This window comes from Lepisma saccharinum, chromosome 4, assembly GCF_977018435.1.
Source record: "Lepisma saccharinum chromosome 4, izLepSacc3.1, whole genome shotgun sequence".
Taxonomy (NCBI): Eukaryota; Metazoa; Arthropoda; class Insecta; order Zygentoma; family Lepismatidae; genus Lepisma; species Lepisma saccharinum.
This window is the reverse complement of record NC_139232.1, coordinates 76,674,228-76,797,826: the sequence shown is the minus strand read 5'-3', so window position 1 is coordinate 76,797,826 and position 123,599 is coordinate 76,674,228. Positions and strand designations below refer to the sequence as shown.

The following is a 123,599-nucleotide window of genomic DNA, read 5'->3' as shown; positions in this document are numbered from 1 at the left end:
CGAAAACGTGTCTATGACGGTGAGAAGGTACTTGTTGCCCTTGTTCAATTTATGTACGTTTTTCAAATTGCCGCTACTCATCTCGACGAGGTCACTTTGCCAGAGGTCGTCGATGCCCTTGGTTACCACAGCCAAACGTTCGTAGTTGCGGCGTGCAGGTTTATGCAATTCTTCGACGATGGCTTGCCTAGACATTTTTTTGTTTAGAGATTACGTTTCAAGAGAAGCACAAGCGTGATGGGATTCAAAGAGGGTGGCAATTCGCTCGTGTTTTGAATGATCAGCTTATCGCCGGCACTCACGTCGAAAACGGTAAGATCTTCGTCTTCGTGTATTTCATATATGTTGCGCGTTTCGTTCCAACGTGCCAGAGGAATGTTTCCTGCTTTCTGGACACCACGATTCGATATCAAAGTCATGGTGGGAACGCTAGCTTTTCTACCGTGAGACCAGTACGAAAATTCGTTTATCTGAATCGTGCCATCGAGGAGAAACTTGTAGTACGGATGATAAGGATGTAACATGTACAGTTTGTTACCTTCGACGAACGTGGAGATTCTCTGTTGATTGGGTACGCTGTTGATTTCGATGGCTTGCAGAGAATGCAGTTTAGCGAATTTAGTGTCGACGCCGAGCAGATTACTGTGAACTTGTCCGAGTTTATTTTCGATGGGCAGCAAATGCTCGACTATGGTATCCGTTACGGCAGAAAACGACGGTTTGATTTTCACTTCCACGTTCAACTGCTTGTAGTTTTCGTTGAGTTCTTGCAACTTGGCACCGAAAGAGGCCAGCGTCGATTCCTGCGTGGATTCCAGCACTCCAACTTGATCTCTGATGTTGACGACGATGTTCTGAAGGTTCTCGACTTGATTCAATTTCGAGCTCTTCTCGGTAAGATCGTTCACGATGCTTCGCATCTCTGTAAACTGCGTGTGAAGGTCGGCTACGCTCTGCGAAGTGGGCAGCGTCGACACCAGCGAACTAATTTCGTCTCGAATCTGTTCCACGTTCGCCGTTTCTGTTTCTAGTCGTTTCAGCATACGTGATATGTTTCTTTTCAAAGCGTGCAATTCTTTGGAGGTGGGGAGATTGGCCACCCTACTCTCGAGATCGCTCAATGAACTTTTGATGTCGCTCGATTCGGATAGTGCCGTCACCGCCGTTTTCAATTTTTCCAAATCTTCGCTCGAAGGCACGCTCGTCCGTAACGATTCCAAGTCACCCTGTATGTTGTCGAGTACGTGATGAAAATGAGCGAGATTCGTTTCGACGTTTAAATTTTCTAAATATTCGATCTTCTGCTGAACCGTGCTTAACGTGTCTTGAATGCTCGTCAACGCTCTCGCTTCGGCGTGAATATTTTTAATTTCTTCGTTGATCAATTCCAAGGACGCCTGAAGCGTGGCGATGGTGGTTTGAATGTGTTCGAAATCTTGATAGGCCTCCAATTGAATTTTTATGTTCGCGACGCTTTTGCGACGCGACCTGCAATTCGTCCGACGATGGTAGGTTCGTCATGGTATCTTCCAAAGTCTGTAACTTGGATTTAATTTCTTCCAACGTGCTGGTGAATTCTTCTTGTAATTTGGAAACGACGACATGCAAGCGTTCTGCGTCTATATCGTTCACCACGGTTTAAAGTTCGGAGAAATTCTTTTCTATTGCGGAAGTTCGTTCTTCGATTTCGAGTTTCAATTTTTCCAAATCTTCATTTTTCGATTGAAATTGCTGTAATTAGGCTAAATCATTTTGAAGCGAATCCACGCTCAACTGTATATTTTGAACGCTGTCGTAAGAAGGTACGTCGACATAATTTTTTATCAGCGTCTTCAGTTCGGAATCGATTTTCAGAATGGGGTCGAGACATTGCGTTTGGAGCGTAGCGATTTCCGACTCTAAACTTTTGTTTAAGGTTTCCTGCAAAGCGATCAAATCGGTCCTCAACTTCTTAACTCGAATGTCCAACATGAGAATCTCTTCTGCGTGGTCTACACGCTTGGTGTTGCCGAAAATGTCGTTAGGCATTTTTGGTTAACGGTTATTTATAATAGGATAGACGATTCGTAATTCTACAAAAAGAGGAATAAGTTTGTCGTAATCTCCGAGGAGTTCCATGTAAAGATAATCTCCTGCAGACACATCGTACGTAATATTAGAAAGCATCTTGTCGTGCTTGATTCGAAAAATATTCTTGCCGGTAGAAATTTTGATTTCGCCTGCGTTTTCCGGATTCACGGTGATTTGAAGTTTCCCGTCGATCGGAATTTCGTAGAAATGTAAATTGTTATTAAAAACATAAAACATCTTGCCCACATCGTCATTCAGTTTCGTCCAAATGCTGTTGAGGTGAATGATCAACAGACCGTTGAGTTTAGGTAACACGGAAGGTAAGACTTCATGATCTGGTATGGTTTCCATAATGATCTGTTTTTTGAAACCGAACAAATTCATAGGCATGCTGGTTATTTAAGAATACGGTCAAAGTTTTTTTGTAATAACAGTCAAAATGTTTTGTTTTTTTTGTTTTGTTTTGTTTTTTATGAATCTTTTGTTGAAGATGGACATATGTTGCAGGTTTTGCTTTTTGCTAAGCGATAGTGCCACCACGACAATGTGTGAATACCACACTCGAGGACGTACTTCTTATCGTCATTAGGATCCAGCGCAATTTTTCTAACTTTGTTTGTGGTCAACACATGGTCGACGCTCTGGATGCGCTGTTCTGCTCTTAGAACCGACGACCTGGTCTTGAGGCAATCGACGAAGTCCTCGAATGTGAGATGCTCCCGAACCACCTGTCTGCTGACACCCTTAGCCTTTTTCGTGATGGATCCTTCTGCCCGAATAGCATAGGTTTTGGAGCGAAGACCGGCATCCTCGAGAGCCACATCACCTTTCTTCTCGTCTTTGAGTTTGCCAGGCACCAGGCAGTTGCGAGCCAGGATGTCGTATCGGTTCGGCTGGGGATAGTTTGAGGTGTCGAAGAGGTCAACCAAAGATGGAACCGTGGCCATATCCTTGTACGCGTCGGCTGTGCGAACGTGGTACACCAAGCTGTCCGTGTCCGTGTAGAGTAGGCTAATATTGTCGTTATAGTGCTGGCGTAGTATCCCATAATATGTTTGAAACATGTGCAGCTTGCTCAGGTCTAATACTGAGGCGCCAACATAAATTGGCTTGTTGAGCTTCACCTCGCTCTTCCTCATATGCACCAGAGCAAGCTGTTCGTTATAAATAGTCCCCGATTTGAATAACGGGTTTGCTACGAGCCTGCAACATTGTGCTTTGTTTGATATTAGCCTCACATCTACACGATTCCGTACATTCTCCATGGTTTTCCCGAACACCGCATTGTTCATAAGCTTGAAGAAATCCTTATCAAGCTCGGACGTGGCTGCGGTGCGGTGTTTGGTGTTGACTTCAATATATGGACGCAACCACGGAGAATGCTCGAACTTGAGGATGCGGTGAACTGCGTGGACCGTGACCCCTTGCTGCATCAACCACCGGAGATTCTGGTAGTGTAGGACGTAATTCTTCTTGGGCTCGAAATCCATGATGAGCATCTTCTGGTTAGAATTGGGTGGACACTTGAACTCGGGTGCAGGGGAAAGATCGTTGAACAAATCCTGCAGCTTCTCGGAGAATTGCAGATCAACCTCGGCGAAGAACCCATGTACTGAATCGTCGAAGCTTTCAATGTTTAAGTTGGAGGGGTCGGCCCACTCGAACCCTCTAAAGGGGAGTGGCTGCATCATGGAGTGTCCGTACAAGTTATTCACGTCCGTGTGCATGATGTAGCTGGACGGTTGTGAGGGGTCGTAGCCAGTAGCCATGTGATGGTTGTTGGCGCGCGCGTACCGTTGCGACACCTGGACCATGCCACCCCGGATGCCGCGTTCCACAAACAGCACCATGTCCACGTCCGAAAGAAGCTCCAGCTCGATCTTCGTCACCAAAAACATGGCTGACCACGCCAGTCCGGGGAGACTATAGAAGTAGGCAGGGTCCAGCTGGTAGATTTTTATTGCGGTCGCACGGAACGTCTGGAACACGTCGGCGAGGAGCGTCACATCAAGTCTGAGGTAGGCGTCGTGGTAGTCCCCGAGAGTTCGACAGCCCAGCTCGCGCCACATGGACTGGGCATGGTGATATTCTTCGTCGGTGATGTTCGAGCCTCGTAGCTGACTGTAGAACTTCGCCTGGGGAGGTAGCGACGTCTCCGCGAACTTGGAGGGGTCTGTGATGTATTCGTAGGGATAGACCCCCTTACGCTTGAAGAGGCCGGCGTCCAAGTTCGGAAAGTTTGCTGAGGTGATGAGCATTTGCTCGTCGCTAAGCTTCCCCACGAGAGCATCGAGGCTTGCCGGGAGGAATCTCAGGGAGTCGAGGAAGCGAAGCTCGACGGTAGAGCATAATTCTGGGATCGACACTTGTTTGCTCACACTGATGTAACGCTCCTCGTTCTGGGCGAGAACGTTGATTCTCTTGTTGTCGTATCCAAGATGCTTGATCAGGTGGTGGAAGTCGTATCCCAAGCCATTGTGAAAAAACACAGGGATGAAGCGCGGGTCCCGGGCCATGAGGTTGCAATCGTTGCACCAAGGACCAACGTACCTACCGTTAAAGTGATCGTGGTGTTGGACTTTACGGTTGTTGGCGGTGTACTCCTTGACGCAGACGGGGCAAGCGATGGCCTCGTCGTGTCTACGTTGATCGTCGGGGGACAGTGGGAGCATAGGCTTGAGGGCCAACAGTACCTTTCCTATCTCGTTGGCCTCGACAACCATCCTCTCGAGGAAGTGTTTGGCTGCGTCGGGGCCACGGTACACGTAGGGCTCGGGGGCGATGTGCTGGTCACGTCGCACCACAATGTATGCGAAACTGGATGCCTCGTGGAGTTGGTAAGGGGTGGTGGAGGAAACTTCGGGATCTGGATCGCAAGTGGACAGGGGTTTGAGGAAGGCCTCGAAATCCGCGATGATGATAGCGGGATGCTCCACCATAGCACCATGCATGCGGAAACGCTCCACGGTGCCAGGTTTGGGCAAGACTGCCACCCCAGGCTCGTTGGCATCGCAATAAAGTTTGTGGCGAGCGAGCTTCTCTGCAGCGATGTTGGGACCTCTGATGCGCTGGTAATCCTGCTGTTTTCGATTATGAAATATAGACAAGCACCTGCGACACACCTCGACGTGGGTTTTGTCTTTGCTCTGTTGGCTCGAAACAAGTCTAGAGAGGGAGCGAATGAGGGTGTAGTGGTGATGAGTTTCATCCTTGATGAGCAGAAGGTGAATTTCCTGCGCACCATCGTCCTCTACGTCGCTCACCTGGATGGGGTACACCACATTTTTGTCAGTGAGGCCATAAACGTTGATAGCCAACCGCGCACGAGCCTCGAACTTTTGAATGTCCGGGACCTCCACCGGGTAGTCGATCCCAGCCATAGCATCTTCCAGTTCCGACTCGTAGGGTAGGTAGTGGTTAACTCGATGTGGTTGGTTTTTCCAGTGGACAGGGTGCAACGCTGCCAGAACACACCATACGAAGCACTTGGCGTCACCGTTTTGAATGTTCAGGACAGCCTTCTTTGCCGCGATGGAAGGTGGTAAGGGGACGTAGCTGGAGGCGGAGAGAGGCGTAAACTTGCAAAGTTTGACGCACAGTTCGTGAGGCCCCCCACACAGCGAACCCCCCGAGCCCTCAGCTTCATGTTCTTCTTGTTTCGCCACCAGCTCCTCTGCAAACTGGTTGTAGATGACCTCGAGGTTGTCGACATCCGCCAGATGCAGCGTCTTCGCCTTGGTGTTGTGGCAGAAGCTGTAAATTTCATCAGACGGCTTCTTGTACTGGCAACGTAGCGATGCGTAGAATTTGGTGGAGTGCGTTGCAAGCGCATCACCGAGGATGGAAATTATCTCTGCTCGCTTCTCCTCCAAAAAGCTACGCACATCGCATGAGCCCTCCGAAGTGAGGACAAAGTCCTCTAACAACAGCTCGAAAGCAGTCCTGTTCGCTTTCATCGCAGGCTTGACGCGTTTGGCGGATGGTGCATTGATGGAGGCTGCTTCTGCCTTCCTCTTGGTGGAGCTGGTCAACGGTTGTGGAACAGGTGTTCCGACGACAATTTTGCATGATGTTATATGCCTCTTTAAATTATTAATGGTAATATGTATACCGCACCTGGGACATGGTTCGGTGGCAGCCAAATGCTTGCCCGGCACGCAGGTACGACAATGTCTTGCAAAATGTTTGCTTGATATGGTTATCTTGCACACAGGGCAACTTTTCATGGAGCGCATTTTTTTTGGGGGTATGTTTATTTATATGTGATCTGTTGGTGGTAGAGTGTTTACAAAAAAAATGCCTTACGAGAAAAATTTTGTAGGCTAATTCTAATTAGTGTTAGTTTGAGGGGTTTATTTATATATATGGGTGGCGTTGTTTTCCTCAAATATGTGCTTTAATAAACCCTGTAAAAAAATTTAAAAAAATATATAAGAAAAAATATGATTGTAGATAGAAAAAAGCACAATAAATATTGTATGCATGTGTAATTCTATTTAGTTTATTTTTTGCTAGACACGAATCTTCTTCAGATTTTATTGCCCATTAGTATATTTTTCTACCAATCTAGTAGAGGTATGAAACTATGAAAATGTACTTGTTTATATATATTCTATTGTTTCGGCTGATATAATAGCAAATATATATATATATATAGCTATTTTGAAATTCTAAAACTTTCAGGTATACTTATTTTTACATGCAAACATACATCATAAAAAATTACACAATCGTATTTTTTTTCCACACACATTTTTTATTTTCAGAAAACAAAGTTATTTTCGATTTTTTTAAATCAAACAATAAACATTATTTGTGTTTATAGTATTTGTCGGGCAATAGCAGATAAAACAAGAATGGGTTTTCTACGACCCATAGTTTACGAGTTACAAAACAACTTAGAAATTACATCTTGAAATTTAAATTTAAAATAACTTGGAAACAGTAAGCACTAATCATTATGTTTCCAATAGGTTGTAGAGTACATTCAATTTTTTATCAAATATCATTAAAATTTTCAAATTAGAGTAAAAACTAAGCCGGCAAATCAAGTTTCTCAAAAAATAAAAAAATTGTCTGTATTTCCAAAACTTGAGGGGGTGGAATCGATTTTATTTGCTAGTCGAATAGTTTTCGTCGAATCCTATCCAACAAACCTAAAATCATCATCCTAGCTCAATTAGGAGCCGAGAAAATCAATGTCTTGGAAAACGTCTTAAGATTTTTGTCTTAAGAAAATTTTCTTGACAGACCGGAAGTAACATCTTGACAGACCGGAAGTCGACTTTCTTAAAGATTAAGATATTTGTCTTAAGACGTTTTCCAAGACATTGATTTTCTTGGTTCCTATGGGGCCTAGAACCACGCAACTTTGGATTATGTATATACCGTTGTTTTTTCCTACATATTCACTAGGGCTCGAAAGTGCGGTGGTTGTGTTGTTGCCTTGTAATCAAGAGGTCCTAGGTTCGAACCCGATAAAAATACATAGTGGTTCGGATCCTATTTTAAAACCTAACCTAACCTAACCTAACCTAACCTAACCTAGCCTAACCTAACCTAACCTAACCTAACCTAAAAAAAACTTTGACACACTCATTGCAAGTCGGCCATTTTGTTTACGTAGCAATTACGTTAAAAAACTTTAAACCACATTATTGTTATTTTTTTGTGAATGCTTGTTGTGATAAAAAAAACATAATTAGATATATTTTATTTAATTTTATGTTTAATATTTTTTCTGTGTATAAAACTAAATAATAATAAAATTCGAAACACTATGTACCTCCACTAAATATCAAACGCACAAAAAAACAAAACAGGCTAACACACGCAAAATTATACTGGTCTGCCAGACGCCAGAGCCTCGTTACTCTACAGTCCAGGGTGTACTACGTGGAAGTGAGGTTAACTGTTGGGCGTCTTACCAGAAAGTCTTTCTCTTACACCCCTGCATATTGCTATTTTGCATATGCTTGGTGTATATAGTAATATGTAATAAATATATATATAAAAAAAGCAAGAAAAAAAGAAGAGAGATACATGCAACACACTTAAAACTCGTATATTTTCTCTCTCTTCTTTTTGCGTGCTTTGCGAGTATATATTTCTTCCACAATATGCTTAAGAATTGTTTGGTTTTTGTAGAGAGTTTTACTTTTTATCTACAATTCCTTTACATTTGTTTGGTTATTACAGAATCAACTCACAGAAACAACACTACCTATTTATATAACACAAAGCCAACTCATGCAAGCTAACAAACAAATTTACTCACGTTAGTTAATTTCAATCACAATCACAATATTCTTCTTGCAGCTCACAATAAAAATAGAACCTGATGCCCCTCGAGCTTCTAGTTTTATTAGTCGAGGAGTAATATGTAGGTTAACAACATGGACTAGTAGAAATCCAGAAATCCAAGACAATCTTTTCTAGAACATTCTTCCCCTACATTTCAGCCACATCATTTTACGAGTTCGAAAATTCACAAGTTAATGCATCGCATCGCATCACTGCTACCAATGCTGTTAACTGACGTCACTATTTCTCAACAGTTACCAGACCTGATGTTAACAGCTGTTGTAACCTAAGCATCATGTGTATGCTCTAGAAAAATAATTCTATACTTCAATTTTTAGCACTGTCATTTTCCTATTTTCGTAAATTCATCACGTCACCCCCACCAATGCTGTTACCTGACGTCATTATTTCTCAACAGTTGGCTGAGCTGATGTGAAAATTACATAGCATCATCTGTGCTGAACGCGAATTTTTGAACAAAATAAATAGGTCAGCATGAAATTCCATCATTATTGTTAGCTTTTGAAAAACAGAAAATACATCCGCCACTGTGAATAGCCAGAAATGCTGCCCCTCCCAGTCATCCATCTCTCTTACAATAGCGTGTGTGTGCTGGCAACTCTCTCTAGTTGCAGGTTTTTTTAGTTAACTCGTAACCCCCGTCAAAAACTACAGTAACATTATAATGTCATATTGCACAGAAGAGGGAGGACATCGCCCACCACTGTTGCCAGCCATAAATCTCTCTCTCTCTCTTCATCTTACAGCAAAGTTGGCATCTCTATTTTTTTTTAGTTGCAAGTAAATTGCCAACACACTCTAGTTAATAATGCTACATATTATACGCACACACGCACACACATACTATATTACCATCCACCCATCTCCCTCTCTTTTACGGCAGTGCGTGTTTGTTGCCTAAGCTAACCTATCTTCTTGTTTAGTATATGTAGGTTGGCAAAAATTGCTTTATGCACTGTAACGCAAGCCTCAAGCAAAGTTGCCAGCTTCTTGCTTTAGGTTAGGTTAGACAAAAAAACTGTAGGTGGGCTGTCGGTTGTTTAACTCTCCCCTCTCTCTCTCTCCTCTCTCTTTTTTTTGTAAAAAGCCATGGCAAAAGTACCAGTAGGTTGACAACCTTGCTTTATGCACTGTAAGGCAAGCCTCAAGCAAGGTTGCCAGCTCCTTGCTTTAGGTTAGGTTAGGTTAGGTTAGGTTAGGTTAGAGTAGGTTAGGTTAGGTTAGGTTAGGTTAGGTTAGGTTAGGTTAGGTTAGAGTAGGTTAGGTTAGGTTAGGTTAGGTTAGGTTAGGTTAGGTTAGGTTAGGTTAGGTTGGGTTGGGTTGGGTTGGGTTAGGTTAGGTTAGGTTGGGTTAGGTTAGACAAAAAAAACTGTAGGTGGGCTGTCGGTTGTTTAACTCTCCCCTCTCTCTCTTTTTCTCCTCTCTCTTTTTTTTTGTAAAAAATTATGGCAAAAATACCAGTAGGTTGGCAACCTTGCTTTATGCACTGTAAGACAAGCCTCAAGCAAGGTTGCCAGCTCCTTGCTTTATGCACTGTAAGCCAAGCCTCAAGCAAGATTGCCAGCTCCTTGTTTTAGGCTAGGTTAGACCAAGAAAAAAAACCTTGGTGATTTTTTTCGAGTAAAATATTAGCAACACTGCGAGAAAATAAGGCTTATGCCTTACAAGAGAAATCTATTAAGGCAAGCCTCAAGCAGTGTTGCCAGCTCCTTGCTTTAGGCTACGTTAGACCCAAAAAAAAACCTTGGTGATTTTTTCGAGTAAGCAGCTGGCAACACTGCCAGATTCAGGGGGCTCATGCCTTACGAGACAAGTCCATTAAGGCGAGCCCCAATAGAGGTTGGTCAACCCGGGCACTTCCTCTACTGAAGATGAATAACTACAAGCAGTATTCGAAGTCGGGGTGCAGGAGTACAAACCCCCCCATACACACACTACCACCAACTGCATAATCTAAGTATCACCCAACCTGCCATGATAAGAGACGAACTTTTTCTTCTGTCCCATCTCATTTCGAAAACATTCACTTGTCCCATCTCCTTTTATGAGTCGAGACGGAACATGCCTCGTCTCGTGAGCAACACTAACATTAACAATAGAAGCATCCTCCTAGCTGTCCCCAAAGTCTCGAGCAAACATCCTCCCATATAACAATTTCCAGTTCAATGAATTATCACTCGCAAGGGAACGGTCATGCCCAGGTCGAGAGTCAAACCTGGAACATGCGACTTCCTCAGATAAATCATGAATTTTGTGTATAATAATTACAACGCCAGTTCATTCCTGGTAATTCTGAATCTGCAGTTTGGTTTGCATATATAAGCAGGACAATATTTAGTTTTCGAGGGCTGTACCGTCGAAACGAGGAGTCCAAAAGAAAAAGTTTTTTTTGTATTTATAATGATTGATAAGCCTCTGCATACGTTGTTAATTCTATATTTTTCTAGACTTGAGACGAGAACGAGAATTGGCCTCCCAAACCGAGACGGATGTTTATAAATTGAGACGAGACTGTCAATGCGACATTTACAAATAAACACGAGACAGACATTTCCAACTCTCAACGAGAACGAGACCAAGGCTGCCATGTCTCGTCTCGATAGGATCCTTAGTGGTGAAGTTGTGAACCAACCAATTAATGCGTTCGGGGTAACGAGATGTGGCAGCTTTTCTCGCAGTACAAAATTCAAAATAATTATATCGTACCATTTCAGTATGGAATATTGTTATACACATGGGCGTATATATAGTTCACGGGGGGGGGGATGGATCAATTTTTGGTATGATTAGGGTTGCTTTATTTCGTAAGTGAAAATCCAAGACACTGCTGGCCGGAAGCTTGTTGGGGAGCATGGGGGGAGGGGATGTTGGACCCGACAAAGTTGTAGGTTTGTAGTCACGAAGTCACGCTGCTTAGTATTGGTACTTTTCTGTTCATCTTGTGTCACTACGTTTTTAAGATCCAAATTTCTTTAATATGATTCGAGGGGGAAAAAGTAACTGATTTGACAGTCTCAAAGCAGTTCCTTATCGCAGAAATTCCGAAACTATCAGGAAATTGCAGATATTGGTCTGCAGCCCCATCTGGTGTGTGGAATTACGAAATTTCCTTCCCATCCGTATCCCGTCCTATACGTCTCTAATTTAAGAGAATGAAATAAGTCCGAAGGATTTTTTTATGAACAAGCGGATAGAACAAGGAAACTGGTAATTTTAGTGAACCAAAAAAAAGAGGGCGGTTGGACCCGTTGAATCCCCCTTAAATACGCCCACGGTTATACACATTATTTCCTTGTAATAATTATACATAAACTAAGTATAGATATGTATTGTGCAACTAATGTAATCTTATCTGCACAAAAATATTTGATCATAATTTGCGTAACAGAAATGGAACACAAACTGAAATTGCTTTATTGAAAAGAAAGTTAAATAGGCTTTATAAATAAAGTGAAGAATGTGAAAATTCCTATCTTGCACTACATAGGTTACGGTAAATATTGATAAATATAAGTTTAAAAAATATTTTTGAGTGTCTGGTCAGCAACCAATTTTATAAGCAATATTTTTCACATGGCCTGAGAACATACACGCAGCATATCTTGCACGTGAGCAGCACAGATATTTCATAGAAGAATGATCATTACAAAGCATAGCTTTCCATTCTCCTATCGCTCCTTCTTCTTACTTAATTCGGTACAGATTTGTAAAACTGCTGCACGTGTTCGCTCACCGTGGGCTACCCATCCGGAACTGGACGCTCGAAGCAGACGACAAACGAGCTCTCCATAAGGAGTGACGTAGTAACATGGCGGCGGCGTGTTTTCAGCGCAACGCTAGCCTCGCAACTTTGGAAGTCTCGTTTCTGCCTTAAACTGAACGCAGAGAAACGCGAGATCTTGCAGGGGTCATTTTTCCAGGGTGTAGTTTTTAAAATTGCTGTAAAAAAAAATTGAGTGGAAATGTCCATTCGGCCACAGAAACATGATTGTTGGTCTGGATATAGCGCCTAAATATCCGTAGGTCACGCACGCCCAGCAGGCGTTTTCGACTGGGGGCCTTACCTGGCTCTGTAGTACCCGTATTTTGGTGGTGTTTGATGATGCAGTGGACGGTTGACTTGGGTAAGTTCAGTTGGCGCCCTATTTCCCGTTCACTGAGTCCATCCCGTTGCAACTCCACCACTCTTCTCCTCACGGTGTTGTCAATAGGTTTGCCCCTGGCCATGGTGATGATGCACTGCGGTTCCTCGGTGCACAGCATGCGCTTATATACGGCGGACTCCCTTATCGTGTCCGTGACGTCATGCTTCCGTCGAATGCGCCACTATCTGGAATTTTCTGTATGGGTCTGGTGCCTGGTCGAAGTTCAATGTCACGCGTATAGTTCCCCGTTTTCGTTCTTTACGTGACCTTGGGTGCAACATGCTGGGATCACGATTCTTGTCTGCTCACACGCCTCCTATTACACACATGCGTCACTTCTGCGGGTCACCCATCCCACCACCTATGCCTCTGTGCATTTAATCACGTATTCCTTTCTGGTCGAACTTCATTGTCACCAAGGTTGTATTTATAATGCCTTTGCATACGTTGTTAATTCTATATTTTTCGAAACTTGAGACGAGAACGAGAATTGCTCTCCCAAACCGAGACGGATGTTTATAAATCGAGACGAGACTGTCAATGAGACATTTACAAATAAACACGAGACAGACATTTACAACTCTCAACGAGAACGAGACCAAGGCTGCCATGTCTCGTCTCGATAAGATCCTTAGTGGTGAAGTTGTGAACCAACCAATTAATGCGTTCGGGGTAACGAGATGAGGCGGCTTTTTTCGCAGTACAAAATTGAAAATATATCGTACCATTTCAGTATGGGATATTGTTATACACATGGGCGTGTATATAGTTCACGTGGGGGGGGGGGGATGGATCAACGTTTGGTATGATTAGGGTTCCTTTATTTCGTAAGTGAAAATCCAGAACACTGCTGGCCGGACGTTTATTGGGGAGCAGGGGGGGAGGGGGTGCTGGACCCGACAAAGTTGTGTGTATGTAATCACGAAGTCATGTTACTTAGTATTGATACTTTTCTGTTCATCTTGTGTCACTACCTTTTTAAGAACCAGACATTGGTCTGCAGTTCCATCTGGTGTGTGGAATTACGAAATTTCCTTCCCATCCGTATCCCGTCCTATACGTCTGTAATTTTAGAGAATGAAATAAGTCCGAAGAAATTTTTATGAACAAGCTAATAGAACAGGTAAGCTGGTAATTTTACTGAACCAAAAAAAGAGGGGGTTGGACCCGTTGAATCCCCCTTAAATACGCCCATGGTTATACACATTATTTCCTTGTAATAATTATACATAAACTAAGTATAGATATGTACTGTGCAAATAATGTAATCTTCTCAGTGAATTTTCTCTTATCTGCACAGAAATATTTGATCATAATTTGCGCAACAGAAATGGAACACAAACTGAAATTGCTTTATGGAAAAGAAAGTTAAATAGGCTTTATAAATAAAGTGAAGAATGTGAAAATTGTTATTTTGCACTACATAGGTTACGGCAAATATAAGTTTAAAAAATATTTTTGAATGTCTGGCCAGCAATCAATTTTATAAGCAATATTTTTCGCATGACCTGAAGAAAAAGCAGCTGAACCCTTTCATTTATCTTGCACGAGAACAGCACGGATATTTCATAGAAGAATGATCATTACAAAGCATAGCTTTCCTTTCTCCTATCGCTCCTTCTTCCATTATTTAAATCGGTACAGATTTGTAAAGCTGCTGCACGTGTTGGCTCACAGTGGGCTACCCATCCGGTAAACTGGCCGCTCGAAGCAGACGACAAACGAGCTCTCCCTAAGAAGTGACGTATTAACATGGCGGCTGCGTGTTTTCAGCGCAACGCTAGCCTCGCAACTTTGGAAGTCTCGTTTCTGCCTTAAACTGAACGCAGAGAAACGCGAGAACTTGCAGGGGTCATTTTTCCAGGGTGTAGTTTTTAAAATTGTTGTAAAAAAAATTGAGTGGAAATGTCCATTTCTACAAGTCTAGTGGACGTCATGAAAAAACTCGGCCATCTGAATGCCATTATTGCATTGAGGTTTGAGTAGTGTAATCAAGCCGGTTGAGAAACCTTAAGTGGGGATCAAAAAAACCTCAAAAACTCACTTTCTCTCCACGTTCTGCGACTCATTTATTGCGCTGACGATGTTTCGCAGCGAAGAAAACAGCACCAAAACATCAACAACTCACTTCAATTCACTGAAGTGAGCCACAGTGTTGCAAAACCTACGAAAATTTCATCAAAACCTCAAAACCTTACTTTCTCTCTACGTTCCGCGCCTTCATTCGTTGCGCTGACACAGCGTGATGAGTAAATAATGCACTCTCTCATCCTTGAAGGATGAATGCACCTTATCGTAATTTTCCAAGTCCCGGTCAAATGTTTATATATATCGTAACCTTTGTAAACCTACCTCTTTCGGGAACGATGTGCCACACACACACGCGCGCGCGCGCGCGCGCCTGTATTGTGACGCAAGCAAACAAACAAAATAATAATTGGTTTTTTTTCCACATGTATGTAATGCGATTTAGGAGGAAGAGTGGGGGACCAAAATTTTTGAACTTACGGCTGGAAAAATGTTTTTCTATGACATGTTTTCGTTCGAGGCAAATTCGTAGGTAGATATTGTTAAATAAACATTAATATTGTAAATATATATATATACTTATTGTATTTAGTTTTTTTTCGGTATCGAAAAGCGACTGTCATATCGTATTTGAAAAAAAATATATTACGCTTTTGCCTGTGGATATCCAGAAAAAAACGACAATTTCGTTCCCTCTCTCTCTCTGCGTGTGCTATCAACGTTGACACAATGACACAAATTCAACAAATACGTAGGCCACGATCTTCAGTCATATAACTTAACCTATTATTTTTTTTATTTGCGCACCGACATTGGACTCCGCGTTTGATTTAATATTTCAGTCGAGAACATGAAGACGATACCTGAGGAAATAGTTCTAGTGTTTGCTACTAGATGTCGCCACCGGCGATGTGGACGCAGTGTTGCCACACTATGAGGGCCTTCCCAAGGGACAAAATTTCCCTTTTTGGACCATTTTTTCCCTTCACCTAAGCAAATGACATAATAGAATAATAATTAGTTGTGGTAGTAAAAAGCAGCATTATTAGCGGTGGTGCAGTTGCGGTATTGTGGTATTTTTAATCGAAATTTCTCTTTTGGCTAAAAATCTCGGCATGTGGCAACACTGCGTGGATGCATAAAAGAACAATTACAACCTTTTTCGGTTCTCCTCCGTAGCCGTGCTTGTTAAGGCGTTCACTCGTTCTTGTCATTGTTCGTTCTACGTGTGGCCTATAGGTTCGAACCCGGTCGTGGTCGAAAGTTTTTCAGCGTGTCTAGGAGTCTTGATCAGCGTGTATATTTACTTCTCTGTGTTGAGTCTACGGATTCTGAACGGGGTTGTTTAATGTATATGTTGATCTTGATATATATATATATATATATATATATATATATGGTGTTCATGTATGTATCCAATCAACCCGGTTGAACGTCATCAAGTGAGGAGCTGAAGTGAGGAGCTCCTTATGGATTTCTGTCGTAAGGCATGATCTTCACTTGATGGCGCAGTGTTGCCAGCTTCTTACTCGAAAAAATTACCAAGGTTTTTGGTCTAACCTAACCTAAAGCAAGGGGCTGGCAACCTTTTTCTCGCAGTGTTGCCAGCTCCTCACTCGAAAAAATCACCAAGGTTTTTGGTTTAACCTAACCTAAAGCAAGGAGTTGGCAACCTTTTTCTCGCAGTGTTGCGAACACTACACCCGAAAGTAAAGCTCGGTGGGGCTCGTCTTGATGGTTTGCTCTTGTAAGGCATAAACCCCCCCCCTATTTTCGGACACAGTATTACCAGCATCTTACTCGAAAAAAATCACCAAGGTGTTTTTGTCTAACCTAGCCTCAAGCAAGAAGCTGGCAACCTTGCTTGAGGCTTGCCTTACAGTGCATAAAGCAATTTTTGCCAACCTACTGGTACTTTTACCATAGCCTTTTACAAAAAAAAGAGAGGAGAGAGAGAGAGGGAAGAGCTAAACAGCCGACAGCCTACCTACAGCTTTTTTTTGTCTAACCTAGCCTAAAGCAAGGAGCTGGCAACTTTGCTTGAGGTTTGCTTTACAGTGCATAAAGCAATTTTTGCCAACCTATATATACTAAACAAGGAGAGCCGGCACTACCGTAAAAGAGAGAGAGATGGATGGGTGGTAACACTGCACGGGTTCAACGTCATCAAGTAAAAATCGCCTTAATGGTTTTTTCTTGTAAGGCATGATCTCTATTTTCTCGCAGTGTTACCAACTCCTACCTACACTTTTTTTTTTTAGTTGGCAAGGGCTAGAGAGAGAGAAAAAACTTATAGCTGGGAACAGTAATGAGCGAATGCGCCATATCGTAATTTTCCAACTCCGGCAATGTTTGTAGATCGTGACTTTTGTAAACCTGATGACACTCCGGATTGTGGGAAAACCCACCAAGGAGGGTCTTGACATATGTCGCGGCGGAAATGAACCGATAAGAAGCCTCGGCGCAAATGACTCGGCGCAAGCGACACGGACTCTGGTTACAAGCCGCCACTGACTTCATTGTTTGTAAACGTCGTCCTAGTTGGTAAAATGCTAATAATGTGTGCGAATGTGTGGTTAGAAGCCATCACTGATTGTATTTTGTAAACACCGAGTGCTTTACTCCCTGCGCGTTCCGAGGTTTGCTCTTTGTTTACAAAACAGAACATTTCCGACAGGTGGCGTTGTAATCAAACAGGATGGATATAATCAGTACACAGTCTAATCGTACTGTGGGAATCACGTCAGTTGTGCTGTACTGCGTAGTGAAAATGGAACCAGCAACGAAGAGTACATTTCACCAACTAGGACGACGTTTACAAACAATGAAGTCAGTGGCGGCTTGTAACCACACATTCGCAATTATCTCGAAAAAGGCTCGTTTGCAGACCCATGTTTACGGAGACTCTTTTGCTTCTATTATCGTGTACTTTCAACTGTGTCAGTTTACGCTATTACTTATGATACACCCTGTATAGTAAAATCTGTCTCGCCATCATTATGTATAGATAAAGGCGTGTCTCAAGTCCACTGACCGGAACATTGGTCATATATAGACCTCGGATTTTAGTTTTTTAACCTATTTTTTCCTGTACAGGTATGTAAGAAATAGTAAGTTATGTCAGCGTTTCATTAAAAAAACGCAACAGCTGATGAAGTTTTATAGAGCCTAAAAAAACTATGTTTCTTGTTATAACCTATTTCAAGTAGATGTCCTAAAAACGTTCAATGTAACTAAGTAAGTAGGTAAGTATGTAACTAGGATCAGCAAATGTATATTGTGGTTGGTTTCACTGTTAGTTGACGTTGGAGTGACATCTAGCGTAGAACTATGAAATACTTCGCGACTGAGAAGCGCATAACTACGCTAGATGTCACTCCATCGTCAACTAACAGTGAAACCAACCACAATATACATTTGCTGATCCTAGTTACATTGAACGTTTTTAGGACATCTACTTGAAAGGAATATCTCCAGAAGAAGTCTTGAATTGTAAGTTTGTTTGTGTTTGTTTTATGCACAGATGGGCTAGTTGGGACTGGCCCAGCAGGTTAAAATGGGATCACACCATCCAATGCTTGAAATGGACAACGATGTGGGGGGGGGTATCTCCAAGGTAGAAATATCTACGCAAAGCATCCCCACCTGTCCTAGGAGCATTCAACAACTGAACTCACGGCATCATGTGCATTATGTAATACAGTGTTGAACTTCATTCCTTGAATGAGAAACACGATAAATCTTATCAGGTGTTCCATTTGAAAAAGATTCCCTCAACGAAATCTGGCCCTTAGTTCCCAAAGAATACTGTAAACATCTTAGAACTAATTATTTATTAAATAGTATTAGTTGTGAATTATATCTAATCCTTGGAATTTGCTGCTTGTAATATGAAGCTTATATTACACAGCGCTTCACATTGATATTTATTTCCACAAAGCATTTTTTCTGTCATCCAGTGCTCAGCTCATTTTCTGCGGGTAGAGTTAGCAACACTCATTCAACGTTCGCCAGCCCCCGCGAACACAGCTTTGAATTTGAAATGACCGTCACCGCCAGTTGGACAATCGACAATGGACGTGGATGGACAATGCTCGATGGTGATGTATGGAGGCTGCTTTGTTTTGGACTCGTTAGCAACGGCAGTGGGTGGATGCAGTTTAATGCACTGTTATCGTAATCTATAGCTGCAAAATAAGTTATTTCGCTCATGCTTTCATTGGAGAAAAGTTGATATTAACAGTGGGATGTTTAAAAGGTAAAAAGGAGAAACTTAGAAAATATTTGAAATACATTTGTTGGTACAACCCATTCCCTCCGTCTCCTCTACACAGCCTGCCATCTAGCGTGCCCACAGAGAAGCAAATCGGCAACATAGTTGGGTGCACTGCCAATAGGTGTCGCTAGTTTCACCCGTGACGTATTAAGACCACAGATTATAACATTGAGTTCTCAAGTCTCTCTAGTAGTTTGTCTATGGAAACAGTACATCTATTTAAAGACTAGATTCTGGAGAATGCCTGGATATACCCACTCCTCACAGATAAGGGGTACTTTTTTCAAGGAACATTTACGCAATTTGCCACAGATATTCCGTGCGTAGCAACGACATAAATCGTTTACTTGTGATTTTGTTTATCTTGCATTTCTTGCATTTTCGACATAAATACCACCTAAATAGATATAAAAGACGTTACTGAGTGAATTCAATAATCCCAACAATATCCCTGGAAGGGTGTATTTTACCCTTTTCGTAAAACTGCATGGCGACGAACTAAAATTCCTGAATTATTTTTGAATGACGAACAGTAACTTTCTAGTACCTTGTTAGTCTGTATTCAAGGAAAATATAAATTCATGGGTTTATCTAGGTTTCTCCATTTCGGTGGGAGTTCAAGAACATTAGGGGGCATTGTCCCTCCAATCTTGGACGGAAGTCCAATCTAGGGGGGCAAACATTGAAGTAAAGAAACATGATTAGCAGAATCTAAGAATAGCAGGACAAACGGATACTCAAGATGGAATTAATTTCCAAGTGTTTCTTGCACTTTTCTTCCAGACGGCTAAGGGCACTTGCAGGGGGCACAGAGGGGCAATTGCACCCTCGATTTCAAATTTTATAAAAATAAAAGTACATTTCGTAAAATTTTCTTGCTCGCTTCGCTCGCAATCCCATTGTCTCCTATTCTTATATTCCAAGTTCAGAGCTATACCTAAGGGGTGGCGGGAGTCAGTCATAGGAGCCAAAACGATCTAAATGGGAAAGAAAAGTTAAAGAGAATGCCATGGCGCCCTGTGAAATAATTTGCACCCTATTAAATCAATATTGTTTTCAGTTTGCAAATATTTGGATCTAAAGATTTTCCTGCTCGCTTCGATCCCAATAGGATTCTTTTCTGTAATGCATTCTAAATTACCCGAGAGAGAACTAAGGCCAGATATATAGGTACTTCAGATTGTTGCTGCTTAAATGCATAAACAATTATTTTGAGGAAAAGGAGCGCGCACATTTGAGAGACAATTTAGCGGATGAATTGATCATGTAATGTATTTAAATCTTATATGCAGTATATATTAAAGAAACTTTGAATACGTACACAATTTAGCATTAACATGTTGCATATGTATTTTCTTATTTTACGTTGCTCCATGTTGCATATGTGTAAAATATATGTTGTACATGAAAGTTATACGTCTCATATGTACAAAAAGAATAATGTTCGTCATTCATATTCTGTCTTTCAGAAATACCTTTGTGTGCTAGTTTTCCATTACTAGCTAATATGAAATTGAACGTGTTGGAAAAATATTTCAAATCATTAGTTCAAACACAAATGCTTTAGCATCGACTTCTACCCCCTTTTTCATGATTTACGATGATAATAACTTATTTTAGTGCTACTATTATTACTACCACTACCACCACTATATTATTATTATTATTATTATTATTATTATTGGCACGTTTGTCCTGGTACTTCACCCCCCTCTCCAGATAAAAAATTGTGGTGTCCTCTCTGCTCACAAGGAACACTCATGCCCAGGCTCGAACCTGGAACCCCATGGCTTCGTAGTGTGTTATCAGGGCCGGATTAAGGCATTACCTTCTCAATATGAAAGCCTGATGGCTTGCTCCGGTCACGTGACTAAACGTCATCAACTGGAGGCGAGATAGCTGCCATGTTTGATTTGCTTCTTCGGAATCAATGTTGGACCTTTTTAGTGAATATGGAATTGTAATGCAAATTAAAGAACTGTAATCGAGTTTACATGACGTGTAAATATGCTTAAATGTGGAATAGGTATGGTGTATAAGTCTTGTGTACTCAATTGCAGAGGCAATTACAATGAAAAAGGTAAGAGTAACATTCACATTTCTTCAAGGTGTTGTTAAAAATGAGAAATTTTTAGGGCAATTCCATGTGATTCAGTCACTACGAAAATATACAAGTAACAAATGTATTATACTAAAAAATAAATAATAGTAATAGTTCATGATGTAAACATTTCATGTGTCCGAAATAGGCATCAAATATACTCGTAAATGTGGACAACATGTCAACATTTTTTTTATAAATTTTTAAATAATTTACCCTGAATTACAAACGTTGGTTAATATTACGTCTACCAAAGCAATTTGTTAGTGTAAATTTTATGCAAGCATTCGATAAATTATTCATATTATTTACACAAATTTTCAGTTTCAAAATGTGCTTAATGAAAGAAAGCTATACAACGGGGCAAAGTTGATGCATGTGTACACTTATTCTTATTTTATCCCGCTTTATGCTTCTTTATGCTAATCGGAGGCTAATGGAAGATATATTGTACATTTAAATACAAAGGTGCGATGTGTAACAAGAACGTCGATGAAATATTCGTGTGTAAAACTATCCAAGAATATAAATATTTCCGACAGAAAGTTCCTAACGGTTTTCAACTCTTTGTGCTATGGTAGTAATTTTTGTGGTGGCCATAGTGAATTCCTGAATGAAAATTTTGGTGTAAATATTCAATATTATACATTTTTCTTCTAACTATATTCGTCGGGAGGGTAAATGTCAAAATTTAACTTCATAAGAGAAATAAATATACCTTAATTATCTACGGTAAAATTACGTCAAGGAGTTTACAGCGTTAAGACGATCGCCTCCAGATGATGACGTCTTGACTGAGCGCTGTGGCCTGAACTCAAAATGGTCTTGATTAAGGTGGGTGCTATTGATGCTGCAGCAATTAGGCCCATTCCTGAATTAGACCCAGATGAAAACAGACGAGAATTTTCCGAAAGCTGAACAGTTTTATTTTGCTATATTAACCTGAAAATAAATCTTAGAATGAAATGTGGAGTCCCGATTAGCCTATTTATGTTAAACTTTATATTTGTATTCTTTGGTAGTCCGAAAGGTTATTATCGAAATATTGTTATTTGATGTTGCTCGAACTTTTTTGGTTTGTTGGAGCTTCAAGATATCATATACTCTTTTCCATCCCTACCAATTTCCTTTAGGTCCATCTCAACATTATCCCTCCATCTTCGTCTTGGTCTTCCTACTGGTCTCTTACCATCAGGTTTCCCAACAAGAATCCTGTAAACTCTTCTTTCCTCTCACATTCGTGACACATGGCCTGCCCACCTAAGTCTTCTTGATTTAATCATTCTAATAATATCTGGACATGAATACAAATTATGTACTTCTAAATTATGTAACCTTCTTCACTCACCTGTATACTCATCCCTTTTAGGCCCAATTTTTTTTCTTAAGAATCTTATTTTCAAATACTCTAAACTTATGTTCCTCTTTCAATGCAAGGGACCAAGTTTCGCATCCATATAATATTACAGGAAAAATTACTGTTTTGTACATTTTAACTTTTAGTCTCTTAGATTCAATCAATCAATCAAATATATATGAGTTATTTACGTTTTCGTATTTAGAGCATAAATCATTCACTCTGTTACGTTATTATTATGGCTTTCCTTTGAGCTCCTCGGCAGCTATTTTCCCTTGCTTATTGATGAATTTATTTGTAACTAAGAAAATTATAGAAACCATGCCTTGCTCTAAATGCAGAGCATAAATATCTACCTCATCCTGTAGTTCGGCACATACAATAGGCCTAAGTTTTAAAAGCGACATAAATCGAATGATGCACTATCCATCTCGCACTTTCATTGGTTTTGTGCACTTTTCATAACATTCATCGAAAATGCTGTGCCTCTCTTACCCAGATAAACTTACAAGAACATACAGAACTTACTACCGGCTTTGAGAAAATGCAATGTGTTCCACGAATAATGATCATTCTGAAGACATAAGTGAACTTATTTGAAGATTCTTCATCCCAATTGTGTTAATTCATTGCTTCCTCAACGACAGAAATGTTTGCAAGACCTACCTAAATACTTATATCACAAGTATTTCATTCGTATAGTTCACCTGCTTTAGAAACGCCTTTGGTAGAAGCAGACGGGTCTGGAATCAGCGCCATTTGGTGGGCAGCGGTAGAAATTGTAAGTTCTTGGAATAACATGTAGAATAGAATAGAATAGAATTTATTTCCAGTATGAACCTTTACAGCTATACATACCATACAAGTGAAAAATTTTCGTGTACTTTCCATACACCCTTCCTCCTTTTTAGTCTGCTTCCACCTTCACCACTGCTTGGGAGTTCACAAACACTATTTCATTTGAAATCTTTCCCTATACTTGCCCTGTTACCTGAGTGGTTCTTAAATTTTCTCAAATTAATTTATTAATTTATTTATTTAGTACTCCTCCCCCTTTCACTTCTGTTAAAATTAAGTCACACGGACACTTCTGGGTTTGTAACAACCTCACTCGCTTTCAATACAATCATTACAACCCTTGGTAACATAGGATTTTCTCATAAATTGCTCTTTCAAAAACGTTTGACAAATTACCGTAAAAGCTTATGACAAAATTTGAGTTGCACTAGATATCCACAGAAAGCGTGGACACACTTAAAGAGGAAACATCAAACAGTAACAATAAAAATAACTCATTTTTTAAAAAAAAATCTTGGGAATCGAATTTTGTAGAAAGATTGCAAAGTATTTCTTTGTAGATTAATACACCAATTTTATAATTAGAACAATTTCATAAAAAATGCAGGAGAATGTAAAAAATGGGAAGAGACCAAATAAATGGACCTTTCTGATTCGCATCGTATAAGAAATGACAAAAGGAAATAGATAAATATATACAGGAGCAGCATCGCGTAATGAGCATTACAAGGGATGGCGTACGTTGCAAACACTGCCGGATGATGGTGCGAACTTTGACAGACTGCTTTATGGAAATATAATATAAAGAAAGTTAGGCAACGAAAATATGAAGTATAATTATAATAATAAAATACGTATGTTACGTGCAAGTTATTACGAACGGCTAAATATTTAGAGCCAAAAGCAATCACATAAGGCTCTCGATTCGTTTTAAGAAAAATATTATTCAACAAGTGTACAAATTAGGTTATCGATATTCATATGTCGAAACCATTTTAATATTATTTTCAATAAACATTCTTCACATCTGAATTTTACATCATGTTCACTTACCTCCATCTCACTTGGTGTGTACCTGGAAAGAGGAGGAAAGAAATGTAACACAATATAAATGAGTGTTTTGTTATATAAAAAAATAAGAAATAAAAAAATTGGCACGCATAATCGAATCATTATTTCTTATGTAATAAAACTGACCTTATTTCGCGAAATATATCCTTAGTTTTATGATACATTCCAATCATGTGGGTATAATAAGTTCACTGTCAAGGGGCGATTACAAAATTAAAGAACTCAGAAAAATCGTGGAAGAAGGGAATAATGATTTCCTGTACAGCTTGTCAGTGAGGTGATTTCATTCTGACACATATGTGGCAAAGAAGGAGGGAAGTACATCCACTGAGTGTGCACCTAATCATTTGATGTTCTGCCTCCCTTTTAGTGAAAACTGCGAAATGTAACGACATTCTACCTAATGACACAGTATCACATGAAGTATTGTAATGAGCGAGTGTTAAAATACCATGCTTTTCTATCCATACAGCAGTGGCGCAGGAAAGGGGGGTACGTACATTGTACCTCCCTAAATTTTTGAAGGGGGTACAGTACCCCCAAAAATCCGCAGATTCGAGTTGTACCATTCGTACCCTCCTTCAAATAATTGACAGATTCAAGGTGCTGCTGTCAAAAGAACCCATTTTCTAATAGCTCAACACAAAAGGTTTACAGTGTTTGCAAACATCTCATTTCCAAAACAATATCAAACCACCGTAAACCTATTCCACTACATTTTGGTACTAGTTACTTCCAGGGTGGAACGATTTAAATCACTCTAAATAAATAATTTATAGAATAATGCACAGAAGGATTTTGCAGATATCAGAAACACTTTTGATGAAAGTACATTACTCTCGTAATAATTTTATGGTAATTATAAGACTCTAAGATAGGAAATTAAAGGAAATAAAATATATGTACTGATGGTGTGAAGCTCATACGAAAGGAAACGTAAACACAGGATTTCTCTTGATTGATAATTAATTCAATAATTTTATGGGGAAAATAGCAAACATTTTGTGTAGAAAAATATACAAAATACTAATCATGTTAAACCATAAATAGTGTCAATATCATTAAACTGTAAATAAACATGGCAAAAGGTAAAAAAAGGTAAAGTGTTCCCCTGTGCATAGCACCACGCCATGAAGGCGTATAGGGGGTGTGGGGGTAACGCCCCACACTTTCTTGATCCGGTCGTGAGTGGGGGTGATGTGATCAGCATCACGCCCCTAACCGCCTTTACCCCCCAGGGTTTCCCCCAGGTACCCATGTTATTCGACGCTGGGTGGGCGCCGGGGCCGCTTTCACCGTTAGAAAAGTTCCCGGATTTGAACCGGCCGAAATAAACATGGCAGCTGATATATTTCGAACTATCATTAAAAATACAAAATTCAGGTACAAAGACTATAAAAATATTTAAATTAATATTTTAAGTTAAAATTATAGAGTACATCCAGAATATTTTAGTTTCACTGGAAGGAAAAACCACTGAAATTATTATTAGTTTCATTAACAAACTCAACAAACATTTTCATAGTAGTTACAGTATCAGAAACAGAAAAATAGTTTACGTATATTTCTTATTTGCTTTAATCAAACTGTTCAAATAATTTACAGGGTCATTTACTAGGAAAAGCCTTTCTATAAGAAACATATATCTATGTGCATGGTGCCAAAAACCATGCAAGCAATTTTAAGCATGTTTTTAAAAAAAAATAAAAAAATCGATTTAAATAAAAAAAATCCGATTTAAATTAAGAAATCAACAAAAATGATTTTTTAAATGAAAATCATGATTTTTATCCACCCTGGTTATTTCACTTGTGCTCTTGGAAACCTTTTCAGGAGATGAAAACTGTCTAGAATGAGTGTGAAACGATGGAATAAGATCAAATTTATTTAGTTTCGGAATATCACGGTGCAGGTTGTTTCCTAGACATTTTGTGATTTTACCATAACAAGGGATGGCCATTGTGGATCCCTGTAAGCTGATATATGTTTGTCAATAGTTCCCAAGAAGTCAGGTTTCCATTAATTTAAATATCGTATGCACTATCCGTTTTACTATATTAAGTATATTTATAATTGGACATTAATTTTGCTTAAAATCTAAGTTTTATATCGAATAGAACACAAATCAACATCATTCGAAGTTTATTTCTAAAATCAAACTTTAAAAGAATATTATATAACCCAGCTGAATAGACAGATGAATGGGACTATTCCTGCAGGTTCGATGCTTTTTCAAGTGCACAGTGATGCTTGAACTTTATCCATTTTGTTGCAATTAAGGTTAGACTCATTGCACTGGACCGGTTTTCCCATTGGTACAGTTTCCATTTGATACACAAGATCTTTGAGTTAGGTGGCAATATGTTTTGGATTTTCCTGGCAGGTACGAAAGCCTTTGACTAGTGACGGTGACGCCATGCATGCATTCGCTTACATTAAAGCTCGCCTTTTCAAATACACGAGGGATAGATATGTGATCATAAAACACACAGTCATACTCATCTGACGGCCATGTATGTACATTTAATACAGTTAAATCAGTCTTCAAACCGGTTATTCATATTATCCACCAGAGACTGAAAAATTCTTTCGAACGTATGGTTTTCCTCTAACTCCTGAACTACTCTCTACACGGTGAATCGATTGTTTTCAATGTTACAAGATTTCTTCTAGGCACGTAATTTTTTGCTTTGCTCTGAGAAGTAAAGGATTTCTGTTCTGCATACATAATAGGAGTAGAGCGGGGTGTAAGGGGTGACCCTTTCTAGAGACATCCAAATCTTGGACTTGGACCAAACGATATGGCTCATCTTCGCACAAGAATCAAGGACGAATGCGAAACTATTGGCCCAGATTATGTCCCCCGTGTGCTCAACAATTTGCGATTCCGCCTACAAACATGTGTGGAACTCAACGGAGAGCACATTGAACAAATTCTGTGATTTTGCCTATGGTGCGGGACTTTTCGGACACCCTGTAGTTAAAATATCTCCTCACGAGTGCACACACCCACTATCTGTTAAATAAAAAAAATACTTTATACCTATAAATATATAAAATGTTACAATATATCACCATGTTATATTCTTATTTCTACAATATTTAAAGGAAATTTTAAGTTGATTTCCTTACTTCTCAATGTTAGATATTATTATTTGCTAATTTAGACAATGTATCCATAACCGAGTTATGCACTATACTCACATCTAACACAAAATACCTATCACTTATGCTTGTTCGTAAGGCCAAGATTTGTGTATTTGCAAGTTCAGAACTAAAAAAATCTCATACATGTATGTGTGAATAAGTCATTTAGTGTTTATCCAGAATGGTTTACTTTTCCCATATTTCTCAATTTTGTAGCCAATTTTAAAGTCATTTCTATTGAATTTAGCCTTTAGCTTACGTAGCAATGACATATTTTACAGGCGTTGAACGAAACCTCTTTGTGATCTCAGTTACTGAAATTGTTTTATGCTTCTTTCCTCTCCAAGGCCGCACTCGAGCAAGAAATTTCTTTCAACAAGCAGAAGCCACGCATTTAACCTTGACGTCAATTGGGTTTTCCACTTTCGAAGAGGAGTATTGGAAGGAAAACAATTGCATTGCATTCAGATTCCAAGACGCTTTCACGGCTATAGGTGGCAACTCTGAGAAATATACTCCGTTTGCTGCTTTGTAAAATTTATGTGGAACATATTTCACCACTACATATTAATTATGCATACTTTTATCCCGTCTCGTTGTTCCGGCACATGCTTTCCAATTATTATATCGGTATAAGCAGCAATATAATTAACGTATTATTTTGCTTATTTGTATTACAGATTACAAACACATTACATTATATACAACGGTGTAGTACTTTGATGCACGCATGGACATAATACTTCATGTATAACGGAACTATTATTTCCGCAGAAATAAGATTAGATACCTGTGCAACATTAACAGGAAACAAACTATTTCATTACAAAAGTAAATAAAAACTGCTATACACTAGGAAGTGTTAAAATGCCAACATGGAGTTTGAAACAATTTTTATCAATTTTGTGCACAAGAACTAAAAATTATCGAATTACTTAAATTTATGTCAGCGCAACAGCCTATAAAATTATCCAATTTCTAAAAACCCGGGAGAGCAATTGCTCTCCCTCCCCCCCCCCCCCGCCCCCTTCTCCACCCTCCGGTCGTCCTTGGAAATTACTATACACGATCATTAATGGAGAGCTCAGACGTAGCATCCCACTCCACGAACGTTCCCTCAGTGTTCCTGGACTTAAAACACGGAACAAGGAAACTTTCCACACTGCAACTCCCAAATTCTCACTTGTACATCGTCCCTTATTCGATAGGCTACATAATCAGTTTAGCTTCAATGACATAAAAAAATAATAACGAACGAACGTTAGATTTAGTATTAAGTAACATTAATAGCATAAAAGTTACAAGGGAATTCGATCATCTCGTGCCAGAAGACATTCATCACCCAGCTTTAAATATTGACATCTCCAAGACTAAACTCAGTGTTTGGAAGTAACTAGTTACAAGTAACAGTTACTTTTTTTGAGAAAATGTAACTGTAACTAGTTACTTTTAAAAATGAGTAATTGTAACTGAGTTACTTTTTTACGATAGAAGTAACGTTTTAACAGTTACTTTGACAGTTACTTTGCGACGCTTAAATTGTTATGTAAGTGTCATAAATTATTGGCGATTTTGGACTCAAAGTGAGCCGAAATTTAGTTTCTTCTGTGATATAAAAGCCCATTCTTTGATACATTCATTCTTGCAAACAATAGATGAAGAGGAAAAGAGAAAGTTGTTGTACTAAATTTGTATCCTGGCAGTGGTCAGTCGGTAGGCTCCAGCCAGGTGCCAGGAATTTCAAGGTTTATCTTATGTTTCATCTTTCGTTTGGTAGACCTGAATTCCAAAGCGATGTACACGCCTCGGAAGAGGGGTCGATTTCCCAGAAGCAGGAAGATAAGCCTCTAGAAGAAAAATTCCTTCCTATTGCAGACAGTTTGCAATCGTCAGTTATGTGCTGTGAAGTGTCTCTTGTTTCTGTAGTTTGTTCCTCTGTGACCTTATAACTTCTCCCTTCTGTAAGCAGCATCCGACGTTTCTTTTTTCTTTGCTATAGTATTGGATTAGGCTGAAAAGGAACGTACTGCAATATTTCAGCGTTCTTACGAAATAATTCAACGATACTGGTAGTATGAACGAAACTGAAGAAGACGAGAGATAGCAAATGCGCATATGAATGGAAAACAATGTACTAATTGTTTCCACGTGATTTCATTTATCTCTGTTCCTGATAATTTAAAAATGGAAGTAAACATATTTCCGGTTAGAATTCGCTTATTTATGATTATTCAGCATTTCTGGACATTTTGAAAAAGTAATATATTTTGGTAAGTGCTATTCGTTTAAGATTTAAATGAGAACCCATTTTCTTGCAATAACAGATCTCACCATTATTATTGATACAACAGTGAATTACGACACTCAAGTGGCAAACGAAAGAATCAGGAAGACCCTAACGATCATTCCCGCTTGTTTATGTAATCGTCTCAGAGAGAACTGAAGGGGTAAGTTTAAAATGCTATTTTCACCTTCATTGATAACGCACAATTATAGGCTACTGCACTGTATTTTTTATAATTTCCTTGTTCATAAACACTTGAAATTGTACAACAAATTTCTTTCTTTCTGACACGCCCTTTATGCGAAACATACCTCCCTTCTTAGAACATATTCTACGTGAGTGATATCTCTCTCTCTTTCTATACAGTTTCTAGAATTCCCCCACTCCAATGGGCATTACTTAAGAACAACAATGATAATAAATACAAATGTTTAAGTCGCAGTAACTCAGGTCAACCTCCGTGGCGGAGTGGTTAGCACAACGCACTATATGTCAGAAGTCCCGGATTCTAGTTCGTTTCGGACATGAATGTTTGTGTTTGTTCCAATGAGAATACAGACAACAGAAAATTGACATATGTGAAAACTGAGAAAATGTTAATAACGGGGGATACTACCGCATAGGGGTATTTCTTTAAAAAAAAGTCGTTTGGGTGCCTGACTATCATGCGAGAGACCCCGGGTTCGATACTCGGTGGGAGAACAGAGATTTTTCTTTTCACCTGTTGAAGCGGCTCCAGCGCCCACCCAGCATTGTATAAAGTGGGTATCTGGAGGAAACTGTGGGGGTAAAGGATGCCAGGAACGTGGTGCTCATCACATCACCCCCACTTTCGGCCATGATCAAGAAAGTGTGGGGCTCTAACTCCACACCCCCTATACGCCTTCATGGCGTCGCGCAAAGCACAGGAGAGCACTTTATTTTGTAATAAATATAAATATACGAAGACTTATATTATGTACCAGTAACGTAAGTAAAAGACATGTTAGTCGTCACAAAATATTTTATTACAATTAATGATCGATTTGCGTAATTTGGTTGCAAGAAAACTTTCAGCAGAAAGTAACTGTAAAAGTAACTTACAGTTACTTTTGAAGTACATGTAACTGTAACTGAGTTACTTCTTAAAATGAGAAACTGTAACTGTTACTTTTTTAAGCAAGTAACTGTAACTAGTTACCTTTTTAAAAGTAACTTTCCGAACACTGACTAAACTTAAACCTATCATGAAAAATTCACTTCAGACAGAATATAACTATAACTTTAAGAATGCAGATTTTTTAAAAAATGTATAATCTTATGAGGGCTGTGATTTGGGATGATCTTAAGAAATACACTAATATTAATGATGCCACTGATAAGTTTTATGATATGGTGTATGACGTATTCAACATATGCGTGCCCGCAACGAAAATTCAACCAAAGAAACTTCCGAGTTGATTCTCACCGGAAATTATAAAGAATATCAGGCAAAAAACATAACACAGGCAAAAATTTAAAAAAATACTCTCCCACGCTGAATATCATTATGAGAAATTCAAAGAATTTCGGGATATTGTTAAATGAGGGATACAAAAAGCATATACGCATTATATTTCAAGTACAGAATGTAACATATTTCATACCCCTAATCTCATTTTCAGCTTTGCCAAAAATATGAAATAACAAAAGAGAGCAGAACCCATTAAATATCAAGGGTAAAATACTTTCCGACACTCCAGAAGTAACTACAGCGTTTGCTAAATATTTTCAATCGGTGTACCGGCACGATGATGGAAAAAATAAGACGTTGAATGTTCAATCTTATACAGTGAAAAGCCGAAAAATCTACTGGTTCTGATAAGATTCCGCCTTACATGCTTAAAGGATGCGGTGACGGTGAGATACTCAAATACTCCCTACGCACGCTGCTCAATCTTTCGCTCTCCACCTCAATATTTCCAGATATTTGGAAATTAGCAAAAATTACCCCGATATAAAAAAAAAAAAACAAATAAGCAAAATGATGTAGAGAATTATAGGTCCATAGCAGCCCTGGCAGCACCTGCCAAGCTCTTAGAGCAAATCCTTTACAAGCATATTTCTTATCACATACGAACAGTGATCTCTCCTTATCACCACAGTTTCTTAAGTAAACAGTCTGGGTGTACCAACCTTTCAGAAATCACTCATTTTATCGCAACTGCTATAGTGGAGCCCAAGTAGGTGTAATACATACAGATTTTTCGAAAGCGTTTAAAACTGTAAATCATAGAATCTTGATAGAAAAACTTAAATCACACAATCTATCGAATTCGATGTTACAACTGTGTCATTCCTACTTAACAAGTTGCAAACAGTACGTCACGTTTCAGGGAAGTAGTTTCGATCTTCGAGGCTACATCCGGAGTTTCCCAAGGCTCTAACCTTGGTCCCTTTTTCTTTCTCATGTATATGAACGATCTTCATGAACATTTGAATCAATCGGGTAGGCTACTTTTTGCGGACGACTTAAAAATATGCAAAAGAACATACAGTTACAGTGACTGCACCGAGTTACAAGCGGACATGAACAGTCTTGTGGAATGGTGCGAAAGCAACAAACTAATCATAAATAGCCACAAATGTTATCAAATGTCATATTGCATAGAAAAACAAAAATTAAAACAATCAAAGATCTAGGAGTTCTGTTTGATTCTAAACTTATATTTCACGTAATCACGTGCACGTTAACTTCATAACAAACGAGGCTTACCGACTTGTGGAATTTATAATGCCTATATGCAAGGAGTTCAAAAGTGTCGGAAGTTTAATTATGCTGTATAATGCTTACGTTAGAGCGAAGATTGAATACGCAAGCATAGTGTGGCACCCTCAAACCCAGCAAGACATATACAAAATATAACAAATTCAAATTAAATTCTTAACGTATAAAGTACAAAGTAGATGGTATTTACCCTCAAATGGAATCCCGTGAGAGCCTTCTCAGATATTTTAACCTAACAACTCTTGACAACAGACGCATCACGCACCAGCTCATTTTCCTCCACAAAATCCTAAATAATCACTTGAAGCTCCCTTCGCCCTGTCTACAGCTAGCTGGATTTCTACGTCCCCTCAACCAAGTTACGACCAAGAAAACAACTCTGCAGCCTCCAACGAAGTAGAACCAACGCACTGGCAATATCCCCAATTTGGAACATGTGCAAAACATTTAACGATATAATTAAAAGCGAAAACAGTGTGGACCTATTTTGCCCAACCACAATATTGAAAAGGAAAATATTAAAATTACATAAATTACGATAGAACCTAAGACCTGTATGTTTGTTAAATGTGTTTTCTGTCTATATATTATATTATATTACATTGATCTGTAATAATGTTATCTCAACTATTGTATAATGAACGCAATAACTGGGTAATATACCTGTTGTGTTCAGTTTCTGTAATAAATAAATAAATAACTATCTCAAATTAACTATCTCAAATCAAATAGATATTTTCAGCTCTTATTCATCTTTCATGACCAACCTACAAAAAATGCCCACAAGTAATGAATGTTATTGTTGAACTGAGCTCTGTCTCAATGATTGGTAATATTTTTGTTTTGTTGAACACTATAGAATCTTCTGCTTTTGTATTGTTTCTTCTGCTGTTAATTCAAAGAAGCAGTGACGGGAAACAAGGGGAAGGAGGAGGCATTTTTGTGAAACAGTAGTAGTTCAACGTTGTTTGTGAGAACAATGATGACAGAAAGAGAGAAATAAAGCTTGAAATGTTTGATCTAGAATTCTCTCGCTTTGTGTCCATCACCAAACATCTTGCCTTGTAATCAACAAGCCCCGATTCGATTTCTGATGTCTACTTATTTAAGTATCTAATAAATTAATAAATATAGCACTGATTAATGTATTTGTGTTAACCTTTGTTTTATTATTTTACTATTGCTCGAATATTTTCTGTTCATTGTAATATAATGCTATCAATACTTAATAAAATAGTCCGACACCCCCTTTTCGGAGTAGCACGTGCCCCCGTGCCCTTCCCGCTAAATCCACACGTCCGTTCCCCTACTAGCCCCCGGCAAACAGGAAAAAAAACTAGATAAATAAATGCTCTATTTGCCCAAATGTGCATTTTCCATGGTATTTAGTGGTATGTTAAATATGACTGCCCTCTCCCCTCCCTGCGCCTCATTTTGCTCTAGTACCGCCACTGTAACGGCTCTTATGCTTCTGCGAAAATAATGTTTCTTTAAGCATTGTTACGAATTCCTTGCTAGTTTTTTTACACGTTGCACGTATTTCTACAATATCTCAAACAATTGTTAAATGTGTTCACTTAAAACTCTCTGGTAATTATTTTTGAGTTAGTGTTTTAAGTCCACTTTATGCACAGTAAGGCTAATCAGGACTGGACCTACAGTTTAAAGTGGGATCCGAACCACTTGTGCCTCCACCGGGGATCGAACCCGGGACCCCTTGATTACAAGGCAATGACGCTACCACTGCGCCATGGGGGAGGCCGTCTCTGGTAATTAGTATTGAGTTGCAGTAAGGCCTAAAATATTATCCAGTACGTCTCTGGCAAACAGAAGCTCGGTATCCCCATCTTACTGTTGCATCTCACCCTCCCTACAATTGCTGACTCAACTGTTTCCTGAATAAATGTTGTCGTCTTTTCGCACTGGGATGGCAATTTGTTGACCTTGACTGGAAGCCCTGGTATTCCCTGATTCTATTCTCTTGTTCCGCGCTAAAAAAAACTTTGCAGAGTCAAATGATCACATGCAAAGCTGTCTGGTGGTCTTCCCATTATGCTGTGCAAAGGGCAACAGTCACGGCTGATGGAAGTCTTTAGTGAATCAATCCACAAACATCCCACGCAACGCTGTGCCAGGAAAAGCCTTAGTATGCGGGCAGAATGTGCAAGAATGTTTTTACTCTTCACTGTAACCCACGTGCCGGTTACGGATTACATTAGATTTATTTCATCCAAGAATCACATGTTTGCATTTACACGCTGTTATTAGGGCAGGGGTATAGAATTTAGATCCCTGGGCTTTTCTTTGTTTTGGGCTCTGCTGGCCTTATTATTATTATTATATATAATGGTAGTAGTATAGTAGTACAGTGGACTCTTTTTAATTCGGGCTACGAAAAAAAATCGAATTATCCAAAATTCGAATTAACCAGAATATAATAAAAAAACACCAATGAAATAAAACTGCATTAATACGCAAAAAGTACACCTTACCTTACAACTGCTATGTTTTATCCAAGGTTATTAGGAGTATATCCATCCAGGAACAGTACATTACACTACACTACACTACACTACACTACACTACGCTGTATTAACTAAGTAAAATGTAACATAGGCTAATTGCAGTTAAATTAACAACACACGTGCTGTATTTCATATGAAACATAAAATCACTACCAGAAGTACTGACGAATCCAGTTTTCACTTGAAGAATTTTGATATTTTTGTTTGCTTCGGTTTTGTAAATGATACACGATACACAAAATCTTCAATGTCATTAAAGATTTATGTTAAATTATTGGAAACCTGACTTCTAATTATCCAAATTTAACCTTCAAAATTCGAATTAAGCAGTCATTTTAACATTGTTTTAGATAGGGGTTTCAAGGAGAATGTGCTTTTGTTGGAATTATCCAATAATTCGAATTATCCAAGTTCGAAATAAAGAGAGCGCACTGTAGTAGTAGTTTAGGTCCCTTGGCTATTCTTTGTTTTGGGCTCTGCTGACATTATTATTATTATTATTATTAGTAGTAGTAGTAGTAGTAGTAGTAGTAGTAGTAGTAGTAGTAGTAGTAGTAGTAGTAGTAGTAGTAGTATGACGAACTGTCATAATGTATTCTGGAAACTTGAGTTTCGTGTGTGTTTTGCTCGGGTATAGTAGCCCAACTCAAGTTCTAAGACGATGAACTCATCATATGCAGAGAATTCACGATAGGTGGAATGCCTATGCAATATGAAAACTTTGTTGCTTTAACAGTTACGCGAAGAATCGCTAGATGGCTCTGACCGTTGTGCGCAGTTGAATTGTAAATTCCTTTGTCTGAGATCCGATTTTCTCGCGGTTTCCTTATGCACAAGGACATTTTGATGTGTCGGTCATTGCACGCATGGGCAATTCGCAGTTATGGCGCAAAATAATAAAATATACAGCGTTTTGATCGAGATGCCTTTGGTTAATTATCAGCAAAAAGTTTATCTTATTGAGCATTACACTAGGTTCTTAACGCACATACATATCTGTTAACGTGTGGTATTTAAATCATGAAAAATTGTTGTTTAGTAAAGACAAATGTGCTCTGCAAAAATGACGAATAGTGATCGATAGGGGTGTGCAGTGGTGGAGAAGGACTTCCGGAAAAAAAAAAACATGGAGTGGACAGAGTAATGTCACTACAGTGGAGGAAATCAGAATTGTTTCCGTGCTTTAGGGAGGAATTTTACATCTGCAGTTAGGACAAAACGGCAGATAATAGCAAGAAGTGAAAGCACATCGCAAAAATAGGTGTTGGAAAGGAATGGAGCTCTCGGGAAGAGAGAGGTAAGAGTGGACTCGGGCGTGCTGGATTCGTCGTTCCCGACACACCAGGTGAGGAAATTAATTATCTTAAGTGACTTTAATAGGAAGAAAATTCTCGAAGATCGTGTTTACCACGTTTAAGCAAAGTTGTTCATGAGATAGCTATCTCGCGTGTGTTGAATTTTACGGGAAACGGTACTAGTACACGTCACAGACCATGCGTTATTTACAAAATGGCCATGGACGCCATGTTTGAAAAGGGCTCTGTGCACACGTAAAACGATTTATTTTCGTGCAAGAAACGCATAGCACTAATCAAATAAACGAGGAGCATGTTCCCAGATTGGATCTATGTCAAAATAGGAACTAATTAGGACTTTGTAATTCCTTATATGGCATTAAAGGTGCATGCTATATGACTTTGATGGGTAATTTTCGTTCACGTATCGACAGTTTTTATTTTACGTCTCTTAATTAATAAGGACAGATTGTTGATGCTTTAATACGCAGGAAATATGTGTTAAATTGAATACAATAAATAAGTTTACTGTTTCTGATGTTCATATTTACGTGCTAAAATATTTTCTTCCATTTGTATTTGGTGTTTATGAAAATGTTTAAATGATTAATTCTTCTCTTTCAGAAGGGGGGAATTTCGCTTGTGTAAATTGGGTTATTGCTGTGGCTATGGAAAGGGGTTATTGTTAGTTGTAAATTATCTGAAATCCTATTTGAAAATCTGAAAGTATAAACTTTTAATCTCCAGCGATCTGCACTCGTCACCAGCGTTACCAGGCAAAGTTGAAATTCAGTTATTGAGTCGTGGATATCTGATCTAAATTAATAAATTGAGCGAATGTCCTTTGGCTCGTCGCAAGATTACGAGGACTCAAGTGCAGAGGGGCTGCGTTATTGAATTTTTTGTTGGGTTTCAAGTAGGTTAATCTTTAGTTGGTTAATTGCTGTTGTTAAAGCTAATATTAATAATGGCAACTGAGCAGGAACCGGTTACATTAGATTCCTTGTTCGCCTTTATTAAACAAAGTCAGGAAAGGTACAAGGAATGTACTGAGTTACTCAAATCAGAACTCAGAGACAGCAATCAGTTGCTCAAATCAGAACTTAATGAAAGCAATCAGTCACTCAAATCAGAACTCAATGAAAGCAATCAGTTACTCAAATCAGAACTCAGAGACAGCAATCAGTTGCTCAAATCAGAACTTAATGAAAGCAATCAGTTGCTCAAATCAGAACTTAATGAAAGCAATCAGTTGCTCAAATCAGAACTCAATGAAAGCAATCAGTTGCTCAAAACAGAACTTGCAGCTCATACAAGTAAGGTAGTGGGGAAACTGCAGTCTGATCTAGAGGGCACCAGTAAATGCATATTAGAGCTGCAGCAAGATGTTATTAAAACAAGAGAGGGTCTGCACGATCTCACGTTTTCAGTATCACAATACAGGGCTGAGTTGGTAGAAAAAAGGCATGAGTCTTTGACGAAGGAGTTTGATTTGTCAGGGAGTAAAGTTGAACTGATGAATGGTGTTGTAACTTCTTCTGCGGTCACCAATTGCATGTGTACTTCACATTCGGTCGAACATGACCACTGCACAGGCACTCTGACTTCCTGGTCGGAGAGTTATGCACAGAGTACCAGCGAACTGAACCGAAACAGAACGTTAGAGCAAAAACACCACAAGGGTAATAAAGGAAAATATTTGATAAGCGAGGAGTGGTCTTTTGGGGTGTCGGGTAACAGAGACGAGTCTTTCCCTGTCGGCTTCTGCACAAAAGATGCATCTTTCCCAAAACCGAGCTTGCAAATTCCTTTACTGGGTGTTGGTTGTAAACAAAGTGGTTCTCTAGGTTCATCTTCGTTGAGTAAGCGTGTCCACACGGTGCAAGTTGATACAGGGTGTCCGGAAAGTAAGGTGGATTCTCAGTGTCTACACTCAAATTCAGTATCATCTCAGAACAAATCTATCCTGTCTGTAGTGTCAGTTGGGGAAAATAGTATTGACTTACCTGAAGTGTCCATAGTTCAAAATCATTCAGTACACAACGTAGTCATACCAGTAGTTGGTTATCCATTGCAGACTGTTGGGAGGAATTCAGTAATCGAAACCAGAAGTTGCATTAGGTGTGGTCCTATGCGTGTTCTTATGCCCAAAAGAATTGCCAGTATGGCATGTGTCGTTTCTTTCATGAAATTAGGCACTGGTTATTCAGTCAGATATGGGAGGCGCATCAGAGTTAAAATGAAGTCACCTACTGACTCACTTCCCAGGAAAACTTTGTTAGTCAGTCGAACTGTTGCTGGAGGAAGAGTGTCCCTCCATCCAAGCCATATTAGGAAGAGAAGAACAAAAAGGTCTCCTCGGAAAAGTACCAGCACAAAAGTTTTGGGGGAAATTTTGAGTATTTGTCTTCTCTTGGCTTTGTCTCTTTGGTACAGGGTTAGAATGATCTGGCATCGCACTCATGTCAGAAGAAAATGGCATGGGATGCTTATGGTTGAGTATGATTGCTCAAAGATGAAGCCTGTTGAGATCATCGGCGCGATCATCACTCTTTAATCATTGATAGTAACTTCGCTTTGTACAAAATGTAAATATTAAAGATAATATATTTAATTTGAAGGATTTAATAACGTATGAATCTTTGGAAAGTTTAAAATAAATTTTTGAATATAATTATCATTTGAATACTATTTTTTTTTATTTTCAAACGTCAGTTCAGTTGGGGTCTGGTGTCAAATTTATAGCTCAGGAAAGATATCTGATGGACAGTCTTATGCGGGAAATTTGAAATGGGAGTATTTAACAAGTCAAGCAGCCTCACTATCATTTTGGAGCCAACAGCTTTTAAGTGGGCAGTATCATTTTGAATTTGTTGTCACATGTGCATGCAAGTTTCATTGTAAACTTTTGTGCGAATTTCTCGGGTAGAATCGTGTTGATTGGCGTTCTAAAGAAACACAAGGGAACATCAGGGACACTGGATGTTGTATTTGTTCGTCCTTGGGAAAATACGTCTCCACACATAGAAAATGTGAGAACGATAGGGTGTCGAGGGGACATTTGCCATTAGTGTCGGCTTAGTCCTGACACAAGTTCGTCTGGAGTCTGTATTTTGGAAAGTTTAAGTAACGACATTCAATAGGTTTGATTTCTCTGTATACATGACATGGTGATGGTAGGGGGTATCTGAGATATGCCACCCGATGGTAACCAGTATTCAAGAGGGAACAAATTAATTTCAATTAATCTTGCATGGCAACATAAAATTATAAGTCATATAAAACGTATCTTTGGTTTACTCAGGGCGAGTATCCTGGTTCGGTTCCAGTAGTAATAACAAAAATGTTAGTGGTACATTTGGTGGTAGTGATTGCGCGCCATGTATTTACGGGGCTGTTGTCATCATCTGTTTGATGTAGCTTCTGGCTTCAGTGAATTCTCCTTGCACAGTCGCATTTAAGGTTACTGAGTTTGTCCAAACATCGAATTGTGTTTGTAAGAAAAACATATTTCTGGCTAGCTGACAGACCAAATTTTGAGTTTTTTTGGGATCTATTTTGAATATAGATATTGCGTAAAAGTAAATTTAACACGTTAAGAATCAGATCTTAAGTGGTACCGGAGATAAGGTGATAAGAAAATATTGTGACCTCTTTGTCGGCCCTTATCTTTGTGTTAAGAACAGTAAAGATTCCACGCTTTCATTGATAGATTGTGTGACAGGAGAAAAATTGGATCACCAGTCGATAGAAAATTGTAAAGTTTGGAATTGTTCAGGGGACAAGGTAAAAATGTGGGTGAAAAGATTACTAGATTTGAATTTGGAAGGTGTGGATGAAATGCTACAGACGATGGGGTTTAGCTGTAAATCAGACGTGGTAGTTAAGGACAGTGTAGATATAGGCGGGGTAGGGGAAGTTCAAGGTTAAAATTTCTCGTATGGGTAAAGTGAGATTGAGCCTGCGGCGGGCGAGTTGACCAAGTAGGTGAAATTTATGCGGCGTACTAGCATGCGAGATGAGCCTGAAATCTTCCAGATTGCTCCAAAATAAGGTGAAACGTTTACAATAGTTATTAGCTCAGATAGAATGATTCCAGAATCGAATTAAGAGTTGTTTAGGTAATTCCATGGGGGTGTTGTTGAGTTTGCGGGTGGGGGCAGGTATGATGCGGTAGAGGTCAAGTTAGGTTATGCTTGCGGCGGGCTAATAGTCAAGTAAGTATAATGTTGCGGTGGGCCTAGGCATTCATTTGTTTCCAGCTCCAACCAAAAATACAAGCCACTATGTTCTGCAAGACGCCAAAACACATGCGGGGTTCCTTCTTTCTGGAGAATGATGGAGTCACCAGAGTTGGTGATCCGGGATGTATCATATTGTAAACAATATAGTAATATGTCTGTATATATCAAATATGTATATTAGTGAATATGTATAATATGAATGTTTATTTGATGAAAGTCTAACTTTAGTATTGTAACAAAAGTATTGTGTGAGGGTTCATCCCTATGTTGGGCGCCATTTATGACGAACTGTCATAATGTATTCTGGAAACTTGAGTTTCGTGTGTGTTTTGCTCGGGTATAGTAGCCCAACTCAAGTTCTAAGACGATGAACTCATCATATGCAGAGAATTCACGATAGGTGGAATGCCTATGCAATATGAAAACTTTGTTGCTTTAACAGTTACGCGAAGAATCGCTAGATGGCTCTGACCGTTGTGCGCAGTTGAATTGTAAATTCCTTTGTCTGAGATCCGATTTTCTCGCGGTTTCCTTATGCACAAGGATATTTTGATGTGTCGGTCATTGCACGCATGGGCAATTCGCAGTTATGGCGCAAAATAATAAAATATACAGCGTTTTGATCGAGATGCCTTTGGTTAATTATCAGCAAAAAGTTTATCTTATTGAGCATTACACTAGGTTCTTAACGCACATACATATCTGTTAACGTGTGGTATTTAAATCATGAAAAATTGTTGTTTAGTAAAGACAAATGTGCTCTGCAAAAATGACGAATAGTGATCGATAGGGGTGTGCAGTGGTGGAGAAGGACTTCCGGAAAAAAAAAAACATGGAGTGGACAGAGTAATGTCACTACAGTAGAGGAAATCAGAATTGTTTCCGTGCTTTAGGGAGGAATTTTACATCTGCAGTTAGGACAAAACGGCAGATAATAGCAAGAAGTGAAAGCACATCGCAAAAATAGGTGTTGGAAAGGAATGGAGCTCTCGGGAAGAGAGAGGTAAGAGTGGACTCGGGCGTGCTGGATTCGTCGTTCCCGACACACCAGGTGAGGAAATTAATTATCTTAAGTGACTTTAATAGGAAGAAAATTCTCGAAGATCGTGTTTACAACGTTTAAGCAAAGTTGTTCATGAGATAGCTATCTCGCGTGTGTTGAATTTTACGGGAAACGGTACTAGTACACGTCACAGACCATGCGTTATTTACAAAATGGCCATGGACGCCATGTTTGAAAAGGGCTCTGTGCACACGTAAAACGATTTATTTTCGTGCAAGAAACGCATAGCACTAATCAAATAAACGAGGAGCATGTTCCCAGATTGGATCTATGTCAAAATAGGAACTAATTAGGACTTTGTAATTCCTTATATGGCATTAAAGGTGCATGCTATATGACTTTGATGGGTAATTTTCGTTCACGTATCGACAGTTTTTATTTTACGTCTCTTAATTAATAAGGACAGATTGTTGATGCTTTAATACGCAGGAAATATGTGTTAAATTGAATACAATAAATAAGTTTACTGTTTCTGATGTTCATATTTACGTGCTAAAATATTTTCTTCCATTTGTATTTGGTGTTTATGAAAATGTTTAAATGATTAATTCTTCTCTTTCAGAAGGGGGGAATTTCGCTTGTGTAAATTGGGTTATTGCTGTGGCTATGGAAAGGGGTTATTGTTAGTTGTAAATTATCTGAAATCCTATTTGAAAATCTGAAAGTATAAACTTTTAATCTCCAGCGATCTGCACTCGTCACCAGCGTTACCAGGCAAAGTTGAAATTCAGTTATTGAGTCGTGGATATCTGATCTAAATTAATAAATTGAGCGAATGTCCTTTGGCTCGTCGCAGTAGTAGTAATGGTAGTAGTAGTAGTATTAAGAATATTATTAACAGTTTTGTTATGGTACTTCACTTACACTAATTGCATGTTTTGTATTAATAGCACTTGTAATCTTGAAATATAGACACATTTGATTAAAAATTATTCATTAAACTTCTATAAGACAATTCACTTAGATTTAACAAGAGAACACCGCGAAATGAGAAACAAGAATGCTGAATTTAACCGTCAACAACCCTCCACTTAATTTTCAATTGTTGGCATTCAAAACAGAGGTGCCAACTTTTGAAAAACATTGACTGTGCTCGAACACTTGAGTTATAAAGTTTACATAAAATCTCGTAAATCCTCGAGAGATCTTCTATGTATCATTATATTAATGCGTACCAAGAATATATCCTTTATTTTTTCAGATTTGTTATTTGCTAATTTCAATAAGTAATCCATCACGAATCACTGTAAGAAGTATATATATAATAATAATAATAACACTAGAAACTCTTTCTTTTTACCTTCTTTCATAAAAGAAACAAGTTTTATATTGTTCATATCAGAATATTAAGGAATTTTTATAGTCGATAGTCTTGGTCACTTCTGGCCCTTCAGTGTTTCATTTTTGTGCGGCCCCTAGGCTAGGATAGCCTAGTGGCAAGTCCCTCCCTGGCTGTGATATCGGACATATCAATTTTAGTTCACAGTAGAATATACTAATAATGAAATACAATAATGTAGGATAATGAGCTGACACAATGGAATGATACTTTAGTCTGTTAAAATTCAATGATGGAAAGAGAGTTTACTGGATGTATGGGACACAAAATTTAATTCTTCAAAGGATCATTCGTTTATATCCTGTATCTATACGTTCTACTGATTTAGTCGATTATAGTAACATCAGTAAAATATGTTGAGGTTATACCAAAGATAATAGGCTATATAGGTAATCCTTGGTTATACTATAACGCATATTGTATTTTGATTCCTTAATAAAATCTCTATTCGTGAAGGTTGTATATCAAGTTGTTGTTATTGATATTGTTATTGCATGCTGTTTGAGTAAAAGAGGTGTTCCAGTAAGTATCTTTTTTAGTTTTTCCTTGAAGGTTTTGCATGTTTCAGTTGTTTAAATGTGGTTAGGAAGTTTGTTGTACAATCACGGACACTTAGGTATGGATTGTAATAATCAGGCACGCATCTAGAAATACATTTCGGTGTGGGTGGGGGGGGGGTCCAACCAAGTGTCTCGATAATAATAATAGGGCTTCCCCAATGGCGCACTGGTAGCGTCGTCGCCTTGTAATCAAGGGATCCCGGGTTCGATACCCGGTGGAGGTACATAGTGGTTTGGATCCCACTTTAAACTGTAGGTCCAGTTCCAATTAGCCTTCCTGTGCATAAAGTGGACTTAAAAACACCAATTCAATCAATCGATAATAATAATATATTTGATTAAATTAAAATAATATTAATTAAATATGTAAATTAATATTGTATTGTTATTATTACATGAATAGGTAAAAAAGGATGGTAAAAGAATTTAGATATAACAGTACGAATTCATTATCTGCGTAGTTTACGTGTAGTTAAGATCGCCCAAATTTGTATCAGAATAACTTCCCTGGCAAGGAAAGTAATGTCAAATAGATAAAGAATTGAATACTTATTGAATAAGAAAAAAGGAGTTAGATTCAAGTGACTAATATTTTTTTGCATATATCATAAGTTAAATAGTAGTGTGCATAAATCTTTGGAACTGTTGTTCAAAGCCATATTATGCCAGTTACTTGCCTTCCAATAAGATCAGTGTAAATAAATAATCATAGATTATTTAAAAAATGCTAAACAAGTATATTTTGATTATTTAATTTTAGTACTTGGTAAGTCTTTCGGGGGGTACGGACCCCCTGGACCCCCCAAATACGCCCTTGGTAATGATCCCATTGAATGGAATTCTGAACTCAGAAATGTTCGTGACTGTACAAGTGAATCTCTGTGTACTTAGGTCCTTTTTCGTAAAATGCTGTAATGTGCATGGATACATAGGTTGCTATTTATGTATCCGGAACTGGCAACACTAATGTTGCTAGGTAACATCTAATATATCCATCGTAAAGTTGGACATTTCTATGGTATATGTACCAAGAACGTTGTGCTTACGGATGCTTTTTTGTTTGTTACAGGGACTTGAAAATGTCATCGGAGGCCAACAATGGAATTAACTCGAGAACATTTTCGAGCAATGATTTTCTACGACTTTCGAAGTAGATTATCTCAACAACAGTGCATCGATCAACTCACTTCGACTTTTGGCGATGAAGCACCATCTAAAAGCACTGTATATCACTGGTTTAGTGAATTCAATCGTGGCCGTCGTTCGCTCACGGACAAATCTAAAGAAGGCCGTCCAAAATCGGTTGTTGTGCCAGAAAACATTGATGCTGTGCGAGAACTGATAATGCAAGATCTTCATGTGACATATCGTGAGATTGAGGCATCCATGGGCATTAGTATGATCCCGCATAATTTGACAATCGCTCAAAAAAAGGCTCGTGTCGATTGGTGCAAACAAATTCTCACAAAATACAATCGTGGTGCTTCAAAAGCCGTGTATAACATCTACACAGGTGACAAATCTTGGATCTATGCATATGAGCCCGATAGCAAACAGCAGTCGACGGTGTGGGTGTTCCAAGATGAGCCAAACCCAACAAAAGTTGTTCGTGCAAGAAGCACTTCGAAGCAAATGATCGCCTGTTTTTTTTTAGGAAAAATGGACATGTGGCTACAGTGCCACTAGAAAATCGTAGAACCGTCAATTCTGAATGGTACACAACTATTTGTTTGCCAGAAGTCTTTGGGGAAATCAGAAAAAACAACCAGCGACGCAGGATCATTCTTCACCATGGCAAAGCGAGTTGTCACACATCGGTCCAAACAACTCAGTATTTGACCGCTGAAAACATCGAATTGATGGGTCATCCGCTGTATAGCCCTGATTTAGCACCCAATGATTTATTTTTGTTCCCCTACGTGAAGAATAAACTACGTGGTTAACGATTTTCGACGACAGAAGAAGGGATTGATGCGTTCAAAATGCTTGTTTTCGAGATACCTCAATCGGAATGGACAAAGTGCTATGAGAATTGGTTCAAACGTATGCAAAAGTGCATCTATCATCATGGAAAATATTTTGAAAAACAATAAAACCATTTTCAATGATACATATTTTTTTTGTTTGTTATTCCGGATACATAAATAGCAACCCTCGTATTAGTAAAGTATTTGTACATTTATTTCTTGTGTTGTACTAATTGCGTACCGTTTATCTTGATGGCAATTAAACAAGTTGTAATTTGCTCTCTGCAAGCATGAGTCATAGGTATGGATATACATGGAACACGTTAATAGTTGCAAACAAGTGTGTGTGTGTGTGTGTTTGGGGGGGGGGGTGTCTGTGTATAATGTATGGATATGCAGTGATCGAAATGGAAAGTCCTTATCGTGAAACGCAAATTTCACAGTACTCGAAAGTCATACTTCGTTATCATTACAACAAGAAGTCAGTAAGGTCAGAGAGGAAGTATCATGTGGAACGACCCTTTCCTTACTAATAAACTCTCTCTTTTCCTTCTGCGGATTTTGGCAATGTCCTGGTGTGTTAGACGTCTAGACACGAGCTACTGTTATGTGCCTGGCAAAGCTTTTGGATTCAAGAGAGTGGTCAGACAGAAGTTCCAAGTTCGAGCCTGTTGTAATTGAACTGTATTATGTTATGCATAATCATGCATGATATAATGAAGATATTAGAAAGAAGGAACAATTATGCTCAATAGTCTATTGTTGATTAAGAGAGAGTTAGTTTAGATTCCTCAGGCGTCATGTTGTATAAATGTTGAAATGTTATTAAACCTCGTTTTGTGTTTTATGCACACAATGTATTTTATTTCGTCTATCCGTGTTGTCACGTGTACGTAAACATTCTAAATCACTCGGATCATTTCAGAGCCAGGAAAGTTATGGAGGATATCGCTGTATTTCTCCATTTATTCAATCAATTGGCTCATTAATCATCCTCTTCGTTGCAATTAACCCAAGAGGTAGAAAAGGTATGTAAAATAACCGAAATGGAATGAACAGAAAGAAAGCTGGATCTTATCCTAACTTGTAAATTTTAATAAGCCCGAAATCGTGGCACGCGAATTCGCAAAATCCTGATACGCACTTGGACCACGACGTTTTAGTTACTACTGGAGGTGATACAATCAGCATCATGCTCCGGCGGTCTTTACGGAGTTTTCGCCAGCTCGGTTGCCGATCTTGTTAGGTGTTAGACTTTCATTCTCGCCACTGAAGTGCCCGGTTCGAGTCCCGGTATTGGCCTGGGTGTTCTTTGTGACTATCTCTTCACCAGTTTGACATAATCATAGCTCATTCTCATCGTCGCGACTAGCAAAAAGTGACAGAAAAGCGACGCTAAGTAACAAAAATACAGTCACGGAGCTTTCAATTCCATCTAGACTTTTGCGACACGCTGTACAATATTGGAAATGCACTTTAAAAATCTTCACTCACCCAAGTAAAAATCCCTATTCTGAGCCCATAGGATTGATTGTATTTGAACTTTTGGGTGCGTCAGCACTTAGGTTTTTGCACCCGTCACATTATACGGTAGATTAATTTGGTGTTTTAAGTCCACTTTGTGCACAGAAAGGCTAATCGGGATAGGAATCCGAACCACTATATGCCTCCATCGGGTATCGGGTTAAGACACCAGAGCCTCGTTAGTCTGCAAAATGCAGACCAAGGTGTACTACGTGGAAGTGAGATTGACAATTTGGTCTACTATGTGCAAGGGTCACCCATGCGAAACTCCAGATAACGCTTCTATGTGTAGGTGTTTCAATTCTATAGAATCTATTTAGCTGATAAATAATCGATAATCATATCTGGTCCACTTATGACACATGATGCAAACATTTGTTTTTTATATCTCTATAACGATTTGTAACTCAAAGAAATTTGCTTTTTCCAGATTAAGAATTTCCCCTGTTTTACTTAATATATTTTCCTATGTCAGAAAAGTAAGATCAATTATAATATTCCCACTGAACCGAAGAAAAATAAACAGTTCTAGGAAATACCTCATGAATGGAATTATGATAATTTTCACGACAGCACATATATGTCCGGACTTACGGGGGGGGGGGAGTTGCTTACAAAAAGGTGATATTCTCAGGTGGTACAGGTGGTTATCTAAAAATATAATTAACTGTCTGGGATAAATTCGCCCCAAATCTACAACGGAAATGTTGTGTACAGGGAGGCCTTAAGACTATTCTCGCCCCGGGCCTGGCAGTTAACATGAGGTTGAAAATTCCAATAATTTTGAAAGTCAGAGCTCTATATTTTACCACCTTTCTTGCCTTTGGCGTATCATTCTTTTAGGAAAGATGGGCCAAGAAAAGGGGAGGGGGTGGCTTCCATCACGTCACTGTCATTTCACATTCAAATGATCTCGAATCTCTTTGAGGCTTATTTCCTCAAATTTCCATGCACAGAGGGAAATTTCTCTTCATGTTACAACACTGAACACTATCCGACGCTGAGCTGGACCCTGTGGCCGAGTGGTTAGCACATCGCGCTACGACGCCAAGGGTCCCGGGTTCGAATCCCTCTCGGGCTTGGTTGTTTGTGAATGTCCATTCATCAATTTCATCATTTCACCACTCATCCCCATCTTCGCAAATTAGCCAAGAGGCACAAAACGCGAAGTAATATAAACTAAATCAATCAATCAATCTATCCGACGCTGCGAAGAAAAATATCTGAGAACGGTGGGGAAGAGTTACGTATGGCAACACTGCCTGAAGCGTGTGATGTTCGCAGAGTTAACTTCGGGAAAGTACCGAAGGAGGGAGAAACTCGTCTGCGCGGCGCAGTATAGCTAAGGGCGCTGAAGTGAGGGGGAAAAAGTGCTGTAATCAAGTCTTGTGACTCTACGTCACAAAGGAGAGGAAATGCATCTCTCTTGAATGCACAGTGTCACAAATGACTGAGCAGTCGTTCACTGAGCATTTCTGCAGTCTTCAAACATGGCAGGCTACCACAAAGCTTGCTTGTTCTTGTTGCTCTTTTTAGGACTGTCTTGCCTTTTCGCTGTGGCGTCAAACGTCAGTCTGACCAAGGGCGATTTCCCGGACGTTGCTAATTTCACTTGCGCTGAAGTAAAGAACGCGAGCTCAGAACAACTGACAGGCTGCTCCGTTCGCAGTTTAAATGCGAGCGTAGTATGCCAAGTGCTGCTTACAATCGTCAACGGAAGTTACCTGAACACGAGTCTGGAATTTGTTGCGGTTTCAACGAACGGTTCTCGGAGTGCATCCAAGACGCCGTGTGTGGCGCTCAGGAACATATCGGTGTCGTATGTGGAAACGAACAGCACCGCGATTGGACAGGTGTTCAACACTTCCGGTTTCCTGCACCCATTCCAAGAAGCAATCGCCGATCTCAGCGTTTGGATGCCCTTCCGATGGGAGCAACCGATACCAATAGGAACGACCGATCTAGCGAACTGCACATGGAATACTGGGCAAGTTAACTTTTTCATTTTGTTATTATTACCTTATTACGTAGAAATATTATTATTTGTTTTTGAAAGATATTCACAAAAGTTGATGGAAATATTTACAGATGGTGCCCTGTAGAGCAGTGGCGTGACCAGGATTTTCGATTGATTGAATTGTTGTTTTAAAAGTCCACTTTATGCACAGAAAGGCTAATCGGGACTGGACCTACAGATTATAGTGGTATCCGAACCACTATGTGCCTCCACCGAGTATCGAACCCGGGACCCCTTGATTACAAGGCGAGGACGCTACCACTGCGCCATCGGGGAGCCCCCCCCCCAGGATTTTCGAAAGGGAGGGGTTATGTATACTTTTTCTTGGTAGTCAGCCCCATTTTGTCATATTTCCTACCTTTGAAGTTCTTTTTTTTTAGGAATACTGGGCGAAAGGGGGGGTTAACCCCCATCAACCCCCCCTTGTGCACGCCACTGCTGTAGAGTCCTACAGGAGGGAATAGAAATATGTACAGTCACCGGCAATAAAAATGGGACACCTAGTTCCTCAAACAGTCGGTTTCCGGTTGCCTAGATCTACGGCAGTGTTAGAAGTTGCCATTGAAAATTTGCTATTGAAATCCACTTACCGCCGTAGACTTAGGCAACACACACAACGCCTTGCAGGGAAGCGATTATTTCAGAATCTTGGGTGTCCTATTTCCTTTTTGCCGGCGGCTGTACAGCGAAAGGCAAAGATAATAGTAGGCAAATTGTCCCATCACTATTTTCATTCTATTTTATTGTACATCTCGTGTTTTTGAAGGTTCTGCTGATGCGAAGCACATATTGTTCATCGGCCCGCGCACGGAGGAAAGAGGGGGCAGTTGCCCCCCCTCCCCAATACTCTCACTTAGAAATTAATGTAGAGGAATCTTGTCACCATTATTAAACAATATTGTGCTCTTAAGAAAAATTAAGTACTTTCAAGCATTTTCAAGTTCCAAGCAACTACGGAGGAGAAGGGGCTTCATTATTTTCTATGTAATTGGGCTATCTAACGTCGTTCTATAGCAAATTTATTGTTATTCAAATTTTCTTTATTAAAGGGCGAGGTTCGGTCTGTGGCTGTTCTCCCATCTAACCCGGTGTACATAAACAAAATGATACAAAAGAAAGAAGAAAAACAATAAAAAAGAAAGAAAATGGTTACAAAGAAAAGAACAAAGACAAGATTTAAAAAATCAAGACGACACATAAAAAAGCACATTCACGCAGATACTCACACACACATGCATACTAAACATTTCTGAGCAGGACATTCACGCACGGATGTTGAGATTAATGTGCATGATCATGGTAGTTTTGTGAGTTACGATAGTACAATGAATACGTAAATATTACAATATAGTTGAAGATTTGTCAAGGATTGGATTGGATTGGCGAAGTTCGTATGCAGTTTAAACTGTATTGTGTAGTGTTACTCCGTGGGTGCTTGAACAGAGATATTGCTCATCTAACAGAAAATTCTTTAGTTTATTCTTAAATTTGTTCGGACTGGGGAGGGAGGTTATGGAGGGCGGGAGTTCATTCCATGTTTTTGTCGCTGAAAGTGTAAAAGACGATTTGAATATTTCCAGCGAGTGTTTGAAGAGTTCAAGTTTCGCTGTTTCTCTTGTTTTGTAGTTGTGTATTTCCCTTCTCGTTTTTAGTTGGTTTTTTGGGGGGGCAGAAAATTTGGATCAAAGATTTTTTGAAGATCATTGAAGACTCGAGGGGGCGGAAAGTCAGCCATCTGTGTGCCATTATTGCATTGAGGACGTTTGAAATACAAGAATACTCACCTCTATTTCACATACACAAGGCATTTTCAAACTAGTTACTATATTAGAAGAATTTTAATTTCTCTGGTACCAATTTTCTCTGCCCATTCCTTTACTTCCACTTTCTGTGGTTAAACTAATTTGTAAATTTGTTGATGCGCAACAAAGGAAAAAAAAATAATAGCAATTCATGGTCTACGTTTTGCCCCCGCACCATGACCCTTTCCCCCTCTTCCATGTACATACATACACCTAAAAAGAAATCGTCTACCAAGAAAAATAAAATAAAAACTTGAACGAATAAAGTGTGTGGGAGCAGGCCCGTACTCAGGATTTTTTTGAGGGACGTCATGAAATAAACGGTAACTTAATCTACGAAATAAATAGATGAAACAGGTTCCGAAGGAAAATGAATGTCTACCTAAAAAGTATATATTTCACACATAATTTCATTTCAGTCACAGTAATTTATATTATTTATTACAAGGGCGTTTAAGGAACATGATAATTTCAAACTGGAACAGTGTTTTTTGAGGAGGTATCACTATTATGGTGGAAAATATGCCCCTCCTTGAAAAAAAAATACGTTGTTTGACACCACGCCACCTAATCGCACCGATACTGTTGGAAATGAGTAAATTATGCTTGCCCCTCCCTGGAAAAAATCCTGCGGACGTCCATGTGTATGTACCAAGCTTGACAATGATGCACCTGTGGCGCTGTAGTCGCAGGGCTTACAGGCACGAGAGAAAAGGAAGCGAGAGGAGAAAACAAATGACTGTGCACTTTAGTTCGCAATTTTGCCGGGGCCATTCTTATCTTGGTGTGTAGCAATGGGAAGCTTGACTCCCCACCTCAAATTATACATATTAAGTGGAGATTAGATGCCCCCCGGAAAAAAAAAATCACCCCCACGTACCATATCAAATTTTGAACTTCTGCTAAAATTATATACACATGCAAGCGCAAGGACGTCCGCAGGATTTATTCCAGGGAGGGGCAAGCAAGGTATTTTTTTACAGAGGGGGCAAAGGAGGCATATTTTTCCCCATAATAGTGATGAGCCCCTCAAAAAACACTGCTTCATTCTTAAATTATCATGTTCCTTTAATAATTAACATAAATTACTATGAGTGAAATGAAATTATGTGTCAAATATTTTAGGTGTACATTTATTTTCCATGGGGGTGAACCCCCTTGCCCCCCCCCCTTCCGGACATCAATGTGCAAGCGGGAAAGGACACCCAGTCGCATGCGAGCGTTCTTGCACTTTATTTTTATTTTCCTAAAGTGAAACCGCTATGCGCGATTCTGCGAAATGCGAGGGGGCGGGGGCTCTCACCATTGACCTTGAACTTAGCTCCTCCCTGTTCGCCCACACGCGTCTGGGCCGTGGTGCAGTCGAGAGTGAAGCCGAAATTTCCCAGCAAGAAAAGGAAAAAAATCCCGTTCCTCTGGAGAAATTCCCTATCGTATTCGTACAAAGAACAGAGAGGCATTCATTGTCCCTTGACCTTGACCAGTGGCGTACGCAAGTGGGGGGGGTACCGGGTTTAAACCCCCCTGAGCTTTTGAAATATTATGGAAAATGCTGTAGCAAAAAAAATAAAAATGGCTAATTTATGACAGTCAAAGATCTGCAACAGAAATAAAAATAATAATAATAACAATACTAAAAGGTAAAAGAAAGGTAAAGTGCTCCCCTGTGCTTAGTTTGGTTTGGTTTGAGTTGGTGTTTTAAGTCCACTTTATGCACAGTAAGGCTAATCGGGACTGGACCTACAGATTAAAGTGGAATCCGAACCACTTGTGCCTCCACCGGGTATCGAACCCGGGACCCCTTGATTACAAGGCGAAGACGCTACCACTGCGCCATCGGGGAGGCCCCCTGTGCTTAGTACCACGCCATGAAGGCGTATAGGGGGTGTGGGGGTAACGCCCCACACTTTCTTGATCCGGTCGTGAGTGGGGGTGATGTGATCAGCATCACGCCCCTGACCGCCTTTACCCCCCAGGGTTTCCCCCAGGTACCATGTTATTCGACGCTGGGTGGGCGCCGGGGCCGCTTCCATCGTTAGAAAAGTTCCCGGATTTGAACCGGCCGGGGATCGAACCCGGGACCTTTAGCATGGTAGTCAGACGCGTTACCGACTGAGCCACCGCGGCCAATAACAATACTAATAACAACAATAACAATACTAATAATAATAATTTGAATTATTATTCCCATGCAGCATGGCGAAAAGCACAACATTTCAAACTCACGCATCTGTAATAGTGAATGCCTTGAAAATAAACACAAATTCTTGAAAATTAAATATGAGGGCAACTATGATTTAAAAGAAAAAAGCTGTTTTGTACATCAGCTGCAACAATGTTCAAAGAACATGCATTTTTTTCCTGTGAACAATGAGCTTTAACTAAATAAAGTTCTTGGTTCGTCGTAAGCTGCTAATGTAGACAAATGCTAGGCCTACAAGAATACACAATCACCAGTCGCCTTCCCGTTGTTTCCGCGGTACATTTGAATTTCTGAATTCGAACTACAATAAGCTTAACTATTGTGAAATGTTTTGTTGGTAAGAACGAGACAACCAGGTGTGAATTATAGTGCCCGTGCATAGTAGATTTTGAGAGCGGTATTGGCGTGTTTCTCTTACAGAGTATTTTGGAATACGTCGATATGTCTAAACAATCTAAGCGGCCGCAAAGTTCAATAATGTTGAAGAAGTGCTTTGTGAATCACCTAGAAGTGATAAATGTGTTGGAATGTCTATAAACTTACTTTTGAACAAAAACATACACTCGGTGGAGTGGAATTTAGCAACATGTATTCTCCTGCCTCATCATCATCCTGGGTGAGTTCCCATAAGCAAAGGTAATGTAAATTCCCCCATGTATATAGCTCCGTGTCATGAAAGCACGTGTAGTGGTGTGGTGGGGCTCCACACATTCTCAATCTCGGCCATTTTTTTCGGGTGATGTGATCAGCACCATGCTCCGGCAGCCAGGGGCGGCGCCAGAACTTTTCGACGGGGTGGGCAGAAGCTCCATATTGATAGATTAGGGTGGGCAGTATAAATTTAAGACCATATACTTTTATGGGCATGTAAGGCGTATATGTATCCCCTCTCTCTTACACTCCCGATTTTCTTCTTGCTTCTTCTCCCTTTCCATTTCAGGTTTTCCTCTTCATTATTTTCTAATCTATTGTCGCAACTTGTTCAATTTGTTGTCTCTGATGGACACAATTATTTCAACGAAGTGTTTATCCATGCGCAGCCATACTTTCACAGTCACATTCTTTCATGCATATTAATACATTCCTCACAAAAAGTTTGGAATATTGTAACGTTAGACAATAGGTGATAAACACGGGCATGGAATTCAACAATATATGATACCTGTCTGGTGGACGTTCTCGTCTTTAAGCCGACATATGACAGACACCGTGCCTATCACCTAATATATTAATATTACAAACTTGTGCCTAATATAACAATATTGCAAAATTTTTGTGAGGAGTGTATAATGAAACAAATGTAAATTAGTTATAATCTTGTGTTGCATTACATTTTGCTCTTCGTGAACAAAAAAAGGCACATACTTGATTTTATGTATTCGGCAACAGTGATATAAAGTGCAATGGTAGACAATCGTGACGTTTCTCGTAATTTAAATGCATGTTCCTGAGCATAGTAGTTTCATCGTATGAGTTTTTGACTGAAGAGTTATCTCACTCCTTGGGGGTCATTTTTCTTAGCTTCCAAGGTTTGTACAATTGACAAATCTATCTGAATGTTTGCAGTAGGGGCGATTGGGTGTCAACATTTGAGGGGCAAGGGCAATATACTTTATTTTGGTATAAAAGGCTTAGCATAAAGAGGTTATAGTGCGGGGGCAAAAAATGCCAAAAAGTGGCAAAATGTGCCGGGGGGGGGGACTGCATCTCCCACCTCCCGCACCCCTTAATCGCCGCCACTGAATGTTTGGATTAAAATAAACGTCTTAGGAATAATTTAAAACACACGTGAAACCAATTCTTTGTTCGTTGTCCATGAGGTATTCCTAGGCTAATGAAAGGCTATTTTGACAAAATGTCACTCATAAGTAAAAAACAAGTAAGATTGAGAAATCTGTTCAGAATTGAAGATATTATTAGGTAAGTTGGTATTCGTTTTCTGAACTAAGTCATGTTACTCTTGCGGGATAAGCAATACACGTATGGTTACATGAACATATTTTTTGAGGTAACAAAAATATTTAGGACACAAGGAATTCATCGAAGTTGATCACCGTGCCAGGAATAATACATCTATTTTTCCATAGATGACTTACTTGGGTTGCACGGCATGACCATTTCGAACGCACTAGAATGTCAACCTCTGTGCTGTACAGCATACCCTGCTAACTATATTCTTGCAGGGCAACGAGTTCCTGGCGCCTGGAACCACAATCGAAATAACAATTTATGGGGAGTTGTATTTTGAGTGTCCGTGTGTGTTTGTTTTCGGCCCTTCGTCGTTTTCATATAATCACCATTGAACCTTATCGTCGTCATTATCAAAATTAGCACAGAAATGACTTAAAATAAAACAAATCATCCACAACTTACTCTTCCAAAAATGGAGTTTCGTTAGTACATACCGCTTCGAGAGTTGAGGTGGTAGTTTCTACTAATGAAACACATTGCATAGTGATCAAGGCATCTAATTCCGTGAACAATGACATTATTTTCTAAAAGTCCCAAATATTTGTCTCAGGCAATACACCCTCTTAAAATGGACGCATCTTCTGTAGAGGTAAAATGACACGTTTGTTGAGAGTTCTTTCTGTATATTTTTTCTCCAATGGCATAACACTGTCGCATTATAATGAACAGGCCCTGTTCGACTCCCCCCCCCCCCCTACTCTGGTGGAAGCACAATGCACACTGGTTCGGACTACACATTAAACTGTAGGTTTTGTCCCGATTAGCCTATCAGAGCATAATATTTGGCTTAAAAAAACTCACAAAAACGTCTTCTGGATACTTCGTGACATAACTTATTTTCTTTACTTCAGCTGCATCTACAGATTCTGTCGACATTATCAGCTGATTCATAAGGCAAAATTTATGTGTCGAACGAGAATTTCTAAATATGATAAGTCATTATAACACCATTAAGCCTTGTTTCCATGATATGAAAAATTCAATATGCTCCAGAAGAACTTTCTAATAGTCTGTAGGGGAGCAATGTTTGTGTATATACAGTAGGGTGCCAAGGAAAAACGAAGTTTAAAAATTTTAAAGTCTTACCCCTCAAAAATGTTCCTTTTGGCATAGTAATTATCTACCAAAAATATTAGGACATAAAAATTATATTTACCACTTCCTCAAAGCATTTGAAATTTATTACATTAACTAATTTTAGGGAAATTTATTTACATGACAAAAACGTGTGAAAACTAGTTATTAATAGCCATAAATGTAGTATTTCTGAAGCAAAAAGTACTGTAAAGAGTCAGTAAGTGAATTACAAAACTTTTTGTAGCCATCAACTCAATGTTCAATGGAACTTGTTGCAGTTACACTTTCTACGAGTTTCGACTTCTTAGGTTCGGGAAATTCACGCCGGTGCTTTTCCACAACCTGCAGTAGAAATTGTTTCTGTTCCTCCTGATTTGTTAGTATAGGATTGAATTCCTGAATTAGTGAAATTCCACGCTCTGCAGCGTCATTCACCACCTTAAGTGATTTAACTCTGACTTGAGCAACCAAATAGCTATTAAGTGATGTCCACTTGGATGGATGCTCTCGAAGAAAGTCCTGCGATATATCAAGTGCAACAAAAATATGTCTTGTGTTCACAGTAACGAAATCAGATAATCGCTTTGAAGAAATGTCACAATTGTCAATGTCAAGGTTGATTCTCTTAGCAGGTTCGTTTTTTTCATCTCGTGAAAGAGCACTGACCATCAGAATTTTGTTCTCCACTGACACATTATCATCAAAGAATGCCAAACCTACTAGGTGTTCGCTTAAATACCAAAGTTGATGCAGGAAACTTTTCAGTGCTGCATTAGCTACAGCTTTATTTGTAATCCGGTATTCAACTAATTTTTGCAACAGTTCCAGATCTTGTTGTGGAGCAGAAGCTGCACAAGGACAAGTAAACCACACCTTCAAATATATGGACACAACGAACAGATTAAACTGCCGAAGTTGGGAAAGTTCACGGGTTGTAAGGTGAAATTGTGAGCGAAACAGGTAGATCTTAAAACAATAAATGAGTTTTGCCATCCATCTTGCACGATGGTAGGCACCTGGCGCATTAATATTAGCAGCACTAGATAGGTCGCCTAGGAAAAGAATTGCTAAATTCAACAATTCTTTGTAATCGTCTCTGGGTTGATGTATGTGCAACTGGTTTTTCAAAAAAGTCAAAATGTCATCTTTAATCGGATTCAATTTTACAGTTAGCTCTATATCACTAATACTGCTTTCATAGGCCTCTACATTGATAATGTTCCACACCGATGAAAATCTCTGAAACAGTTTTATTTGCGGACCTCCACCGGTCTCAAATAATGTTTCAAATACTCTTGCAATGATAAGTTCATGAATATGATGTCTGCATGCCAAAGATAACAATTTTTTATTCATCTTCTGCTCAAGCAATACACATGCGCCACTTTTGCTCCCTGTATTACTTGCAGTAGTATCGAATGACATACTACAAACAGAATCAGTCAAGTTCCAATCTCTTAGTGCGTTATACACTGCGAATGCCTGCGCTTCACCAGTACCATTTTGTAATGATGGGACAGCTAGCAATTTCATTAAACCACATCCAGAGACAAGCACTGCAATTCTGTCTACAGATTTAGCAGAACCCCCACACTGAGGAATTTCCAAAGAGGGTAATAGCTTGGTATCCCAGTGAACAGTCAATAGTGTGTCTGGTGAGAAAGTCTTTTTGATTTGAGTAGCAATGTTCTCTCTGTTTCGTCTTCGAAACTGTCTACAGGATTCTTTATTTAAAGTTAGTTCAGCAGGATTGTGACCTAGAGATTTTGCAGCAGCAGCCAAAATATAGGTAGCATTTCTGTCGCTTACCTTTGTACGATCCAGAGCAGCGCCCAGCTCTGGAGTAAAGAAATTAGTCACGCGTTGCTTTTTAGAATGTGAGACATCTTCAGCTGAAGCACTAAAAACTGGTACCATATCATCTGATGAACTATCGTTTTCAGTCTCACTGCTGCCACTAAGCACTTCAACATCAGTTGTCACCAACTCCTTCTTTCTCTGCTCTTCTTTGCGCTTTCTTAAATCTTGTAAAGATTCTTGCTTATGACGCCGTTCTTCCTGTCTGGCTAACTTTATGTCAACCGGCCCCATACTTCCCCTCCTTCCTTTTTCTCGCTGTGCTTCCAAGAACATTTTGTCTTCCTTGATCTTTATGAGACTCATGGCATCAGCATGGGCAACATCAAACAAATCATCCAAAGCTTCTGTAAATGCTTCTTCTTTATGTTTCTGTGTATCACTTTTTCGACTGGCATTTTTCTGTAATGTTTGCCATTGTCCATATAAATTTTTAATTTTCACAATGATATTGTATTCTTGACGAGTAGGTATTCTCGCCTTTTCCCACAATTCTAGAAGCTCCATCGTTGTCCTCCTAGCACTTTCTTGAATGGTCTGCTTTTCATTTGTGTGAGAATGAAAGAATCTTGCTAAAATTTGTCTATTTGATGGCAATTTGCATCCTGTAATTAAATCTATAGTGCCACCAATCAACCAAATTCCACGGTCTTTTCCAATTTGTGAAGTCATGGCAGCTATCTACCTGAAAGCAAAAACGCACCTAATTATTGCATTTATAATTTGTAACAGCGTATAAATATGTTAAAAATATAGATCCTGATTATAAATTCAAAACGTGTTCAAAAATTTTAAATATTCTCTCATTCACTAAATAAGTGATATTTTTTTAGGGTTAGTTTTCTTTCATAATTCATTTCAAAAGTAACTTATCCAAATATACATATTGCGTAGTTAATTAGTTATGATCGAACATAAAACAAAGGTAACTTTATCAATATCCTTTACAAATATTGTTTAAATAAAACAAAAAATTGTGTAAGATTTGTTCATTTCTATTGTCTTTACCTTCTAAAATGTCCTTATCTTCTAAAAAGTCTTTATACTCTTTATCTTCTAAAATGTCCTCATCTTCAAAAAAGTCTTCATACTCTTTATCTTTTAAAATGTTTATCTTCTAAAATGTCTTGGTGCTTTATCTTCTAAAATTATCAAATCATTGGAAATAAAACCTAAAACAAAAACGTGATTGTGGACGGTAGCCATTTTGAAAGCACTGTGCTGCCATTTCAGAGAAGAGAAACTTTGATAATTTATTAAAAACATAAAATTGGATATTTTAATTATTGAACTGTATCATATAGAAACTTTTGAACTATATTTAAAAAATCACAAGCAGTTCCCTCTTTTCGTCAAATTTCATTTACAGCACTTTTTCTGGTAATAATTATAAAGTTCAATGCTTTTGAGGGACCTGTAAATATTAAAAAATTTTGAAGAAAAAGGCATTTATCTTATTTTTAGGTCAAAAGGAAAAAATTTAGGGGGTAAGACTCACAAAAAATATATATTTATTTTTTACCATGCATTTCCTTGGCACCCTAATATACAGTATATCGTCCTGTTTTTGTACCTTGTTACATTTGTACTTTGTGCAGAGTCTGAAGAAGACCTTGCTAGAAGGTTGAAACGTTACGTTTAGTTTATGTTTTATAATAAAATAAATTACTGCCTTGGTCAGCATATTGATTTTTTCATATAATAAGCCACTTATTAGCAATTGAGTAATTCTGTAGCTCTTTTCCATACATAACTGGTTTATCAAAATTTATTGAGTTCGGTATTGTACTGATTATTGTGATTCCTTCTTATTACTAGAATGAATATAAAGTTGATATTTCACATGCCATATTGGTATTTGAAGATGCCAGGTATATAAAAATTGCAATTAAATAAAAAAAGGGACACTTCGGAATTTCAATGCAGAGCTAATTAAAACTATACTACAATCTCTAGCATACTTAAACCCGAAGGTTTATAGCGGCAGCAACACAAGCCTTTCATCTACCCCTATGCCCATCCTTGCCGATTTCTCTTAGGTCCATCTCAACGTTATCAATCCATCCTCGTCTTGGCATTCCTACTTGTCTCTTACCATCAGGTTTCCCAACAAGAATCCTGTAAACTATTCTTTCTTCTGCCATTCGTGTCACACGGCCTTCCCATCTAAGTCTTCTTGATTAAATTATTCTAATAATAATTAAAAAGTCGAAATAATTTATTGTTTGCTGGAGGAAGTAACGCTAAGATGATGTTTTTATTTGTTTATTTGGAGATTACTTTAACCATACCCAGTCTGGGATATATATACGTATATGGAGGCCCGGAGCTGCAGTCCTCAAGTTCACCCTAAATTCTGATCTAATCTTGATCATACCCTGCATAATTTTGAGCCTCCTAAGTCTACTAGCTGCTTCTAATCATACGCGTAGAAGTATTAGTTATCACAGGTTTTTTTGGGGGGTTTCAATAGCTCTAGTAATTACTTTCACTTTCTAATGACAAAATTGGCTTTTTATGGGTTGATAATAATATGGTTGAGTGTAAGAAAAGCCATGATCCTTAATTTCCGCCACAAAAAAATAAGAGACAAATAAATAAAAAAATAATATGTGAACATTTCTAACATAGATAATATTCACAAGTAAAATAAACATGTTATGAACACCAGAATACACTTATTTATTGAGTCATTCACATATCTCCAAGTATATGTACTTATTGAATTTGATTGGGTGGGCAATCGGGTGGGCACAGGAATTTTTGGGTGGGCGCTTGCCCACCCGTGCCCACCCCTATCGCCGTCCCTGCCGGCAGCATTTATGCCCCCAGGGTTGCTCTCAGGTAACCATTGATATGATGCTGGGTGCGGGGACAAGGCTGGATAAATTCCAACCAATTCCGGGGATCTCCCGCGAGGTTGTCAGACTAGACTAGCGCGGCTCCATGCTGCGGCTCCTTGGCTGAGTTTCATACTTTGATTATTTCAATTAATTTAATATATTTTATTGTTTTATGGACTATCGTAAATAAATATCCATTGACTAGACAATTATTTCGTAACAAAGAAACAAAAAAACTCCAAGAATTTGTTAACAATCGAATGACTAGAAAATGATTTTGTCCTATTGCTTTCATAAATATATTTATGTAGATCTCTACTACTTAATAATAGTAGTGATATTAGTAGTAACAGCAGCTGCATTAGTAGTATTATTAGTAGTAATTAAACTAATTAATTAATTATCAGTATTATTAATTAATTATGAATATTATTAAAGTATAATAAAACAATGGTAATGTGAATTTGGAAAAAGTTTTAGATATAACCCCCCCCCCCTTGATGAAATCCTGCGTACGCTACTGACCTTGACAACATAGGTAAAACTATTGTGTAAAATTTGCTTGCAGTGAAGAGTGAAAATGCAGACAGCAGATATTATTTTGCTCACAAGGTGAAGGTTCTGTAGATTCACAGAACATGAACAGCAGCTATTACATTTGTTCATGTTGTTTATGAGGTGATGTCTAAATCGCGGGAAGTATTTAGAAGATTCTGTATACTTTTGAAAGTTCTTTCATAGAGGAGCTTCTTTATCTGTATCTTCGCTGCCACTGTTGCGGCGCCTCCCGTTTAGACAGAAATCTGTGACTTTGATGTCATCATTCACATTTTCTTCCACATACCTATGCGTCAAAGGTCAACCAACATCTCCCAAGTTTTGCGAACGAAGGGGAGATTTATTGCTTTGGTTGCGGGTGGAATGTACGGTACACACTATGATTGAATATTGTGCATTTTTTCTTGTATGATACGTATAAATAACTGTATCATCGAAAGTAGGTAGTGTCACGGTATCTAGTGACATGTGAAACGCAGTTCGATATAAATTATTTTTTGTTTATTGATTCATTTTATGCACAAAACATGAAAGTGTGAGGTTTGATTTATTTTGTGAATAAACTTGTATCCAAGCCAGACGTCGGGAGTTGGGGACGAGTTTTTCTTGAGTGACAGCCGCCGCCTAGAACATGACATATTTGCACCAACGCGGAGATAAGGAAAGATTATTTTCGCCGCTACCGGGCTTGAGTCGCAGCAGGCGTTCGAACCCATGTTCACGGATGACCAGGAAAACCAGCTGGAGCACAACTCTGCAAGGATCCAGGACGCGTCGCCGACCGCGCCTTTCAAGACAATGGACAGAGGTCATTTCCATCCCCTGAGAAAGCGAAGCGAAGCCACCTTAGCGTGGGTTTCAACGGACGAATTTGAATCTCTTATATATATGCGGTGCTACCATCCCAGAAACAGTTTTGACCCGGATTTCACAGAGAGAGCATCTCCGCGCTACACTCTCGCGTGATCATTGCTTTGTGTCCGTGAACTTTGTTTCCTTACGTGCTGTGAGCAACTTGCAGATAGAGAGTTACCAGTGTGCGCCTTATTTTGGTGAAGATTACGCGGTGATTTGTTTTTGCCAAGCGTGGACTACATAAGGATGGAGGGCTAAAGAAGATAGAGAAGGGAGGCCGTCGCTTCCCTGACACCCGCAACGATGCATCGCCATCTTCCGACGAAGCCAGTCAGCCAACGCCAAAGACGACACCAAAGCCAACACTGCCCAAAGCCCGAAGGACGTTTTCAGAACGACGCCGATCGAAGCCCGTCACCGGAGAGAGAGATTGAAGGACGACTCCAGAACGACGCCGATCGAAGCCAGAGGGAGAGATTGAAGGACGACTCCAGAACGACGCTTCCAGAACGACGCCGAATCGAAGCCCGTCACCAGAGAGATTCCTGACCGGCGCGTGACCACGTACACCCGACGCTAGTGACGAGATGAACGCCCGAAGTTCTGAGGAGGTGCAAGTGCAACAGATCGTCGCAATTATTCTTCGTCGCGATCGACCTTGGAGGACAATTTCGCCACAAAGGAACCGTGTGCAAGTCCCGCGTCCAGGAGAGATGAATGACCACGCCATGTAGCAGAGTCTGGTACAGTATACTTCAGAGGGTCTCATGTACATGTAAACGTGCGTCGTTAGTATCAACACCGTACAGTTAACGCCGAAGTCTCACTTATTCGCCAAGTTACTCAGGAAACCCCGAACCTAACCCCCGCGTCTGATAATTTTTGGTATTGTTATAAAAAAGGGTAATTTTCATGTTCAGATGTTCTAATTTAATTGTCTGCATTCAGGGTTAGAAGCTCCATTTCATTTCTTTAATATTTAGTATAAATCGTCAAAGTGTGCTCCATTTCTTGTGTAACCGACCGCCCCGTCGCGCCATTTAATTTGTCAATAGTTGACTGATGAGTCCTTTTTAATTGTGGAAAGCGTAGTTGTTTTTATTGCAAGGTCGTGTGCGTGAAATAGTATTATTTGTTGCATAGTGGTTTTTAAGGTAATTTTTGCTCGCGCCGACGATTGATTAGTGTATTCCGGCAGCTGGAGCCAATTAAGTTTTTGCATCACTATGTAATTGAGTAGTTGTTCTCATTGGACGAGAGAGGCTTGTGTGTAATACCCCCGTCCGAGAAACTGGTATAATGTCGTGCTTACGACTCGATGCACACGTTCATTCGAACGAAAGATTTAACCACGCCGACCCATTGTCTTAGTTAACCGCTTTCCGAGGGCTGGCACTTAAGTTAATTTAAAAGAGCACAGGAGCTGGCAGACAAATGCCCTAAATTCACATAAAGGTTTAGAAATTAAAAGGAATGGTATGTTAATGAGATCCATGATTTGTATCCATACTTCACATGTAAAAATACCTCATGTGTGTGAAAGAGAGATAGAATGAATGAGAGAGCGTTTGAGGAGGCTTTGTAAACAGTTGTTGATTGCAATATTTTTTTGTTGTTACAATATATATTCACTTTTTACCGTTCGTCAGTGTTGTTATTTGACGTTTTTCAGGTACCGGATATTATACTATTAGTGTTTTATGATTGTTCGAATCTACATACCAAAGGTAAACCAAAACAGTGTAATATTTCAAGGTATCTATCCCCGCCTCGCAATAGGATGACAATAAACGACCGTCTCAGTACCGAACTTGAAAACCTGGACCGTGAGTCACGACCGGTCTCCCGTACACATAACGACGTTTGGCCCCGTGCCGGGGTATGATTGACACGTCATTTCGGGGACCGTGAGTGCATTCGTTACAGTAGTATGGATCGTGTAGTAGGGGATGATGTCAGTACCAGTCAATTTACATATGATATTTCTAAATTTTATATTTTACGATATTTCTAAATGTTATATTAACTTAATGACCCATTTTCCCACACACACACACACACACACACATAATTTACCTACATTTAATACTGTTAAACTTTTGAAAAACGGAATGATTTACAAAGCCTCCCCCCCCCCCCAAGAGATCAAATTGTAGGTACGGGCCTGGAGTACGCGGATTGTGCTTTGGAATTTTGCTGAACGTCGCCCTTCTACCGCTTTAGGTTGACGTTTTCTACCTATGCCTGTCAACCATTTGAATCTCAGAAACTATACTACATAGCCGACTCCGTGGCTAGCACAGCCCACTAGGATGCCAGGAGTTTCGGGTTCGAATCCCGGTCAGGGCATGGTGTTATTTGTGAACGTTCCTTCATCATATCATCACTCATCCTCATCGTTGCGATTAGCCAAAAGTGGCAGAAATGTGACGGTATTAACAAAAATAAAATTAATCAGAAACTATATTGTAAATGCAAAATTAGGTGGACTGATAGACCTACCAATACAGCAAGCAGGCCATTCCAACCACCATCTCGATATAGTCTCGGTCTGTCTAGTCGTGAGAGACAACTATCAGTATCTCGGAAACAATAAATTTGAAGGCATAAACATTTTAGAGGATGTTAGCTCTAATGCCTAGTCAAATAATTTTGATTGTCCCGTCTCTCTGTGGGAGAAACTCAAAAATTGATATTCGAAACCATTCCAGTTAAAAGTATAGAATTTGCCTTTTTGACAGAAGTGTGAATTCAGATGATAAAATGCAATATGCGTCATCTTCATCGGCTAATCCATTATCTGTTCTAAAGAACAAAAAGTATGTGTCACCGTAGCAAACCAGCGCTTCGAGTTTTGTCGGTGGCGCTGCTTCTGGTGCCAATCAGAGGTCCTTCTTGCCTGCAAGTGTTGCCACCTATGAATCGGAACTTTGTCAGCATCATCAGGCTCTTCGGTCTGGGTGGCAACAGACATGTTATACGGAGGAAAGTTGCAGCGGAAAATTACCATCTGACTTCGGTTCACCACCGCACAGGCTGCCATTCTTCAATCTGGTCACAAACTACTCGAGCTGGACACATTGTTTGGACGCAACGGTGATATCCAAATGATACAACCTGCCTGTTGATGACCTGCGAGGCGTGGAAGGATAACTCCATGAAGCTTCCGAGAAACATCGAATTGCTCGGTTCCTACAGTGACATCCAGTTTATAGTCAACAATGGAGCCCAGTCGATACCAATCGATTACTCAGAACGGAGTAGAGATGCATGCAAAGTTATGCAAGTGCCACTCAAACAATTGTTAACAAATGATATGCCTAACCTTCGGTATCTATGAATTTAATAAAGTATCAACATGTAATTTGGTGCGTACAGGCCCGTAGCTAGAATTGATCTCCAGGGGGGCTCAAGGGTTATCAGGGGGGCTTTGTAAACCAAGTCCATTTTCCAAAGTTTAACATTATTAAATGAAGGCAAATTGTGTGTGTATTGGAGGGGGGGGGGTCATTAAGTTACATACATTTTAGAAATATACAAATACTACATTTTTCTATATCTTTTAAAATACCACTTGATGTGTTAATTGAATACTACTGAAATCGTCACTTACTACACACTCCATACTACTTTTGATAATACAGATACGCATTTATATAATGCAAGAAAAAGTGGACAATATTCAATAATAGTACCTACAGTACATTCCACCTCCGGCTGAAACAATGAAACACCCCTTCATTCCCAAACCTTGGGAGCTGTTAACCTTAGATGCAGATGCGAAGGGAATTTTCATGATGACGTCAAAGTCACTGATTTCTGTCTAAACGGGAGATTGCAACAGAGGCAGCGAAGGTACAGATAAATAAATTCCCCTATGATGGAACTATCTAAAGTATACAGAAGAGAATCTTCTAAATACTTGCCGCTGCTATTCTCTTCTGTGAATTTATCCTTCACTAAAGTTGTGAGCAAATAATATCTGCTATCTACATTTTCACTCTTCACTACAAATAAATTGTACAAAATGGTTTTACCTAATGTACATGGGGCTGACGGCAATGCCAGGGGGGGGGGGTACTCACGACAGTTCCAGGAAGGCTCAGTCCCCCTGGCCCCTTCGTGGCTACGGGCCTGGGTGTGTACCGCGAAAGAAATCTAAAATATCAAGTTCATCTGGCAAAATATTTAATATAACAATCGAAGCATTCGATATCGGTTTATTGCTCGGGAATTACGGTCGATATAAAGATACAGTAGTGGCATTAATTCTGGACACTTTTTGTAAAATGTTAATTTTTTTAGAATAACTCGAATGTAAAACTATATCCTGTATAGAAAAATTAAACAATTTAAATTATATCATTCAGTAACTTCAATAATGCATCTGAGTGCATTATTGTAGCCTGATTATTATTGTTATTGTTATTTTCATCCAACAGAACGCTTGTGTGCGATTCATGTGTATTACATCAACTTTGAGCATTATTGTTGTACATCGTTCGCTGACCTCAAGAATCGCTCGCACCTTACTGCAGCATTGTTGTTTGATTATTGGTATATTTATTAGTATTGGTATTGGTATTTTCAACCAACTGAACTCTTTGTTTTCATTCTTTACAACACTTGGCAGCTGACTTCTGTGAAGAGAACATCGTTAGGTACTCTATGTAGTGGAGCGAGTTGAAAAGTAATACTGAAATTGCAAATAATGGTTCCTCACACAATAAAACGAGCTGATTGGTCACCAAGTAAAAGGAGTAAGGCACTGACACTTCGTAATGAAGGTTATTCTTATGAAGAAATAGCAAAAAGGTTGGGTGGTGGTGCTACAAAGTCAGACGTTAGAAAGGTTTGCAAGCGGTATGAAGCAACTGGGAACACAGAAACTGCTCCAAGACGTGGCAGGAAACCAAAATTAACTGCTCAAGACTGTCGTACAATCTGTCGCCTTTCTCTACAAGATCGCCGGCGTATGGCAAAAGATGTTAATGCCATTTTCAGAACTTCTGGAGTAGTAGTTTCTGACCGAACAGTCAGACAAAAACTTTGTGAAAATGGTTTACGCGCGAGGATCGCAAGAAAGAAGTCTTATCTCGACCAAAAGCAGAGGAAAAAGCGTGTGCAATGGGCGTTAGCACACAGGGAGTGGACGCTAGAAGATTGGGGTAAAGTAATTTGGAGCGATGAAAGCAAGATCAGCATCTTTGGAAGTGATGGTATCAGGTATGTGCGTCGCCGAAAAAGTGAAGACATGATACCTGAGTGCACCACCGCCACTATGAAGCATCCATCCTATCAGTGTCATGGTGTGGGGGAGCATGGCAAGGCATGGTGTCGGGCACCTAGCAGTGTTAGAAGGCAACATTAATGCCAAAAAATAACAAGAACAGGTCTTACAGGTAAAATTGCTGCCCACTATTCGTGATTTGTTTGGGGGTAACGTTCAGCGGTGCATCTTTCAGCAGGATGGTGCGAGGTGTCACACCGCTGGAATCAATCAGCGATGGTTCAGGGACCATGGTATTACTGTTCTGCCTTGGCCCGGGAACAGTCCCGAACTCAACCCGATTGAGAACTTGTGGTCAAGGCTGAAAGTTTTGGTGGCACGTCGGAATCCCAGCAACAAGAGGGAGCTGTTAGAGGCCATCGTCCAATCATGGTTTAGAGTGATAATACCGGAAGATCTCAAGTGTATGATGGACTCGATGCCACGAAGAATCGAGGCAGTTATCAAATGGAAAGGATATCCCACAAAATATTAACACAACGCAGTTACAATAACCATAATGAGTGTGTGCCAAAATTTACTATTTACTGAATGAACATTTTGCAGGTGGTGTTATGCTAAGAACACTTAGTTACATTTTCTGTATAATTATTATTATTACTATTAATTATAATTTAGTGTGCTCACTTTTTGAAACATTGAACATAAAGACATGTTTGTCTATTTTCTGAAAATTTGACTTCAATAAAAACGTAAATTTAAATTAAAATCAAAACTTGAATGTGACTTTGATTATAATTCTCAAAAGTGTCCAGAATTAATGCCACTACTGTATAATTTCGTGGACGGAAAGAAATGCCAGGTGCTATTTATAATCTTGGACGATTCTTCCGTCTGTCTGTCAATGGGAGAAATTAGCCATACGCAACAAATAAAAGTAGAAGTATATTTTTGGTAAAATTAGAATAGTTACGATAATAATTTTCCAAAAACGCATAGTAATCTAGATTTGGCTATTTAAGAAATTTTGAATGCAACAAAGATTCAACTTTGTGTAATAAAATTGTATTCAAATTTAATTAATTAGAAAATTTAATTCCTTAGTTCATTAAAAAAAACAAGATATGTCAATGTTCTGATTAGTACTATTGGAAAATCGCTGTTGTACACGTCGTTCCAAATTGCTTTTCCTTCTAATGTGACAATACTGTAGTAGTAGTTACTTGTGGTAGTCAGTGGTGACTGTAAATGGGGACTTACACACATCGGCGTAGCTACGGGTGTGCCGGGTGTGCCTAGGCACACCCTAATGAACTGCTTTATCAAAGAGAATTAAAGACAGATATTTTAATAAGAGAGAAAATAAGCGGCAGTTTGTAAGAAGTTGAAAATTTCATTACATGGTACAAACGTGTGCATTATCGCTGATGAAACAAGTGTCTGTAGTTTTTCGATTATTTGATGTCATTGGAGAAAGAAGCTATTTACTGCATTCTACTCTGTACTGCAACGCCTTGCTTCTATACCTGTCGCAAGCTGTACGTGTGAGAGAGCTTTCTTCAAGCTTACCCAAGTTAAAACTAAATTAAGAGCAACTCAGAAGCAGAATAGATTGGAAGCCTTGCTCTTGCTATTTGTGGAACAGGAAATAGCTTAGTCTATTGATGTAAATCAAGTTATTGATGAGTTTAAGAACATAGTACCTTTTGACAGACGTCTCTTGTTATAGATGACGTGTATTTTGATGTATTTGTACGTAACATTTATGAACATTTTGTGTGTGTGTAATTTCTATGCAATTTGATTTTCTTCTACTACATATATTCAGAAATTTTCAACACTGTCATTTAGTGAATTTATATTCCTTTACAAACATCAGTGCAGTTAAAGAGCCAAGTGATTGTATTGCAAAATATGCTATTAAAAAGGTACAAGACCTCATTTTTTTCTTTGTGCACACCCAAATATAAAGTTCTAGCTACGCCTATGCTTACACATCTGCCTAGCGTTACCAGTAGTCCTCTTTTACCCGGACATGTCCTCTTTTTCGGGTCCTAAAAATGGTCCGGTCAAGTATTTAGGAAAATGTCCTCTTTTTGGGATGGAGTATAGACAACTGCTTCAACCTCAAGATTCGTAACAAAATGTCATATTTGTATTGAAAATTGTTTCCGTGTTCAATCTCAAAGTAAGGAAATACAACTCTCAGTTGGAAGCAAAGACAAGAAACTTTTCCTCTAACAAAGAGGCATGAGGTTTGAGTTCAAAGCATTTGCGACATCAACCAAGTTTTTAAACAAAAGGTAAGATTATGCGAGACTTTCTGTGATTGAGTTTTATGACATCAATCAGAATTCATAAATAACACTTCTGTAAAATCTTTTGTGAAATCTAAAAATGTCACTTTACCACCCCCTCTTCCTTTCAATTTTTTCTGTGCTACCGGGAACAGGAAAGTGCAAAAACCAACGAAATTATCTTGCAGCGGTTTCCGCCAGTTATCAGTTCGTCCGCTCCTGCTGTTGTGTGAGCTGTCGCTTGAATCTGCAGGGAAGTCAGGATGACTGTGTGCCTGATGCCAGAAATAATGTGTTTCGACGCGTGCTGAGACACACAATCATGCACTGAGAAGTCAAACAATACCCACAACTTGCTTCAAGAATTTCTTCCATTCTGCTCACGTAGAACTTCATAGCCTATGGCAAGTGACGTCTCACACTTATCACGATTTTTTTTTCTTTCTTTCAGATTTACACTTCGGCACTTCTTTATCGATACCTCCTATAACTAAATTTCTCCCCAATGGCATATCCATGGGACTTTTATTTTTCAGCAGCCGGTCCTATATTTTCCTATGCATTCTTCCACTGGCGGCGATTGGGTTCCAAAACTCGGGGGAGGGGGCAAAGTGACAAACTAGGGGACTTTTCCTTGCCAGATAAGGTTTAGCATAGTGCAGGAGCAAAAGTTGCAAAAAGTGGGGGAGCAACTGACCCCCCTAATCACCGCCACTGCTTCTTCTATTTTTTTTATATAGCAACACTTCATTTTCCATCTGCCTTAATTTGGGTAAAATCAGCTTAATCTTGATAATTCTTGCTAATTTTCTTCAGGTATCTTAATATTATTCTTCCATATACTTCATGACCTTCTTACCACGAAGAGTGAGTGAGTGATTTAGATTTAGTTTATTTTACTTCACGTTTTGTGTCTCTGGGCTAATTTGCGAAGATGGGGGATGAGTGATGAAATGATGAAATTGATGAATGGACATTCACAAACAACCAAGCTCGAGCAGGATTCGAACCCGAGACCCTTGGCGTCGCAGCGCGATGTGCTAACCACTCGGCCACAGGGTCCGGCTTTACCACTTAGATTCCTGCAAACTCTTCTTACCACTTAGATTCCTGCAAACTCTTCTTACAACTTAGATTCCTGCAAACTCTAAACTATTGCTTCCTTCTCTTTCTCTCTCTCTCTCTCTCTCTACACACACACACACACACACACCCACACCCCCCCCCACACACACAGGGAGCCTCCCCGATGGCGTAGTGGTAACGTCGTCGCTTTGTAAACTAGGGGTCCCGGGTTCGATACCCGGAGGACATAGTGGTTCGGAGCTCACCTTTAACTGTAGGTCCAGTCCCAATTAGCCTGTGTGTGTGTGTGCATTAAAGTGGACTTCAAACTCAAGTCCACATTGTGGTTGAGGAACGTTTTCATTCTCATATGGGGGTGTATAATAGGGCCGGTCATTATATGTCTAAATAAAACACGATTGTTTCTCATAGCATGTTGTTCCTTTCAATTAAATTTCAAAACCTTTGAACATACAATTAAAAGAGAAGCATGAAAATTGTTTTATTATTAACCTTATTCGGATATACCATTGAGGTGGTTAACGGCTTAATTAATAATATTGTCATACATATCATATCATATCGTTATTACAAAGTAAACTATTAGTCGCAAACGTGAACATGAGCGTAGTTGGTCAGTATAACACCCGATTTTAGAGAGTTCGTAGTGTCAAAACGAGGCATCAAAAAAGAAAGCTTATAAGAAAAATTGTTTGGCTTGAAGAAAATTCGTGCATGACACGCCGCATATTGTGTTTACGTATATTTCAAGACTTGAGACGAAGTTTATAAATCAAGGCGAGGAGGAACGAGACAGGCATTTAAAACTCAAGACGTGATCGAGAACGTGAGACCTTGCAAAGACACTGTAGCAAAGTCTTGTCCCGCTTTGATGCCATCCCGATTCTCGCATTTCATTCAGGTCGAATGTTGGATCTTTGAATGAAATCCGTCTGATGCCGTGGTGTGGTTCCAATCACTCTTGGTGTTGTTCAGTAGTTTAGCAACGGTTTTCTGGAAAATATGCTAACGTATACGCCCATACGTGTGTATTTGTACAGATAATACTTGCAGTGGCGTGCTCAGGGTTTTCGAAAGGGAGGGGTTAAGTACACTTTTTCTGGTAGTCAGCCCTCATGTCGCCATCTTTTCCTGCCTTTCATGCTCTTTTTTTAGGAATACTGTGCCAAAGGGAGGAGTTATAACCCCACCAACCCCCCTTGGGCACGCCACTGAATACATGTATGCACTTTTAAGATAACGCTTCTGTAAATATTAGATTATTTCAAGATTTTTCTCTCCTCCTTCTATTTCTTGATAAAAGCCAATCTCTCTTTGTGTCCGCAGGTCAAAAGAACGCCAACATTCAAGCCGCGTTGCGAGGAACATGTACAGTGGGATCTATGAGTATTACAGTGCAAATTGTCCATGACTATTTTCATTAATATTTCTATTACATCCTATGCGTTTTTAAGCAATGGATTATTATGTATGCTGGTGCAGAAGTTGTCAACAGCTTGTTTTGAGTTTTCTTTTAATTCTTGAAGCTCTTATTGGGTCAAATAAAGTGCACGAACATGGTGATGGACAATTTGCACGGTAATACTCATGGATCCCGCTGTACAGTACAGGGTGAACCAAAATTCGCAATGCATAGGAAAAAGAAATATGTTGCGATGAGAAACAATGTATTCATATAATATGCTGTACGTGGTTACCATTATGATCTCAAGGTAAAGGTAAAAAAGGTAAAGTGCTCCCCTGTGCTTAGTACCACGCCATGAAGGGGTATAAGAGGGGGTGGGGGTAACGCCGCACACTTTCTTGATCCGGTCGTGAGTGGGGGTGATGTGATCAGCATCACGCCCCTGACCGCCTTTACCCCCCAGGGTTTCCCCCAGGTACCCATGTTATTCGACGCTGGGTGGGCGCCTGGACCGCTTCCAACGTTAGAAAAGTTCCCGGATTTGAACCGGCCGGGGATCGAACCCGGGACTTTGAGCATGGTAGTCAGACGCGTTACCGACTGAGCCACCGCGGCCACCTATTATGATCTTAAGACGTTCTTCTTTTGTCAAAGGCATTTTCGAGTATCTGTAAATTAGAAAAGAACACGTTAAAATATAAATAAATATGGAAACTTCACAACATTATAATGTTCTTATGCATTGCGACTTTTGGTCCACCCTGTAGAAAAGAGGCATGTTCAAAGTGTCTGCCGCCTTCAGAGAAAGAGTTGTTGGACTACAAGCAAGTTCAGCAATTATTTTAATAAATGCTATAACAAATTATTTTCCTTGCCTTGTTTTACATATTCCAATACCAATAAGAACCTGTATTTATATTTTAGCCAGGGACTCTCTAAGTCAGTGCAAAAATGGCAATCCAGAGTAATGAATGTGCACTTTCTTTGCAGAAAACCATGCAACGTGGTAGTCAATGTTGCTTCGAGGGTTTGGTTCCCGAAAAAGAAAAACGGTACGTTTACGCCGAAGGAAATCCTGAAGGAGTTGTACATCGACGTTCTGGGAGGCGTCGTGGCGGAGTTCAACGCCAGCCTCAATGACGATGGGAGTTCCCGACAGCTAGTGCAAGTGCTCGGAGGACTGGGTATCGAGAAGATGAGCCTCCCCTCGAGCTACTTCCAACATTTCACCAGCAAGTTCTTCAAAAACATGGTCAACCTCAGGAGGCTGAGTCTCGTCCACTGCAGCATCGACTTCTTCACCGTCGGTAAGTGAACTAGCCAAGTTGTGCCTATAGTATATATTTGATATTTTCTGAGAAGCAGGGGTGCCCACAGGGGGGATTATGGCGCAGGTTGCGCCATCGAGATTTTTTTTCCCCTTCCAATTACATAAAATTCAACATTTATATCTTCTTCCAAAATATATAAGGATGTTTTTAACGTGTAAGAAAAGAAAGTGTTTAAGGGTATTATCAAAGGTGGTGGTGGGAAGGGGGGGGGGGGGATATCCAACTTTGACATATTAGGCCTTAATTGACATGTGGGTTCTGGGGGGATTCTGAATTAAATTTTGGGGGGACAGTATCCAACTCTAGGTCTTAGATTATGGCGGGTATTTTAGTTAGAGTGGGATTGAACATTAAATTGAGGGGATATCCAATTCTTGTGTATTGCTATTAGACTGTTGCGGAAATTCTGGTGTCGAGACTTAGAATTAATTTTTTGGAGGAGGCAATATCCACTCTTCAATATCAACAGTAAGTCTAAAATTGATTGAGAGGTAGAAAGCTCTTGATAAAGTTTTAAATCTTAGATTGTCAAGGGATTTCTGTAGTGGAGAGAGAGTTCGAACATTAAATTTTGGAGACTGTATTTAGCGATATGGTATCCACACGTTTTCGACCCCGAACGTGCCAAAGGAGAAGCTGGAAAAGACTAAGAAAGTATTGACATCCTATTAAATTAATATTCTTGAAAGCCTGCAAAGAAATGCATGTAAAAAATTTCTTGCTCGCTTCGCTCGCATTCATGTGTTGCTAGGATGCGTGTTTGGCACTTTAATTAGATGTATGTCAAGTTTTTATACTATAGCTGCATTACAATACAAGCGATATTCTCGATTATGATGGACGATTTTAGGGGTGGTTTAGGGAGGAGGGGCAGATCAAGTATAATGTTCAGTAAAGCTAAGAAAGAAGTTAGTTTCGGTAGACATGATGTCGTAATTTAATACTTTGTGGGAATTACGATATGGTTTGAGGGTGCAAATGATATGATTTGGGGGGATGCATGATATGTTTGGGGGGATTGTGCCATTGGCCTTGGGGGGGGGGATGGGCACCCCTGCTGAGAAGTGGTGTTTCAAGCTGGACACAGCATGAAACTTTAGAGATATTTTACTATCATAGGTTTCCTCTATTTACAATCAACTGAATTCTGAACAGTTTCCATGGGCTATTCTTCTGGGACTGTTGGCTCAACAAGACCTGGAACTCCTTGAGACTAACTGGGTGGTTTATGCAGGGGCAAAGTCGGAAAAAGTCCCAACCTTTAGATAAACCTCCCAGAGAATCGTACCTCGGTCTCCTTCAGTCAGTCAGATGTCCTATTGACTAAGACCAAGAAAAGCAAACTTGAAAAATGCGTTAAGGAGCAAAAAAAGTAAATGAACATTGGAAATGGAGAAATGAGGAATGAACCTTATTCTGACTCTTTATTTTGCATTACACTTTCTGTTAATTTTCAATATATGTGATTTAAATTAATTTAAAATATTAAAAAAACATTGGTCAAAAACTTACAATATTTGAAGTAATGTTTATGTAAGGCTCAATTTGTCTCATTTATCTTGCACAGAATGGCCATTACAAAGCATAGAATTCCCACTATTAATCCCTCTTCCAAAATTCCATTTATTTTAATTTTTAATCCGTTCACACTGTAATTTGCTCCTCAGCCATAAGGTCTATGCAAAATAAGATGGAATAAGTAAATAAATATATGGCCTCTCTTCATCCATTGATGACACCTGGACTGTGTTCTGACCTTGGTGTGTGGCAGAGCTTCAAGCTTTTCGATTGATTTTTATTACCTTAAAATAAATGCACACAAATGCAAACATCTATCTGCCAGATAGTTTTTTTTTGTTTTATTAATGAATAAAATAATGAAAATGCCTAATAGTGAAATATGGATACACCTTGATTCCTTGGATGTTCTGTCGATTAAAGGAGACATAATTATCACACCAGGCACGTATCCAGAGGGGGGGGCTTAGGGGGCTCGAGCCCCCCCCGAAAGTTTTAGGTTTACACTAGATAAAATGAGGTTTTTGGTTTCTTGTGTGAAATAAAATAATGTGACAATAATTTAAGGAGAGAAATAATTATGGAGGCTAGACGGAGAATGTTCCGTAAGCCTGTTATTGATAACAGTACGTATCCAAGATGGGGCACAGTGGGCTCGACCCTCTCCCCAGGAAATTTTTCAGTTTACGTTAAATAAAATTAGGTTTTTGGCTTCTTGAATAATGTGAAAATAATGTAAGGAGAGAAATAATTATCGAGGCAAGATGGAGCATGTTTTATACCCCTGTTATTGTTAATAGCACATATCCAAGGTGGGTATGAGGTGGCTCGGGCCCCCTTTCAGGAAATTTTTCAATTTACACTAGATAAAATTAAATTTTTGGCGTCTTGAATAATGTGAAGATAATAAATTTATAAATCTGAGAGAAATAATTATCTATACAAGACGGAGAGTGTACTATAACCTTATTACTGTCAATAGCACATATCCAAGGTGGGAATCAGGAGGCTCGAGCCCCCCTTCATGAAATGTTTCTGTTTACACTAGATAAAATTAGGATTTTGGCTTCTTGAATAATGTGATGAAATTTTGGGAGAAATAATTATCGAGACAAGACGGAGAATGTTCTATAACCCTGTTATTGTTAATAGCACGTATCCAAGGTGGGGTTGAGGTGGCTCGAGCCACCACCCCAGGAATTTTTTTATTTTACACTAGATAAAATTAGGTTTTTGGCTTTTTGAATAATGTGACGATGATTTAAGGAGATAGACAATTATCGAGGCAAGATGGAGAATGTTCTATAACCCTGTTGTTGATAATATTGCACGTAAACTTTTCTTGCGCTTTCGGTGTTGTCGCAGCGCACTTGAGCACTATGTAGAGACTTGTCAGCATTTTTTGGAAGCTGCACAACAAAGGTAGCGCCACACGTAGGGCGATTCGTTGTAATTTCTAATCTCTGGAAGGCGGGAGAGGGTACGTTCTTGAATGAGAGAAGGAGTCAACTACTGGCAATATTAACGAATCATTTTATCTGAGGATAATGAGGATATAAATACGCGGATTCAATTTTTCGGTTGATCTATACAAAGAATCGGCTAATGAGATTTCAGAGGTAAGTGTGACAATTCATACAGTCGATTGGTGATCAGATCAGTCAGCGTCCTCTGGTTGCTTTATAAGATATAATGATTCGAAAATGAAGACATTGACGACAGGAGAACTTCCGGGGCCTTAGTGTAGTGCTAGTTCGGTTCGAGGGCCGAAGAGATCAAGGCCTGCCCCTCTCTCTCTCTCTCTCTCTCTCTCTCTCTCTCTCTCTCTCTCTCTCTCTCTCTCTCTCTCTCTCTCTCTCTCTCTCTCTCTCAAGTGAATATTTCAGCAGTACCGGATATTGGAGTGGTTTATTAAAACAGAAATAAGCTGCATAGATCAACTGAAAATCAAAGTTTTGAGTGATGATTTAGTTTTGCCAGAACTAAATTTCGTATATGCATTCCGAGAATTTCATGGTATAAAAAATACTTTTGTTTAAGCCAACTGGGTTCGAAACACATTCAAACACTTAACTTCCATAAAGAGACAGCCGAAAATTTTATGAATGTCGAGAAGAGAAAGCAAGAAGATGTTGCATATGTAGAGATTTTAGGTGGAAATTGCAGGCTCTACCAGGACCCAAAGCAGGGCTCTACCAACTGATCCACCTAGCCATCCTTGACTTCAACCGATTTTCGTTAAAATGTCGACATAGTACATGTCCTGTGTATATAAAATCGTAAGGTGTTGCCTGTATAGTGAACAAGCACAGAAAATATAGGAGAGAGAAGAAAACTGAGGAGCATTCCCACCGGTTTAGGAGAATTTTTTTCTGTGGTCAACAAGAGCTACTACTTCGAGGTGACAATGACAGTGGCCTAATAAGGGAGATTTCACACCATGTCGCCTGAAGATTAGGTTTGTGCGGCCTTTTGTGTCGCTACGGTGTGAAACGTTGCTGTTGATTGGCCCATTCCAATCGACATGTATCGCGTGTCCCTTCGGTCTGAAATCTGCCTAAGTCTTGAAAATCCAAGTCACAAGGACGGAAAATTAGGGCCTTGTTAAGGTTAGGTGTGAAGGCAGGCAGACGACAGCACCCTAACGGATCATATCCAAACCTGCAGGAAGAACGCATCTTACTTCAATCTCTAATATGGAATGATAAAAACTTCTGGTGAGTTGATTTTAAAAAAATGTGTCCGAGATAAAGAGAGGCGTGCTCAGGATTTTCGGAAGGGAGAGGGGTTACACATACTATTTTTGGTGATCAGTCCTGATTTTGCCATTTTTTTCCTGTCCTTGGCGTTCCTCTTTTTCTTTTTTTTAAAAAAAAGGAATACTGTGTCAAATGGGGTTATGACCTCACCAACCCTCCCTTGGGCACGTCACTGGAGATAAATGAGTAAACATTTGATCATACTGGGAGACGAAACATTAGATGTGTTGGGAACGGAAGGGTTTTCACTGTGCATTAATTGTTTCGTGATCCACCTGTATTCGAGAAGACTTCCTTTGTTTCGTGCCGATATATGACAAGACAGCGGAAGCTGTGACAGGCATTTTTGAATACTTGTGAGTGCTAAGGCCTGAATCTGAACAATTTGGTGGGTTTCGGCTTTTATAAGAGCTGCAAACATGGGAGGACAAAACACGTTAGTGGTGTTCGGGCTCGAATCAGAGATACATATTCGAGAGTTGTCTGCGTCCAGTTCTCAGCCCACAATTTGAATCTGGCGTTGTCGAGTGGATTGGCCATCCCGTGCATGTGTAACAGCTTCGTAAAAACACTCAAAGACACCATAGATGTTTTTATGCCTGATGAGAAGAAATGGAAAAACACACATACTGAGATGGTTCCGGCACACAATGTTAATGCATGGAAACAGAGGAGTCGAGTGGTAAAAAATGTTCCGATTTCACGTTCTGATTAAAATGACAGCCTTACAGTGGCGACGATTTAGGGGATAGTTGCTCCCCATTTTTTATTTTCTTGCCTCAACATTATGGCCTCTTAATGTTAAGCCTTGTCTACCAAGAGAAAGTAAACTTTCCTTGCAATGCCCTTGCCCCCCCCCCTTCATTTGGAACCCAATTGCCACCACTGGTCTTGAACATGCAATTGTGAGGTTCTTACTATACCCCTTAAAGAAATGGTGTTGAGCTTCCCCCCAAAGGAATTCCTGGATAGTGCCTGTATCACACATAGAGCTATGTCAAATGGTAGGGATAAACTTGTTTCTTGACAAATGAAGCTTGATCTCTGAATGTCTCGATTTTATATCTCTTTCAGGAACTTTGTCTACACACACACACACACACACACATATTGTACTTCAAGGTGAAATGAAGAAAAATCAAGAAATCAACTACTTGAAGGACTTCTCAATTCTAGTTTTCTGTATTCCGATAGAACTAAAAAAATGCTATTGTTAACAAATTCAACTGCATTATTTGCTGTGATGCATTCAGAAGTAAGATGATAGCATACAGTTGCCCTCACAATACTGAAATTCACAAACATTGGCAAAACAATTTGACTGCATTTACTCTCAGATTGAAAGTGAATATTAAGTATTGTCATGAGCAGATTATTCAATTAAATGATAATGTGATGCCTACATCAAGATTAAATACAGGTTGGACTTCTTTTGCCTCACTAATTGTAGGTGTATCACTATGTTTTAGGTCTGTAAAAACATTATGAATTACTGCATGTAGGTAGAAACCATCACAAATTTTCAAATTATTTCTAAAAAAATTGTTATATATTTAAATCTGATATCCTGTATAATGATAATGATATATGAACCAAATGTTACATTAGGTAATATGACAGTAAATCACGTTAAAACAGTCAAATTCCTGGGAGAATGGATTCACGAAAGCTTAAAATGGGACCCACACATAGATCACCTTTCCGCAAAACTAGGCAAAATTATATTTGCCATTAATACATGGAAATCAATATCAAACTTAGAAACATTGAAAATACTATATTAGGCCTACACCATGTTTCAATCCTTATTAACATACGGTATAATCTTCTCGGGAAATTCCACTAATAGTAATAAAATTTTTGTGCTGCAAAAGAAAATTGTCAGAATTATTTATTTATTTATTTTAATTGAAACACAACAGGCGCATGCCCAATTACAGTGTTCAATATGGGATGACACCATTACATAAACAAGAACATAACTAAGAAAATTAACAAGAAATATGAATGACGCAATATACCTTTTACATTTAAAAACAATTGTGAGAAGAAATTAATTATTAGATTATAGAAGCAAAGGGAATACAGAGACAATACAATAATAAATGAAGCTAAACTGTTGGATATAACCTTACAAGCTGAATGAAAACCAAAATTCAATGAACAGAACAAAACAAAACATACAGAAATTCAGCGAATAGATCTTATGTTACAATTACATTTAAATAGGTCTACGCTTGGATTATTCTTAGAAACTGAATTAAATAACTTGCACATTCTCCTCATGGGTTCAGCTTCGGTCATTTTTGTTCTTCCAAGGGGGATTTGAAAGAGATCAGTTCTGGGCCTTAACATACAGTTTAGCACATAAAAATTTAAATTCGACAACAGATTAAAAGAATCTATTTTACCATTGATAAGCTTGGAGAGAAAAGTTATTTGACTTATTTGCCTCCTTTCGTCGAGTGACGGAATATTAAAGATTTCGCGTAATATGTTGCTAGGAGTGAGTTTTGGATATGTACCATCAAGTTTAAATAGTAGATATCTGAGAAATTTATTTTGAAGCTTTTCTAATTTTTCGATATCTTTCTTGAATTGCGGGTTCCAAACAAGAGAAGCATATTCGAGTTTAGATCTGACGAGCGTATAATATACAAGGCACGTCCAGAAAGTAAGTTCCGTTTGGTAATAAAATTAAATTGTGTACAGATACAGAAAAGTTATTTATTGCACAAAATTCTACAACTCTTAAACTACTTTTCCACATAACTGCCGAAATTTTGCAGGCATTTGTCATAGCGTGGCACAAGTTTTTGTATACCTTCTTCATAGAAATTTGCCGCCTGTGTCTTCAACCAGTTGGAAACAGTTTCTTTCAGCTCGTCGTCATTGTTGAAGTGTTGACCGCCAAGGAAAGACTTGAGATGTAAGAACAGATGAAAGTCGCTAGGAGCGAGGTCAGGGCTGTACGGAGGATGGTCAAACACGTCCAAATCCCTGTAGGAGGTTTTTCGTCACATTTGCAGTGTGTGGTCGCGCGTTGTCGTGAAGAAAAACAACACCTTTTGACAGCAATCCTCGACGTTTATTCTGTATTATTCTGTATTATTATTATTGCGCAATACAGAATAAGCGTCGAGGATTGCTGTCAAAATGTGTTGTTTTTCTTCACGACAACGCACGACCACACACTGCAAATGTGACGAAAAACCTCCTACAGGGATTTGGCTGGGACGTGTTTGACCATCCTCCACGTGTTTGACCATCCTCCGTACAGCCCTGACCTCGCTCCTAGCGACTTTCATCTGTTCTTACATCTCAAGTCTTTCCTTGGCGGTCAACACTTCAACAATGACGACGAGCTGAAAGAAACTGTTTCCAACTGGTTGAAGACACAGGCGGCAAATTTCTATGAAGAAGGTATACAAAAACTTGTGCCACGCTATGACAAATGCCTGCAAAATTTCGGCAGTTATGTGGAAAAGTAGTTTAAGAGTTGTAGAATTTTGTGCAATAAATAACTTTTCTGTATCTGTACACAATTTAATTTTATTACCAAACGGAACTTACTTTCTGGACGTGCCTTATAGCAAGAGAAATGTTTCCTTTTTACTAAATTGATGACCCATTCTCATTATAAATCCCAAATTTCTGTGAGCTTCGCTTAAAATGCGGGCAATATGTGATTGGAATGTTATCTTTTTGTCAAAAGTGACCCCTAGGTCGGTAACTATATTCTCACTTTGTACTAACACATTAGAAATAGTGTATGAATGTTGAATAGGGTGTCTGTTGTGGGTGAATGATACAAGTTTACATTTCTTTAGGTTTAGCCTGACTTTATTAATTTCACACCACTGAAGCAAGTTATTCAGCTCTTCATGTACTATTGTACAGTCATCAGCGTTTTCGATATTTTTGTATATTTTAACATCATCAGCAAAGATTAATGTCTCACATTTTGTGAGTAGTTCTGGCAAATCGTTTATAAAAATTAAATATAGCAAGGGACCAAGGTTCGACCCCTGTGGAACTCCCGAACTGGCCACGAATTCGGTTGATCTGCAGCCTTGATACACGACATATTGTCGGCGGTTCTGCAGATAGGAAGAAAGAAGGGTAATAAGTGGAGGAGAAAGGCTATTGTTGGCAAATTTCTGTATTAATATATCGTGGTGAACTGTATCAAATGCCTTTGAAAAGTCTGTATATAAAACGTCAACTTGCCCTTTATTAGCTATACTGGGTGCAATGTAGCTTGTCAGTTCGACAAGATTGGTTACGGTTGAGCGTTTTTGGACAAATCCGTGCTGTTTGGGGGAAAGAATGGGTTTAATATGAAAATATATATGTTTGTATATTATCTGCTCGAAGAGTTTTGCTGGTACTGACAATTTTGCAATAGGCCTGTAGTTACATATGTCAGCCTTATCAGCGGCTTTGGGAATCGGACAGATTTCTGTTGGTTTCCACATTGCTGGAAATCTCGAAGTTCTGACAGCCAAGTTGAAAAGGGTGTGAAGAGGGTACTTAAGAATTTCCGAACATCCTTTAATTACATAAGGGGGGATTGAATCAGGGCCGGCGGATTTTTTAGGTTTCAGTTTTTTAATGGCTTCCTCAATTTCATTTAGTGATATTTCAGAGATATTTAAGATACTAGGAAGTGAGTTCATGTTTACATTAGGATGCGGATCTTTGTAGATAGATGGTTCTTTGGAATATACGGATTCAAAATACTTTGCAAAGAGATCTTGGATACTTTCATTATCGTCAATGGTTTTATCATTATACTTAGTTGGCTGCACGGGTGGATTTTTCTTTGATTTTTAATGAAGGACCAAAACTGGTTAGTAACGTGAGCAAGATTGATTTCTGAAGTTTCAATATAGTTTTGGTAAGCTTTACTGATTTCCCATTTTAATTTCGTTCTTAAAGTTTTATACTTAGTTTCGTGATGTGTTACATTTCCCATTCTTTGCTTCCATTTTTTTGTGGTGACGTGATTTTGCTTTCACATTTTTAATAATTTCCCGCGTGAACCAACATGGGTAAGATTTTTTTACAGAGGAGCGAGAGCGAGGAACACATTCATTAAAAAATGCTTTCGATCATTTCATAAAATTTATCAACGGCAATATCTACGTCTTCGCATTCTTTTATTTGGTCCCAGTCAGCTAATTCGAGTTTCCGATACAAATTAATGAAATCTGCTTTCTTGAAATTATATCGTTGGGTGTTTGGATTTAAAGCTCTTTGTTTAGGCATGGTTTGTGTTAAAGTTATTCCTAGAGCCGGATGGTGTTTATCTTCGCTTACCAGAGGCTCTTGGCGAAATATTTTAGTATTTTCAATATTTGTTAAGACTAGGTCGAGAGTTCTACTATTGGCGTTCTGGATGGAATTTTTGCTTTTCAGGTCGTTGAAATCGAGGAAATATTTCAGTTCCCGACATTGTGCGCCTAACGTGAGCAACTCAGTGTTGGAATTTTTAATTTCAGGGATGTTGAAATCACCTGCAATGACCAACGGGCTCCCCAGAGGATAATGTGCAGTTATATGACTAAAGAAGTTCTCGTATACGTCCACGGGAGATGCAGGTTGAATATACACTACACACATGTAACAATCGCGACCAGATTCTGTTTTAAACTTTGTAATTAAACTGCCAATGCTTTGTTCGTGTAAAAGAGCATCGACCATTACAGGATTAAATTTTCTCTTTATGGCGATGAGGACACCGCCACCTAGTGTTTTGCCAGTTTCTAACGTGTTGCGATCTGACCTGAACACGCTATATCTATCGTCGAGTAGTTCGGAATCTGAAACTGAAGAATTTAGCCACGTTTCCGTGCACAAGACCACGTCGTAATTGTTACTCAATACACTTAAAAAGAACTGTTTGGTTTTTGATCGAACTCCTCTCAGATTCTGATAAATTATGTTCATGCTAATTATGTTTTTTTCATTGTCGCACAGAGTTTTGGAAGGGTCAGTTCTAGCAAGATTGATTGACGTCTCCACAAAAGCAGGGACACGAACAGGTGAAATAAACTTCTTACCTGACAAGTTGCGCTGGGCGTGGCTACCTTGACGTCCTCAAAGAGCTCGGAGACCGCTACCTCTTGCCCACTTGCTCCCCCTTCCATCCTGCATTCCTAGATTTCCTGGACGAACGAGGGGTGAGGGTTCTTGACCTCCGCTTTCACTTTGCTCCCGGCGGGGACCAACACTTTGGGCATCGGAAGGGTTGCCAGGGTCAGCTTGCAGATCGCGCAGGGAATATCTTATGTTGTCGACCACAAGATGGCGATAACTAATGTACGCACGGTGACCAGCGTTCCGGGCTCGGTGCATATGTTCTAGTAATCCTTGGCGTTCTTTGCGAGTGGAATAACAGAAGTCTTGCTCCAGAAATATCTTCGTTCCCTTCAGTTTGTTGCGGCATCCAATAACTTTTTCTTTTTCCTTGTATCGCAAAAAGCGACAGACGATGGGACGTGGACCTCGGTTACTGTTCGTGTTAATCCGATGCGCTCTCTGGATGGAATCCTCTTGCAGATCGATGTTTAATTTGTCCTTAATTATTGTTCGCACTTTTGTCTCCGTCTGGCTCCAGTCTTCTCCCGAGTCCCCTTCTTCAACACCGTATAACACCAAGTTATCGCGTCGGCTTCTGTCTTTTGGTCGTCCAGTCTTTGTTCCAGCCAGTTATTTTGTTGAGACAGTTCCTCCACACGTTTCGTAAGGGAGCCAACATCTCTCTGCAGAACGTCCACTCTAGTGACGAGGGTTTTGAGTGAGGTGCCGAATTGCCGAACTTCGGAAACTAAGGAGTCGTTCGAAGCCTTGAGTTCTTGCAGCATTGCTTTGATCTCTCCCATTTCATCACTGGGCCCAGGATTTTGTTCCACACCACCTATCACTAGTAGCACTAAAATCACTAAACCATATGCACAATAACATTGCTTCGATTCAGAGGTACATTCCGCAGACACCTGACATTTCAGGCCTGATTTCACCACGAACATTCCAATCCTGCAACGCCAGGTCTCGGTCGAAACCCCCATTGCTTACCACGAGCTTAGAACGGAGCGGCTAGAAAACACGTCCTTCCTCTTCAACTTCTCCAGGCTAAGAGAAATACACCCTGCAGAAGACTGTTTAAAAATTTAGGCATATTACCCTCACCATGCTTGTATATATTTCATCTGCTGATGTATGTAAAAACCGACTTAGACGATTCCTTCAAATGTAACACTCCTCACATAAATATTATACAAGGAATGGCAGCAACCTCACGATACCATCACACAACACCACATTACTTGACAAAGGACCGAAAGTCATGGCTGTTCACTGTTTCAATAACCTTTCAAGTGACATAAAAATAACACAATCAGCTACCTCATATAAAAAGCATGTAAATAAATACCTATTATATCATTGTTTTTATTCTGTTAAAGAGTACCTGACAATAAATTGCAAATTGTCACATCCTAAATGAACTCCTGGGACATGTATATGTATGTATTGATTTTATTTATTATATGTATGTAAATTAATGTAAACCTTGCAACTAACATTAGCAAGAACAAGGAGAATTAATTATAATGTAATCAATGTTTTTTTAATTGTTATGTATAATATCTTCATACTTGTACCTATTTGAAAATAATTATTAACTGTAATGTACTGACATGTTCCATACCATGCGTGGAAAACAACCACTGTACAATGGTCAAAGGAATGAAATAAATCATATCATATGATTTATATTGGTGTTGACATTCAGAGATAACATTTACTTCTAAATGTCGATAGCAATATAGATATAAATAATAATAATAATCCGTGGCACAATAGCCCATGAGGTCCATGGTCTACCTATTGAATGCCAGCCTCACTCCCACCTGCTGAGGTGCGAGACCATCCAACCAGTTACGGGGTGACGTGTGGTCAGAACAACAAACCCCCAGTCGCTGTTGTAGGTTTCCGTGATAGGGTTACCCTACTCATTCGTAGCTCCCCAAGTGGTTCCATACACAGGCCAAAATCTCTGGAGAAAAAATCGTTACACTTCTCTCTAGGAGACTCCTAACTGAGTGCGTCCCACAGTAGGAGTCGTTAGCATGACACCGTAGACTGCACAGCCACACTGCCAGACCAGCAATGTAGATATGAAATATGTTGTTTTAGATGATCTAGTTCAATGATGATCCAAACTGTAATGCTGATTTTATACACGATTCCACATGAGATTTACTTTACACAAATGCAAGATGCAGAAAGAAACTACCATATTTCTGTGCTGAGAATCACAAATGCCATCACAAATGCTGGGTTTTTCCATTCGCATGCGAATTTTACATTGTAAAATCCATTCTCCTTCTGAAACTACTCCTCTGCAGCTATGATTTCTTGAAATGCGTCACCAGAGTCTACTTGGTGCTTGGCAAAACTGGACTCAAGAAAATGGCACATGGATGAAAATGTACACCAATATATGGCAACTGATGTAACTTACTTGTGTTTTCCTAGAGGGATGTTATGCCATTCGTTTATATGCCAATGCATTGGTGCCTTAACTTGACATGATGTAATAGCAAAACTGCCACCTTTAAAAGTGACCACTGGTCACATTGCAAATTACGTTAATTTTTTTTGGGGGGGAGGGGGAGCTCATTGCATAGCTTAGTGTATGTATTGTAAAGGAAGTAATGTACGCATGCACTGACATTTTACAGTAAATCCATCTGCTCACTAAGTATAGGATCATAAACCAATGAAAAATCTTTAAACGATTCAGCCAAAAAGACGATTTGCTTTTTATGCTCAGATACAGAGGCCTGCACAAGACCTGGAGCAGACCCATTCGCGAGACATCGCTCCTAAAATACCATGCAACCTGCGCAACACCCTCGCTTGAGCAGCTTGTATGCCCACCTGCCCAGATCGTTCCTGGCAGGCATTGTAGACCCACCGGGTACCCTCAGTCTTACGATACCTAGTAGGTCTCAGTTCGTTCTTTCCATCAACTGCAGACCCCTCCCTCTGCATGACGTAGTTGCTTCGAGTAGAAACTGCACCGGATCCACACCATTCTGCAGTGTTGCCAACTGCACTAGATTTTCACTACTTAAAAAAGGGAACTCAAAGCTTCGTAAGCCACATCACAAATGAAATGAGATTTACGAATGTTGCTACCCCCCGCCCCCAACACACACACATTGAAATAGGTTTTCCGTGGCACAGGATCCATAAGTAGGTATATGTCGTAAACAACCAATATACGTATATATAGTGATATAGGGCAGGACTGAAACATGTCACGTTCGACGCTGAGGTCGTGAGTCGAACAACACACTGTTCTACTGAGAACGCCAGGGCCGTAGCCAGCCAGGGGCATTGCCGTTACCCTCGTTTGGGGTGGGGTGGGGGGGGCAAGTACTTGGATAAACGTGCCAACAACAACAATCACAATAATAGTAATAAAGTAGCATGAAAGGCATTATTATCCTCATAAATCATGCAAAAAGAGGGTAGAAGTCGGTTCTCACGCATTTGTGTTGAAACAGAGGATTGGAAATATTTTTTTCCAACACGTCAATTTCACATTAGCTAATAATGGAAAACAAGCACACAAACTGTTTTTGAAAGAAAGAAAGTGCAAGAAAAAATCATTCCGAATGTACATATATATGGCATGTAAAATTTCCATCTACAATATTTTCTTTTCACATGGAGCGACGCATTACATAATCAATTCATCCAACTCGTAACAAACCAACATTAATAGCAAATAATATCACGGGCCGCCATAGCATTCTCTGTTTTAAAACTTTTCTCACTTAGATCGTTCGGCGCTCAGGGCCGACTCCCGCTACCCCTTTGCTACGGCATTGAACTTGATGAGACTGTATAATATTTTATAATATATTTCTACTTTCATAAAATTTGAAATCAAGGGGTTGCAATTACCCCTCCATTCCCCCTCTGCAGGTGCCCTTGGCCGTTTGGAAGGAAAATGCAAGAAAAATATGAAAATTAATTCCATCTTGAGTACCCTTTAGCCCTGCTACTCTTTAATTCTGCTAGCCTGTTTTTTCTTGTGCTTTAATGTTTGACCCCCACCCTGACCCCTCCGCTAGACTTAATTTCCGTCCAAGGTTGTGAGCAATGCCCCCTGCCCCCCTCTGGTTGCACCACTGCGTGCCTGGTTAAGGCACCATGCAATGAAAAACAATTAGTTTTCAGTGAGGAGATTTTTGTTTGCTCGATCATTCATTTAGATAAATGAAGCTGTAATATTGCGTGCATTTCCTGGCAATAAGATAAAAACTGCTTACAATGAACTGAAATCACTAAGTATATACTGTAAATTCTCCTTAAAGGAGAGAGCTCCTCCTAGGACTTCGTAGGATTTAGGAGCTACGTAAGTAGGCAACACTGGCTGCAGCCCTCCACGTGGTGATGAAACACCTGGAGCGACACGCTGCCGGAGGGCTGTTTCCTTCCAGCAGGTTTTGCAGGCACCCGGGTCTTGTTAAATGCCCAGTTACCTTGTAAGCGCAGAGCACCTTGAAGACCAAGAACCCGGGTAAAGATGCAAGTCGACTCGTTGCCGTGGGCGGGCAAGCAGGTATACCTGTCCTCGCGAGCAAGCGGGCAGTGTGTAGGTAAAAGGCAGACTATGCAGCCCTCTACTCAGATAGGTTAATCATTAATGGATATACAGTTTAAAGTGGCTTCAGAACCACTAGCCATTGTGCCTCCACTAAAGATCAAATCCCCAGGAACCCTTACAGCGTTACCACAAAGCTAAGTTGTTCACGAGGTACGCTCTTATCACAAGGAGGCATGTAAAGAAGACGAAATAAATAAATAAATAAATAAATAAAAATAATAATATCAATGTTCTTAATGTGCAGTTGATAAAGATTTTCCGACATGCAATGAGGAAAGGATCTTGGACCTTCACTCTTGTAAGTATACCCCCACTCCCCCATTTAAAAACATCTTGATTGCTTTCAGTACAATTATATTCTATTCAAAAACCTGTGCAATGTTGAAATTCTACAATAAAGCTGTACAAAAACCTGTGCAATGTTGCAATTCTACAAACAAAAATAAACAAAAAAGAAGACTTAATGAGGCATTTCTTTCAATCTTTACAGATCATGGTGATGTTCCACAACTGGAATTCTTGGATCTGTCTGTAAACAGGCTAGGAGAGTCCATGGACATGTCGATGGATGTTGCCAAATATGATTCGCTGAGAGTGCTTCACCTGCGTGCCAATCGCTTCACCAACGTTACTCTCGCTCATCTTCCCCTGCCAAAATATCTGGAGACCCTCGATATCTCTCAGAACAACATTGGAGTTCTTGGAGAATATACAATTCCCAGGGGGTTGATACAGCTTCGCCTGCTGAACTGCAGTGCATGTAATGTACACTGGGTAGACAAGAATGCTTTCAAGGCATTCTCCACGCTGCATATAATCGACATCTCATGGAATTACATCAAAACTCTGTCTCCAATAACTTTCAGGGACCTCCGTGAACTGAAGCTCATCAACGCATCCTATAACGGTTTGGAAGTGGTTCCAAATCTGGAGTTGAATGCTTTGGACACACTTGACATATCGTGGAATATGCTGCCTTCACCAGTTAATGTCATTTCTAGAGGAAACATAACATATTTTGATCTGTCATGGAACAAACTTGTTGACTGGTACAGTCACTCCATATTCTCTCATCCTGGTGAAAGCTATGTGCAGATCTTAAACATGTCGAACAACAAAATCTCGACTATCACATCGAGAATGGGACAATCCTTGGAAGGCATAAATGTTGTAGATTTAGGAGGAAACCCTATTGACTGTGATGATTGCTCAACTCTGCAGTTCCAGGAGTGGCTTCACGAGCAGCCTAAGGGACGCATACTCATCAACGGCAGGAGCAGCAAGGTACTGTGTTTGACCCCTGAGAAGTGGATAGGAAAGAACATCATGGAAGTGAAGTTTGGCTTTGGCGTGTGCTACGATACCATACCTTACTTTGTGGGACTTGGCATTTTGTGTCTAATATTTTTAGTTTTGATGATCGCCAGCACTTTTGTCCTTTACAGGCAGCAGATGGGGCAGGCAACTCAACGTCGCAGCAGGCATCCTTGGCGTAGCATAGATGCTTTCATTTTCTCTTGGTAAGAAATTATTCCTTCCTGGTAGTATTTTCTAGATATCTAAGCATGAACACTAATCACATCAATTGAATCCTGGTGGAGGCACATAGTGGTTCGGATCCCACTTTAAACTGTAAGTCCAGTCTTGATTAGCCTTACGTGCATAAAGTGGACTTAAAACACAGACTCAATCAATCACATCAATTGAAGAAGTACTCTAAGCATGATTGGGATTACTTTTATAATTACGATTACTTAGGTGATTTGATAGTATCACTATTTGTGTAGTTATTGATTTTGAAAACTGTAGTAACAAACATATTAATATTTGTATGAACTTTAGCATCAGTGATGCTTTTCTATTCTCATCTTGAAAGAGGATGTTCTCTCTTGAAACATAGTGATCAAATATATAGCAACTAAGAAAACAAATTGGATTATAACCAATTAAGATTGCATGCTATTAATAAAAATATTTCTGATCAATTTATAACTGCAAATGTGCTCTGCTCCATAATTTAAAATATTTTCATGTTTTCACTGTTTGACACTAAATACCATTTGAATTCCTATGTTTGATATATTTTAACATATATTGAAATTACTTTTCCATTCGTTACAAATTAAATTGGACAAATAAGGGTATTATTTTGCATAATACATAGCATTTAAATTTGCAAAGTTTATCAGAAAGCGATCTTGAAATTTAGAAATCATTCTTGCAAGACTGCCTTGTCTCCTGAGTGCAGATCATTTGAAATATTTTGTTGATGAAGGAATTATTTCCTTCTCTAAAAATGCAGAACCATTCTTACATGGGCATTCATTTAAAAGTATATTTGTAGAAATCCTTAGTAGTCGAAGACATTTCTATCCACTATGATAGTTTTTTCCCCTTTTTTTCTATTTTCTTTTTTTGGGGTTGAAGGTGAAATAAACAGCTCATGTACTTGCCCTGATAGGGCTCCCAAAAGATGCCAGTTTCTGTTAAATAATCATTCTGCTTCAACACTCATAATTGGTAGAAACATGTACGATAGTTTCACCAGCTTCTGTGGCTCGGTGGTTAGTATAGTCAGCTACAAAGCCAGGGTTCTCTTAGATTCGAATTCTGAGAAGGAGTGATGATTTACTTTGTATTATTTATCCTCTTCATCGACACTAACAGATAGAAACTTAAAAACGTAAAATATCCAAATATTCAGATCTATATGTTAATTGTACTCTTCACATAAAGATTATCATCCAGTAGATCGTTTTCTATAAAGTTAAAATATTTCAAAATTCATCCTTTAAAATGTTGTATTTTAATTCTACTTCTGACATCTCACTTCTGCACACTGACTTCTCAGAAACTCCAGCTTCCCCTAACTCTCTTCCTCTTACATGTCCAGAAAGTGTGACTCCAATAAGTTGTGTACTTTAATATCTTTATCTTCTAAGCAAACTTGAACCCAGAACCAACCCAAGATGGGTATGAAGCCTGGTGTGTATAAGCGTGGTTTCTAAAATCATACTTGTAAGGCTGAATTCAGAAGATCTAAAAAGACGGAACACATATTACAATTGGTAATGTTTTAAACAGCCTGGTAATTTTATTTTTAGGTAATTTGTAGGTAACATAGCAAGCTGAAATTTACAGATTTATATTGGGGTGCTTAAGTTATGATGAATTTGAATCAAACTATGAGTGGACAAATGAAAAATAAATTTTGAAAATGTTTTTATCTTTCCATTCCTTGCATATCATTAACACTTTAGCTTATTTAGTTATTGCTAATATCAAATTTAATTATTATTCCTATCACTGTGGGCTATTATTTAATCATGTTCAACAATACTTTCAATTATCAGATGCTTATGTGACAGGTATCATTCCATAAATGGATGAATAGTAGATGCATTATTTTTATTGATGTATTTAGAATGAGTTTTCAGTATTGCATATGATTTTAGGAATGTGCTTTTATTTTTTTTGAAGTATAACAAAAATATGTCTTTACGTATCTCACCTTCTGATTATATATTTTAAAATTGCATAAACTTTTTCATCTATGAATAACCTAACATAGAGCTTGGAATGAGTGCAGCCTTTTGTCCTTTCCAAGAAATGCAACAGCTTCTTATATATCGAGAACTTTGCTGTCTTTTCTTATAATCCAAATGTGTTTCATAATGAGAGCATGTCTTCAAAATCTTGGTAATAAGCCTTTTCCAAATCTCTAAAACATATCAACAGCTTCATTTTCTCCTTTGAACAGTCGATGCTTGTATTGCTGTTTTATCTTAGCATTGCATGACTTTGAATGGAGATGAAACTGGAAAAAAAAACTGTTCCAGAGTACTTTAGATCAAATTTTAGTCATATAAGAGTAGGTACCTTGGCCTGTTTCTGAAAGTACCGAGATTGCCAGGGCTACAATAATGATCAACCTCTGGTATTTTAAATTGACTTGATAAATTGTGCATTTACTCTCACTTCAGTGCAAATGACATCCGCTGGGTAGATGACACCTTGGTACCTATCATAGAGAAGGACCGCCGTGGCTTCCGAGTATTTCGATTCAATGCATCTGACTTGCGCAGACCAGTTGATTCATGGATGAGCGAAATTAACAACGTCATTTTTGCAATGTCACGAAGCTTCATGAATGACCAGGTAAGTCAATGTATAGATAAAAAAAGTTGCAGGATTAGTGACAACATTTTTCCTCTTGTTTTGGTACTACTACTACTTTACTTTGGTGGTAGATCAGACCTGCCTCCCTAACCAAACCAACATTGCACAAAAACAAAGATGCAAGGAAATATATGATTAATTTGTTTTGTTGTTTTGTTCTCAAAGTTTTCCTATTCATTACATCATTACAAATATGAGGGGATATCAAAAAGTAATTGAGTAAATCTTTTACAGCCAAATGGAAATGTATTCACAAAAACTCAAATATACATTTTGAAGGTTTAACATTACTCTACTTTTACACATAACATTCATTCACATTTATACATTTGTCCCATCGTGACTCCAATTTTTCGATGCTCATGCGGTAGAAATCATTCAGCTGGATGTGTTAACCAACGATGCACGGCTGTCACAACTTCCGTGTCGCAGCTGAAGTGTTTGCCAGCAAGGTGTTCCTTCAGTGGGCTGAACAGGTGAAAGTCTGATGGGGCCAGGTCTGGATTATATGCTGGATGCTTGAGAATTTCCCAATGCCAGGAATTGACTTTTTGCATCACTGATGCAGCCACATGGAGAGGAGCATTGTCATGGAAAATGATGGCCTCCTCCAGAGATTTTTTTTTGACGTTTATGGCACAGAGCAGCTCATAGACGATCCAGTGTGGCACAATATGCAGCAGCATTACATTTGCTCCTTTTACCCCAAAATCAGCAAGAATGACACCCTGGATGTCCCAGAAAAAGGTTAGCAAGACTTTCGTGCACACAGAGTTGTCCTGAAGGCCGAGTTTGTGTGTTCCCATACCATACTCTGTCACTTTTATTCAGGGGTGTAATGAAAACCCCACAATTCGTCATCGGTAACAATATGGTTGAGGAATGTGTTTCCAACCCTATGGTACCGGAGCAAATGCTCAAGACTGTGTTCCATACGGTCCTCCATATGCTGTGGTGCGAGCTGTCTGACACTTTGCGATACCCAAGTTCTTCATGGATGATGATGTATGCACTGCAATATGAAATGCCCACTGCATCTGCTGCTGTTTGGATTTTTGACCGCTGGTCCTCCTGAATCAATGCCTCCACAGCGTCAACATTGCTCTGTGTGTGGGATGTGCGAGGCCATCCAGCACGGGGTTCATTGAAGACATTTACATTCCCACATTGAATTTTGCGCACCAGATTTCAGGTGGTTTCTGTCATTTTGACCACAGAAACCAAAATTGCTCTCTGCAGCTCAACTGTGTTGAATGAATGTCTCAAGTGTAGCTGCCATTTTGAAACAACTGCCTCTTGATGTGCATGAGGTGCACACACCTGCCATCTTGTGGAAAGGTGGCGAAATACATGCACTTCCAAATGCATATTTCAATTTTGGTGAATACATTTCCATTTGGCTGTAAAAAATCACTCAATTACTTTTTGATCCCCCTCGTAGATCCCAGAGCAATTGACCCTTTTGGATAAAACTCCAGTTTTCTTGGCACATCCATATGATGTTGAAATTCTTCATTGGCCATCCATTGCCGCCTATTGAACATGTGTGAACTCTTAAAATGGGAGCTTCTACCACTTTAAAATTCGAGGGCTCTAGCGTAGCTGTTGTAAAATACACGTACACACTCTCAACAGCTCTCTATATGATTTGTTGTGTCTGTATTGTATTGTATTGCTGCCAGAGATATTTAAGCACTTCCCTGTTTCAGTCCATTACTTATATTGAACCAATCTGTTCTTCCCACTCAGGTTGACCTTGAATGTGCTCTGCACTCTACATACTATCTCTTCCTCAACTCCTTTCTCTCTTATCTTAGAGCCTTCCAAATCTTTGTTCTATCCATGCTATCATATGCCTTTTCTATATATAGGAATGCCATAATCAAATCATTTTCATACCCGTAGTGCCCTACCTGTAATTGCTTTATGCTGAATATCAGATCTACTGTTGGTCTGCCTCTTCTAAATCCACACTGTTCTGGCCGAACTCTGTGGCCAAGTGTTTGGGAGTCTCGCGCCTAACGCGGAGCAGGTAGGTCGTGCCGTACGAGCTCTGTGCTTTGAGGAAAAGTGAAAGTTCAGCGCGATATCAGTACGTACGTGTGGGAGAGGGCACACTGTTGAACTGTGCTAGTGAAGAATTGGACAAAAGTAAAGTATAGAATGGATCGCGAAAATACGATACAAATCAGTTTTGAAACGTGAACTTTGAAACCTAGTCCTTTGGAAGTACATGCATTTATTCATGATAAATTCAAACTGAGTGTGGATGAAATTGCAGCCATACAAATTCCCACGACGATTAAATGTGTATTTTTGAAATTAGTGCATCCTGGAAAAATGAGAAAAATATTAGAAGAAAATACTGGTGAAGTGAATTTTTACTATAGTAGTGGAGCTGTGACACAAGTGAAACTGAGTGATGCGAATCGAATTGTGAAGCTTGTTCGAGTGTTTAATCTTTTTTTGGAAGTGCCAGAATGACAAATTCGTGAAAAACTGAGTGAATATGGAACAATCGATGAATTGATAGCAGAAACTTGGAGTGACAAATTCAGGTACAAAGTGTATAATGGGGTGCGTCAGGTTTTGATGGCAATTAAGAAGCCAATTCCCTCCTTTGTGAAAATAGGCCAGTATACGGCACATGTAGTATATAATGGTCAAATCCCGACTTTGTGAATGGTGTGGTAGTAGTGACCAAATGCGGTTTAATTGTAACTTACGGAAACCAACAGTGTTCAAAGTCATGGGTCGTGCAGTTCGGTCCTATAGCGAAGCAATTGCACCGTATACATCTACACACGAAGGTATAAATGTGGGTCACCATAATACGACACAGATTCAAGAATCAGCACAACTGACGGTGATAGAAGGGCTTCAACAGGGAATACATAAACAGGAAGAGAAAAATATTCAAAAGAATGATCAACAGACTTTGACCAAGGAAGGAACTGAAGAAAATATGCAAGAGCAACCAAAAGAGACGTATAGGGGGTGTGGGGGTAACGCCCCACACTTTCTTGATCCGGTCGTGAGTGGGGGGATGTGATCAGCACCACACCCCTGACTGCCTTTACACCCCCCCCCCCCCAGGGTTTCCCCCAGGTGCCCATGTTATTCGACGCTGGGTGGACGCCGGGGCCGCTTCCAACGTTAGAAAAGATTTGAACCGGCCAGGGATCGAACCCGGGATCTTTAGCATGGTAGTCAGACCTGTTAGCATGGTAGTCAGACCTGTTACCGACTGAGCCAAAAAAAAAAGGCGATATGACAAATTGTAATAACTGGAGAGGAATCACGCTGTTATCGGTCCCAAGTAAAATACTAACTATGGTTATATTAAATTGCATTCAAGATAAAGTAGAAGCCAAGATTAGGAGAGAGCAAGCAGGATTTCGTTCTAGTAGATCCTGCACAGATCAAATCTGTACATTAAGGATTATCATTGAGCAATGTATAGAATGGAATACTAGATTGTATACCATCTTTGTAGATTTTGAGAAAGCCTTTGATTCTATAACAAGGGAAAAAATGTGGCAAATATTACAGAAGTTTGGAATACCACTTAAGATAATAAGGATAATCCAGGAGTCATATCGACAATACAAAAGTCAAGTTATTCATGAAGGAGATGTTACAGAACCCTTTGAAACAGAATCTGGAGTGAGGCAGGGATGTATTCTGTGGCCTCTTATTTTTCTTCTCGTAATAGATACAGTAATGAGAGAAACCGTAAAGGGACCTTATGGGGCCTTATGGATAGATTAGAAGATTTATATTTTGCCGATGATGTGTGTCTGTTGTCAGAATCTTATAGAGATGCAAAAATAAAATTGGAAGATCTGGTTGTAGAAGCTAAAAAATTCGGACTGACATTAAATAAATCAAAGACTAAAACAATGCGAATAAATGCAAGAATCCAAGATTATATTCAACTAGAAAATGAAATATTGGAGGATGTAGACAATTTTACTTACTTAGGAAGTGTAGTTGCAACAAATGGAGAAGCAGAACATGATGTAAAACAATGCATCAAGAAAGCAAATGGGGCCTTTGTACAACTTTACCCAATATGGAAAAGTAGGATTATAACTACAGAAACAAAGTTAAAGATTTTTAGAAGTAATGTTAAATCAGTATTGCTGTATGGAGCAGAATCCTGGAAAATCACAACTGAAATCACAAATAGACTACAAGTTTTCATTAACAGATGTCTTAGGAGAATATTAAATGTACATTGGCCAGAACTTTGGATACGAGCATCAGAAGACCAGATTAAAAACCAAATTAAAAGAAGAAAATGGAACTGGATAGGACACACACTAAGGAAAGCAAACAACACAATTGAAAAACAAGCACTTTACTGGAACCCTCAAGGTGCTAGAAAAAGGGGAAGACCCAAAAGCTCATGGAGACGTACAGTTGAAGAAGAAGGAAAACAACAGGGGAAAAGTTAGAAAGAAATGAAGAAGATCGCATGCAACAGAGTGAGATGGAGACACTTCGTGGATGTCCTATGTTCCAATAGGAACTGAAGGAATTAAGTCAAGTCAACCAAAAGAACCTGTGTTAAATGTTCAACCTACGCGACAAAGTGAAGAAATGTCCCTGCATACTATGGAGCAGAAGAAGGGTGGACCACTAAGACAACAAGAAGACATAACTAAAGTGCAAGAGGAATCGAGTGATGAAGTGCTACAGAGCAAGAAGGAGAGGAAGCAGAATCAGACCAAGCAAAAGGACTTCCGACAAGAAGCTGAACAGGAAAAAGATTCAGAAACTGATAGCGAAAGTGGAAGTGTCCAAAGTAGTATGGGTCGTTTGGTTTCCGGCTCACAAAAACGAGCAAAGAGTATAAGGAAAGTGTCAGGCAGCAATCGGACGAAAAGACGACCATTGCGACATGTAAAAACAAATGTACAAGAAATGGTTATTGATCCGAGTCCGATAGGCTATGAAAGTTTGTGAATACTGGGTACAGGTAATCACTTTAAGATTAGAAAATAGTATTATTTGGAATGAATATTTTTATATGGACTCTCAGTAAGTTAATGATATAGAATTGTATGGTGGTAGTTATTTATGGATTAAGGTATATAAAGGGAAGGGGTATTTCCTCCCCCCCCCTACTAAAATAATATTGTTAGTGTGTTTGTTAATTTTTGGTGTATAACATTAGGGGTATATAAAAATAGTGTAAGAAGTATTACTCTTAGATGGGGCAAAGGTGGAAGTACACGTATAAGTATTGGGAATACCCAATCCCAAAAATTTTGATCATAGTATTTATGATGACGACCCTTTGTTTTGCGACGATAAATATAAACAAAATTAAATCCCTCACAAAACAGGCAGCGTTAGAGGACTTTATTATGCAAACATCATTAGATATTGTATTTCTTCAAGAATGTGGACAAATGAATTTCAATTTTTCCCCAATGATAAGAATTCATAATAATGCGAATTTTCAATCCACAGGAACAGCTTTGTTAACACGTAATACGGTTCCCCTCACAAATGTGATATGTCATCCTAATAATAGAATCATATCTGCAAAAGATGCAAATGTATGGATATATAACATATATGCCCCTTCCGGGTCAGAGTGTAGGAAACAAAGGGATGAGTTCTTGGTGCAGGAAGTTGCGGTTGAAATGCAGGGTAGAAGAGAACACATAATATGTGGGGGAGATTTCAATTGTGTATTGTATCCGCAGGATCAAAGACCTGGATTTAACACGTCGAATTCATTGCAAAAATTAGTAACTGGCTTTAACTTCACAGATGTCTGGAGTGATAAAAATTTTGGGCAGAGAGGTTTCACGTATATACGTGATAATTGTGCATCCCGATTGGATAGATTTTATGTAACACCCAAATTACGTCAGTCTGTAAAGTCCATCAGTATAACACCTACATGTTTTTCAGATCACAGTGCTGTCATTATGATGATAAATGTGGACATTCCAATAGTCCCTAGAGGGTACGGTTGTTGGAAATAAAATGCTTCAATTCTTAATGAAAAAAAATTCCAACAAGCATTTAATGACCAATGGTCGAGATGGATAACACACCGTCTGAGAAGGATAGATATAATCCGCTGGTGGGAGGAGATTCTCAAACCGGGTATAAAAAGATTTTGTATCAGTTACTGTAAGGAACAGTCGCGAGATTGGACAAATAAATATAATTTTTACTACAGGGTGTTGCGTGAACAAATTCAGCAAGCAACATACGGGAAAAAAGTGCAAACTGAAGTCAAACGTATACAAGCAGTACTGTTAAAAATGACTGCAGAAAGGCGTCAAGGGGTTAAAATTCATAGTAGACTTCCTCATTTTGACAATGATGAGGTCGCCTCTATTAGCCATGTAATTCATGAAAGAAAAAATGCTAAAAGACAATGTATTAGTGAAATATTTGATAATGGGGGAAGAAAGATAAATTCAGCCCCTGAAATACGTAATTACATTTATAATTATTTTGAGCAGCAATATTCCCAACCAGCGTCACATAATGGAGCTTTGATGGATGCATTGGCATCCGAATCAGAGGTTTTTACAGATGAAGAAAGTGAAAATTTAAACAAAGAATATACAAGTGAGGAAGTGTTTCGAGCGGTTAAGGCAGGTCAATCATTTTCAGCTCCTGGTTGGGATGGGATACTGAATAAGTTTTATGAAACCTTTTGGAAATTGATGGGTGAAACAATAACAGACTGGATAAGTGCAGTGTTTAGCAAGTATCAAATGGGTAAATCTTCCAATATTATAATTCTAATCCCAAAATGTCCAAAACCAAGCGAACCTGGTCATTATAGACCCATCACCCTCCTATGTACGGATTACAAAATATTGGCACGATGCATGCTTGGCAGACTTATGCCTTATGTCGACAAATTAGTAGGAGAGGAACAATATGTTTTTGGTTTAAATAAGAAAATCACAAATATTTTGCAAACGATGCGTGAAGTAATTACATGTTATAGACTACAGAAAAATAATTCTGAAAATGCTATATTAGCATTAGACTTTGAATGTGCTTTTGACTCGATAAAACATGAATATCTATTTAACGTTTTGCAGGGCTACGGTATACGAGGACATTTTCTGTCAGTATTTAAAAGTCTTTATAGACATGCAACAGCAAAAGTTCAAATAAACGGTAAAGTAAAGTAAAAGTAAAGTGTACCCCTGTGCTTAGCACCACACCATGAAGGGTGTGTGGGGGTAACGCCCTACACTTTCTTGATCTGGTCGTTAGTGGGGATGATGTGATCAGCATCACGCCCCTGACCGCCTTTACCCCCCAGGGTTTCCCCCAGGTGCCCATGTTATTCGACGCTGGGTGGGTGCCGGGGCCGCTTCCATCGTTAGAAAAGTTCCCGGATTTGAACCGGCCGGGGGATCGAACCCGGGACCTTGAGCATGGTAGTCAGATGCGTTACCAACTGAGCCACCGCGATGGTTTTCTGACAAAAGAACTCTATATTTATAAAGGTGTAAGACAAGGAGATCCTTTGTCGATGTTAGCATTTTGTATTGCACTGAGACCCTTCCTTTCTGAATTAGGCCGAAAAGTTCAAGGAATTAACATACACTCTACTACCAATAAGGTGTTAGCATATGCTGACGATATTACTGTATTAATAAATGACCAGTCTGATATTGATGCAACGTGTCAGGTATTACAGAAATTTGGAATATGGTCGGGATTAAAAATAAACCAAGAAAAATCATCACTTTTGAATCTAAATTTGGCTCATTCTCACTCACAGCGAGGTAATTTTAAGGTTGTACAAACGATACGCATACTAGGTATAATATATACGCACTCTATTCAAAGTATGATCCAATTAAATTAATGATAGAGTAACAACTGGGGTTAAAGCAATATTACAAACAAATAAATTTCACAGCCTTAGTTTACAGTCAAGGGAGACCTTTGTACAGGTCTATGCACTGTCAAAGGTATGGTACATGGCAAAAATCCTCCCACTACAGAAGTTAGATATAAATAACTTAAGAGTGCAGTAAATTGGTTTATTTGGAACGGTCAGATATTGAGGGTAAAGCATGTGTTACATTGTTTGCCCTTTGCCGAGGGAGGAATGAATCTTGTGAACATAGAACTCAAATGCCAGGCCTTATGTATTCAAGCTGCCACGCAGACATTGATTCAGCATCCACTCAGCCTCACAAGTAAAGTTTTGAGAAGCGCTTTGGACTATATTTCACTAGAGGCTCCTATTGATATTACTAGACTGGTAGACACTTTATGGTATTTTAAAGCAACAATAGTGGATATTATTTATGTCCTATTACAATCTCCGATATTAACAATACCAGTGACATCGGAAATATATCGCAGACTATGCAAATTAGAACAACCAAAGTGTAAAATTATTGAGCAAAATCCCAGAATGAATTGGAGAGAAATATGGAATAATATTCAGGCTCACCATCTTACATCACAAATCCGATCAGCATGGTATATAATTGTCCATCAAAAATTAATCACTGGAGAGACTCTCTATGATCTTAAATTAATAAACACACCAATGTGTGTTAGATGTAATGTATCTGATAGTTTAGTCCATAGACTGAGTGAATGCCAAATAATACAAACATCATGGCTCTATATAAGGAAACTTGTGAGTACTATTTGTCGAACATCAGTGTATAACATCTCTGTAGATATTGTTTTATATCCAGCTTTTGCCTATTACCCAAAAACAAAACATAAAAGTGTACAATGGCTCTTAGGACACTATGCCTATTTCCTATCGACATATCGGCAACCAGATTTTAATATACAATTTGTAAATTACCTGCATCAAAATACCACAGGATACCTCACTGTAAAAGAAATAGATTGTATGCTAATTTTCTTACTGTAATGTTCACTTGCTCAATGAGTTGAAATGTAAATTGCAAATATATGTAATAATAAAAAAAGTGTTTAGCACATCGTGCTGCGATGCCAAGGGTCCTGGGTTCGAATCCTGTTTGGGCTTGGTTGTTTGTGAATGTCCATTCATCAATTTCATCATTTCATCACTCATCCCCATCTTCACAAATTAGCCAAGAGGCACAAAATGCGAAGTAAAATAAACTCAATCAATCAATACATACATACTGTTCCTCTCTCATGTTCAGCTCTGTTACTTCCCTTATTCTTCTCTCTAATATTTTCTCATACACCTTTGATTAGTGTTATTCCTCTGTAGTTTTTGCATCCTTTCTGTCCCCCTTGTTGAATATGGGAACTATTAGTCCCTTTGTTCAATCTCTTGGCACTTCTCTCTCTTGCCACACTGTTTTCAACACTCTGTACAGCTACTACACACCGATCACTTCTGCCCCTAGTATCATTTCCACTGGCACTTCATCCAGGGGCGGCCGGTCATAAGGACGATACGGACGCCGCACTGCCGTGTGCAACCGCAAGTGAACAAACATTACATTAACATTTATATGTTAGCTTTTACATTGTCTGAATTGCAAATATTCCATTGCTTATAGATTGTTGGTTAGTCGGTTCTGTATTCATTCTTCCGCGACAATTGCAAAGTTTGCACGCCACCGTGCGGGGGAATACGGAACTTCCAGAGAAATCTGGCGGGGCGCCGTCCTCCCACTTTACGAGACGTAGAGCATTTCAGTCGCGGTCGCGAGGGGTAAAAGGCGAGGAAACTGAGGGAATAACACGCGCGGGATCTCTGGCTGGGAGGACGGAGGGTTTGTCGTCTGAAACCCACCCCCTAGGCAAAACTGGCTCTCTCTTCGGAGAACGGTAAACAATGAAGTGTTGCCAGAAGCAATGAAGTTAACGTAAGAAAGAAAATTACCAACCGTTGAAAAAAAATATTCTGTATTCCATAATCTTATTCATTTATGACAAGAGTAGAGCAATAAATAACGCAATTTCCAACGAGGAAAGAAAATGTCGTTAACTGAAAAAGTACAGACTCTTGCATGATTTTTGTTATTTATCGTCGCTTTTTGCTACTTTTCGGTAATCACGACGATGAGGATGAGTGATGATGGTATAATGAAATTGATGGAGGGGCACTCACAAAGAACACACATACTCATGCCGGGATTCGAACCCAGGAGTCCTGGCTTTGTAATCCGGTATGCTAGCCACGGAAGTCGGCTATAGATTCTTGTTACACGCAAAATTATCGTGTAGCTATATCCGTTGTATTTTTTCTGAATTTAGTGAAAAGTACATTTGGATTACAATGATGTGGAGTACATCATGTAGATTTAATTACATGTTTTGATTAGCACCTTTGAAAAAATTCCTGATAATGTGACAAAGTTCTCCAATTTCTTTTCAAGGCGGATGTTAAATAAATTAAAAACTCGTCATTTAAACTCACCAAGAGTCGCTACAGGAACCTGTAAACTACAAATTTCTTAAAATTTGGCAAAATTGTCTGGCAACCCCGAAGCAATAAAACGACTCTTCGTTTTCCATGGAAAATTGAAGTGAAGCTTTTTCGGTAGTTGTGCATTTGTCGCGATGAACAGTGTGGAGAAATTGTTGGTGCGAAGTTTTTCTACCAGAAGTCAGAAGTCTGTATGAAAAAATAAACAAGAAATCTAGTCCGAATTTGAATCTAGAACAAATGTCAAAGAAGGGAGGTCGTGAGTTCACTTGCAAATTTCGCGTTGAAGGACAGAAGGATGAATTTCAGTTACAAGCATGTCTGAAGATTTCTGGTAAGTTTGAAGTTTTTACTTTAGAGCTTCTGGTAAAGCAGATATCACCTTTCCAGTGAGATATTTATTTTGGTGCCCTATTTCACATATCAATTAGTCATGTTGGACAGGAGACATTTTCTGTGTAACTTTTTACTAGAAATTTTCACGATCAATTCACGTAAATATTCGTCATTGTGCTTATCAAGTTGTGTAAAAATTAATATCCCTTCTTCTGTTAAACGACTAAATCTATTAGAATTCTATTTCTTCTTCCATCTTCTTCGCATTACTGTTAAATAATTATTAATTTAAAACGTGTAAAACATGATATTCGGTAAACACGAACGTATCAATTTCTTATCATGTTGGGTGTTATACGAAATTATCATTTAAACTCGCATTAATAGTAGAGCAAATTTGTGCCGGCCCCCGTGGCGGAGTGGTTAGCACATCGCGCTACGAAAAAAGGGATCCCTGGTTCGAATCCCGGCCTGGGCATGGATTTTGTGAGTGTCCATTCATCAATTTCATCATATCACTCATCCCTATCTTTGCAAATTAGCCAAATGTGGCACAAAAGGCGAAATAAAATAAAGCAAATCAATAGAGCAAATTTGTGAGCTATCGCCCCTCCACTTTGGATCACCACGAGCCGCCACTGACTTCATCTACTCCAGGTGCTCTACCTCCCTTCATTATCTTCAGTGCTTCCCCCACTTCATTCCATGTGAGATTCATTTTTCCTTCCCCTTTTCTTTTTCCTTCATTTTTTCAAGTTCATTTCCTTTTTTCACGTTCAGCAATTTCTCGAAATTATTTATCCTTATTCTCCTTATTTGTTCATCCTCTTTCAATTCTTTCCTTGCTTGTCCTTCCACATACCTTTTCGGCTGCCTCTACTAATTCTGTTTTAAATCTTATCCATTTGGGTTCATCTCTTGGCATTTTTTTTTTGCAAAATTTGTTGATATTTCTCTTTTATTATCTTATCCTTCAATTTCCACACTCTTATCCTTCTCTCTTGTTCCTCCCTTCTTTCTTTTATATTCCATCTCCTCATATCTTCTACTAGTAGCCTGTGGTCACTGTCTAAGTTCTCACTGGGTATTACTTTAATGTTGTTCATTGTCTTCTTTACTTCCTTGTTTACCAATATATAATCTATTACAGACTTTTGTTCATTATTCCAACTGTATCTTTTAATATTATGGCTGTCATATTTTTTCTTAAACCATCTATTACCTACTAACAGTCCGTTTCTCTTACAAAAGTCCAGTAGCCTCCTTCCCTCCTTATTCCTCTGTCCACATCCATCTGCTCCAAATATATCCGTATACCCTTTCCTGTTTCTTCCCACTTGTGCATTAAAATCACCTATCACTATTTGTCATTCCTTTTCTACATGTTCTTCCAAGTCATCTTCAAATTTTTCTTTCTCCTCCCATGTACATCCTGTTTGTGGGGCATACACTTGAATTATTTCTATTATTTTCCCTCTTACATTCAATTTTAGTTCTCCCCGCCGCCTATTATTCTATCATTTGTCCTTTCTACTTCTTCACTTATTTCACTTCTGACTACAAATCCAACCCCACTTCCACTGCCCTCTTCAGTACCTTCCCAGTACAGTTTATAGTCATTCCTCAATTTCATTTCTCCTCTTCCTTTCCATTTTGTTTCACTCATTCCAAAGATGTTGGTTGAATCCTCTTCTCTCCATTAGATCCACAATTTCTTCAGTCCTTCCTGTCAGTGTTCCAATATTCAATGTCCCTATTCATAGCCCACATCATCTGACTTGTCTCCAATTTCAAATCCAGCTGGTTTCTTTCTTTTCTCGATTTTTTTATGTTTTCGGCTGTCAGCTAATCGGGCCTGTCACAAGCTACACCTAGGTGGTGGGACTGCCACCTGTGGGTACTCAGGTACACCCTTGTTTTTCTGTCGGGTTTCCAACTCCCTTAGTTTTTCTGGATCCCTCCAGGCCCAAATGGCAGTGGGGGCAAACACTTTTATGATGGTGTTTATTTGCAATGACACAAGGCTGTTGATGGGTATCTGTGGTATTTGCTGAGTATGTCTATGCCACTTGACACCCTCCACGCCCTTATAGCCTTGCCACCTCGGTCCAGGACTGCTTATTTGGGTTTCTTATTTTCCCTTCCCCTCACTATCCGCCACCTGTGACCCATCCAGTAGCTGAGGCTCGCACTGAACTTTTTCTTCCCAATGCAACAATTTCCTTGTAATTTCAGAATAAAATTATAATAGTAAATTAATTTTTGTTTTGTAATAACTTCTTATAGAGAAACAACATGAAAAACATGCTGATGTAAAATTTACTGGCAATTTCATAAGCCCCAATATGATAATATGCAATCTTACATACTCTCCCGGGAATCTCTGGAACAAGTGTCTGCGCAAGCAGTGCCTCCAGATGGCTTGACCAATGAATGCATGAGAAGGGAAGTGAATATGAATGGTGATGAGTTTGAGTTTTGTTCCAAGTCCACACTCATGCACATACAAGCCAACTGGGTACCAGACCCACAGTCCAAAGTGGGATCCAAACCACCACACGCCCTCACTGGGCACTGAACCAGGAACCGCCTCCCTGATGACAAGGCAATGACACCATCTCCATGCCATTGAGGAGGGCACATGAGAGGGGAAGTGAGTGCATGAATTGGAAAATACTGTTGCAGCTACCAGCTGTTAACATCTGAAAGTAATGCTTCGCTCCACCCACTCATTTTCTTTCCTTCTCTACTGTTATGCATGGCCTTGCTTCATGATTCCCAGGACAGAGTATAAGTGATATGTAATTTTTTCCGTAACATTATCATGGTAAACCTTAGTAGTTGGCCAACCTAAACCAACTCCCCTTCCATAGGAAGTTTGTGACATTTCATTGTGAACAAAGACATGTGACATTATATGTCATATCATTGTAAATCTTAATGTAATCCAATTTGTTTACCACTGAGTTGCATAATAAGTAAGTGGAAGGGAACAACAATGATCCTCAAATCCTCCTACAGGAAATGTATCACTTGGCACATACTCGTATTTTATCATTTGTCATGTGTAGAACATAATCCAAGTTGTTTGCTAACTTGGTAAGTTTCGTATTAAGAAGGCAGTGGAATCTTGTGATCTGTATTTCAATAACATTACATGCACGATGGTTCAAAGATAACCCCAATTTCACCCTTCTTGGGAATAAATTGAAATTGCAGACACTGTATTTGTTTTAGTTCTTACTACATGTAAGGAACATAATCGAAGTTGTTCTTTACAGCTCTTCCCAAACTGCACTTGATATAGGCAGGAAGATACATAACATTGTGTTACTGAAATCAGTATCCTGTTTCTTTTATTTTCGCAATCAGTACTTTACTCAAAGTTTAGGTTCAACATCACAAATTCTTGAGTTTACATTGCATTTGCAATGTTCGAAAATGTTACACAAATTCAAAGTTTCTTGCAAACTAAGGTTATCATCACACCATGATAAATAAGGAAAATTATCTCACTTTGATCTTGTTCCCCATTGAAATCCAACTTTGAGTGGTGATCTCTCATCTCGTGAGTGTGGAGGCCTAACTCATTCTACAACTCTACATCTTGAGTTGTAAATCCCTGCTTGTTCTCAATCTTATCTTACCTACATTTATATATAATGTAGATAATTATCTACATTCATCCTAGTAATGAACATTCCTTTTTATTACTAGGATGTAGCTAAGGTAAAATTCTTATTTTGGGAGCAGCTACAATTTCCCATCTTAAATTAAGCATATTTGTGTTGTATGTTTACTGAAAGAGAATCTTCCTGCTTGTCTGATCGTAAGCATGTTTTAAGGAAGCAATATGCACTCACCAGGGTATCACCAGGGAGTACATATATCATAGAAAATGTACCAGGGTATCGACAGGGAGTACATGTATCATAGAAAATGTGTACCTGCTGATACATACAAACGCCCACCGCATCATGGGAATTTTTTGGGGGGACAAAATTTCATACCAATTCTATATATCTTCACACAAAAATGGGGGGGGGATCGTACCGTTTGATTGACTTGTTATTGATTTTTAGTTTTGGTAGTTTTTCTACCTACCTGTGGGTGATTGCGGCAATAGGTTTGAAATGAAACACCACCTCTTATGCATTTAGAATCAGTTTGAATAGAGAGGGGGGGCATGGTATTCACATTAATACGAGGTTAGTCGAGTAAACAAACTGTGCAAAATAAGGTTGACGAACAATGGCAGTGAGCCTAAATTATCTAAAGTAAACATATATCACTTAAATATGTATGTATTATACAGTGACGCTAGCACAGGGGGACAGGAGGATCATTGCCCCCCAACCATCGATGGAAGTCAATTCTAGGGTAGCAAGGGGAGACAAACATTGACAACCAAGGGCACCTGCAGGAGGGCACAGAGGAGCAATTGCCCCTTTGATTTCAAATTTTATGCAAAGAAAAATTTATTTTGTAAAATTTTCTTGCTTGCTTTGCTCGCATTATCTGCTTTTCTCATTTTCATCAAGTTCAGAGCTGTAGCTAGGGGCAGCGGGAGTCGGCCATGAGCGCCGAATGATCTTAATGAAAAAGTTGTGGAAGAGATTGATGGATTTAAATCCACTTTATGCCCAGTAAGGATAATCGGGACTGGACCTACAGTTTAAGGTGGGATCTGAACCACCATGTGCCTCCACCGGGTATAGAACCTGGGACCTCTTTATTACAAGGCATCGAGGAGGCTCTTGTGAAAGAGAGAATGCCTTGGTGCCCCATGATATTATTTATGCCTTATTAGGGGCAAAGGGGGGGAGGGGCAACAATTGACGGCCTAGGGCACGTGCAGGGTCACAGAGGAGCAGTTACCCCTTCGATTTCAAATTTTATGCAAATAAAAATACATTTTGTAAAATTTTCTTGTTTGCTTTGATCACATTATCTGCTTTTCTAGTTTTCATCAATCTCAGAGCTGTAGGTAGGGGTGGCGGGAGTCGGCCATGGGCGCCGAATGATCTAAAGAAAATTGTAAAGGAGAGAATGCTATGGCATCCAGTGAAATTATTTGCACCCTATTAAATCAATATTGTTTTCAATTGCCAAAATTGGATCTAGTAGTAGTAGTAATAATAATAATAAAGCCATTATTAATATTATTATTATTATTGGTATGCTTATCCTGGTACTTGCCCCCCCAGACAAAAATTTGTGGTTATATTTTTCTGCTAATTTTGTCTGACAAAAATAATTTGAGTAATTAATTCGACATAAACAGTTGGGGGGGGAGAATGTTCTACCTTTTTGGGGGGTGCGTCATGGGCCTTGGGAGGATGGGCACCCCTGCGTACAAATTCTACAATGAGGTACACATACCTAGTAATATCAAGCTGAAAAAGTTGTCAATATTAATATGATCATGTTGACTATGTAAGTGGAAAGTGGAGTTAAAGAAACAAATAAATAAGCCATTACTTGTAACTACATTACAAGTAACCTGTTACTTCCAAACAGTGGCTTTTTTGAAGTGTAGGAAGAAGCTATGGTAAACTGAGGAAGGTTTGAAAAATGTGTTTAATTACAGTCACACAAATCGCTCGTACTATCCATTGCATTTAGAATGTTACCTGCAGGCCCACACACAAGGTAGGGCAAGGGGCCCCTGCCCCCTTGAACTATGAATTTTTTTAATGTGAACATATAAAAAAACAACGAAAATACATGACAATATTTCAGATTTTGCAAGAATTTTGATTTTGTCCCCTCTCCCTGTCGTGTGGATTGAGGATAATAAAAAGTGCTGCTTAAACTCTGAAATTGTGATAAATGCTTCTAAATTGTGCTAGGATTTATTATTAATTACTTAGCTACAGTTTTAAGTTAAATTATGCATATATTTTTCAAGTTTTGAACTTGCATTACTTATTATTCACTACACAAAATTGTGTATAATGGATCAACAAATGAGATGGGTTGAGCATAGCACTTGAAACGGTTTGAGAAAATGGTTGTTTATACCGCCAACCATCTATAGATTTACTGCCGTAAAATCTCCTCCAGAACAAAATCGACAGGATAAAGAAAAAATAAAGGATGATGGATCATCGCATGGTTGTAAAAAAAAAGTGTGTCGCTGTGTGTGCATACTCTCTTTTATTTGAAATAAGTCCGCTGGTGTAGTATAAATAAGATTTGAACGTAATTTTATTTCAATTTCCTGAAAACCTATTCCTTTGAATTCGATTTCCCTCTCCCAGGGACTCACGTTTGCAGATTATACTAGATTTGACCATTATGCCAAAAGCGATGCTAGGGGCCCAACGAAGATCAAACTGTGCTACGTTTAGTACCATTTTGATGGGGTTGGCACCACTGATGTAGGAACCCCTCAATGATTCCTCGCTCAATGCTTTAAAACTGCAACCTTCCCCCTGCCCCTTTTCCACTCCTTACCCATTCATTTGTAGTGATACCAGCGAGGTTCCTCAGGCGGGGCAGCAAAGCGTGTGGGTCCACCGTATTTTGGCTGAGGCTGGAAGGAGTGACACCAGTCAACTCTTGACAATAGCTAACCTAGTCAATTGTACGTACATTGAGCTCATAATTTTAGAATGTGCATTATTATTGGACTCCTAAAAGGTAGAGAAATGGAAGCAAGTATAAATAAACTGTAGGAAGTTCCTCACTTCCTACATGGAGGAATCGCCCCTGCTTCCAGATACTGGCACATAGTAGGTAACTTTCATCTCCCCCTGGGCTTAGCACCACGCCATGAAGGCGTATAGGGTGTGTGGGGGGTAACGCCCCACACTTTCTTGATCCGGTCGTGAGTGGGGGTGATGTGATCAGCATCACACACCTGACCGCCTTTACCCCCCAGGGTTTTCCCCAGGTACCCATGTTATTCGACTCTGGGTGGTCGCCGGGGCCACTTCCAATGTTAGAAAAGTTCCCGGATTTGAACCGGCCGGGGATCGAACCAGGACCTTTAGCATGGTAGTCAGACGTGTTACCGTCAGAGCCACCGCGGCCACTAACTTTCATCTCTTCCCTCCAAAATATTTCACACTACAGTGAACACATGAGTAAAGCAGGAAATTACTTTGCACCTCTTGCTAGGACCACATTATGATTGGGTCTTCTGCTGGCACACTTACAAGAAGAGTAAGATTTGACAGAATGTGGAAAAGATGTATCACACAGATTACCCTAGACTACAAGTGTACATCAATGCAATCTAAGTATATATATTATGTAGATTTCATAGGCTGATAGCTTATAAAGTCTACATCGACAATATGAACTTCATAAATTAATTTGTAGTAGTGTTTTGAAGGAAAAAATATCATAACCGATTATCATAACCAGAAATGCCAACCACTGAGCTACTGAGGCCCTTTTCTTGTCCTGCAAGGATGGGACATGAAGAATTCGTACAATAAGGATAACATGACAATGTTATGTGAAATGCAGGATAATTCTATTTCATTTCTACAACATCCATTGTTTAACTCACAGTTGTCTCCATGTTGTTTAAATAGTCAACATTGTCTACAAATACGTAGAATGTAGATGATCATTGTTTATGCGTAAAGTCAAGTCACTGATTATAGGTATTTTTATGATGTCTATAATCAGTCTGGACATGTCCTACATTTTATAGCCATTATTATGAAATACATATCATAATACAAAATTATTTTAATTTTTCAGCAATGTTTAGATGCATGGAATAGAGCAATGGACCTGTGCCAGCAATATGACATAAACACCATTGTGGTGAAGCTCTCTCCAGACGTTGGTGTGGAACAAGGGAACTTCCCCCTCCATCACATAGTGACACTGCCAAGGAACCCTGACGACCATGCCCTCCAGCTAGATGCTGTGACCGCCATGATGAGAGCAAGGCAAGATGGAGGAGACCATGATGGGGATGGGAATCGCCCACGCAGACGCTTCTTTGGGCGATACTTTTTATTGCGGAACAATTATGACTAATTCAGCATAATTTCTTTAATAAACAAAGATACTATACTCTTTGCATAATGTAACACTTGCCAAGCGTAGGCTTTCTGAACTGGAGTAATGACAATGAGTAAACTACCTATGACTGTATCCAGATTTGAATGTATTTGTTCACTAATCGAAATAAAGACTTTTTTTACTAATTGATTCAGGATTGAAATTGTAGGGATACATCAAAATCCATTATATATTTTTCTATCAAAGTGACTTCAAAACAGCATAATGCATGGGCACATAACGACCTAGAATAAAAAAAGGATTAAGTGAAAGGAAAAACAAAGGTTGGCAAAATGGCAGATGAAACATCAGGTCTGTACCCAGAATTTGTTTCTTTCTTGTGGGGGGAAGGGGCAGATTCGAAAATGTGGAACAAGGGAAGATCCTAAATGCTGTTGGATTCATTGAATTAGGCTATTTAACATCACTTTTCTGCCACTTTTGGCTAATTGAGATGATGAGTAAAAATATGTTGAAATTGATGAAGGGACATTCAACAAAGAATGCCCATACCCAGGATGAGATTCGAACCTGGGACCCCTGACATCATAGCACACTGTGCCAACTACTCTACCATGGTGTTCAGTGGAATGCTGTTGGAGTATTAGATATGGCCAAAAATTCTATGATAGTTCTGCAGCTAGAGTTAAACATACAGTTTTAGAGTTAGAGGAAAGAAGAGTTACAGGATTCTTGTTGGGAAACCTGATGGTAAGAGACCAATAGGAATACCAAAACAAAAATGGAGAGATATTGTAGAGATGGACCTAAAGGAAATTGGTAGGGATGGAAAAGAGTATATAGGTCTTGCTCAGGACAGAGACAGATGAAAGGCATGTGTTGCTGCACCCATAAACCTTCGGGTTTAAGAAGGCTAGAAAAATAGTTAGTTAGTTATACATTAAATAAGCATACGTTTTTGGTTTGTAGATAGTGAATATAACAAATTTACATTGCATTGTGCGAAAACTGTGTCAACTTTGCATTATAAGCAGAAAATTAAACCAATTTGCCTTAGAAATACATTTTAAGAAAAACGCAAAATAGCATGCGTAATGGAAAATTAACACATTTTCTGATGCATTAAAGTACTGACCAGGGCTAAATAATTCAAGTACTATAAAATATTAGTCTCTGATTCAAATAATTTAACTGTAAACATTATCTTTTGTGTGTAAAATATAATTGTTACTTGCACTGATAGGTACAAATATTAACTTTATATGCCTTCATACACTCTAAATAACATAACTTTGATAAATTAATTAGTAACAATTTGTTAAAAATTAAGTGAAATTGTAGGATTGTTTTCTTAAATAAATATAAAGTAGTAAAAATACTAAACAAATAATTCCTTCTTTTGCTATTTAAAGGATGCCAAACAGTGTAAACCAGTTGTTAGTGGCTTAATAACATAAAAAACATAAAATTTGAAGGCAGTAACAATATTTTTTTAAAAATACTGTTTTTTACCTAACTTTGTGAATTAAATACTAGTACATTTTGTCAAATTATAAATAAAATATACCTATTTCTTTGGTATTTGTACTATAGTCAAGGAAAATGTTACTACAGTAAATCTGAGAGTTTTAGCTTTATTTGCCCATAACTGGATATAAGTGTAACTTGTTAATCTCGCCAAACACCAAATCTTTACCTCAATTTTGAAAGCTACCTGAACTTTAGCATTTCGAATTACATATAATGAAGGCCTCTATACGAGGGCCACTATTTATATTTTGAGCCTTGGCAACACTGATTGAAGTTAGGCGCGATTTGCAGGGAATCGTCTGGCATTATTGACCATAACGTACTTCACATGTTTTGTCAATAGCTTCATTTGTGTTGTTTATGGTGCCTTGGAGATTGCGCGACAACAATAAAATGGAATTAACTCGTGAACATTTTCGTGCGATCATTTTTTACGATTTTCGACGTGGATTATCAAGACAAGAGTGCATCGATCAACTTACTTTCACATTTGGCGATGAAGCCCCATCCTTTGCCACTGTGAAACGCTGGTATAACGAATTTAATCGTGGCCGCCATTCGCTCACCGACGAGATTCGCGAAGGTCGTCCAAAATCAGTTGTTGTTCAAGAAAACATTGATGCTGTGCAAAACCTAATACTGCAAGATCGTCATGTGACATACTGTGAGATTGAGGCAACCATAGGCATTAGTTCCACCAGCATATATAAAATATTACATGATCATTTAGCTGTGAGAAAGGTATGTTCTCGTTGGATTCCACACAATTTGACAAAAACTCAAAAAGACGCTCGCGTCAATTGGTGCAAACAAATGCTCAATAAATACAATCGTGGTGCTTCAAAAGACGTATATAAGATTGTAACAGTTGACGAATCATGGATATATGCATATGAGCCGGAACGTAAACAGCAGTCGACTGTATGGGTGTTTCAAGATGAACACAATCCAACAAAAGTTGTTCGCGCTCGAAGCACATCGAAACAAATGGTCTCCTGTTTTTTTCGGGAAAACTGGTCATGTGGCAACTGTGCCTTTAGAGGAACGTAGAACGGTCAACTCTGAATGGTACACAACAATTTGTTTGCCAGAGGTCTTCGGTCAAATACGGAAAACAAACAAACGCCGTCGGATCATTCTTCATCAAAACAATGCCAGCTGTCACACATCTCGTCTAACAACCGACTTTATGAACAGTCAAAAAATCGAATTGATGGGTCATCCGCCGTACAGTCCTGATTTGGCACCCAATGACTTCTTCTTGTTCCCTAATGTCAAGAATAAATTGCGTGGACAACGATTTTCGTCGGCGGAAGACGCCGTTGATGCGTTCAAAAACCATATTATGGAGGTGTCTCAAGAAGATTGGAAAAACTGCTTTGACAAATGGTTCGAACGAATGCAAAAGTGTATTGACCATAAAGGAGAATACTTCGAAAAGCAATAAATCAGTTTTCAATGCCAAATTCCTGTTTTTTCATTGTTAGGCTCAAAATATAAATAGTGACCCTCGTAGTGGTAAAATATGTCCAGTCTGTAAAAATTTGGAAATGTTGTCTCCTTCTCTGTCGAACAAGACCAAGAGTGTTCTCAAGTGTTTCAATATATTTCTTAACATAACTAACTTTTCAAGAAAAGAATACCTTGTGCCCAGATAGCTTAGTTGGTATAGCATTAGGCTTTTAACCTATCTGTCCAGGGTTCGAGTCCCTGTCTGGGTGATTACAATTTTTAATTTTTGTCATCGGATCTTGTGCAGAATGGATATAAAATATGTTTACAGTCTAACAGATTATTATTTATCTTCAAATTTCGCAAATAAGCTTTTAAGTTTCTCAAATATCAGCATCTTCAGCTAACAGTACAGCATAACCAGTATTTTTATGATAGAAATGTTCTGGTGGTAGAACCTACACCTACTGTAATATCTCTGTGGTATTAACTTATATGCAGTCCATAACTTTTGGGACTGTTTCTCCTCCGATACATTTCCTCGCCATTTACCCTTAGGGTCGCGATTAGCCTCAGAAGCAAAAATAGGGAAATGTTATATTTGTTCTTTTTATATATCTGAAACCACCTATACTATAGAACTACATTTAATGGATTTTGACATCTTTCTGTTTGATCTGTTAAACAAAGCAATCAATAAAAAAATATACTTACATAGAAAAATCTGTTTTTCAGATACTTACATAGGAAAATCTGCTTTTGCGTAATTTCTCAGAAAATAGACAATCATAGTTCTTGATACATTTAGCACCTGATATAATTTGCATAGCACTCTAGCTAGTGTTGGCCTGTGAGCTTCTGGTACATGTAGTTACTTGAAAAAGCAAATATTGGGTGTGTAAAATATAGCCTTCTTGTGAAACAGTAAAAAATCAACCTCATTTCCTCGTAACATTAGCTGTAAGTGCTTCTTTCAGACTAATAAGGCTCTGGCATGTGGTCCTACATCACCTAAAATCCTCTGTAAGGTTCGTGTTGTCCTATAAATTGTTGATATACATGCTAAGTCCCTAGTTACAGCCTAAGCTTTTAGCTTCAGTAAATGTATTTTAGTCCTCAGATAGTGATTGTAGCCTTGTATAATAAACCAAATGCAAATAACCCAGGTATTGACACACCAAAAATAATTCTTCAGTCACACAAAAGAGCTAGTAATACTTCAAAAGTACCCTGAAAAGGGATATAAGGCTAAATAACTCTTCTAGGAAAGTAAGAAAGGTTTGGAAAGTGGACCTAGGCCCCCTAAGCCGTCTGTGAACTTCGTATTGTTATTATATTGTTAAATAATTATATTTAAAAGAAAAAGAAACAATGTTGGTAAGCGTTCAGTTATGGACCCCTCAGTAAAGGGGTTTCAGTCCTCGTACACACATAATTATTTTAGTTACAGTAAAAGTTTCGCCTTATATAATATCTCAAATGTAAATAGTCGAAATGTTAAACATTTCGTGTACTTTATCCAGTAAGCCTTAGCTAAAAATACAATAACAGCGTTACAGACAGAAAAATTGAGCAAGCTTTGATATTCTAGTGGCACATAATAAATATAAAATATCCTTTAAAATACTCTGACAGATAGCTGTGGGTTATCTGAGATCGAAATTTTCAAGCCTTCTCTCCTGCATAAATAGGCTCTAGAATTCACTAAGCCTCAATAATATTGGGTACATGAGATAAAAAGCAGATGGAGAGTGGTGGTGATCACATCATCTAAAAAAAAAGTATATGGAGCCCTACCTAATATATTTAGGAAACTTTACGTAGTATAACAGTAACAAAATACTCAGCAAACTCTAAAATAAACAAACTTTCCTATGTAGCAGACGTAACCTGCCCTAAATTATTATAGAAATACAAAACCAAAAATAGCATTGTGGAAATCAGTAAACCCTAATAATAATAATAATAATAATAACAACAACAACAACAATAATATTAATAATAGTAATACATTCCGTGGCTTAACTTTTAGCTAAAAGTACTTCTCCTCTAGTGTTTTTGAAAAGATTTAAATAAATACTAAACTCTAAGTTAAAAATTATTGAATGCCAGATACAAAACGCAATAAATAAAAAATAATACAAACACTTGTAAAATAAAAAGTAAAACTTGAGAAAACACCCTTTGTGCATCCAAAATATATTAAAACATCTTGCCTGAATGGGTTAAATTGTGTTATTTGAGTAAAAATACATAAAAAAACTTGTAAAACAATTAACATAAAGTCAAAGTTTGGTAAAAAAAACCTCAATATTATATTAAAAATTACACAGTAACAGAAATTCACTAGTTAAACAAACATCCTGTTAGATATAAACCAATAATCAAAGAGCCCGAGGTTCAACACCCCGTGATAAAAATAAATAGTGAAAACTTTAAATACATAAACTTGTAAAATAATAAGTTAAAAGTTGAAAAAAAAATCTTTGCGAGTCTAAAATATAATAAAAATTGTTGTCTGAATAGATGAAATTGTGTTATTTTGGTAAAAATAAGTATAAACTTGTAAAATAATAAATTAAAAGTTGAAAAATTTATTTCGAGTCTAAAATATAATAAAAAATGTTGCCTGATTAGATGAAATTTTGTTATTTGAGTAATAATAAGCATAAACTTGTAAAATAAAAGGGCAGAACTTGACAAACACACTTTGTGCGTCCAAAACATCTTGCCTAAATGTTTTATTTGAGTGAAAAAAAACTCAACTTGTAAAATATTTGACATAAGTCAAAGTTTGGTAAAAATAAACTCAATATTATGTTTAAAAACACGCAGAAACATAAATTTACTAGCTAAAAATAATCAAAGGGTCCGAGGTTCGACACCCCGTGAAAAACTTTAGGCCCAGTCCCAGATAGCTTTCCCTTCTTCCTAATTCGGATAAAACCCTTACGTTCAAGGTAAAATTCTCGCTCCAATGTAATTGGGTATCCCAAAATCCTTTTTTCTTGTGTTCTGGGTAACCTTGGCCTACTTTGACAGAAACATATTCTGACATGCTATCGTTCTACCCTAAAACCCAAGCTACAGTATCCCGTGCCCTGGAGGCAACCCTGAGCGGAATATTAATTGGCGGCAGAAACCGGTTCTACAAGCAATGCATAGCTTCAAAAATTTGACCTTGACCGTGCATCCTTTGTTGTCTGGTTAAATCATTCCTCTGCCCTACGGCGTTGTATACCTTTCTCCTATTCTTGCGATCTAGTTGACCTTGGAAAAACCTGTTCCGATTGGTCAATCGGGTTCTTTCTTTGTTCTGGCGTTCTGACGTCATTTGACCTTGACTGCACATCCCCCAAATTCCTTTCTCGTCTACCTGCGCGGAGTTCACCGTCTTCTGTCTAGCGTGTCGGACCATCGTCTTTCATACCATAATAACATTATTACATAGTACACTATAATTATTATCATTACATATCGTGGGTTCGAGTGCCGGGACCGTCTTCTTTCGTAATTGGACCTACACTTATTACCATTCTTCATAGCGGTTCATAAACCGTAAAATCTTATTTTCAATATTATAAACATTAATTATTATCGTTTCATACATTACATACTTTACAGTAATGAATATAAAATCATATGCATAACATTTAGTACCTCTAATTACCTTCTATATACATATTTTTCATTAAATAAATAATTATATATTCATAAAAGTTATAATTATGCAAATACATAAATGTAAATTTTTCTAATGATATGTAAATTTATTCTAAATACATGCAAATAAATTCTAAGTACATGCAAATTAATTATGAATATTAAACACCGGCCGGCCGGCCTTAGCTGGGATATACGCTACTGTCTATGTCTTTTGGTGAATTAATTTCCTCCACATATAATATAACTTCTCTGGTCGGTCTTCTTTTTAAACAGATTTTTACTTTCTTGAAGGAAGACATTTCGGCTGTAATAACTAATAACGAGTATACACGTATGTTATGATGTTATCTGAACACTCCCAAATGTTAACCTCATTTCCACGTACTTTACTTCAGCAACTGCAGTCTTGGAGACCAACGAGGCTCTGGCGTCTGAACCTACAGCCAGTACAATCCTTTGTAGTGTTGTTTGATTTGAGAATTTCTTTTTAAGTACACTTTGTGCACAGGTAGGAAAATCCGGAGTGGACCTACAGTTTAAAGTGGGATCCGAACCACTTTGAGCCTCCACAGGGTATCGAACCCGGGTTCCCTTGATCGCAAGGCGACGACGTTACACTAAGCCATCGGGGAAGCTACCTTTGTATGGTTGTATGTGTGGTCGGTCTCCTGTGTATTGCTCATTGGAATACGAGATGTTCTGAGTTCTCTAGTACCGCCTCGGTTTTTACCCTGGGTAAGGAGATTTTAGAGACACGCATGGTAATTTTTTATACATTATAAGGGGCTTGGCCTCATATAATATGACGGGTAAAAATAGCCTAAGTGCTGATGCATACAAAATTTTAGTTTCAATCAATAACATTGTTCTATGAACATCGGTAGCAATGAAACAAAATAAATGGCTAGTTAATACTACAACAAAAACTACTACTACTATTATTATTATTATTAATAATAATAATAATATCAATTATTATGATTAGTATTAAATGTTATTGCATGTATATAACAATAATATACTGTTCAATAGTCAAAACCAGTTACAATACGTCAGTGGCGGATCCAGAAGTTCCAGTGGGAATTTCGGTCTGGTACCTCACCTTACCGAGAATCAACACTATAACCTACACTTGCACTGTTTTATATTAACATCAGTGGTGGCGATTGGGTGTCAAAACTAAGGGGGCGGGGGCAAGAACAGTTTACTTTTTCTTTGTGCAGTGCATAAAGAGTGGGTGGCAACTGCCTCCCACGCATCCGGTAATCACCACCACTGATAAACATTGTATTGTACTGTGAACAGGAACGAAGCTGACTTCCGTATTCTAGAGGACTTGTAAAAACAGGGGTATAGAATTGGAATATAGATGGTTACTATTGTATGCCCTTATCATAATTCGTTCCCTTTCCACTGTAAACGGAATGATCAGATATGTGGAGATTGATTGATTGATTGATTTGCTTTAATTTTACTTCGCCTTTTGTGCAACTTTTGGCTAATTTGCGAAGATGGGGATGAGTGATGAAATGTATGAAGGCACACTCACAAACAACCATGCCCAGGCCAGGATTCGAACCCGGGATCCCTGACCTCGTAGCGCCACGGGGGCCGGCAGATATGCGGGGAAAAGTGAAACAAAACTATTCTCTCAACGGGTCTCGGGTTCGTTCCCTTTTTGAAGCATATTGGAGTTTGACAGTGGTTCGGATCCAAATTTAAACTGTAGGTCCAGTTCCGATTAGCCTATTATAAGCATAAAGTTGGCTTAAATCAAGCTTTAAAAATATTATTGAAGCTGTTACACTTGGTGAAAAAGAGAACATTCGAGTCTTCAAAAAAATTAGATACACAATAATATATCCAAAAACATGACAGTTGGGAGGGGCGATTGCCCCTATCGTCCTCCCCGTGGAACCGCGCCTGCAATAACTAAGGACACATGCTGCTAGAAGAATTCAATGCACACACTACATAATTAATTTGTTTTATATGAATTCTAAGGTGAAAAGCAACAAGTGTAATACTTCAAATTAAAGATAATCGTTTACGCTACAATGTTTGTTTGGAACATTTTCTTCTCAGATGCCTAGATTATTAATAAATTAATGATAAATATAAAATTAATAGTAAACTACTAAACGGTTGCTCCTATCGAAAACTAAAGATTATATTAAATATAGAACATACATTAATCTTTCATTTAAAAAAGGTTCGTTGAGATCGGGCCTTTGGTTTCAGAGATATAGTATTTTTTTCAAATGTCAACATCCGCCATCTTGGATTGGCCGCCATTTTATTAGCTACCACTTTGAGATGGTAAGCATGGTTTTTTGGTATCCTTAGACACCCATATAACTGTGGCATAAAGGAAAATTAGTACCCCCAAATTATACCGAATTCTTGATTTTGGCCACTTGTCCCATAGACTAAAGTCGATCTTTTTCCTGTTGTGTTGTTGTTTACAAAGGAAGTAGCGGCTATGTTTGGTGCCAATACTGGTGCCGCAAGGACAGTTTACTTTTTATTGGCAGACAAGCCACCGTAATGGTATATTTACCATTTCACTCTGAGTGCTAATTTCTTGTAATTTTTTAATTCTGTTCAGATACGATTGTTTGCAGATGTGCCTCATTCAATGTATAAGAACAGGATGTGGCAAATTAGAAATTTTAAGTCTAGTGATAATAACCACAAATTACCCTATTCGAGAGCATTTAGGTTATCTCAACTTCGATTCCTCCCAACTCAAATACGCCACTAGTCTGTTAACGTTATTATTGTTAACATTTTTGACTATATATCATGTTTTCTTCGAGATTAAGTAGCATGTAATGCTATACAAGTCATTAATTTATTACTATTGTTATTATTGTTAACATTTTTGACTATATATCATGTTTTCTTCGAGATTAAGTAGCATGTAATGCTATACAAGTCATTAATTTAATGCTAAAATATATAATCAACCTTGAAAATATAGGTGCGTGAGTGTGCATGTACAGAGCATTCCCTGACATTCGCTACGAGACTCGGCGGCAAGCTGCCCGGCATCAGCGCTTGTCTTTCCCGGTGAACGGGTCAGGGACAGTCGCTAGAGTCGGCTATTAAAGTTACAGTTTCATATTGTGTACTAACCTGGACTACAGAAGGTGTTGAAAATGATGTCCCTCTCCTGCAACACATTTCTGGCATCTACGAAGGAAATTGGCATTTACACTTGCAAGTTCGTCTACTGTAATTCTCCCGATTTCTCGTACAATACTCTCTTTTAACTCACGGATGGTGTGCGGAGTGTCTTTGTATACTTTAATTCCCCATTTTTCTTTCGACTTTTATTCAGAACTGATCCTGTTGCTCTAAACCTTTTTTTACGAGGTTTAATATAGTGGTCCCATGTGGAACGGGAACACCACGAAATTTCGTTGCAAACCGTCGTCGCACTTCTCCACAATTCCTCTTTCCGAAGTAACACTCGACAAGATAAATCCTTTGTTGTAATGTAAACTTTTGTGGTGCCATATTAATCCACAATCTTCAACACACGGACACGACACAACACAACTTCCGAGGGAGGATTATACTGGCGTCAGTCTGCAACGCCAACAGAAGAGGAAACAGAGCGAAGGCAGGGAGAGCGAAAGAAACAGACTAGCAAGGAACTGTCGCGGACCCGTTCACCGGGAAAGACAAGCGCTGATGCCGGGCCGCTTGCCGCCGAGTCTCGTAGCGAATGTCAAAGAATGCTCTGTATATATGTGCGTGTGAAGGGGGTGGGTAAATATTTCCCTAAGAAATTATTAAACCAAGCTTACGGACCTGGAGACAAAAATAAGGTCCGTTTGCCATGTGCGTACAGTATTATCGTTTTCAAAAGCTTGCAAAGCTGCCAGAGCGAATCAGGGAAAGTGGGTAACTCGAGTCGCCCATTACGCAATCCCGTTCCTCTCACTGTTCATTGGTGTAGCCATCTCACGTCACTACTTGTGCAGACTTGTTCTCGTTCGCCTGCTCTACAGTTAGCTGGTATAGGGTTTAAAAAGAGTAAGTAGACTGTCCCGACTAAATGAGAATGTCTGGTAGCCTTTTGTCAATCGTTCTTATAAAACTCAAATTTCTCAATGTTGCAGACTGCAGACTTCTGGAGCCTGCCTCTCTCATCAAACAGCCCATTCATTTATGCGAGGACGATATCAAAATTCTTGAAAAAAAATTCAATATTATTATCGTATGTTTTTATAGGTTCACATTAAAATATTTCATAGTTCAAGAGGGGTCCGGGTATGGACGGGCTTGGGAGGGATGACAAAAATTCTCAGAAGTATCAAAGTTAATACAGAATCAGGTGTGTATATTCTAGGCTACCTAAGCTATCACCGAAGCCCAGATTAAATACAGAAAATAACCGACTATCAAATGTGACTGATGCTTCACTCTCAAACAACGACCGCGGGAAAAAGTGATAGTATAAAACCCACGACTCCTGTGCACCGTAGTCCCGCGAGGAGAGGAGGGGGAGAGTGGACCATGCTTTCTTATGGCCCGAGCTGAACGGAAGAAAAGGCTACGCGGGGATTTTTCGTCCAAGGTTTGTTTTCCTTGTGCTTGCTCTATACATGGGGATGGACTCCTTTCCTTTAAAACTACCACCAGACTTCAGCGGTTAAATTCTTCCCCGACCAGCGCCTGGAGGCAGTCGGTGACGTATTTGTAGTGGCTTCTTAGACAGGGAACCCTTCGTTTTACAACGGCGGTAAAACCTTACAGCGATGCCAATGCGCTAACCAGCATGGGATTTTCCCAGGTAAGGGAAATTTGGAAACTAAACTACTATTACAGGAACGGGAAAAGAGTGGCTGTCATGTGATAGGGAATTTGTACTTTAGGCCAAAACAACACTGTCCCATCGAACACATGCAGAACTCACAGGCCGCTAACCTTCAACCAACCACGCTTTACGATGTTTTCAACCCCTCTGCTGCTCTGTTTATGACTGACTGGCTGAGATGACAAAGGGCATTTTGCGAGTGGAAATCGCGTTGAAGGATGTGTGGATTTTCTTAAGTGTATTGAGTGAGTGAATTACGTATATATGTTTTGAATGATCTGTGCTGCGTCGTGTAGTGAACGAAAATGAATGACATAATTAACGAACTATTGCCGAAACAATTTACTCTGCTTTTGCATGAGAATAAACTTCAAATCGTGAAGATATGCAGGCCTCTGGCATCGCAAAGAAGAGAAGAATGGATTTGATTTGTTATTTTGCGTTGCTCTTCTGCCACTTTAGCTAATCGCGACGATGAGAATGAGTGACGATACGATGAAATTCATGAAGGGTCACTCACAAAGAATACCCATGTCCATGCCTGGATTTGAGCCCGGGACCCCTGGCGTCATAGTGCGCTGTGCTAATAACCATTTTACCACAGAGGTTGCCAAGAGAAGAATGGAGTTACTGTCCAAATTAAATATATTCAAGGTAAGAAGTTTATTATACGCGTATATTTTATTCTCGTAGGCCTACATAAAACTTTCACAATATGGGCCTCTATATTTTATAAATAACCATGAAATATTTGAAATGTTTTCCTTATTGTTTTTATATTAATGAAACAGTGATATTTTTATAATTATTAGTAAATTGTAATGTATGTATTTTAATCGCAATGTCACATCACCTTA

General features: G+C 38.9%; 1 protein-coding gene across 1 annotated transcript; it reads left to right on the top strand.

Moving 5' to 3' along the window:
- Positions 1-48,197: 48,197 nt before the first annotated feature.
- Positions 48,198-111,455, top strand: LOC145986601 (toll-like receptor 2). The gene is made up of 5 exons (XM_083120797.1): positions 48,198-48,851; positions 73,056-73,372; positions 88,854-89,883; positions 92,347-92,521; positions 110,997-111,455. The coding sequence occupies exons 1-5, from the start codon at positions 48,355-48,357 to the stop codon at positions 111,279-111,281; spliced, it is 2,304 nt and encodes a 767-aa protein (XP_082976923.1). The 5' UTR covers positions 48,198-48,354; the 3' UTR covers positions 111,282-111,455.
- Positions 111,456-123,599: the final 12,144 nt, after the last annotated feature.

What these genes read in the sequence shown, in the direction of transcription:
- LOC145986601 (XM_083120797.1), top strand. Translation starts at nt 48,355, where the DNA reads ATGGCAGGCTACCACAAAGCTTGCTTGTTCTTGTTGCTCTTTTTAGGA. An exon ending in CATCGACTTCTTCACCGTCG is followed by an intron (nt 73,373 to 88,853) that starts GTAAGTGAACTA and finishes CAATCTTTACAG; the next exon opens with ATCATGGTGATGTTCCACAA. An exon ending in GATGCTTTCATTTTCTCTTG is followed by an intron (nt 89,884 to 92,346) that starts GTAAGAAATTAT and finishes CTCTCACTTCAG; the next exon opens with TGCAAATGACATCCGCTGGG.